Source organism: Corylus avellana, chromosome ca2 (genome assembly GCF_901000735.1).
Source record: "Corylus avellana chromosome ca2, CavTom2PMs-1.0".
Lineage (NCBI taxonomy): Eukaryota > Viridiplantae > Streptophyta > Magnoliopsida > Fagales > Betulaceae > Corylus > Corylus avellana.
In genome coordinates this window covers 3,708,719-3,848,181 of record NC_081542.1, presented here as the reverse complement: position 1 = coordinate 3,848,181, position 139,463 = coordinate 3,708,719, and the positions used below count along the sequence as shown (strand labels likewise).

Sequence of the window (139,463 nt, the reverse complement as noted above, 5' to 3'; positions counted from 1 at the left end):
ATCAGCTTTTAATACCTTTACTTACCCATAAGAAATGACAAGAACTTCCAATCCGGCGGAGCCATGTAATGCTGATATTTCTGCGGGCAACGAGAACACCACACCAAAGTTATACATGCCCTTTGGTCCCCAATACAGAATGGATAGTGTTCGAAGTAGATGCCACCCTCAATATCTCCTCAGCAAACCACATTTGGACTGTACTTCATCACATGAAAAGAAAATAATTTAGAACATGGCCGCTAAACCCACCTATCATTCTCACAAAAATAGAAATAAAGGATTGAAATACATACCAGTAAACTGCTACTTCTCTTGCCCTTAAAGCTTGGGGACGGTAAAACCAAAAGAGCCAAAATACTTGATGTTTACATCGGCAAGGTGACTCCAACTTGTATAAACCTTTCAAACAACCCTAAGACATTCTTTTCATATTATGATCTCATGGTCGCTAAAAGTCATTTAAACTAGCAAAGATTGAAGTTAGAAAAGACAGAAAGAACAAAAAGAGAAACTACCGTTACATACATCTCATGACTTGGTTATTTAAAACTAAATTACAGGTTTATCTTTCAGCCCTTCTGATAGAGTTGTTAAATGTACAAGATTGTGATGCCCGTTGTCCTTCTGTGCAGTCCTATTAACAGAACACAAGGAGATTGATTAATTAAATGTGAGATAAAAGTTAAAACAGGGAAGAGAGAGAGAGAGAGAGAGAGAGAGAGATCCTGCAGAGTCATTGCATCTAGGGAACTCTGTTGGCTCATCTAAAATGTTCGGTGCTAGAGCTACATATCAGCATGTGATCAACATCAATCAACATTGTCCATCAATATTTGGTGTGCAACAGCACATGCATAGACAAAAGAGTCACCAACTGATTGCAAAAAATGGCATGATCAGTCTGTTGACAAGTTGAAATGTCAATGGGTAATTTCTATACTCATGTTTATATTGACATCTGGGTAATTTATACGCATGTTTAAATGAACAACAAAGGAAAGCAAGGGAGGCCATACCAACAAATGCACATGTATACTTACACACACAGTCTCACACATGCAATATATACGGTCATCAGGAAAACCAGTGAAGATTATACACAAGATGGAACGCAAATATATACTCCTATGGACAACAGAGTGCAAAGAGAGCCATACCCAAGGATGCAAATGAATACTTATGGATTGGGGCGTGCACATGCAAAATATAAATACATCCAGAAGATATGCTCATCAGCCAAACCAGTGAAGATAACGACATGAAATGGGTATAAAGATGCATTATAAACGAGAAGCTGATGCTTACAATGTCTAACACTCTAAATGCGCTCTCTGCAAGTGGACTTGTTGTGCCCTAGACCCTTGCACCTGCTGCACTGGAGTTGACGTTTCACTACCTCTTGTGGTCCATACCGCTTTGTAGTGGGCCGGCCTGGTGGACGACGGGTGGGAGGAGGGGTTACAGTTACTGTGACCTGAGAAGAATCTCTCTGCAAAGGCATGTCCACATTTGGAATAGGATGTACAGACTCTGAATAAGTTAATCTGTAGCTCTCAGTTGTGAAGTATCTGGAACAATAATCATAAGGGCTCCGACCAAGGCAACTAATAACAGCAATTGCATGGCAGCACGGTAAACCGGTTAACTGCCACCTTTTGCAACTACAATCCCAATTATCAATGTCAACCACTTCAATGGAGTCACCACGAACCTCAAATGTGCTACCAGCTGACAGTAGCACTTGAAGGGAATGGACTTTATGGCTTTCTTTTTTCAGTTTGTCCTCCATGGATGGACTTAGTCTTGTCAACCATTGGTTCGACTCTGCTCGTCGTGTGTAGATCAACTCCATAATCTTGCCCCTTATAACATCAACCATCTGTGTTATTGGTAATTCGTGTGCATCTGACGCCCAACTATAAAATAGCTCCCCAAAGTTTGATGCCATATGGTCATATCTGGAACCCTGAAAATATGAATTTGCCCAGTTCTGGGGCTCACTTTGTATGATCCAATTGTAAGCTTCTGTAGAAATACTTTTAATGCTTTCAATACATCTTTGAAAGCTTTCTGCAGTAGGTGCATAAGCAGCAGCATAAAAATCCTCAACCATGAGTCGCTTCACCTCATGAGAAAACTGCCCTTTCAAGTCTCTAAGAAGTTGCTCGGTCAAGTATCTTAGGCAGTAGCCATGGTACGAACCCGTAAATACATCAGCAATGGACTCCCTTAACCCCTTTTGTCTGTCGGCCACAAATGTTATAGAACAAGATGTTGACAGAGCAGATTTCAGTTGTAGCAAAAACCAATGCCAGTTATCATCAGATTCAGAATCAACTACAGCAAAAGCAACAGGAAAAACACCATCATCCCCATCTGCTGCTGTTGCAGCTAACAAGGTGCCCTGATATTTTGACTTTAAGGGTATACTATCAAGAAAAAGGAGAGGCCGGCAAGCTTGTTGGAAACCATATAATGAGGCATGGAAAGACACAAAGAGACGATGGAAACTTGAGTCTTCCTTAGTGGTGAAAGTAGCAAGACTTCCTGGATTGGTCTCCATTATCTTCCCACAAAAAAAAGGTAACTGATTATATGCCTCTTTGTATGAACCCTGAAGCTGCTCCTTTGCAATTTCTTTCCCGCGCCATGCCTGAAAATAGTTCAGTTGTATTCCATATTCCTGTTTGATGTCATTGACAATATCCTTGGGCTTATAATTTGGGAAAACTTTCAACTTCTCCTTGATAATACTAGCCACCCAACTCCTAGTCGCCTGATGTCCTGTTGTTGCAACAGCCCCTTCACAAGTATGTGTTGGATTCATCTTTTTAATACATATTAATTGAGTCGTTGACAACCTTGATGCATGGATTCTCCAAGGGCAGCCTTCTGCTTTGCATTTGACAGTCACACGATGACTATCGTTCTTCTTGTACCTGAATGCAAACTGGTGCGCAATGGCATATTTACGCAACGATTCACGAAATTCATGAACACTGCTGAACCTTTGCCCCACACCTGTAATAGTATTCTGCCACTGCTGTGCACCTTTAGCATGCTTCTCATCATTGGAACCAGTGATAGTGAAAATGGGAGAAATTTCAGAGGGTATATCAATATGGGCATCAACATGGTTGGTATCATCTACAACATCAAGAGCATTAAGGGGGATTTCTGGCTTCATGGTATCATCCACAATATCGTCAACAACAGCAAGGGGGGCATCAACTGGAAGAACAGTTTCTGACAAAGTTGTTCTGCTTGACCTACAAAATCCAGGAATTTCTAGATCCAAACCAAAAAAAATCCAAATTAACAATTAAAAAATAGCTAAGACATCAAGAAGACTACCTACTGGCAGGAAAGTTCGACACATCGGGGGCAACAATTTCTTCCATAATGACATAAACATCAGCAGTGACAGAGTCCCCATGGAATTTTATCATGCGCTTTAGATCCTTGTCATTGGAAATTGTAATGAGAGTCTTTTTGTTGCCGGGAAGGAAGTATTTGATATACATGGTATCAATGCTACAATTAAACATTTCTGCTACTTCAATCTTAAACTCATTAAACTTCATTTGGTCATCAATGTCAATAGCATGAGCATCACCACCCCTATACAACAATGAACCATCTCTATCTGTCTCAAATTCTCCCCCTGACTGACATATCGCTATAATCTTCTTCCCCGCCATGATCTGGATCAGTTAGAAAGAACTTACATACTTTTTTTTCAATAAGTAATAAAAGATTTTATTAAAGAAAAAAGCGTGAGGCGCCCTTAAGTACAAAGGAAGTATACATAGGAAAACCAAAGCTAGCCCACAAAAGAAACCCAACAAATGAACTTGCATACTTATTTCAAATCATTCAAAATGCAAATGAACAAGGCTATTTATTTCATACTTTAAGAACTTTCAAAATGAAAAATAAATGAAGCCATTGGTTTCTGATACAGTGAATTGGATTGCACACAAGTTCACTATGATCGTAAACCCTCTACATTCAAGGAAGGCATGGAATTAACCACCCCCCCCCAACAAAACAAAAAAAATAAAATTGGTTGTTAAGAAAATGTTGGAAACATGTTGAAAGCATTAAAAATAATAATAGTTAAATTATTCAACATGTTCACTTGAGCTGAGTGGACCGTTTATAAACTAACATGTGAATAAGATTCAAAATTTATCTTGAATAATCCTCCTACGTTTTCTAGCCAAAAAATTTGATCTTTTAAATCACAATTATTTACTAAGTATTTCCCATAAAGAAAATACATATTGAATCAGATGCAGCTATTGGGCAATTGATGGGGACTCTCATAAACACAGAATACAAGGACATATCATCCAATGTCCCCAAAAGGTACAATAAAGAAAAACAAAAGGAGCTCAGAAACATCAGATGGGCACGCAAAAAATCAGTAAAACAATAACCCAGAAGAACACCCAATTCGCCGTAGATACCAAAAATTATCAAAATTTTAGATATCCAACCCCTTAAAGCGTCAAATTCAGCAGAAACCTTAAAATTGCGTAGAGGGTCAATCCAAAACCTCAGATTAAGTATAAAAACTAAAAAAAAAATACATACTTTAAAACGATTAGGATAGGAACTTTGTACCTGAGAGGCAATGAGAAAGCGAAAACAGAGGTGTTCGGTGCAGTACCCAAATCGAATTGGGCTCTCTCACCCACAGTTCGCTACGAGACGCTCACACATATGTAACATGTCCCTCAAAAACACATACACACAGAGAGAGAGAGAGAGAGAGAGAGGGGGAGAGAGATATGGATAAATATCATAAATTGGGGTTTATTATTATTATTTATTTATTTTTTAAATTGGGATTCTTGAAGTTGTATAATTTTGATTGGATACGTGACCAATCACGAAGTTTGCTTATAGTCGACCTATTTTTATTTTTTATTGTGGGATTAAAAAGTAAAAAGCTACTAGCAACGAGGTAATTAAGGTAACGATATTACCATACCAGTTTTTATTTTTTATTTATTTTTTATTCAATATTACCATACCAGTTCGTATTTACTATTTACACCTTCCCACACCCCCCCAATACCATGTTTGAATATACCCTTTTTTTCCTTTTTCTTTTTTTTCAATCTTTTTTCTGGGTAAGTAGTGAACAACAAGAACGAAACCACCCAAAAAAAATAAATACATAAATAAACGAGAAACAAAGCAAAAGAGAAAGCAGAAAGAGGGGAGAGGGGATCAAGGAGGCAAGGACGAAATTGGAATGCTCTTTTTATGGCCGACGAAATGGGAATGTTTCTTCTATGGCGGCCCACCTATCAGGTTATGCGCATGAATGGTAATGGGTATGATTGTCTTTGACACAAATCAATATTGAAGTTAAAATGGTTACCTTCTTTTCTTTTTTTTTTCCTCTCAGGAAGTTGAAAAATTGATTCCTATGGAAGTAGCAAGAAGATAGAGAATAAGCTTCGATTTATTAAGATTTTTGTTCTTTGTTTTCTATTTTATGTTATCCAAATAAATACATTAATAAACGATTTGAAACATAAAACACTCCTCAAAATACATAAAATACTCTTCAAAACATACAGAAAAATAATATCGGCTTATTAAATTAACTATTGAGAACACAGTTTTCACTCTTATGTTACATCAAAATAATTTTTGAACAAAAAAAAATAATAATAAAAAAGTGACAAATACTTTTTTTTTTTTTTTTTTTTTATTCAAAGGGGAAAAAGTGACAAGTACTTAATACACAAAAAGTTATTTTTCTGCCCAAGTGATTTTGCAAGGTATACTCTTTCCTTTATCTCTCTATTTATAGCGAATGGTAAAAATACTTTTAGCACTCACAAGTGGCGTGATCGCCCCCAAACTAAATCAGGCTTAGGTGCTGTAATTGTTTTACAGCACCTTTTAAGGGTTGAGATTCAATGTTGTTTTCTCTCTTTCTTATAGAATATTGAAAATTAAATCTCAACCCTTAAGAGAACTACGACATTACAGCACCTGAGCCAAATCCACCCTCCTTTAAACAGGCACAAGACATTGCAGTTGAGCGGGTAAAAACTTCAAAAGGATCGGTATTGTGCTCTGCTCTGTTGAGTCAATAAATTTTATTAGAAGGATTGGGTTCGAGCTTTACCACAGTATTTGGAGAATTTACTCACTTTTGGATTTCTTTTTTTATTATAATATGTTTTAAGCTCTGATGCCCATGACTCTGTGTATCGCAGCTCTCTTTGCGAGAGAAGATTATATCAACCCACACAGCGGATGGCACAAACAAGCAACTAAGGTAAACTCAAGAGTTCAATTGGCAGCTAAACAGTTAAAAAGCGGTCAGAAAACAAAAGACAAATAGCTCTAGAGCCCAACAGATAGATAACTGTATCGCAGATCTATTCTACGAATTCATATCACAAAAGCTATCTTTATCTGCTCTGTTATTTGCACCTCTGCAGCTTCTTCTCCAATCTTGGGAGTTCATGGTACCAAAACCATGAGAAGTGGCCAAAACCCCGCAAGCCACCCAAAGAACTACGGCTGTTATTCATAAAAAAAAGACTTACTTAGTGCCTCATTGAAGTAAAGACAAATAGAAAACAACATGTCAGAAACAACTAAGAAGTAATATCTTTCAGATTCTTATTCCCTCAGTTATAACGAATTCACCAAGCACCTAATAGACATATTGCTCACCTAGTTATGTTTATGGAATATATCGAAGAACCACAGAAGGTTTCCTTTGTGCATGTCACTAGCTCCATGCCAACATGGGCATTTCTAGGAGATACAGTATATATATATATATATATATATATATATCCCATAACGAAACTAATTAATCATTACTGTGCCTCATATTTAATGTGGTTAACAAGAGTTCTATATTTCATCGCTTTCATACAACTACTTTTCACAGATACAAGCACACATGAAATATTTCAAACCATATTATCATAATAACCACAAACTTCACAACAAACAATTTGACTACTAAAGCAACAAAACTAATTTTCTCAGTTGAACCAAATGACAACAATATTGAGCTTTTATACTTAGCAAGATTGAAAGAAGTTTCAATCTCAGTTATTGGAGATGGCAAAACACGATTCTTGAAACTGGGCCTTAGGAAGTTGGAAAGAAACTGATGACAGCTTTAAATTAAGAACAGCAAAACAGGCACCAAGAACAAAATAAATTCAAGAAATAAGAAAACACCTACACAATAAGATAACAAAAAGGGAATAAGTTAAAAGAGTTTTTGGACTTAAAAAGACATGGTGACATCAAAATCTACAAGCAAGTTGGAAAGATATTACTGAGGCAAAATACGAGAGTAGGCAAAGTGGTGACGGAAGAAAAACAGAGTATGGTGCTTAAAAAGATTGTCAATTTAAACATTTAATGAGATGAATCAGAGTTGTTTGTAGATGACAATACAATTTTACCACGTCCTAGGTTTCAAATAAAATATACAAATTCTGCAACGACACTCAAACAATTTCTGACACAAGAAATTGTAATCTGTGGGACAATATAAACAAAGAATGGATAAAAGAAATGAAAACATACCTCTTCATTTAGAAAGCAGTGCGCAAGTGAACCCATCGCAAACAAGTTGGTTAACTGCATCCCTGAACTTGGTGTATTCCTCGACTTTGTTATAGACTTGATACGAAATTCGTGCATACCCAGTAATCACCCCAACCTCCTCATCTTTTGGTACCCGGTAATATATCGGTACTTCCACACCGAAATTATCCCTCAGATGTGTCCTTAACTTCATTGTATCCAATTCACTTGAGATCCCCAAAGAAGCCGGCAACCCAACCATGATCATGGTCGCGCACATCTCCGGAGGACACCCGAGATTGGTCCCCCACGCTTTGGCCAACATCTGCCCCATCTCCACAACGTTATCATGATTCCTCTTCTTGATCCCATCAATACCGCCTTCGAACCTATTCGCAAACTCCAAAACCTTTGGAACCACCAACTGAGCACTATAGTCCCTAGTCCCAATCCAGGCACTTTCCACGGCCAACCCATTTCCATACTCATGGGACACAACGGGATGGTGCAAGTCTAAGCAACTGGGTGACTTCCTACAGTACAAAAACGCAACGGAAGGCGGGCAAAAGAACCACTTGTGCAGATTGCTCGTATAGAAATCAGCCCCAATGTCTTGCATATCAACATCAGTGCACCCAATTCCATGGGCTGCGTCAACAAACACCTGGTCCACACCTTCCTCCCTACAAATCCCAACTAATTCCTTCACAGGAATCACCACGGAAGGCATGGAAGTGATGTGATCAATTACAGCCAACCTAACTCTCCTCCTCCCATGCTCTTTCCCTTTCTCTAAGGCCTTCCTAAACTCATGGACAATCTCATCATTGGAATTCACAGGAAAAGGCAACTGTACCTCGATGACGCAGCCGCCGGCGCGGGTCACGTAGGCCTCGATGGACTTCTTGACGGCGCCGTAGGCGTAGTGGAGCATGATGGCAACGTCGCCCTTATCGAAGCGGCCCTCGGCGAAGGCCCAGGCGGTGCGCTGGAGGACTATGGCGGCGGCGGTGGTGGCGTTGTCAACGATGGAGACCTCGTCGACGTGGTGGGCGTTGATGAGCTGTTTGATGAAAGTCCTGGACTCGAGAATACCGGGCCTGAGGTGGTTAAAGTAGAAGTGGTCGGGCTGGCGGAGGAATTGGAGCTGGAGGAGCTGCTGGGCCTTCACGATGGAGGCTGGACAGCACCCGAAGCTGCCGTTGTTGATGCGGGCGATAGATGGGTCGTGGTGGGAGAATTCTGATTGGATTTCGGAGGCGGTGATGAAGGTAGAGGAAGGAGAGAGTTTGGGTTTTTTGGCGAGGTTGGTAGTGGAATTGGTGATGGTGTCACCGTTGAGGTGGTGGTCGTGGGTGGCCATGTTGTGGGGTTAGGGTTTGGCGGGGGTGTGGCTCCGCCCGTGAGATTGAAGAGAAAGAAAGGGGAAAGGGTCAGAAGTGATTGGGAGAGATAAATATGAGTGGGGATGGGGACAAGTGGGGAGCCATGGGAGCTCCTTCCCATTAACTGAATAACGAATAAACTACTCATCTCGCACCATAGTCCTTTTTTAGTAGAATAGATAATTCATATTACTTTTTTGTTTCTCTCACTCACTCACTCACGTGACATGCACGCGGACTTCGGCATGCAAAGAGTCAAAGACTAGGTGTATTTACTAGGTCAATGTTAATTCCGATTTTATTAATATTTTTTTTAAAAAAAAAACAACTTTCTCTTTTTTCTATTAAGAGTATAATAATATTGGATAGAATTTATAATGATTAATTCTGATCTGAATTATGTCTTTTTCCCAAATTTAATTGTGTTCAAATAACATGCAAATGAAATTGAATCTATTTGTATTCAAATAAGATGGAAGCATCCTTTTTCCTTTTCTCCAGTTTGAATAGAAAAAAATAAAATAAAATAAAAAATTGAAGCATAGATCAAAAGAAAAGAGTTTTAATTATAAAATAAAAATCAAGAAACGATAAGAATGCCATAATACCTTTTTCTTTTTTTCATAAATAAAATAACTCTAAAAATAAATATTCTCAAAAAACTATTAGTCACTTTTAAACCACACTCTTGACGGGGTTTTATGGCACCCCAACCAAACCTCCAAAAGTGATGCCCCATGATTTGGGGGTGGTCCAACCACCCCTGCCTCACATGGTGATTGGGGGTAAAGTTGACTAAGAGGGCCAAGTGCAAATTTTATAAATAGTGATATTTTTGAAATTTTGGTTAAAATATCATGTTGTAGCATACCATAAAAAGGGTTCTCTTCTTATGTTGTCACCAAACCAATAAATAGAAATGGTCATTCCATTGTATTTTTGGTAATACTCATATCTATTCCAAAATAATCATCATTCAAGTATACTAAATGTGCCCTTAGTTTTGGTAGGTTTTCATTTGAGACTAGAATGACAACTGGGAAGAAACTCAATGCCATACTCGGTTAGGGTTGTATGCCTCTTTAGCAAGCGACACCTAGTTAAGGGTACACTCTACTAAAAGACACAGATTAGATCATATGCTCAGTCAAGGCCACGCCTTATCACCCGATGGCACCTAGCCACCCCCATACAATATCCATCAACCCATTGCACAAAAGGAGCCATGCCACCTATGTAAGCAATACATAACTATACGCTCCTTATTATTGCTAACTTAGGCATCGAAGCCACCCGACGGGCACCCTGACAAGTCTTCCATCCCATCATATTTCTCTATTGCATATGGTCGTGCAATCCCACTATACCATCAATATGGATAATGAGGATGCAGTGTGTTTTTAGTGCTTTGTTTAGTGGCTTATAAACTAAGAGGATGCGAAATTGAAGCAAATGAGTAAGGTGACTTTGACTCCATTTGCTTGCAACGTGACATTAATGACCCATCTGCTTGTGAGGAGTCCTGCATCTCTTCTATGGAGAATCTCTCATTAGAATCGATCGTGAAGGTTTGTTCATCACTCAAAGCATCCAATACAACACAAGATGATGTTCGTATCAAATAAGAATCCATGCTTCCATGATTCTTATAAGAATCAAAAAAGGTGTTTTTTTTTTTTTTTTTTTAAATTAAAAAGATGTTAACTCCACTAGGCATTTAACCAATCTAATGTATTTTTGTCCTTCGTTGCAAGGAAGAGACAAGAATCAAATGAAAATGGTGGTCCAAACACACGTAATACATTACAAGGCAACCAAATCCTATTTTATGAGTTAAAAAAATTCCATAAAGGACGGTGTTTTATTTTAGTTATGGGCTTTTGATGTTGACCTCCCGTCTGCTTACTTTGGCTTTTCTCATACAGATGATATTTACAATGGCATAAAGCCAATCTCATTTTCCTCATTGTATCCATCACTTTCGCCGTAGGTATATCATTTGGCTTTTTTCAAACGTCCACAAGAGAAAATGGACAGGTAACAGGTTGCATCCAGGTTGGTCATATGGTCCCATCTCTCATTTTATGGATGAAATTTGGGACAATGACGTAGATGGCAGTGCTTATTATGCCTAAAAAGAAAAACTATGACAACAAAAAAAAAAAATTAAGGTCTTAGATTGGGGCTTCTTCGTATAAACAAGGAAGGCCAAATTAGCATCTCTAACAATTCTCTACTCAAATTGCAAGTAATTTGAGCAGAAATGTGAGAAATCTCTTATGGGCTCTCTACATGCTCCAACAAGCAAGTAAATTGTCCGAAATTGGGACAGGTGAGTGGTGAGCCCCATAAAGCTTTTTTACATTTACGGTCTAAATTGCTAACAATCCGAACAACAAAATTGTAAAGAATCTCTATCAACTTTCTTCACTTGAACCTCTCATCCACTAGCCTACAGTTTTTTTTAGCTAAGCAGGAAGCACAGCTAAGGGTTTTGTGTATGCAATTGTTAAAGCACCTTTAAATGTGAGCAATAGCTGCTTGTTCCATGATAGAGGGATGCAGTGTGCCAAGTAACCCTTGGCTAGTAGTTCCTGACTTGAAGAAGGATGCAGTGTGCAAGATTTCAGGTCAAAACTGATCATTCCGGAACCAGTTGCACAATGATTGTGCTCTTAGGGAATTTTTTTTTTTCTAATAACAGAAGCCAACACAGAATAATATGCATAACCAAATTGTACGGGGTTATACTAAGTTAAAGACAACAACTTTTTCATTTGAGACAAACATTTTATAAACCTGATTTAAATCTTGGTAGGTTATCTTGGGAAAGGGTAATAAGATTAGTCCTACATAAAAGACCCAGAAAATAGATTAAGACAAGCTTTAACCTTCATGAACAACCTATAGCACTACTTTCCCTTGTCATAAGCAGCTATGTTCTGGGGTTCACATTCAGGACTAAATAAGCGAACGAGTAAAGCAGAGGTTGAGCTAACAGATACTGCTCCACAAGCTGCCCACCTAAGACTCCTAGGAACCGTAATTCTGGGACCTGCATGAGCACAAAAAACAAATATTGTGATTTCTATCAAACATTACAAGAGAGAAGAAAGAAGTGAAAAGCATAAGAAAGTCCCCTTCAAATGCATTTGATCTTAAAAGTTACTGTAGACCATATTGGACTAATCTTGTTTGATGGAATTTTATTGTAAGAGTAATCCAGACTCATTGCCTTATTGCATAATCATAAATGGTCCCTTGAGTTATAAACAACTCTCCAGAAGCAAGATAATACGTTCACATCATTTGTAATTTCTTTTGTTGTGATGAATTCAGTTTTGAACAACCTTTTATGCAAAGGTTAGAGAATCCATACCAAAATTTAGCATGAGTAAACAGGTTATCCACCTAGATTGCCAATTGAACACCAATCATAAATCAAACTATCAAACTTGGTGCAGACCAGAAATTGGAAAAAGAGCAGTATTAGCATCATCCAACGAAAATAATAGCCATTCATATTTTCCCCCTAGGTAGAGTTCAAGAATCCTATTAGACAACATATTTGGGCATTAAAGATCAACGATCAAAGTATAAATAAAAAAGCAGAAAAAACCAGCAAAAAATGTAGGACAGACCATAGTGCAATCTACAAAGAATCCAAAATGCTAATCCTCCTCCAACGGTAAAAATCCCAGCCGTCTGTCTCGTCAATCTGGAACAAGGTTTTGCTTCCGACCGCATCAGCTCCCCATCCGAAAACCCAAAGAACCGCCTCAATGCCATCTAGCACTTTCCTGATGCAATCCAAAGCTTATATCACACCAACAACATGCCCAAACTTGAATTTGAATTCTTTTAAGATGGAATGGAAAACTTACACAAACCCAGATGAAAGTACACTAAAGGTCATGTTATGTGCAATTAAATATCAACTTAGTTGAATATGCTCCCCATTATTGATTCTTCTACTTATTCACAAACACACAGTGTCATAAATAGGGAAAAACTGTAATATTCAATGGTTTACAAGCACGGTCGAAACAAAATAAAAACGGCTTTTAATTTTAAGTTCGAGTCAAAATCTATTCTTGAGTTTTACTCACTACGGCATTTTCTCAAACATTTGGATGGCGACCTCAGTTTCACAGCTTCATTCGGGTGATATATTTCAAACAAAATAAATAAACAAAGAAAAATTAAAAATTGCACGAGTAGAAACTTTTATACCTTGTAGGGCTTTGATCGGTTCTGTGGATGGCTTTATACCAAGTTAAAGATTGAGTTCTCAGTACAAGAATGGGAAGATGTATGCCAATGGGGAAGAGAGCTGTTGGCCGGGTCAAAGACTATCCAATTTGAAGATGGGGTTCGTCTTTAGTAATAGTGAGGCTGCAAATAGGCCCGACTATGGGCCAGGCCTGATTTCAAGTAGGCCCCCACACCCTCTTTGGGTGGTGGGTGGCCACCCAGCCACCACTCTACCGGTGGCCTAGTGTGAAGTGGTGGTCACCCACCCACTTCCCTCCCTCCCTCCCTCCCTCACATTTGGTTATTATTATTCATTTTCTTCTGTTTTGGTATTTTATTTACTTTTTTTTTTTTTTTTCAAGTGTCAAGTTGAGGTGTTATTTTTGTACACGTTGAGCTATTTTATTGGATATGACATGGTCTTACGCTTATATGTATACAAAGGGAATAATTTGATAACAAAACATTCTTTAAAGAGTGATTTGATTAATTTTAAACTCTAAGGAATGATTTGATGAAATGTTAAATCTCATTAATCTCTTCAGTATTTTCCCATTCATTTGTTTTTTTTTTTTTAAGGGTAAGGTCCATTTAACTTCCACAAACTATTACCTCAATGACAATTTACCCCATAAACTATCAATTACAACAATTACAACAATTTATCCCCCAAACTATCAAAACAATGACAATGTACCCCTAATTTTTTAAAAATGACGAAATTACCCTTACTAAAATAAAAACAAAAATTCTAAAATTTAATTTTCTTTCAAATTTTTAAGAGTGTTTTTATCTTATTGAAAATTCTATATAAGGGTAAGTTCGTCATTTTACTAGCATTGGAAAAAATCTAGCCTTCAAAAACCCAAACTTTTCTATCTTCCATCGATTGTTTTACGTAGATAGAGAATGATAGAATCTATTGCATTACCTTTTAGGATTTGTGGAAGCTGACTTTGATTACGATAAACATTTGACAGTTTGTTACCACAAACAAGAAAGAAATATTCTGTCCTAATTTCCAAGGACAAATTTTCTCAAAGAATTTCGCTTTCAATTTCATATATAGGTCTAGGAGAGGACTGAGGAGAGGAGGAGCTTCATTTGATTGCCACCCCGCTCCTCTTTTGTCCAAATCTTCACATCTAGTGGAAACTTCTACGTAAATTCGGTTGTCAGGATATAACTATTATTGGTTATCGTGCATTCATTGTTTCTTCTCTCGAAAATTATGAAGGGTTAATACACCCAAATGGGCCAATGGCAGTCAAAACAAATGCCAAAACTTTGATTAATATTTCTCAAAATTCATGGCAATATATATTTTCATTATGGGAAAAGTTTTTCTTCAAATTGCGGACAGAAAAGTTTTTCTAATTCAATTTATTAGACTAATATACGCCCAAAATACTAATACAAGTAAGAATCACATGGTTAATCAGTAAGAAAAGCCTTGCTAGACACGTAGCCTTAGGTTTGTCATCTTCCTCCTTCATGAAATGGCTCTCCTATATATGCGGATAGAGTGCCTAGAAAATACTCACACTTGTTATCTCAGCTTCAGCACTAGCAGCATCTTTACTTGCGTCAAGCTTAGTAAGGTTTGACTGCTACCCCTTTGTATCCATCGACAGCGTATGGGCAAAGTGATTATAAGATGATCTTTTTATTTTTATTTTTTTATTTTTTACTTTTATGTTCTGATAGATTTTTTCCTGACCCTTTTTTTTTCTTTGTCTTTGTCTGTGTTGTGACGCTCTAATTCATATGCTGAGCTTCAGCAAGTAGTTTCCCTCGCAGCATAATTTTCTTTCTCCTTTTCTTTTCCACTTGTGATAGAAGTTTCGCAAGCTTGGGTTGGGTATATCTATAGTTGTTTTAGTACCCAAAATTATCTTCTTCTTTTTGGATAATTTGTACCCAATATTATCTCCAACCAGGTTGATATGCCATAGTGATTGGGTTTTTTTCTTTATTTGTCGAATATGGATAACGGGTGGGTGTATTTCTGTGTAATAATCAGAGTTGTTTGGCCGTCTCTGGGAATTTCTGTTTGTAATTTAAAGGATCATTCTTGATTTTCACCAAGGCACTGCTAGAAATATGATCTTCTAAAAACCCTCTGTTCTGATAGGGCTCCTTGAGGATTGATTATGGCTTAGTAAGTTGTATTCAGTGCGAAATTGCTTCCTAATCTTTTCAACCAGTCTCTTCCCTTTTTTTATTACCTATATCGCCTTTTCTTCCTAAAGTTTTCTGATTTCATGGAGCTCAGTGGATGATCATAAATTGCAGCACTGTATTGATGCCCTTATTTCAAAAATTGAAGAACAAAGAAATTGTCAACCTGTCTCTTTTGTGATGCTTGTTTACTTGCTCCAAAATATAGTATCAAAGATTCAAAAAAGTAACTTTAAATGGGATTTTCTGTTGTTATCCTGATCTGCTTACATCTTGGTGGCATTTTCTTATGACAGGGATTTTAACTGAACATGGGGCATAAGTATCTCTGTGTGGCTTTCTTTTTATGGGCTTTAACATGCTCACTTCTTCCTGCTTCTTCCGATGGCCTTGTGAGGATTGGTTTGAAGAAGCGCCGCCTGGACCTTCACAGAATCAATGCTGCGAGAGTGGCAAGAGCAGAGGGGAAATCCGGAGAGGGTGTAATTGGCATGCATCGTTCGAGTGAAGATATAGTACCTCTGAAGAACTATTTGGATGCTCAATATTTCGGAGAGATTGGAATTGGCACTCCCCCTCAGACTTTCACAGTCATATTTGATACCGGCAGTTCCAATCTATGGGTTCCATCATCAAAGTGCTATTTTTCTGTAAGTTTTGCTTCATCTTATTCTGTCATCTTCCAGAATCAGCTAATACAGAAGAGTGTGTATTGACCCATAACAATTTTCAGATTGCTTGCTATTTCCATTCTCGGTACAGGTCAAGCCAGTCCAGTACATACACAAAGAATGGTAACTAATCAGTTTGTTTGAGAGCTGCTTATAGTTTTCAGACACAATTTCTGATATGAAATTGAAGATATACTTTGTTGAACCATTATCCAGGAAAATCCTGCGAAATAAATTATGGGTCTGGATCGATTTCGGGTTTCTTCAGTCAAGACAATGTTGAAGTTGGAGATTTTGTTGTCAAGGATCAAGTTGGTTATTCTTTTTTTCTTTTTTTTTGAAGTTTTTTCTCGAACTGCTTTTTCTCATGGCTGCAGTAATGGCACACATGTAATCCTCTTTCTCTTTTCCTTTTTAAATTCAGGTTTTCATTGAGGCTACGAGAGAAGGCAGTCTCGCATTTGTGTTAGCGCAGTTTGATGGGATACTGGGGCTTGGGTTCCAGGAGATTTCGGTTGGGAATGCTGTGCCAGTGTGGTAAAGTTCTGTGTTCTTTGATGTGAGATTTTGTAATCAAATTTTGTTTCCTCAGAATAAAGAACTGTGCATTTTGCTCTTTTCAAAATCGCTGGTGCCTTGGCTTGGTTAGACTGATTCTTGATTAGAAAACAGGTACAATATGGTGCAGCAAGGTCTTGTAAAGGAGGAGGTTTTCTCATTCTGGCTTAACCGTGATCTGGATGCAGAAGAGGGAGGTGAAATTATCTTTGGTGGTGTTGATCCGATGCACTTTAAAGGAAATCATACTTATATTCCAGTCACCAAAAAGGGTTACTGGCAGGTAAGTAAATGTTAGGAAAAGTTATCCCTTTTCATGTGCTTGCTTCCCTGGAAATGATGATTTTTTTTTCAAAATTTCTTTGCTTTGATTTCAGTTTGAAATGGGAGATTTTCTCGTTGGGAACCATTCAACAGGTGACTTTGTAGCACCTTATTCATAAGGGTGTTTGTTTTATTTATTTGAGCATTGAAAATCTTTATATAGATAAGTACTTGAGGAGATATCATGTGTAGAGAAACTGCAGAACATCCGAGCTGTGGGAAATTGGTGCTTAAAACTTGCAGAGAAAATTTCTCACTTAGATTGGCTAATTATATAAACAAACCAGCACTTGTTCCTGATGCCTGCTTTTCTAGTGTACATCTAAACCCCCTTACTGCAGCATTGATAAATTCTGAAAATTATTAATTTCACTTCAGGCGCTTGCAAGGGGGGCTGTGCTGCTATTGTGGATTCAGGAACTTCCTTACTTGCTGGTCCAACTGTATGTTGTTCCATCTTCTGAAAATCACATTATTTTCAGAAGGACCTCCAGGCTTGATTCATCATCTTTTTCTTATGCTTTTTTTTTTTCTAAGTTACTTTTGGGATTAAATCCTTATTTACTGACTGTGATTTCTAGTCTGTTGTGACTGAAATCAACCACGCTATTGGAGCTGAAGGAATTGTGAGCGCCCAATGTAAGGAAGTTGTAACTCAGTATGGAGACTTAATTTGGGATCTCTTGATATCTGGGGTGGGTGGTTTTTATATTACCTACGTTTTTACTCTATATGTACATAGAGTAATATTATTTACTGAATTTTACTGTCACGTCATCCAGTTGTATGGCAGTTGTACAGGAGTTTACTAAATAGAATTACTCATGTACATATCTAATTTTAGATCTCAACATACTTCTTTCTGTGATTTGCAGGTCCGTCCCAACAAAATATGTTCACAGCTCGGCTTATGTCTTTCTAATGAGCCTCAGTATGCCAGGTCAGGGAGCTTATATTCTTCATTAGTTATTTCTTCTCCATATTTGCCTCTAGACTGCTTCCTACTTCCTAGTAAAGCAATTTCATGGAGGGTTTATCATGTGAAAACAATGCATGGAAAATGATAGCTTGTGAGGATGGAAAGTTATTTTTATAAGGTTTTAGCATGGCAAATATTCGTCTCCTGCTGCAGTTGGGATTCCACCCAAACAGGCCATTATCTAACTGACAGTCAAACCCAATTCTATGCAGCTCTGGAATTGAAACAGTGGTTGAAAAGGAAAACAGGAAGGTATCATCGCCTGGGGATGATCTTTCGTGCACTTTTTGTGAGATGGCTGTTATTTGGATCCAGAATCAGCTAAGAGAAAAGGGAACAAAGGACAAAGTACTCAAATATGTGGATGAGGTGACTTATTCTAAAACCATAGACACCGTTTAGAAGCACAAACTAGTTATAAATTTGTAAGTAGTGTAAAAAGCATTGGTTTTGATCTTTCTCAGCTCTGTGAGAGCCTGCCAAGTCCATCAGGTGAATCAGTAATAGACTGTGATAGCATTTTCATCATGCCAAACATTACGCTCACCATCGGGAACAAACCTTTTACCCTCACCCCAGAGCAGGTTAGACTTCAGTATCACAAATGTTACATTGATGCGCTTGTTAGATCGATTTGTTGAGTTGTTTGCCTTGTTCTGTACGTTCTTGCCTGACTTTCAGTATATTCTGAGAACTGGAGATGGGCTTGCTACCGTCTGCATCAGCGGATTTATGGCTATAGATATCCCTTCTCCACAGGGTCCTCTGTGGTATCTTATCTTGATCATTGCTGATGCTCATATATAGTCTCAATGCATGTTAATGTTCATGCTCATTTGCATTCTCCTTTAAGTTTCATCTCTCTTATGCTGAAACCAACATTGCTTGCAGGATTCTTGGAGATGTTTTTATGGGAGCGTACCACACAGTGTTTGACTTTGGTAATCTTCGGCTGGGTTTTGCTGAGGCTGCTTAGAGACCTGTCCGTCTGTCCTGTCCGGTGATCATACTTACAAGATATCTACATGTATCCTAGTTTGTTAAATAATGTTAATTTATGTAACTCCATAATGGTTAACAGATAACGATTATGAATATGTTGAGGTTCCTGTATATATATGTGCAATGAAATGCAAGTTATCCTGTGCTTTATACACTCTGGAACAATTTTCCTTGGATATATTGTGGGGGATTCATGTATCTAGCAAAAATATGGCCTTCGTACCTCAACCATCTAAGATGTCAACTCCTGCAAATTTAAGGGTGCTAACTTCAGATGGCACCTATACGGATGAGGGGAATGCCTTTGCTGTATGCAGCAATTCTGATTTACATGTAAGCTTATACAAAGATGGGATATAACTCTTTGCTCAGCAACGGTAAAGTAGTCCTATATATCATTATGGAATTTTCAACATAAATCATTTGCATGGATCAATTTTTTTCTCATTCATTGAAAAAATCCAGTAAGGATTTACCCTAATCAAGACAATTCTATAAAAAAACTCTGGGTATGGGTCACATAGACATTAAACAGAAGGCTATGCGAGCAATACAATCACATAAACTACATAAACTACATAAACAGTAAAAGGCAAGGCCAGCAATACAAAAGGTACACTAATGCTGATGCTCAGCTGCAAGGGTAACTTTTCACTTTTCTTCGTCGCTATCATTGCCAAAAACTGAGGCGACAGCCACTTTCGGCTTCTTTGCAGCACTGCTAGAAGAGTTCTGCACAATGAGAAAGAAAAGCAATGAGTTAGTCAGAAGAGACTTCATTAAACAGAATTGGATCTAGATTCAATCATTTTTACATCGTCAAAACTCCATCGGGCTAGAAAGGAGCAAACAAAGTCAGAAAAAGAAATAGTGGTAACAGACAGCCCTTCATATTTACCCTCCTGAGGAATGGTCTGATAGTACATCCTAGTTATGGTTTAACATATTAAGGGTACGTTTGGTACGTGGAATGAAAATGAATAGTTTTCATTGGGAATTGAAAAAAGTAGAATGAAATAGCTTTAGAATAGCCATTCTCATGGGAATGACTATTCCAAATGTTAGAGCATATGAAAAAGATTCTATCCTTATAATATGCTCTAACACTAAGACTATTCTATTTCATCTTATTTCATTTTTAATAAAAACTTTTGTTTTTCTAATGGAATAATCATTCCATGTATCAAACATACCCCAAGTCCCAAGTAGTAATCTAAAACCCTACATGCATTTTTAACAGTTTATTTTTTCACACTAAGCCAAAAGCCACATACATCAATACATAACCAGAAACAGCAAATTGGGGTCCCCTTAGTAACCCCCTTTTGAATAGAATAAAAAAAAAAAAGCGCCGTAAATTATGGAATACAACACCTGGCCACCATTAGGTTATCTGCACCAATATACTCAAAAGGTGAGAAAAGAATCCATTGTCATTTATTACTGTGTATATAATAAACATGTTCACCTCGACAGCAGGAAATCATTTTAAGCAAGCATTACAATAGTAGGAAATGTTGCTGGTGATTTTAGCCATAACAATGACCATGGTTTATAAGGTAGTAGATATGGTGCAGTAAGTCAAAACAGTCATATCAAGCATAATAAATGGTGATCGGTACTCAAAGATTTGTTTTTTCCTAATTTTGTTTTGCTTCTCCCAGTCATCAAGCCAACTCGACCCTTTCCCCTGCCCCTGGCCTCACTTTGTTTGGTTCTTCTGTATCATTGCTTCAATGAAGACACTATTAGTTGAAATAAAAAAAATACCTTCTAATACAAAGGCACTAAAGGTTAGATGAATATTCAGCGCTAAGAGTCAGTAGGATGTTCATAACTTGCACAGGTCCTGCAGGTAATGAAAACGAGAAGGACGAGGAAAAAAAGAAGTGCTCCAGAAGAATTCAAAGTAAGTTGATATGGGTCCAAATGGATGCTGTTTGACACAACTGACAGGATGTGCCCGAGAAAACAAGAAGAGAGCAGAAGCCAAGTCAATTTTCCGAGGGCTGATAAATTGGTTATACATTATTAACAAGAAAATCAGGAATTAAATGAATCTGGCACCCAATTACAGTTTTATATATATATATTTGATAACGAGGAACTCCTCCAAGGCAGGACCACTTCATGTACCCACCCGATTACAGTTTTATATATACCTGTGCATGAACATTATATATGTACACGTGCATGGGAAGTCATCCTTCTTTCCCTTGACCTTAGCATAAAGGACAACTAAAACTACAAGGTTACAGTAATACAAATCCAAGATCTGAGAGTGAGAGAGAGAGAGAGAGAGGGGATAGGCATACCTTGGAGGTTCCACCTTTAGAAGAAAAACCAAACTTTAATGCCTTCCGCTGATCCTGAACTACAAGTGCCGTAGCACCTCTCACTTCAGTAGGAACTGGAGAAGACACAGACTCTTCCTGCTTCTGTTGCAGCTTACGAGCATCTGCCCTACTTGGCCAAAAGAAGGAGAAAAACAAAAGGGCAATTAGGAAACTAACATGTAACTTCCCTATCCAACATCCCCCCGCCCCCTTCCCAAAATCAAAAAAGAAAAGAAAATGCCCACAAAAAAAAATGAGGCATAGCATAAGAGTACTAATATATGTAACTCATGGAAAGCGTAAGAGAATGGATACATTTGAGCAAACTTAGCCATCTCCTTCTCCTGACGTTGCTGCTCTCGTTTTTGCCGATCATCCCGACTGCTAGAGCCATGCATTTCTCTCATTTCTTTAAAACGCTGAAAATCTCATTGAGGGTATTCCAGATCAGACAAAATTGAAAAGTATGCCACAAGCAACAAGATAGAGTGTCAACAGTAAGCGTAAAAGGTCAAAACAAACCATTTACCTTTCTGTGATTGTGATCATATGAGCTCAGGTGAGCTTCAAATTCCATAGCCAACTTGTATTGCTTGTTGCATAGATCACAATAGAACACCTTGCGTATTTCTTTCACCTCAGTTTGAATTTTCTGCTCACGCTCTGCTAACACCTGGATTTTCATAATGTGCACGAAGCAGGCAGTAGAAGCCACCAGGTAATAAAAACTGCAGGAAATTCTCAAGACCCTCCAAACTTGACGGTCCCCTATGATATACCATTCCCGTCAAAAGACACACACATATGCTATATGCAGCCTCTGCTAATTGGTGTGGGTTCCAGGAAAAGTAAAGCATCAACCTCAATACTATCTAATAATTGAAAATTTTATAGTAACTACAGTTCAAAGGCATACCTCCCGCTTCTTTGCGTGCTCCTCAGTCTCGTCTACCTCAACTTCGAGCTTTCTCCGCTGGATATTTTCTTCTGCAGTAAAAAAATCATCTTCTTCTTGTTTTCCAACCCCTAATTTTGGATCTCTGATACCAGATTTTATTGGCTCAACTATTCCTGCATATTAACCCCCCCCCCCCCCCCAAAAAAAAGAATAACTGTCAAATCTACAATAAAATAGCCATGATAACTAAAAACTAAGACCTGTGGATAGCTTATCTTTGGTGCTCCTATATCATCAAAAATAAAATGGACATGTCATAAAGAGAGATATGAGTAGATTGCTATGATGAAACAGCTATTGCATATAAAAAGCACTGAATCAACTAAGAGACAGAATCCTAGACTCAAAACTGTCGATATAAAACCATTAGGAGTACAGAAAAGAGATGGGAAACTAGTAAAATGAAATCTCAGACTCTACCATTCAGCTGCAAGACACAAAGCAAACTGAGCAACACTATTACATATATTTCTTTAAGAGCTCTACGGAAACATATAATTTCTTATCAAGGGTCGGTGTTTAATTTTGATTATCAACATTCATCTTCTGTCATGACTACTACCCCATACACATAAATCCAACAAAATGAGAAAAGAACCTAGAGGAATGTAAAAATTCTATTGATCACACTTGACTATAAAAAAGATGTGAGTTGGAAAGAAAGGAGATGAATGAAAATAACACATTCCAAAACTGAGAGGAAGCAATATTAGGTTAAAAAAAAACAGCCATTAAGCAGACAAGATCAACACCAGAAATGATTAGCAGTAAAAAAAGTTTAATTTAGAAGCATGTGCAATGAAGACTAAATCAATAATATGAACAAGGGTAATGGTTTAGTTTAAGGCATTGCAAGAAGTTCAGAAAGATGTTTGTTGCTAAAAAAATATTAAAAGGTTTTAATAGCCAATGATTCAGAATAAAATAAAATTACATAGTGCAGGATGTAAATATAGTACAATTATTAGCATCTCCCTAGTAGCATACCTTGCTCATTCTTCCCAAGACCCTTCCCCTTCCATCCCATTTTTTGGAGAAGCCTAAAACCAATATTAGATGATGTCAACTGTGTGTCCAACGAAGCTTGTTCCACATTATCCAGATCAACATTTTCTGTTGGCTTGTGATGGATTGGCAAGCGAAAATCATCTGCCAAATCATCAATAAGGGTGTCCTGATAAATCTGTACCACAAAATGAAGATAACGACCTCAACAACTGGGGTTAACAAAATTATTGTGAATGCTCTTGGCAAATAAGCAAATAATTCTGTCATTGCAAACAAGCTTTAGCACTGAAAAAGGGAAATTCACCACCAGGTCCCTAAATTTTAACCTTTAACCATATCAGGTCCCCAATTTTTTTCACTAATTAAGGACCAGTAATCACCAAATGCTAAATTGGTCATTCTGTTCAATTATTAACGACGTTTCTGCCAAGTGATATTTCTTTCGCATCACACCAAATGAGAGGCCGCATGTAAAGAACAACATTCAGATTTTAAAAAAGTTTTTAAAAAAATTTATTTATCCTAAAAAAGACACAAAAAGAATTGTACTTAAAAAAAATGGGGAGGGTGGGCAAGGGGGAGGGGGTGGAGATCTACCCCGTATAGCCTCTAAAGTGGTGGATCTCCACCCCTCTCCACCCACACTCGCCCCCTTGCCCCTTCTTGTTGCTTTTACAAAATTATTTTTATATCTTTTTTTTTAACATAAATAAAATTATTTTCAAATTTTGCTTTTACATCTGAAATGTTACTTTTACACATGGCCTCTCATCATTGGACTGACATTGAAAAAAGGCCACCTGACAGATGCCCAGTTAAAAATTGAACAGAATTACCAAAGCCGAGGTTCTTAATTGGCCAAAAAAAACCTAGGGTCTTACCTTGGAAGGGACAAAAACTCAAGGACTTCGTGGTGGTGAATTTCCCTTAAAAATAAATAAATAAACCCATAAATAAGTTTAATGAGCGATTTAAATATCAGGAAGTACACATGTAGAAATAATTTCCTTTAAAAACACAATTTTTTCACTAGGGAAAGAAATCTAATGAATCCATAAACTGATGACCTACATGCTCCTTTTCCAGTCGCCGTTTATCTCGTGCAGCCATTTCCTGTCTACCATTAACCCATCGATTGTCCATTTTGAGTCACCTAAATGATGAGCATACAAAAGGTTCAATATTCAAGAAGTGAATGAATTAGTCCGAAATTTGGCAGAAAAATGGCCAATCCAATTTCAAGAATGCTAATATTCAATAGCACCAAATGCAAGCAAATAGAGTTAACAAAAATTTATGTAATCAATCTTTAGTTTAAAAATGGAACAAATGGCAGAAGAGTAAACAACAGACAAAAATTCAAGAGTAAATAAAAATCTGTAGTTTACCAAACCCTCTTCCCGGTTGCCATGAAAACCAAGGAAAAAAGAAAATACATGACTGTGTAGGCTCCATTTTAGATTGATACTTGTTCTAATCAGACTCAAGGTAATGAAAAATCTAAGATTTTTTCAAATATTAACTGAAAATTATATAAGGCCATGAATCCCATATCTCAAAATCTTACGATATAGTCATTGTGACATCATCAAGTTCACAGATTGCTCCAAACATCAAAAAGATCGGATCTTTATACAAAACTTTCGACAGTTTGTGACCAACTCAGAAAATGGGTTTACAGGACATCAAAATTCCCAACAAGGAAACGAATTACTGGTAAAGATAAACACAGCTTATACCAGAAAAGGTCTAATAAAAAAAAATACAGTTCAAAGTCACCGCTATTTCCAAGGGTTTTTGTTCAAACTCAGAATTGGGTCTCCAGAAAAATCTGGTTCTTCCAACTGGGATGATAAACATTCAACAAATGCTTAAACTAGGCCCATATTAAAGAATGCGTCTTTCAAATTCTTCACCAGCCCAAACATATACAAGCTCAGAATTATCAAAAATCAAACTAATTCAATAAAAAAAGCATCTTTCATGAAAGTAAACCAAAACCCATTACAACAATAGATACAACATAATGAATTTTGAAGAAAAAAATAAGGAACAAGAAACTGAATCGTAGTAAAAAAAAAAAAAAAAAAAAAACCTAGATTAATAGTCCAAAGGCGACGATAGCAGGTACAGTAACATCCAATTGGTAGTCATCATCGATTAGAGAATAAATAGATCACAAAGCCTAACTTAGGGTTTCGAATTAGATGAAATACTTTACCTTAGTTTTAAGAGAAACATAGAAGTTTTGGTCAAAGAGCAAAAAGACTGCTTCGGAACTCGACCTTGCTCTGTTTCGGCGTGTGGATGATCTTCTTCATATATGGAATGAAGGAAATTTGGGCTCATTTGGCCCAGTTATTAATGGGCCGTCCGGGAACTATTGGGCTTATCTAAACTTGATGTTTGTCTTGGGCTCCGGTTCAAATTCGACTACTGAAGCTCAACCCGTTAGCTTGCTCCGTTTTATCTTTCTCGCTCTGTTTATCCTATTCAAACACACTTTGAAGGGGTTATGGAAGAAAGAAAGTCTTGAAGCATCTGATTCTCCTTTTTATTATTGTTATATATAAAATGTGAATACCTCCGGAGAGAAAAACAATAAAGGAAATTGCTAGAATAATCTCTTACCCAAGAGGGATTTTCCCTCACTCTTATATTGGGTGTGATACTTTGAGTCAGATAATCATTTGGCCAAGTGTCACATTTCGATTGGATAAGCTTTGACAGTAAGAGACATGTTGTGTAGTCGTGCACCTGCCCACACATTGCTTGCTAGCCATCTGTACTAGTGCGAGGGCAACAAAAATAGAGAAAAATCATTTTCATCAATTGAGAAGTTGAAAAATATTATAGCCTAGGATCTGGGTATGCTCTTCGGTGGTCTCACGTTCGAACCTTGAGGGGGTGCTAACTGTTCTTGGAGCCAGCCACCTAAGCCGACGGCCTATGACTCAACGTTCAATACTCTGAGTGGCGTGGGGTATTGGACTAGGAATTAGTCTAGTAAATCTTGATTGGGCCTCTATTCTCGGTAAAACAAGGAAAAAAAAAAAAAAAAAACTCAAGGTGTTGTCTCATCTATAAGTGAATCCAGGATACCCTAATTAAAAAAAAAAGGATATATCTTTTGAGGGATGTTTATCATCATTTTCATCTCACACGTTTGATTCGATTGGCAAAGTGTCATTAAAAAATTCTACCAAATGCTACCTAACAACATAGCATTACCCTTTTTTTCTTCCCTTTTCTTTCCTATTATTCAATGGCCAAGACCTCAAGTCTATCTTTATCTCATATAAGATATATTATGCATATGATTGGCTCACAATCTTGTAGTTGCATATCATTTATCCATGGTGTCCAATTCAAGATATACATCACAAATAGAAACAACATAAAGCCCTACTGTTCTAGAACCCTTTCCCTATATATATATGGGACCTAACTTTTTATCAATAATGTACCAAACTTACTACTTTATATGGATTAGTTATAGATATTGGAGATTAATTAATTAAGAATTAACCAATTAATGCGTTTGAATTTAACTAATCACAAAAGAATTATTTGCAGGTCCACTTCAATCATATACAAACAAATAGCTATATATGCATGCACTTCTAATTTCACATATTATTATTCGTTTTCGAGAATGAACACATGCATGAGCTTTAATGATCATTGTGTATACATACAGCAAGAAAACATTAATTTCTTAGTGACTTGAAAAAAAAACACTTGTTAATTAAAGGGAAGAAGGAATAAAATTAAGGTTCCGTGCATTGGAGTGCAAATTCTAGCCCTCAAATGTTTAGGGTTTCAAAGATACCTCAAGGCTTAAAGCGAGACAGCTTGCAAGCAATGTTGGGGGTAGATGGAAATTCCAAACACCTTTGAATGCTACAATCAGCTGTTGACACCTCTCAAGAATTTCAAACTTGTTTGATATTTCTGCAGGTCCGTCACTTTGTGAGAATCTTAGTTATAGTTTATTCATTCATTTCATGGCACCCTCCTTTGGAGAAGGGTTTGAAAAAAAAAAAAAATTGTTTCCAAAACTCTGGATTTCTTCTACGAAATCTCCTATATGAACTAACAAATTTGGTAAGAAAACGAAGAGAAGATTAATATTTGTTTAGATTCAAGGTTTTAGGGTTCTAATCTCCATTTATATGAACGATAACCTTTCTCTCTGTATGAAAATTGTGACTCAAAAGGCATAGGGTACTTGGGTTTAATAATGTAAGTCGACCAAAGGAAAAACAGTATGCCGCATCAATCGAGTACCGATTGAACTATCTAGGGTTTTAAGATTGTATATGTTTGATTGGTCATTGGTCCATTGAACTCTCTAAAATTTGAATGGGAATCTTGATTGATCATATGCTATGATCGGAGTGTCAATTGAATTAAAGTGCATTTGTTTGGAGCTTGGTGCACTGGTTCAAAGTCATGAATTTTCTTGAAATCTTTTATGTATTGAACTAATTTTTTCGACAATCAGATTGATGACAGGGCACCTACAAAATAGAGAAAATGGTCATTGAAAATCTATCGACCCCGAGAAACCGAAAACACTCAAATGCTAATTAACTACTACTTATTTCAAAAACTTAATTAAGCTTACAATAAATTATAAATTTAATTATTTGATTAATATTATAATGGATTTGACTTAAGTTCCGTAAACCTAGTGGCGGAATTTAAAATATATATATATATATAAGGTAATTTTTTTTAGTTTTCTTGACTCTAGCCATACTCCTCCTTCTCCCGCCCTCCTAATAATAATTTCTATATCTGTCACTATCTAAACCCATCACATATGGTTCAAACAGTACTTCTTCAACCAGCAAAACCCAACACCTAAATATTTTAATCAAAATGAAGGTAAATTGATGTCAATTGTCTCCAAAGTTTATTAAACCATTGAAAATGTTAAATTTAATAATTAAATTAATATCTATTAGTAGGAGAGAAAAAGTGCATGTCAATGACTTGTAGGCTACGGAGGAGAAATTGAGTGGAAATTAAGACCCAACAGTAACAATATTGACCACGTACACAAGCCCATTCAGTCAATTATTATCAAACTAGCGGACCACATAAGATATACTTCTACCAAAACATATGGTTCTGTTTCTTACTGTGCTATATACCCATTTGATCTCAACCATTCATATGGCTCTGGTGGTCTCGAATTCTCCAGATCGATTCTCCACCCTTGGATCATTACAGCAAGGGGTGCCTCCCCACGTCTATAAATACAGAAGCTTCTCTGCACTAAAAACCCAACAAGCAATCACACACAATATTCATATACTTGTAAGCTCTAGTAGTGCTATTTCTGAAGAGTAGTCATGGGTGGCAACAGGCAGAAAAAATCTCTCTTCTCAGTCTTCAACGTCTTCAAGACAAGGAGGCCTCGGGGAGGGGAAGATTCATGGCCGGAGGATTCAGTGAGAAAGGTGTTTCCAAGCGATTACGACAAGATCAGCTTTGGTTGTGTAGCTGACCGCAAAGTTGACACCAAAGCTGGAGAGTTCATCAAAAGAGTCCATAATAAAAACTATGCCATGGAGTCTGAATTGTCTCATGGTGAACGACGAACTGTCACTGTTTATCCCCTGTAAAGGCTAGCTTCATCATTTATTGTTTCTTCTTCTTTATACAGTACTTAATTTGTTTTTGAGTGTTGCTTCAAGTTTGTGATTAAGTGATGGAAGCCACTTTTACCCATTTTGGTTAAATTCGCACCAAAATGGTTAAATTTGCTCTAAAACCAACTGACGTTGGGTAGGACTAAGATTGTCCTGATAGCGTATGATAACTGCACAAATTAAAAATTGAAGATTGAAAAAGAAATTCAAAAAGAGAGAAAATAACAAATAGAGAAAAAAAAATTCATAATTGCTCCAAATAAACAAACATAGAAATAACTCTGAAATACTTAAATTTAATTGATAGTATAAACTGAATTTTTAAAATAACAAAGACTATATACTTTTATATAGGTCCTAAATTAACAAGGAAAAGGAAAAAGAAATCTAATTGGAAAAGGAAAACAAATTATAATAGGAAAAGGAAAACAATTCCTAACAGAAAAGGAAAAACCAATTCTTATTGAAAAAGGAAAACTAAAACACACATGCATAATTAAAATAACAATTTTCTCAAATTTCTCCTCTCTCCGGGTTAGAAAGAACTCGCCCTCTAGTTCAAATCATCTTTTTCTCGATCTTTTGGATGTCCAATTAATCCCTTCCATCATGTACTTTTCAACATCAATGGAACTTGATACTCAAAGAGAAACAATTTACAACCCATCACAACATGACTACGAATAGTAGTTTGAAAACTCTCCATATCATATTGAGATACTTCAATCTTCACATGGTATTCATTTATCTTCTTCTATTCATGCAGTATATAAATCTCCCAAAAATGATCAACTATTTCTTCTTCTTTGAAAATAAAATTTTCATCCACTTCTATAAGATCTTCATTGTCGACATATGTATCATAAGTTGGTGGAGAGTTCAAATCCACGAAACATTGAGAAGGATCTTCAACGTCTTCTTCATGTTGAAACTCTTCATCAACAAACTTAACTCTGAAGTCTAAGTCTCCATGTCGCTCCTCCCAAACATGTTGTTCTCGAAATTAAATTTTGAATTGCGACCATCAATATCGCAATACATCTCCAAGTTTTGCGCCACTAGACATTGGGTTAACTCCGCAACCTACCTTTGCAAATCTTCAATCATTACATCCTGTATACTGTGCTCATGGTAAGGGACTTCCTTATTCGGAACCTGTCCAAGTCGACCACGACTACTAGTCATGAAAAACTAATGAAAAAAATTCATCCCAAGAAGACACTAAGCTCTGATACCAACTGATGCAAGGTGGCGTAGTGAATTCGCAATAGAAAACAACAATAAAATCACAACTCTTCTTAAAACCAAGATTCTAACAAAAAATTAAGGCAAAAGGGATAGAAAATCACTCATTGAGTGTTTCATATTGATAAACTCATCAAAATACATAAAATCCGCCTCTTACATATTAGGTCTGCTGTATTTATAACAATAAGCAAACTTGCAGCAAAAGTAAACCTAAACTTATTATGGAAATTTCTAGAATAATAAAGGGAAAATTACAATTAAATAAAATCCTAATTTAAATCATATAAATAATAAAATAAAATATATTTGATTGCTGGATCATTTGATTTGCTGGAATAAAATCTTTATTAAAGTCCCTAATAGAGCAATCAAGTCTTTCCTTATTGGATTATTGCCTCTATTTCCGTCCAGCTTTTTAATCTTCCCTTTCCAGCCCGTTTGGACCTAGTAAACATGATAATTAGCCAAACCTCGTGAAATATGAATTTGTAGATCTGTGAATTAGCTTTCCAACGCCACCATGCTTGCTCAAATTAAATATATGAAACTCAAGCTCTAATCTTTTTAGTAAAACTCATCAGGTGGGAATTTAACAAAAATGGGTAAAACTGGCTTGCATCATTCTCACCGAGCTAGAGAGAATTCGTCCTCGAATTCTGATGGCTTTGATACCAACTGGCGGGATAGAAATAAAATTGTTCTGATAGTATATGATAGCAACAGAAACTAAAAATTGAAGATTGAAAAGCGAATTCAGGAATAGAGAAAATAACAAATAGGGAAGAGAAAATCTCTAATTACCTCAAATAAGCAAGCAGATAAATAATTCTGAAAGGATTTAAATTTAATTGATAGTATAAACTAAAATTTTAGGGAAAATTACAGTTTGCCCCCCCTAAAGTTGACAGCGTTTTTCAATTCGAATATCAAAGTTTCAATTTTTGCAATCCACCCCCACAAAGTTTCAATTTTTTTTCAATTTGACCAATATTATCCCAAAATTCCCATATTGCTCCTGATTTTTATTTATTTTTTTTTTTTTATAAAAAAAAAAAAAAACAAATTTGGGGATGCAAAAATTGCCAGATGGGCAAAGGGTGGCTACGAACACCCCGAATTTTATTTATTTTTTAAAATTTTTTATGAAAAATAAAAAAATAAAAATTATGGGCAATATGGGAAGTTTTAGATACAATTGATCATATTGCAAAAATTTGGAACTTTGGGGGTGGATTGCAAAAATTGAAACTTTGGTGTTCGAAATGAAAAACGCTGTCAACTTTGGGGGGTAAACTGTAATTTTTCCAAAATTTTAAAATAACAAAGACTAGATGCCTTTATATAGGTTAGGCACCTCCTAAATTAACAATGAAAAGGAAAAAAACAAACATAATTGAAAAATGAAAACAAATCCTAATAGGAAAAAGAAAACAAATCCTATAGGAAAGGAAAAACCCAATCTTTATTGAAAAATGAAGGCTAAAACACACATACATAAGTAAAATAACAATTTTCTCAAATTTCTCCTTAAAGGTAGTTTGAATCAATAATTAATGTGAGAATTTTGATTACCTACAAGCTAGCTAGGCTTTTGTATTCTCCACCATACAGATTGTAATTGATACATGTAATACATATATCTTCATGGTTTTATAATCTCTATCAGCGTCTTTAGCAGCTGCTAATTATCTGCTGCTATAAGTTTTCTGGCATAGAAAGATACTGGTTAGTAGCTATAGAGTAGAATTTGGAATCTCTGACATGATTCCACGAAGATGGGTTGCAGTTTCTTCTGTACAATTAATTCTTGTACGCGGCACATGTTTTTGTTCTCCATCATTTTCTACTTTTGGGCCTTCAGTTCTACATTCGTTTTCTTTTTACATTAAGCGGGGCACCTTGGATCAAATAATCGCTTAACTAAGTATCACCTTTCGATTGTGTGAGCTTTGGCTGCACAAGGCATGTCGTGTAGTAGGACGCTTGCTCATGCAATATTGCTTGCCACTTGTCCGTACTTGACGTGCAATAGTTGTCATATTCGGATCCCCTCAAAATTTCAAATTTACTTAATGTCATAGCACAAAATGTTGTTCATTTAATGGGGTCACATCTGGGTAATAAATCAAGAATAGAATTGGGCAAACGAAAAACCATTGGCGAGGGTACGTTGTTTTGAAATATCACCTGAATAGCATCATTGGGTGAGAATTAATCATGCAAAAGAATATGAAGTTGGCATGCATATATCGTACAATCTGCAAACAAGGGACTTTGGAATGTCAAGGTCTTATTAGAGTACCCCTGAAACGAATCATGCTATGTTTGTCAGTATTCCTGTGAAATGTTTGATAGCTGAATATTGTCCTATTGGTGAAAGGACAAACTACTTTACTTAACCCCCGTTCGATGTATCTATGTCTTTAATTACTATCCAATTAATTAATGATCAACTATTTAATCACACCTTACGTGTGAGTTCAAACTCCCTTTTAATAGGCGAGGCTCAATACGTGAAATATTTAATTTAAATGGGAGGTGATTTGACGGAGTCAATGTTCGATCTTATGACCATTGGCACTAATACCATGTTAAATTACGAGTTATCCCAAAAGCTTAAACTTATAGGAAGAGGTAAATTTAATCACTTAATCATTACTTTAACACTAATCTATATAAGGAATATGGAATTTTAAAGAAGGAAAATTTTCACTTTCCCTACATATTGATCATATTAATTGTTCTAATGGAGTTTGAAAAATTGTACTGATATTGCTACATATCAGTACAATTGTACTCTGAAAGGTTCCTCCAACAAAAAAAATCATGGTTCACCCCACCTTTTGGACGTCCATTGAACACAAAGTATAACAAAGTGAAGCAATTCATGAGGGGTGCCATACTTCTAGAGAGACAGAGTGGCCCTTTTGTATAGCTGTATGGAACGGTGGCCATCGAAATCAGCAAAAGTTGCACTTTATTTTTCTGAGTTCCATTTGATGTGCTGCCTTCAACAGCTGATCGTTTAGAACCCTCCAAAGTACTCCACTAACATACTTGTTCTCTTCTCATGGGATCTTTACAGAATCCGAATCTCACTTCTCTAGCTTTATCATGATGTTACTAGCTACTGCTTTAATTTAAAGAAATCTGAGCGAGGAACATGTTTCTGATCAGAGCCTAAGAACATGTTTCTGATGTTGTCCTTTTCTGCAGATATCATAATTATAATATGCAGATATCATTTGAAATTAACAATATTTCAGATTCTTACACTAAAAATATGTTATAAACATATGTGAGTGGGAAAAATATCTTGCTCACCAGCTAAGGAGCTTTGTTTTATATACAACTATAACAATCAATGGAACTCAGAAATATGTTATAATTAAGCATATGTGAGTGGGAAAAATATCTTGCTCACCAGCTAAGGAGCTTTGTTTTATATACAACTATAACAATCAATGGAACTCAGAAATATGTTATAATTAAGCATATGTGAGTGGGAAAAATATCTTGCTCACCAGCTAAGGAGCTTTATTTTATATACTACTAAAACAATCAATGGCCCTTGATTAACATAAGGATCAAAACACGCTTCACTAATTTAATTAAGCTAAAGCTAGAAAGAGTACTACTTCACGTGTTCACATGATAGATTATATTTAAGAAGATATATACTTTCTTATATTACCAACAATGGTGATTTATTTTCATTTTGTTTAATTAATTAATTATTTTAATGACTTCTCAAAACCATGCCTTCCAAGCCATGATCATGGCACAAAGCATGCACCAGCCACCAGTCATAGTGCAAAAGACACAGAATTCTCACATAAAGCATCTCCAAAAATATAGGGGTTGGCGTATATAGTTGATGGATCTTCTGAGAAGCTATTAAAAATGTCTCATACCAAACGTACGTCCTCCGCAAGGAAGGAGGGGTTCTGTCTTGATCAAGATTCATTGCTTAAAATGTAAGAATTGATGAGACCCAGCCACTGAATTGAAACTCCAAGCAAATAAAGTGGTAATATTTCCTCCTTTTTTACTGCTTTAATTAATTATGTCGATGGGAATCTTGTTGAATTTGAATTCAAGCCACCAAATGAGACCAATTTTACACCCTACAAACTTCTAATTCCCATGCATCTTTGAATGAGAGTATATGCAGATTTCATTCTATAACTTGTAAATTTATATCAATTTTATGTTATATATTAATCACTTAACTGAGAGTGCCTGCCAAAATAACCCTTTAATCTAAAACTTACTAATTTAGATCAATTATGGGGATAATTGTAATTGATGGGACAAATTGAAAAAAATTAAAAGATTGATACACTAAATTGTGAGTTTTTAAATAGAGATAATTGCAAATGGGATGAAAGTTCAGAGGATTATATAAAGTTTTTTTTTTTTTTTTTTTGAGGTTATTTATTCAACAATCTTGGTCCTCACGATTCTAATGCAACCATGCATGTACCCACAAAGAAATGTTTGGCAAATATTAAACACTCATTTGCTTCGCATCTAGAAGGTTGGTCCATACATATTCCCTTGACTCTCCTAGCACTTCTAAGTCTATTGTTTACACTGATATTTAATTATAATTTTTTTGATTCGATTGGCAAAGTGCCATTAAAAAACTCTACCAAATGCTACTTAACAACATAGCATTACCCTTTTTTCTTCCCTTTTCTTTCCTATTCTTTCCTATTATTCAATGGCCAAGACCCCAAGTCTATCTTATCTCATATAAGATATATTATGCATATGATTGGCTCACAATCTTGTAGTTGCATATCATTTATCCGTGGTGTCCAATTCAAGATATTCGTCACAAATTTTAACACATAAAGCCCTACTGTTCTAGAACCCTTTCCCTAAAATATATATATAATCCTGATTTAAAATTAAAAGGTATTTCAATTGATTCACAAGTTTCCTCTGTTTTTTATACTACTAAACAAACTCCTCCTCCCTTTCAAGCTAATGATGAAAGGAGATCCCTTTCTCTATCTGCTTCTGATTTTAATGCTCATCTTCCTCCTTCTCATCAATGCAAATTTATTCATACTCATGTTAAAAATTTATTTTCCCAAATTGATTGGCCTGCTCTACAAAAAGATTTTTCTTCAAAAGAAAATCAATTATTAATACATGCTTATCGTGTTAATTTTTCTGAAAAAAAAAAAGAAAAATCTCTTGTTAAAATCCAATGGACTGAAAAAATGATTGAATTACAAAAGCATATATGGATTATTTGCATGCACTTCTAATTTCACACATTATTATTCGTTTTCGAGGATAAACACATGCATGAGCTTTAATGATCATTGTGTATACATACAGCAAGAAAACATTTTAAAAAAACACTTGTTAATTAAAGGCAACAAGGAATAAAATAAAGGTTCTGTGCATTGGCCGGAGTGCAAATTCTAGCCCTCAAATGTTAGGGTTTCAAAGATACCTCAAGGCTTAAAGCGAGACAGCTTGCAAGCAATGTTGGGGGTAGATGAAAATTCCAACCACCTTTGAATGCTACAATCAGCTGTTGACACCTCTCAAGAATTTCAAACTTGTTTGGTATATATATATATATATATGTGTGTGTGTGTGTGTGCTTGTGCAGGACCGTCACTTTGTGAGAATCTTAGTTATAGTTTATTCATTCATTTCATGGCTGGCACCCTCCTTTGGAGAAGGGTTTGAAAAAAAAAAAATTGTTTCCAGAACTCTGGATTTCGATCTTCTACGAAATCTCCTTTACGAACTAACGAATCTGACGGCTAATTAAAGGTTTTCTATTTTGTGGGTTATTGGTACCAAAACGAAGAGAAGATTAATCATTGGTCGATTGAAGGGAATCTTCTGCACTATTTTGATTGATCATTATATGCTACGATCAAAGTGTCGATTGAACTACCACGAATTTGTTTAGAGTTTGGTGCACTGGTTCGATTGATTGGGAGTTGATCATGCATCAATCAAAGTCTTGAATTTTCATAAAACTTTATGTCCTGAACTAACTTTTAGACTGTTGAAGCAATTTTTTCAACAGTCAGACCAGTAACAGGCCACCTGCAAAATAGAGAAATTAATCATTGAAAATCTATTGACCACCGAGAAATCGGGAGCACTCTGATCGATGCTTAAGTCAGTACATTGTTGAGCAAAATAATTGAATGAAAAAAAAAAAAAAAATTATAGAGAGAACGAATCCAAGCATCCTCTCCATTTTTTAAGAGAGTGACCATTTTTAACGCAAGACGCTCTTAAATATGGTCTTTGGATGCTTGCCACGAGGGGAAGATGAAGTTTTCTAATCAATTGTGTATTTATTTTTCATGTAGTGGGCTGTCTGAGTTGGGTTAAATAATTTATTTCTCCAACATATACCGACAGTAGCTTAACTCAAAACCTAATTAAACATTACAACCTAGATACCAGGTTTTGACACATAAATTTACAACATTCTTAAAACCTAACATCAAAACAAATTAAAACTAAAAACCACTTTTTAAAATCATTATCACACACACACACACACACACACACACACATATATATATATATATATATAAGAGAAGCTTCTGGAGAGGAAAAGTCCCCTAACGGGCCTAACCTTACCCCAACCTCACCCAACGAGTGCATGCACGAACCAAATCCGGAAAGAACCCCTAACATGCCTAACCTAAGCCTTCTTTAGATTATATATATACCATCTTCATTCTTTTGTTTAATTAATAACACCTGCTTTTCTCCCATAAAATATTAAAACATGTTCCTGTTTCAAATCTTTTACGGTGGGGGTAAGGCATGTGCTAATTAGTTTAATTAGTTTAGAAGACGTGGCTTAATTATCATCAAAAACAAAACATGTTAAAAAAACATTTGTGGCTACTTAGTTATATATTAATTCAGTGAAAAAACATTGTGTTAAGACACTAATTAACATGTTGATTTCCCAAATGTCAAAATCATATATAATAGCATCTAGCTAGTAAATTAATTAAACACTTCGTGAAATAAACGCTAATCCTTTATCCATCGTTTTATATTATACATAGATCGATTAAAGGGACAAGTAGTTCTATGGATCGTTCATGTTCCTTGTATCTGGTATTCTATATATATGTAGGCTATGTAGCTAGCTAATTAGAGGACGCTCTTAGTAAAATTATATATTTTAATATATAGTAGAGTAACAAAAATAAATTCCATTATCCACTTGGCCTAATATAATTGAAAAAAAAAAAAAAATATGAAGAAAACGATTATTAAACTATACCACTTATGAATTTAATTATTTGATTAAGATTCTAACGGATTTGACTTAGGTGCTGTAAAAAAAACTACAAGAGATCTCGTATAGTTTCTTCAACGACCTAAATTTAATTTCACTCTCTCTTTCTCATGAAAAACTTAATATTAAATATGAACAGTTAAATTGAAAATTTTTATAATCAATTAAATTAATATCTATTAGTAGGCTAAAAAATGAGGAATAACTTAAAAGGAGGCAACTTCATGGAGGTAACGCCTAGAAGAGAAAAAGTGCATGTCAATGACTTGTATCCTAATTAAGGAGGAGAAATTGCGTGGAAATTAAGACCAAACAGTACCAATATTGAACACCCTCAACAAAAGGCCCATTCAGACTTGAGTCAGTCAATTATTATCAAACTAGCGGACCACATAAGATACGCTTCTACCAAAACATATGGTTCTGTTTCTTACTGTGCCATATACCCATTTAATCTCAACCATTCATTTGGCTCTGGTGGTCTTGAATTCTCCAGATTGATTCTCCACCCTTGGATCATTACAACAAGGGGTGCCTCCCCACTTCTATAAATACAGAAGCTTCTCTGCACTGAAAACCCAACAAGCAATCACACACAATAATCATATACTTGTAAGCTCTAGTAGTGCTATTTCTGAAGAGTAGTCATGGGTGGCAACAGGCAGAAAAAATCTCTCTTCTCAGTCTTCAATGTCTTCAAGCCAAGGAGGCCTCGGGGAGGGGAAGATTCTTGGCCAGAGGATTCAGTGAGAAAGGTGTTTCCAAGCGATTACGACAAGATCAGCTTTGGTTGTGTAGCTGACCGCAAAGTTGACACCAAAGCTGGAGAGTTCATCAAAAGAGTCCATAATAAAAACTATGCCATGGAGTCTGAATTGTCTCAAAGCCATGTCATGGCGTCTGAATTGTCTCATGGTGAACGACAAACTGTCACTGTTTATCCCCTGTAAAGGCTAGCTTCATCATTTATTGTTTCTTCAATTATTTTGTTTTCGAGTGTTGCTTCAAGTTTGTGATTAAACTAGTTTGAATCAATAATTAATGTGAGAAATTTGCTTAGCTACACGCTAGCCAGGCTTCTGTATTCTCCACTAGACAGATTGTAATTGATACATGTAATACATATATCTTCATGCTTTTATAATCTCTGTCAGGGCCTTTAGCAGCTGCTATAAGTTTTCTTGCATAGAAAGATACTGGTTAGTAGCCATAGATCGAATAGAATTTGGAATCTTTTACATAATTCCACCAAGGAGGTTTGCAGTTTCTTCTGTACAATTGTTGTACGCGGCACATGTTTTTGTTCTCCATCATTTTTAACTTTTGGGCCTTCAGTTCCAACAAAGCCACCTTTCTCCTATCTTTTAGGTTTTTATTCCTCCGTTGTATTCGTTTTCTTTCTTTTTATTCTTCGGTGACCTACATGCACTTTGTATTAATGTTGCTGAACATAACGATACACAGATTAATGCAAACAAAGAGTTGTAGCCCCAGAATGAATTTTTCTGAAACAGAAGAGAATAAAGATTAATCTCAACCAGCTGAGCAGGGGAGGGGTGGAACTAGACTTTTAGGTAAGTGGGGACGAACAATATGGGATTAAATGTGAATTCCTTAAACAATAAAGAAAGAAAAACTTAAAAACAAAGAAAATTGCTAGAATGATCTCTTAATTAGCTGCGAGGGATTTTCCTTTTATCTTTTATACCTTTTATGTTGGGCGTGACATCTTGAGTCATATAATCGCTTGACTAGGTGTCACATTTTGATTGTGTGAGCTTAATTTGACCGTATGAGACGTATCGTGTAGTGGGGGGTGCTTGCCATGCATTGGTTGCCTTTCGTCTGTACTAGTGATATTTTACAATTTGGAATAGTAATTAAACGATGTGATTAGAGATGTAATTAATTAACATTTTAAAAAAAGAAATAGCAGAAACCATGTACTAATTTTCGGCAAAAATTGGGAGATTATTCCTTTATCCTTGACTTTACTTGTACTCTGAAAGGTTCCTCCAACAACAAAAAATCATGGTTCCCCCACCTTTTGGACATCAATTGGACACAAAGTATAACAAAGTGAAGCAATTCATGAGGGGTGCCATACTTCTAGGGGGACAGTGGCCATTTTGTATAGCTGTATGGAACGGTGGCCATCGAAATCAGCAAAAGTTGCACTTTATTTATTTTCTGAGTTCCATTTGATGTGCTGCCTTCAACAGCTGATCGTTTAGAACCCTCCAAAGTACTCCACTAACATACTAATTGTTCTCATGATGCCCTCTTTACAGAATCTGAATCTCACTTCTCTAGCTTTATCATGATGGTACTACTGCTTAAAAGAAATCTGAGGACTATGTTTCTGATGTTGTCCTTTTCTGCAGATATCATCATTATAATATGCAGATATCATTTGAAATTAACAATATTTCACATTCTTACACTAAAAATATGTTATAAACATCTGTGAGTGGGAAAAATATCTTGCTCACCAGCTAAGGAGCTTTGTTTTATATACAACTATAACAATCAACGGTCCTTGATTAACATAAGGATCACACACTTCACTAATTTAAGCTAAACCTAGAAAGAGTACTACTTCACGTGTACCCCCGACTCATTATATTTAAGAAGATACTTTGTGATGCCATCCTTCTAAAATGTGACATTTCACTATTCAAACGTCACCTTTCAAACGACTTAAAATAGTGATGTTACTATTTCGGAATTCTCGACTCTATGTTTTTCGATATTTCCCAAATGTCACTATGCATGCATCACTAATTGTTTTTTTGGTTTTTTGTTTTTTTTAATGACTTCCAAGCCATATAATTAATGACACAGAGCATTTGCGGTGTACTGTGCGAATGCCCCACTCATAATCCAAGAGACACAGAATTTCCAAAAATACAGGGTTGGCGTATATAGTTGATGGATCTTCTGAAAAGCTATTAAAACGTCCTCCGCCCACAAGTATACTTTAAATTACGTGCAGCAGCCAATATCGCCATGGAATCTGGAAATCTTTCTATTTATTTATTTTATTTTTACCCATCTTTTTTGAACAACGAAATCTTCCCACTTCAAGTGCAAGGAAGCAGGGGTTCTGCTTGAAGATTCAAAGCTTTCAATGTAAAAAATGTAGATGAGAGCCAGCCACTGAAGTAACTCCAAGCAAATAAATTAGTGGTAATATTTCCTCCTTTTACTGCTTTAACGTCAATGGGAATCTTGTTGAATTTGAATTCAAGCCACCAAAATGAGACCAATTCTACACCCTACGACTTCTAAGTCCCTGCATCTTTGAATGAGAGTATATGCAGATTTCATTCTATAACTTATAAATTTATATCAATTTTTTGTTATGTTAATCACTTAATTGAGAGTGTCTGCCAGAATAACCCTTTAATTTAAAACTTACTCTCTCAAAAAAAAAAAAAAAAAAAAACTTACTAATTTAGATCAATTATGGGGATAATTGTAATTGATGGGACAAATTGAAAAAAATTAAAAGATTGATATACTAAATCATCAGCTTTTAAATGGAGATAATTGCAAATGTGATGAAAGTTGATAGGGTTAAATAAAGTTTCTCTTTTTTTTTTTCTTTTTTTTTTTTTTACACCCATTTGCTTCGCATGTACAAGATTGGTCCATCCATATTCCCTTCACTTTCCTATTACTTCTAAGTCTATTGTTTACACTGATATTTATAATTTTTTTTTGATTCGATTGGCAAAGTGTCATTAAAAAACTCAACCAAACGCCACTTAACAACATAGCTTTACCCTTTTTTCTTCCCTTTTCTTTCCTATTATTCAATGGCCAAGACACCAAGTCTATCTCTATCTCATATGAGATAAATGATGTATATGATTGGCTCACAATCTTGTAGTTGCATATCATTTATCCATGGTGTCATCCTTGCTTACCCACTGCTCATCAAATTCAAGATATACATCACAATTGACACATTAAGCCCTACTGTTCTACCATCAAGGGTGGTGGCTCAATAGTCCAAAGAAGTTCCCAAGTGGTCAAGGCATGTACTAGGGCGTGGGTTCGAATCTCCGCAATAAAGAACCCCCACATATGGCTAATTAGTATTAGTCACCTTAGATTTTCATTGATGCCCTGGTGGGGCTGGGTCAGGCTATGGCTCAATCAGACTTGAAGGAGCGGTTGCGATTCCCACTGTTTAGGCCCCTCCTGTACGGCTCCCAGCGGGTAGGTGTTACTATGGTCACGCTCAGGTGGGATAGCCACAATTAGTCTCCCCGGCCTACCATTTTTAATTAGGAAAAAAAAAAAGCCCTACTGTTCTAGAAGACTAGAACCCTTTCCTTATATATATATGGACCTAACTTTTTATCAATAATGTACCAAACTTACTACTTTATATATGGATTAGTTATAGATATTATAGATTAATTAATTAAGAATTAACCAATTAAAGCGTTTGAATTTAACTAATCACAAAAGAATTATTTGCAGGCCCACTTCAATCATATCAAACAAATTATAGCTAGGCACGCATGCACCTTTTTTTTTTTTTTTTTTTTTTGTGAGTTAGGCATGCACTTCTAATTTCACACATTATTCGTTTTCGAGAATATATAAACACATGTATACAGCAAGAAAACATTTTCTTAGTGATCGACTTTAAAAAAACACTTGTTAATTAAAGGCAAGAAGGAATGAAATTAAGGTTCCGTGCATTGGAGTGCAAATTCTAGACCTCAAATGTTTAGGGTTTCAAAGATATCTTCAAAGCAAGACAGCTTGCAAGCAATGTTGGAGGTGGATGGAAATTCCATCCACCTTTGAATGCTACAATCAGCTGTTGACACCTCTCAAGAATTTCAAACTTGTTTGCTATATATGTGTGCAGGACCGTCACTTTGTGAGAATCTTAGTTCTAGGCTTCTAGCTAGTTTATGCATTTCGTGGCTCCCTCCTTTGGTAAAGGGGTTTGGAAAAAATTTGGTTCCAGAACTCTGGACTTCTTCTACGAAATCTCTTGAATCAACTTTTTTGATAGCCATATCCGCAATAGGCTACCTCAAAATAGAGAAAATAGTCACTGAAAATCTATTGACCTCCAAGAAACCGGAAACACTCCGATACTTAAGTCAGTACATTATTGAACAAAATAATTGAATTGACCAAAAAAAATAAATAAATAAATAAACTATAGAAAGAACGTACCCAAGCATCCTCTGCATTTTTAAAGAGGGTAACCGTTTTTAACGTGAGAGGCTCTTGAATATAGTTTCTAGATGCTTGCCATGTGGCTAGATGAAACTTTCTAATCAATTGTATATTTATTTTTCATGTAGTGGACTGTTTGAGTACGTAGGATCAGATGATTTATTTTTCAAACATATACCGACACTAGCTTTACTCAAATCCTAATTAAACATTACAACCTTGATACATGAATTTACAACGCTCTTAAAACCTAACAACATCAAAACAAATTTTAAAACCAAAACTAAAAACCACTTTTTAAAATCATTATCAAACATATATAAGAGAAGCTTCTGGAGAGGAAAAGTCCCCCTCACCAACGAGTGCATGCACGAACCAAATCTTGAAAGAACCCCCAACAGGCCTAACCTAAGCCTCCTTTAGATTATATATATTTATATACCATCTTCATTCTTTTCTTTAATTAATTAATAACACCTTCTTTTCTCCCATAAAATATGTTCCTACCAAATCTTTTACGGTGGGGGAAGGCATGTGCTAATTAGTTTAATTGCTCGGAAGACGTGGCTTAATTATCATCAAAAACAAAACATGTTAATTAAAAAACATTACTGGCTGCTTAATTATATATTAATTCAGTAAAAAAACATTTATGTTAATACACTAATTAACATGTTGATTTCCCTAATGTCAAAATCATATACAGTAGCATCTAGTAAATTAAACACTTCGTGAAATAAACGCTAATCCAGCATCCATCGTTTTACTTATAATATTATATATAGATCGATTATAGGGACAAGTACGTAGTTCTATGGATTGTTCACGTTTGTATCTGGTATTCTATATGTAGCGAATTAATGACGAAACTTCATGGAGGTAACGCCTAGCTAGGAGAGAAAAAGTGCATGTCAATGACTTGTATCCTAATTAAGGAGGAGAAATTGCGTGGAAATTAAGACCAAACAGTACCAATATTGAACACCCTCAACAAAAGGCCCATTCAGACTTGAGTCAGTCAATTATTATCAAAGTAGCGGACCACATGATTAGATACGCTTCTACCAAAACATATGGTTCTGTTTCTTACTGTGCCATATACCCATTCATTTGATCTCAACCATTCATGTGGGTCTGGTGGTCTTGAATTCTCCACCCTTGGATCATTACAACAAGGGTACCTTCCACATCTATAAATACAGAAGCTTCTCTGCACTGAAAACCCAACAAGCAATCACACACAATATTCATATACTTGTAAGCTCTAGTAGTGCTATTTCTGAAGAGTGGCCATGGGCGGCAGCAGGCAGAAAAAACCTCTCTTCTCAGTCTTCAACGTCTTCAAGCCAAGGAGGCCTCGGGGAGGGGAAGATTCATGGCCAGAGGATTCAGTGAGAAAGGTGTTTCCAAGCGATTACGACAAGATCAGCTTTGGTTGTGTAGCTGACCGCAAAGTTGACACCAAAGCTGGAGAGTTCATCAAAAGAGTCCATAATAAAAACTATGCCATGGAGTCTGAATTATCTCAAAGCCATGTCATGGCGTCTGAATTGTCTCATGGTGAACGACAAACTGTCACTGTTTATCCCCTGTAAAGGCTAGCTTAATGATTTATTGTTTCTTCAATTAATTTGTTTTCGAGTGTTGCTTCAAGTTTGTGATTAAACTAGTTTGAATCAATAATTAATGTGAGAAATTTGCTTAGCTACAAGCTAGCTAGGCTTCTGTATTCTCCACTATACAGATTGTAATTGATGAGTAACATGTAATATATTCATCTTCATGCTTGTGATATGGTTTTATAATCGCTATCTGGGTCTTTAATTAGCAGCTGCTAATTATCTGCTGCTATAAGTTTCCTTGCATAGAAAGATACTGGTTAGTAGCTATAGATCGAATAGAATTTGGAATCTTTTACATAATTCCACGAAGGAGGGTTGCAGTTTCTTCTGTACAATTGTTGTACGTGGCACATGTTTTTGTTCTCCATCATTTTTTACTTCTGGGCCTTCAGTTCCAACAAAGCCACCTTTCTCCTTTCTTTTAGGTTTTTATTCCTCCGTTGCGTTCGTTTTCTTTTTATTGTATCTCAGTATTCCTGTGAAATGTTTGATAGCTGAATATTGTCCTATGGGTGAAAGGACAAACTACTTTACTTAAACCCCATTCAATGTGTCTATGTCTTTAATCACTTCCCAATTAATCAATGATCAACTATTTAATCTCAGGCTTGGCTTAAGATTGTACATATTGCTGGCTCCTATTATTAGCCCAAGAAGTCACAGCAAACTCTATCGCCAAATGATCTTTCAACCTATATAAACAATGTGGAATTTTAAAGAAGGAAAATTTTTCACTTTCCCTACATATCGATCATATAGTTCTAATGGAGTTTTAAAAATTGAACTGATATTGCTATATATATGTTTGATTTACTTTTTGGAACACAAGATGTGATTAAATGATGTGATTACAGATGTAATAAATTAACCTTTTAAAAAAGAAATAGTAGAAACCATTTACTACTAAAACAATCAGTGGTCCTTAATTGATTAATATAATTAAGAATTCTGTGTCATAGTGCAAAAGACACAGAATTCTCAGACAATGAGACAAAGCATCTCCAAAAATATAGGGTTGGCGTATATAGTTGATGGATTTTCTGAAAGGCTATTAAATTACTTGCACCCAACATCGCAAGGGAATATATATGGATTTGTTTTTAGCTTTATTTTTCCTTCCTACTTCAAGTACAAGGAAGGAGGGTTTGGTTGGTTCTGTCTTGAAGATTCAAAGCTTTCAATGTAAAAATTGATGAGAAGGCAGCCACTGAATTGAAACTCCAACCAAATAAAGTGGTAATATTTCCTCCTTTTACTGCTTTAATTATATATCAATGGGAATCTTGTTGAATTTGAATTCAAGCCACCAACTGAGACCAATTTTACACCCTACAAAACTTCTAATTCCCATGCATCTTTGAATGAGAGTATAGTATATGCAGATTTAATTCATTCTGTAACTTATAAATTTATATCAATTTTATGTTATATGAATCACTTAATTCAGGACTTAATTACTTATATATGCTTACATGTGTTCAACTTACTCAAACATAAATACTATAACGCCCTCTTTAATCTAAAACTTACTAATTTAGATCAATTATGGGGATAATTGTAATGGAGGGGTCAAATTGAAAAAAAATTGAAAGATAGATACAATAAATTAAGAGTTTTTGAAATTTATGGAAATAATTATAAATATGATGAAATAATTATAAATTCTAATGCAACCATGTACCCACAAAGAAATGTTCGGCAAATACTAACCAATATTAAACACACATTTGCTTCGCTTGTACAAGGTTGGTCCATCCATATTTCCTTGACATTCTTAGAATTTATAAGTCTTTTGTTTGCACTGATATTTAATTTTTTTTTCTTCTTTTGGTAAAACTTTAGTTAACCTCCCTTACTTTTGTAATGTTGTTCAAAATATCTTAATTTAAACTTTTATTTTTTTGCAATCTTACCCCTCCCATTAAGATTTAGGGTTAAATTAGACTGTCAAAGTTTGATACATTGATGAGGTTACAATTAGATTTTTTTACAATCTTACCCCTCTCAAATCCGACTCATGTATACTTGGATCGAATGGGATTGTCTTTATAATCCCAAAGGCCTCGAGTAATAATATAAGGATGACTAGAGTTCTCTCAAATGTGATGTTATATTTAAAATCACCAACATATCAAAAATTTAATAATGATTATCTTAAATTCAATGGTAATTTTAAATGTCACGTCACATTTGACCTTTGCCTCTCAAAGGACTCTTTGAGAAAAAAAAAAAAAACAGCCTTAAAAAACCCTACAAGATCGATCGAGGTATAGCGTTTACCCTACGGAATCAAGATGTAGGCCCACAAACATAACTGCAAAGTAAATTAAGTAGGCTTATCCACAAGAATGGGTCAAGTTTCTGTTGATGGGCCGAGTAGCTTGGATCATAAACTGGGTTGGATTTTCGTGCCACAGTTTCTCTCGGCATCTAGACCCACCTACCCGACTTGATCCGATTCCTTTGGGGTCTGCCGGTCTGGTCCCTCTCTATCTATCTCTCTCTCCCTCCCATAAACCCTAATTTAGAAAAGAAGGGTTTATTACAAACACCACATTTTTTCACAGCCAAAGTGAGAGTGAATGGCTGAAAGTATGGAAAAACCACCGAAAGATATTGCACGCAAGGAAGAAGAGGAGGAAGAGGAACAAAGCTTCGAAGAGCTAGGGTTGGACCCTCGTCTTATACGTGCCTTAATAAAGAAGGGGATTGAGAAGCCCACTCCGATTCAGCTAGTCGCTATTCCTCTAATATTAGTGAGTTTTTGTTGCATTAATCGTAGCTTCTATGATGTCCAGTTGTTTGGCTGCTCAGAAAATCTGGGAAATTTTGAGTTTTTTTATTTAGTCGACTTTTCATTAGTTTGTTGATCAAACCTTTAGCTTTATGCTAATCTGAATGCATGCCCCTCCGTTGGTTTGCTAAGAAAACGGGAAGAAAATAGAAAGTGACGATAATTTTACCTCAAGTTAGTCACGGAGTTGTATTGGGCTCAGGGCAGTTGATTTGACTGTGTGTGCACGGATTTTAGATGTTAAGGGGACATTCAAATTCTTTTTTATTTTCTAATTATCTTGTAAAGGGCCTATCAGAGTCAAAATTTGATTTTGCCTTTTGTTTTGTTGCTCCTCTTTCTTGGCAACCAAATGGTGGGTCAATTATCATTTTTTATGCTTTGGTTGATTGTCGTACTTTGCTGTGCTTTTAGGAAGGTAAGGACGTAGTTGCCCGTGCAAAGACAGGGTCTGGGAAGACTTTTGCATACCTCCTTCCATTACTTCAGAAGCTGTTTGCTGCTTCTGGTTCAAAGAATAAGCTTGCTCCGAGTGCATTCATTCTTGTCCCAACTCGTGAGCTGTGTCAGCAGGTACAATTAAGTATCTCCAGTTTGATTTGCAATGCTTTCACTTCTTGTTTCATCTGTGAACGAAATGTATCTGTGTATTTCCAGGTTTATACAGAGGTCTCATCTCTCATTGAATTATGTAGAGTTCAATTGAAAGTTGTACAATTGACGAGCAGTATGCCTGCTTCTGATTTGGTTTGTTCAATCTCCTTTTCTTTTTCTTTTTGACAAAGTATTAAACTCATTTATACTTGCGTATAGGTGCACTCCTGTAGATACCTTTCTACTTAAACACATTTTTCTCTATGCAATACAAAGATGTTTTAACTAACTCTTGCCAGATCCTAAATTTTGGTTGCAGCGGACTGCATTAGCAGGACCTCCTGATATTCTGGTTTCTACACCTGCTTGTATACCAAAATGCTTTTCAGCTGGTGTACTTCAACCAGCATCCATCAATGGTTCACTTGAAATTTTAGTACTTGATGAGGTGAGGATACAATGCTGAATTTGCTACGAAGTTTTATTTCTTGGGCTCTGGTTGAGTTTCACGACATGTAGATTCTATGCTAACAGCCTACTACAAAGAATTAGTGCCTAATTTTGTGCACCTTGGACAACTATTTGTGGCTTAATTGATTTTGTTTGCAGAATATTTGTCTCATTTAGAATGTCAATGGAAAGTTTTTTCCTGCTTATCTAGTAACCAGAACTTGAAAACATCCATTATGTTGTTCTTTCAAATGGTAACATAAAGAGCAGTTGATCAGAACCATTTATGTATAGATATTTTCTTTCTTGACCATTGAGACATAGTTACATAGTATTCTCTTGTGGAGAGATGATTGATTTATTTTTGTTTCCAGGCAGATCTTCTATTGTCATACGGCTATGAAGATGATATAAAAGCTTTTACAGCTCATATCCCTAAACGTTGTCAGTGCCTTCTTATGTCTGCTACATCAAGGTTGGTTTTTTACTGTATACTTGTGCCACCTCAATTTTTGTGCTAATTTAAGGTATATGTGTCCTTTACCTCTTTCTCATACTTAGGATGAGGCCATTGAGGCAGCATAGTTATGATCTAATAGAGATACAATAATAGGTATTCTTTGGGGGTTTGCTGTCTAATGAGGCTGTTCTCTACGCTATCTTTTTTGTTATTGTGATATTTTGCAGTGGTGATGTTGAGAAATTGAAGAAGCTGATTTTACACAACGCCTTCATTTTGACCTTGCCAGAAGTGGGAGATATTAAGGATGAGGTTATCCCGAAAAATGTTCAGCAATTTTGGGTAAGATTTGCTATGCCCATTTTAGGAAACTATGAAAACTGTTAAGCCTTTCTGATAATTTTCCTCTGGCAATGGACTAATATTTTCCCACATGGGAATCATATAATTTTATGAGTCAGTATCTCTCCTACTTATCAAAAAAAAATCGAGTCAGTGGCCCTCCTAAGATAATTTTTTATTGCACCATTGGGCACATGCCATTACCAACATATGTTAGGTTTTGCTTTCCTCTTGCGGGCAAGACAGGATGTTACAAAATCTCTAGATAAATATGTCTTGCCATTTTCTTAACACAATTAACAAGAGTGTGGGCAAGATTACTTCAGTCAGTCACGACCAACTAATACTGCATTACAATCCATGCATGAAATTCAATAATGAACGTAAATGTATCTAGTCATATGTAGTATGTGCTTGTGTAACTTGTCATTGCTATTGTCGCTGTTATTGTTATTGTCATTATTCACCTCATTTTTTGAATGTTAAGGTGAATTGCACCTTTAAATTTTCAAAAGAACTATATTTTGTACATCTTTTTAAAGGATTTTTTTTATTGTTGTTTGCATCATTGATCTTTATGGATTTATGTGATGTTCCTTAACATGCGTTAAGTTTATGTCGTTTTATGTGTTTGGATAGTGAAGTTATCATCAAGTAATGAGCTTAATGTCATTCTTTCTTATGTTTTTAGATTTCATGCAGTGGTCGTGATAAATTACTTTACATCCTTGCCCTCTTGAAGTTGGAGCTGGTTCAAAAGAAAGTTCTGATATTTACCAACACCATTGACATGGGTTATAGAGTGAAATTATTTCTGGAAAAGGTACACAGATTCCTTTTGATGCATGCACTAAAACACATTTATTCTCCTTAAAAAAAATCCCTAGGAAATACAAACTTTCTCTTGCATAGGCAGCAGTTTCTCTTTTAAGCTATTATATTTTGTCTTCAAGAGTTGAACCTCCCATACCTACAATCTATTCAGTCTTGGCTAACGATGATTTTATTTTCAATACTTTTTTGTTCCACTGTTGTACTGTCTAAAAGGCTGTTGCTCACTTCATTTTGTTTGTTGCATTTTTTTAATCTTTTATCTTCACCCCCAAAAAAAAAAAAAAAATCATTTTAGAAGAGATAAGTTCTGACTGATTTTTCTTCTCCTTTGTTTCATTTCTTGATGAAACAAGAAATGGAACAAACAATATTGCTGATAACTAACACATAACTTGTAAGTTTCATTTCTTACTTTTTTTTTAAAAAAAAATCTTTGTTTTATTTATTTCCTTCTATAACTGATTTATATATATTTTTTTTTGGCTGCAGTTTGGAATTAAGTCTGCTGTTTTAAATGCTGAGTTGCCACAGAATTCTCGTCTCCATATTCTTGAGGTATGCTTTAATACTCAATACTAAAACCTTGTAAATATATTTTTCCCAAATTTAATTATGGTTATTAGCTGCTAGCCTATCATTTTTTTCAGAATGATACTTTACATTGTACTCGGTGATGGGTTTTATGACTCTCTGGTTACCTACCAGTACTCTAATATTGCTGAGCTTGTCATCAGGAATTCAATGCTGGGCTTTTCGATTATTTAATTGCAACTGATGACAGCCAAACAAAAGAGAAGGAAGAAGCCAATGTGGAAAGTAATGCTGAACCAAGAAAGTCTAGAAAGCACACCAAGCAAAAACTAGACTCTGAATTTGGAGTGGTGAGGGGTATTGATTTCAAAAATGTACACACGGTATGTGAATGATTGTTTTATTCTATGCACGTGTACGAACTCTTGGAATTTTGTTGCTATTTGTTTTTCTGGCTTTAGTTTTGTTATTTGAATTGAACTTGGTAGTTTATGGGATTTCAAACCTGCTAACTTATTGTTCTCTTGCAACAATTCAAGTTGTGCTTTACATATATATAATATATATATATGTGTGTGTGTGTGTGTGTGTGCGAAATATATGAATCTGTGTGTTTGTGGGTGGGTGGGTCGATGTAAGTAAGAAAATCATATGATCACATTGTTTGATTAATGAGTTTTAGTAAGTTTCATCTTCATGAGTTAATTTTTTTCACTGGAATAATGAGACCATATATTTGTTTAAATTGGAGCAAATTATATGAAATCTTACCATCCCCATTAACCATCATGAAATGCCAACGGCTTTTCGATCCAAACTTATGGTTGTTGCCACCAATCCCAAAATCACATAACCAATGTGTATTCCCCTTTATAATTTGAGGAAATATGGTTGATTAATTCAATCACCTAAGCTTGAGAGTGGATGTTGTTATAAACTTTGAGGATTAATATAAGCAGCACTGTGTTTCATTGCATTTTTCCCTGTTTCCATGGTTATGATGCTTGTTGTTTCTACTTCTGCTGAAGGATGAATCAAGTGCTAGAGTATTAGCGGAGGTTGGTGTTCTAAGGAGGTAGAGGGACCCTTTGGAATTGGAGTGTGGAAACATATTAGTAGGTGGTGGGGAGTTTTTTTTTTTTTTTTTCTAGATTTTTCAGATATGAAACTAAGATTAGTTTCTGACATGATTTATGGTGTGGGGATCCACCACTAAAGGAATATTTTCAGAAGTTGTTTAGTATGGTCTGTTGTAAGGAGGCGTGGATTGTGGATAATATGCAGTTTTCTAATGGTAATCTTCAGTAGAGTTTATCTTTTATAAGATCTGTACAGGATTGAGAGGTTGATTTGGTGATTGCATTTTTTGATTTGCTGTATTCCCTTAGATTGAGACAAGATGGTGAGGATGATATTTGGTGGATCCTTTCAAAGAGGGGGAAGTTTGATGTAAGGTCATTTTTTCAAGAGTTATCTAGTTCACGGGGGGGCTTAATCTTTTGCTGGATGGTGGTTCTTGGAAAGATTTCAACTTTGAATAACCTAAGAAAGAGAAAAGTAATAGTGGTGGACTGGTGTTGCACGTGTAAGCGGGGAATCCATGTGTAAGAGTATTACAAAATGCGATTTTTAGCCTTTTCGGAGTAGAATGTGTCATGCCTAGAAGAGTGATAGAGTTGTTAGATTGTTGGCGAGGTAAGTTGGGAAGGTGTTTAGTTTTAGATGATTGAAGGATGTCCCCTTTGTGCTTAATGTGGAGCATATGGACAGTGCGGAATGAAAGATGGTTTTAAAATAGTTAGAAGTCAATGAAAGAGTTCAAGAGCGTCTTAGTCAAATCGCTTTATGTTCTTCTTTTAATCATTAATGGGTGTTATTTCTTGTATACATCATGTGTGTTAAGGTTGCGCTCCTCTATGCTTATTAATGGCATGCATTACTTATAAAAAAAAAAAAAAAAAGTTCTCATTGTACCCTGTTATGATTTGCTTGGGGAATGTTGTGTTTGGTTAGTTTGCCATTCTTTTTGGAGGGTGAATTAGTATGCCATTAACAACACTGGCACTGCCTTCTTTTTTTTTTTTTTTTTTTTTTTTTAACAGGTTATAAATTTCGAGATGCCTCAAAGCGCTGCTGGATATGTACATAGAATTGGACGCACTGGAAGAGCATACAATACTGGTTCTTCTATCTCTCTTGTGAGTTCTTATTCAAACAATTAAAATTAATCGTGTAGGACAATCCAAGCAAAATTGCAGTTTGTCTCCTTTTATGGTATTTTATTATTGGTATTTGATTATTAGATCATGTATTAATTATTTCCCTCTCAATGTATATGTAAAGTAGGGACTGATAATATGCATGCCAAATTTATATCAATCAGACGCCATTTACTTTCCAATCCATAAACTTATGGTTTTTGAATATTTTTAGAACATCAAAAGAAAACTGAAAGTTGAATGTTATATAGATGAAATGGTACTTAATTTTTTTATCATCTTAACATTTTGTGAGTACCAAGCATATAGGTAGCCATTGTAATCCGACATAAAGTTTGTACAAACACTCATTCAATAGATGTTATTATTAGTGGTGTCTCATTGAAACAAGCATTACACTACGTGTATGTGTATGTGTGTTTGTGCTTATATAAATATATGTCCCTTGAAAGCAAAAGGGCAAGCACATTACTTTGAGGTGCAATGGCCTTGGTGCAATTCGAACCAGTTTGCCCAATGCAGCACCCCTGTTTTTTGGTTCCCATTGGGTGTAGTTTGTATGCAACTCAATAGCAGCAATAAAAGTCCCCTTCTGACTCTGCTTCAGGGATTCCCATACTATTAGTGAACATAGCAATGATTTAGTGAACAATAATGGTATAATTCCAATAGTTATCACAACACACACACACACACAATATACTCTCTGAGCTGCAGGTCTTTTTAGTGGGAGGTTCTAATATTTTGTGGACTAATAATGATTGGATTATAATCTCTTTCATAGTAACTTTTCCCCTGCTTTCTGCAGTTCTAATACGTATTCTTTTTACAGGTTTCTTCAGATGAAATGGAAGTTTTTGAAGAAATAAAATATTTTTTAGGGGAAGATGAAAACAAGGACTCAAACTTAATTTCTCCATTTTCTTTACTCTCTAAGAATGCAGTGGAATCTTTACGATACAGAGCTGAGGTAATTGTTAATTCTTTTATCTTTCTCACTGATAACTTTTTTTTTTTAAAAAAAAACCTTGGCTATCCTGTGATCGATGACTGTCTTGCAATTACCTTAATCTGTTTCTGGAGATATACTTGTTTATAGAATATTAGTCTTCCAGCTTTGACATCAACTTTGAAAATGTTCTCCCAATGTCGGTTTTCCCATTGTATCTTTTATTTTTTATTTTTTTATTTATTTTAGATAGTCCCATGGATCATTTCATGTTCTCTACTCCTTTGGGAGGAAGTACATAGAAGTCTTGCTGTACATGACTCTTGTAGAAGTTTTTCTTTATCCAAAATTCCTTATCCAATGGGCGGTAGTTGAGTTATGGGCTTCAAATTTGGGTAAATGGTTGCTAAAGAAAAACACAAATGATTAATTGGAAATGGTGACTTTTACAGGATGTTGCGAAGAGTGTGACAAAAGTTGCGGTTAGAGAGTCACGAGCTCAAGATTTGAGGAATGAAATTCTCAACTCTGAAAAGTGAGTATACACCAAATATTGCTTTCTCGAGATTAGGAGCTCTTTTTTCGCCAAATATCTTGCTAAATAGATTATGACTTGTAAAAATAGTAAAATCTAGTCTTCTGACATGCTTAAGGCTTGTATTTAGTGTCTAACTGCAGTCTTTGCTCATATATTTCTAGTTTTGATTATGGAGCAGTAGTTTACTTGTATTTATTAAGGTTTCCAGGCTTGTCTTAATTGGGTGTTACTTCCTTCACTTATGTATGATTCTGCTGTTCTTTCTGATGATCTGCCTCTGTTTGTCTAGGTTAAAAGCTCATTTTGAAGTTAATCCAAGGGACTTAGGTAATGAATTTGATTGATTGGATGTCTGCATTCTTATTTCTATGTTTCCTGCTTGCGTGCCTAAGTTTCAAGCGTTGAACTCATATTTTGAGCAGATCTATTGAAACATGACAAAGTTCTCAGCAAGAAGCCCCCTGCTCCTCACCTACGTGATGTGCCCGACTACCTTTTGGACCCAACAACTCAAGAAGCCAGCAAATTTGTTAAGCTTGCTAGGGCTGCAATGGGAAATACCAACCCTGCTCGCCGCGGGGGATCTAAGAGAAAATTCAAAAAAAATAAAGACCCTCTCAAGACATTCTCTGCCGAGGTATTTCCTGCTTCTTTTACTTTATTCCTTGGAAGATGCTAGGTTTTGCCAATTTTCATGCTGGTGATATTGACAGTGCTTCAAAAAAATCAATGATGAGATATTGCCATCATCATTTAAAAAAAAAAAAAAAAAATTAAAGTTGGGTTATGGCAACTTATGGATTTGAATTGATTCAGTCACAGGCACCAAAAAGAGCTCGCAATGGTGGGATGAAGAGAGAGGACAAAGATGGTAACAGCCATAAACACAAAAACAGAAAATCTAGTTGATTTAATATTTTTAGCTGTAAATCCCTGTAACCTGGGGTCTGCAACAAAGCCCCTCAGTTTTGTATTAAATTATGCGTTAAATTTGAGTTCCCCTTCAAATGGTTCTATATCCAGATATGCATTATCGAAATTTCCTCATACAATTCTAGTTTCATTGAGTCTGGCTCTTACTAATTTTAATTTGAGTGGTCTATAGTTTCATTTACTCTGTTAAATAATATCGAAACCCTGCATAATTGGGAGAGTAATGCCTACATATTACACTCCCATCTCACCTCCATTTAAACACTTGGGTTTGTTTGTTCATCAATTTCTCAAAAGGGTTTTGAGTTTGTTTACCAATTTTGTTTAGTGGTTGGGTAAAATAGCCTTAACACAAGATCTATTTAAATGTTTTGTTTTTGAAGTCTTCTTAATATATATAAGTCGGAAAACTATATTCTAAAAGTTTACTAAATTATTCATTTAGACTTGAATAATAATAATTTTTTATAAAAATAAAAACTCAAAATTGCAATTTTTACAATTTTTTCTTCAAGGTTGCAATATTAAGAAAAGTATTAATTTTAGCTTTCGCCAAAAATATCGACTCAAGTTTACAGTCTGTTTACTTGCCTACTTGGGTACTCCATAAAGAATGCTACTTTACTTGCTGGTCCTCACGAATAATAAAGTAATATTCTATTATTGTTAGGTGTATTCTCTTCTTGTTACTTGTAACTTCTAGAGTTCCTCATTAAAAAGGGGTTGGGTTTATGATGATTCAGTGGCGGAGATACATATGGGCGGGCATACAAAAATTTTGAACTTTTTTTGTTTTACATGTTGATTTTTTAGTGTTATTAAGTCTTAAGCCCATATTCCCCTTCCTCCTAGCCCCTACTCCTCTTCTTCTTAGCCCCTACTCCTTCTTGTCTTCCGCTCACGCCCATAACAAATGAAAGCTGATGGTTGAACCTGCAAAAAGAAGAAGAAAAAGAGATGCAAATTGTGAAATGAAAGAAGATGAGGAACGACCAGAATATCTAAAACACCTCAGCTGTGAACCTGTCAGAGAAATGAAAGAAGAAAAATGTAAAACGCAGTGAACCTGCTATCTTCAGTACCTTGGGGAGGGCAAAATAAAAGAAGAAAAAACAAAATGAGGCTAAAATTAGAGTAAACACGTGGGCTCTACTAGCTACAGTTTGACAGTGATGAAATGGAGTAAATATGCCGCAGTTACTTAGAGGCTTTTAAAGGGCATATAGAAGAAGATAAAGGATACACATGTTATCCGTTTGCAGCAAAAAAAAAATCATTAATGCTAGTGTTGTAAATAACTACGGGTGCAATTGCGCATAGTCTAGGCTTGGAGGAGCAATACTTTTTTTTGGGACGTTCATAATAAAGAATATATGCATATTGGTTTTGAGTAATGTTACACTTTTCATAAAATAAAATATACTTTCTAAATAATGTGTCAAAATTCTATAAGATAATGACACATTTTTCAAAATAATAAATTACATAGGATAGAAGATATCATTTGAAAAATAATTTTTTTTAAAAAAAAGAAAAAGAAAGTGTAACATTTTAAAATTGGTTTTTAGATAATTTATATTAAAATATTATATTATTTTATATTAATTAATTATTAAGCTCGCCCCTACATTTGCAATATTCTAGATCCGCCACTGGTTTATCAGAACCCATTAAAAGCCCTCCTATATGTTTTCATTATAACGTAGATGTAAGACACGTGTCCAAGACTTGATCCAATGCATACTCTTTTGCCAAATAAAAGGGGTTGGGTTGGGCTAACTAGAAGGAAGTTGGGTTGAAATTTTCCTGCCTCACTTTCGAGGCCTACAATTGGGCTTTTCAACTCTATGGCTTAGGTTGACTTTTCAGAGTCCCAATTTTGCCCAACCCAAAAAAAAAAAAAAAACCAAGTCCGACCTGCCGGATTCGAACCAGCGACCTAAGGATCTTCTGCTAGGTAATACAACTACAGTCCTCCGCTCTACCAACTGAGCTAAGGTCGGTTTGTACTCAATCCCTCCAAAATAAATATATATACAATATAAATGGATTACTTTATTGTAAAAATCGTTTCCCAATACGATTATTTCACTGCTTTCTTTCAATAAATAACACTTGAATGGATAGTAGCGAGACAAGAGTTACAATAACTCAAAAGTTAAAACTTACAATAACTCAAGAGACGATCTCTTAAATTATAAGTTCTAATATGGTATCAAATCTATAGGCTAATGCCAATTATCAATCTTATGATTTTTTTTTTTTTTTCTCTTCTCAATCACTCTTCGGGTCAAAGACATTTTCACCGTCGGAACATCCTTATCATCCAAGTTCCAGCCATAGTAGTCGATGCCGGCCAAAATTCCGGTCAAAGTAACCGATGCCAGCCAAAAAATTGCCAATGTTCAAGTACGGTCATTGTAGCCGATGCCGGCCAAGAGTCACTGAAGTTCAAGTTTCGGTCATAGCAGCCGATGTTCCAATTCAAGCCATAGAAGCCATTTCTTAGCCCTTTGATGTTCTAGATCAAACTTCAACATACGTGATCTACCGTTGGGTTTGCAGGGGCGTATTGAAACAAGAGTTACAATAACTCAAAAGACAAAGAACTCAAGAGTCAAGAGTTACAATAACTCAAGTAACAAGAGTTATAAATGATACATTAAGTTTATTGATGTTAATGTAGAAGTAGAAATACTTGTAACATTTCTATTATTTCTCTACAAATAGAAAGTATTGTATACCACAAAGAAAACATGTAATCAATAAAAAGCTTTGATGTGTGGACGTAGGCGGTAGGCCATAGGTTAAACCACCTTAATTCTCTGAGTCTTTATTCTTTATTCTCATCTCTCTTAAATTATAAGTTCTAATAGATAGAAAATTAGACAATAAAGAACACTTTGTAAAAGAGTGTCAATCTCTTAGAATAGAGGCATTGAATTTAATCAAGTGTGACAACATATAGTAAGATAATTAAGATTGGGACACGTGTTCTATGACGGGACATAAGGAAGTCGTGTTCCAATTTTAACGAATAGAAGATAATAGAAATATTTCTTTCTTTGTATAATTGTATTTCTAACCGATATGAAACACCAAACTATTTCTATGAAGAAGAAAAAGGAACACAAAAGAATAAATCCTCGAACATTTTTCAAAAATATTTTTAGTATTTTTTTATTGTGGTCAAAGACTCAAAGAAATTAATCCCCACACGTAAACGGCATCAACACTGACCAGGCAACATACCAACACAAAAGAGTACAAAGTATTAGAGGACACAAGTCTCCACAACAGCCACATCCTTTACCAAATACTAATTAACGTGTCGTAAAGTTAACCAACGAGGTAAGGGTGGGTATCGGTTCAGTTGATCCTTTACCAAATACTAATTAGCGTGGCCTAAAGTTAACCAACTCCTTTACCAAATACTAATTAACGTGTCGTAAAGTTAACCAACGAGGTAAGTGTGGGTATCGGTTCAGTTGGTGTTGGTAGGAGTATTTAGGCCTACCGATTCGTAAAAGTTAGTTAAGTTGTTTAATTAACCGACTTCATACCAACAATAAATAGTTTTGACTTTTTGATTAGTTGGTTAATAGGTGGTCGATTAGTTTTTTATGTTAAGATTTATTAACTTTCTTGAAACTATATAATCAGTAAAGAAAATGTTTTATAAATGAAAAGAAAAAGAAAATTTATGGACTACAGACCAAAATGCTAACCACAAATTAGCTAGACAAACACAATAAAAAAAGTTACCAGATAAAATTTACTTGAAAAATCAGTTAAGTTCGTTAACCCAAAAACAAAGAAAAAAAAATTATATTGCCTACCAAACCGAACCGATATCAAAACAATATTTTTATTCTGCCTACCGACCGCTAGAAGTCGGTTGTCGATCAGTGATAGTTCGGTGGCGACCGGTAGGCAGTAAATAGTTAATCTACCCACCCCTACAATAAGGCAATATCTTTGAATTATGTATCTCAGACCATCTCAAAATCTTCTTGTGCCCATTTGAGTAAATAAAGTAGAATGCAAAATTTAAATAATTAATTTTTTTTAAAAAAAATAACATTTTTCCCCATTAATAAATCATACTTCCAATATTAAGAAAACAAGAAAAATACTAACTTTAACCAACACCCCAAGCTAGGCCCTATCAACTTTAGCACAACATGGACTGCAGCTACTCTTTGCGAACTCAACTGGAATGTTTAATCCTTTCGTGTGTTTTTAGGTGTATTTTCCAAACATGTTAAGTATACTAAATTAGAAGAATTTTCCAATCTAATTCATAAAATTTGTTAGTCCACTTACTAATATATAGTAATGTGACACATTGGCCAAAATTTACAATCAGTAGCAATCCTATTAGGATCCAATATTACATAGCAACCTCAAGTGAGAATTGGGGTAAGTTTTATTTATTTAAATAATTGCTCGAACAACCCGAATAAGTAATGTTCAGACCGTTTAAACACCTATCCGAATAAATGAGATTCATTCAATAAAAATTCAAGATAATAACTCTAGGATGGTCACATCAACCCTCATGAAAAGCTCATTTAACAATCGCTACTAAGAGATCCCACCTAACCTATGTTCCCTCTTTGCTATGCCATGTCTTATTAAACTATTTCATTTACACATGTTCACTTATATTGAAACTCAATTGGAGAGTTTGAACAAACACAGGTACATTTCTTGCGGTCAATATTAAAGACCTTAATTGCAGGGTGCTAACCTAAAAGACAACCTTTAATTCTCTCTTACTCAAGAGTCAAAATTTTAAACAATAATAATTAAATAATAAGAATAATAAGAATAATAAATCCCAAAAGACAATAACCAAGTCGGTTCTTCACCCAACCTCAATGCCATTTCCAGATGATCCAAGTCTCCTACAAAAGCACCCACATTCCCTCCTTAAACCATCCACACCCACATTCACATTCAAATTCACAGTCACGCCCATTTCACCGCCGCACTCTCCTCTATAAAACCCCATTCCCTCCTACAATCTCTCTCGTCCTACGTAATCTTTCCACACCATCAACCCCCACAACGCCCAGAAGAACCAAAACGAGAGCCAGCATTCCCAGAGAGGTAGAGGGAAAAGGAGTGCTTTTGATCCCAACCCATTGTTCTTCTTCTTCTTCTTCTTGGTTCCATTATTTCGTTCTGTGGAAGAAAATGGTGTTGATAGATCAGCACGTGCTCTGGACCTTCTTTGCCTCGCTGCTTGGGTTCGTTCTTCTCTACACTCTCCGTCGGAATAGCAGCAAAAGAACGATAAAGAAGAATTTCCCAGAAGAATGCGCGGAAGAGAGCTTCGCTGACAGAGAATGCCGTCCCGTTAACGGCTCCGGCACCGATGTCATCATCGTCGGCGCCGGTGTCGCCGGTTCCGCCCTCGCTTACACCCTCGGCAAGGTAAAGTGTTCTTTCCAAACAAAAAACAAAAAATTTTACATTTGGTAGTTTTTAGTCGAATTATTTTTGTAATGTTGCGAAAATTGGTGGGTCTTTTGTGATTATGATAACTTTGATGTTGGTTTTCCATAGGAATTAGAGAATTCTGGAAAGTATATGCTTGTCTTGGCTGTTATAGAAACTTTTTCCAATGAATTTTGTTAACGTTTTAATTTCTGTTTTATTGTTATTTACCGTCGGCACCTGATCAAATTCATGAATTTGGCATCATGGGATGGTGGGATTTTTCTTTTTCTTTTTATAATATTTGCGTTATTATATTTTATTGGGGGATCTGTTATAAATTTCTGGAGTTATGGATGTGTGTGGAAGTAGATGATGCAAGTACAATGAGTATGGGAGAAGTTTATTAAACAGTTTAATTAAATGGGGTTGCATAGAAAAAAAAAATTGAATGAGGTTGTTCAGTTGAATGAATGCTAAAAGGAACTAAGGAAGTTACAGCCATCTTAATGAATAATTTACTGGCATGGGTAGAATTAGCCCCATATGGTTTGTTATACAAATCCTGGTACAAGTTTTTGTGTTTTACCTCACCTACTTGACATGCAATTTTTGAACGACCATTTAACTTGAAATTATAGATTATTTCCTTTTTCAAGCGTTATTACTTATTATGTTTTTCAAGTCAAATCTTATTTATTCTGCAACTAATTGCAGGATGGAAGACGGGTTTGTTTGATAGAAAGAGACTTGACAGAGCCAGACCGAATTGTTGGTGAACTTCTCCAGCCTGGGGGATACCTGAAATTAATTGAATTGGGCCTTGAAGGTATGCGTGGAAGCTAACCTCCTTGATATCATTTACAGTAACCCTCAAGTACAACGGAATTTTTTAAGGATAATTTCAGAACATTGTTGTGAACTAAATTTTGTTCCAAAAAGAATTAGTTGGATTTGGTATCGTGAGTACTCAGACTTGGGTGTGGTTGTGAATTCTGAAACAAGTGCTTTGCATCAGATTGCGTGGAGGAAATTGATGCTCAGCGAGTGCTTGGATACGCTCTCTTCAAGGACGGAAAGAGTGCTAAATTGTCTTATCCCTTGGAAAAATTTAATTCAGATGTGGCTGGGAGGAGCTTCCACAATGGGCGTTTTATCCAAAGGATGAGAGAAAAAGCTGCTACTCTTCCCAGGTATTCCTTCTTGCGTTCTTCTTTTCCCTGTAGCATTGTAAAGTTTGTTGCTAACTTGCTACCATCACTCCATAATGCTCCTACACTGTAGCTTGTTAAAAATTCGGCAATTTCCTGCACTCTTGGCGGATGTTTCATTTTTCTTGAATTCATTTTGAGGTTTTATAATGTACTAAAAAAATCCTTCTATTTTTCTGTGCCCCTTTTCGTGTTCAATCCTCTATTCAGTGTGAAATTGGAGCAAGGTACAGTAACATCCCTGCTTGAAGAAAATGGGACTGTTAGAGGGGTTCAGTACAAATCCAAGGATGGCCAAGAACATAAAGCTTATGCTCCTCTTACAATTGTGTGTGATGGTTGCTTCTCAAATCTGCGCCGCACTCTTTGCAACCCAAAGGTGAAGATACCATCTAAAACTATCTAATAGTAGCATTTTGCTTGGTGGGTTAAAATTAAATCAGAAAATGACTGCTGGTTATATAGACTTTTATAATATATAACTGTTAATATCTGGCATCTAGAGAACAGTAAGTCTGTTTGCATATACATCTACTTCTTGCAGTTTGGCATTTACATTCTTTCTCCAGTCCACTGAGGCTGACTTATGGTATTTTTTTTTTTAACAGGTAGATGTGCCCTCATGTTTCGTGGGTTTAGTCTTAGAGAACTGTCAACTTCCATTTGAAAATCATGGACATGTCATTTTAGCAGACCCTTCACCCATCTTGTTTTACCCAATCAGTAGTACAGAGGTTCGCTGTTTGGTTGATGTACCTGGTCAGAAATTACCTTCTGTTGCTAATGGTGAAATGGCCAACTATTTGAAGACTGTGGTGGGTCCACAGGTATCTATTCCTTTTGTATACAATCTTAGCTTATCAAGTCTGTAGCCTAGTAGCGTTGGCTGTACTTCTATATTCTTTATTTTTTTTTATCTTTGTTTCACTTAGGCTTCAACATGAACATGTATGCCCTATATCTTTGGATTAATCAAGAGAACTTCTGTTGCAGATTCCCCCTGAGCTTCATGATGCCTTCATATCTGCAGTTGATAAAGGAAATATTAGAACTATGCCAAATAGAAGCATGCCAGCAGATCCGCATCCTACTCCTGGAGCCGTCTTAATGGGTGATGCGTTCAACATGCGTCATCCTTTAACTGGTGGTGGGATGACTGTGGCACTATCTGATATTGTTGTACTTCGAGATCTTCTGAAGCCACTGCATGACCTGAATGATGCACCTTCATTGTCCAAATATCTTGAATCCTTTTACACTTTGCGCAAGGTAAGCTTTCTAGAACAAAAAGTATCATAATGAAATGTATACGGTGTAGGCATTGGTTGCTGATTGTATGTGGTGCAACTAGAATTGGATGGACAAGTGGCAGTGATCATCACTTGAAGGAAGGGCTGTTTCCATTGTTTGTCTAGAACCCAAAGTAAAAATTGCATCATGATACTATTAAAAATCTTATGCTGAATTCTTTTTGGAACATGTGATTAAGCAATTGCTTTGTTCTGTGATCCTGTTTGGCTCCAAAACTGTTGGAAGACAAGGAACCTTTTATGTTCAAGGGATGTTGTTTTTCACATTGTCTAACTTATTGCATGGTATGAATGTTATTGCAGCCGGTGGCATCAACAATAAATACTCTGGCTGGTGCCCTCTATAAGGTGTTTTCTGCTTCACCTGATCAGGCAAGGAAGGAGATGCGCCAAGCATGTTTTGACTATTTAAGCCTTGGAGGCTCATGTTCAACAGGACCGGTAGCTTTACTCTCCGGTCTGAACCCTCGTCCATTAAGTTTAGTTCTCCACTTCTTTGCTGTGGCAATGTACGGCGTTGGTCGTCTGCTACTACCATTTCCTTCACCTAAACGCATGTGGATTGGAGCACGATTGATTTCGGTGTGTAGTTTCTATCCTTTTTTGGTTGATTGTTGTAGAATGCCTAGTCGTGCAGATAGTTTTTCTTCTTTTTTTTTCTTTTCGAGTCTCAGACCATGAATGTCTCATAACACTGCCAATGCATTTTGTGTTGAATTTAGCCAGTCACGAGATTGCATTTGTCCAAGCTGTACCTCAGACTTTCTTCTCAAATTTTATGCTGTTTTTTAGTTCTTTTAATAATCTTTTCTTTATATTGTTAGCCATGAACATAACTAAGCACAATGATAAAAAGTGAAAACACAATAACTTCACTTTTAACGTAAAGCAGTAGGATATAGTATAATTTGCTTCTTTGAATTATTTATGTGTTAGGACTTTGATCAAATGAACTGTTCCTAAAACCACTTGTTTCGCTGCCATTTTGCAAGTACTGTAGTTTTCTTTGACACAAGTTTTTTTTTTTTACTCCAAAATAAGCAAGAAATGTTCTCAGAATCTCAAGTGCCTGTGATCCTGATATAAGGGAAAACATGAATATCTATGTTGAAAATCTCTTCTATAATTCTTATTGAACAAATTCGTGTTATGCAGAGTGCGTCAGGTATAATATTTCCCATCATCAAAGCAGAAGGAGTGAGGCAGATGTTCTTCCCAGCAACTGTTCCGGCATATCATAGAGCTAGAGCTCCTCCTGTTAAGTGCAACCTCCAAAAGGATGTAGCTAGTAAAGACCAAGAAGCTTGAGGCTTCCACAGAGGACCTTATACAACAGTTTTATTCCTTGATATTGCTAAAAAGTGTATTCAACTGGATCAACAATATTCTGTTAGAAGTTAAAACTCAAAAATATGTATTTCTCCTTGCTTACAGGAATCCATTCTAAATGAAAAAAGAGTTTTCAATCTTCAAGTTTGGTTCGATTAATTTTATTTCAAAGTCAAACTCGAGTTTATCACTGAGTTCAATAATCTGTTCAAACTCATATATATATATATATATATATATATATATATATATATATATTGTCATTTTACTTATATTATATCTTAGAATGTTAAAATCTTAAACCATCCAACATCAGGTTTATATCATCAGGTTTAGGAATCATGTGTTATTTAGCCTATTGAATTTATTTTTGATTTATTTATTACAACGGCTCTAACAACCAATAGAGCATATATTATGAATATATAAATTTCTAATTGAGATTACAACGCATGTTAATCCCATGTGGATATAACTTTTTGTTTTCCTTTTTTCTTATTGCTTTATTTTTTTTTTATTTATAATTTTTTATTTCGTTCATCTAAAGATTTTGTTTTATTTTATATATATTAAAAAAAATGTTTTGTTTATTTTGCTTGGAATTCATTTCGAATGTTAAAAATTATATGGGTTTTATTTGTGTTGAAATATAATAGCTCTTATATTTTAATTCATTTGAATAGCTCTACCGGTCACGTTTTTTTTTTTTCTTCTTTTTAAGAGCAAAATATTGATTGTCTGTACATAAAAGAAATAGACTCTTTCAAAAAACTAAACACATAATGAAGCATTGAACCTTATGGGAGATGATTTATTTTATTGCATTAAATGTTGAGTTAAATTATTTGTTTATGTTTATTTTGCTCTCTCTCTTTTTTTTTTTTTTTGAATGTTTAGAATTTATGGATTTTATTTGTATTGAGATATAGTAGGTATCACACCATTAGTTCTGGATCTCTCTCCTTGATCGATAGATATTGAAGATCGATTTCAATCGTTGTTAATTTTATTTTGCAATTAGTTTATTTGATGAAATATGTGTTTTTTTTTTTTTTTTTTTTAAAAAAAAAAGTGTTTGGGTTATGTAAACTGCGTTTGTAGGGGTGTGTTCAAAGAGAATAATAAATAATGTAGTAGAGAATGATAAATAGTCTATTTGTTTTTTATTTTTTGGTGGTTTTGTGCTTTTGATTCCATTGTTTTGTCTATAATTTTTGTTTTAATTTTTATAGTATTTTTTACTTTTGTTGTAAAAGTAGTTTCTTTTACGTTATATATACGCACGATTGTCAAAAGAAAAAATATCTAATTAACATGACTACTTCCTATACATATGAATTTTATTGGAATTGAGAAAAATATATGAAAAAGTCAATTATTTTTTATTAAATTAGTATTAATTTTGATTCGGTTTTGGAAATTGTACTTGCAAGGGTTGTGTTAAAAAAAAATGGTAAATAATGTAGCGGAGAATGCTAAATACTAATAGTTTGTTTGTTTGTCTTTATTTTATTTATTTATTTTTTTTAAATGTAGTTTTGTGCTTCGGATTTCATTTTGGGTCCTTCATTTTTGTTATAATTTTTATAATATTTATTACTTCTATTCTACAAATAGTTTTTTTTTTTTTAACATTATAATGCGAAAGTATGGTCGAATTAAAAAGAAAAAAGAAAAAAAAAAGAAAAAGAAAATCTATTTGCTGGACTTCTTCCTATATCTTATGGTTAGGATTTTGTTTATGCTCTTGAGTTAAGAAGTGCATGAAGAGAAGGAAATTAGTTAGTAATTACAAATAATCTCTTAAAGACCTTACAAGTAAATTAAAAAAAACAAACCGCGCATAGCGCGGGTTATATGCTCGTCATATATAATTTATAAAAGCCAAATCACTCTCAGAAGTAGCTTAATATTGTGACATGTGGCATGAACACTTTTTATTTTAATGCTAAACCAGTTTTTTAAGACATAATTTGTTAACTGTTTTTTTAAGAGTGAACCGGTTCTTACTTAAAAAACCAATCATTAAATTAACGTAATTAATGACATTTAATTATATTTAAAGAGTTTTTTATATATAAATTATTTAATAAATTAAGTATTATCAATGTCCAAATCTTTTTTTTTTTTTTTTTTTTTTTTGAGAGAAATTGTCGCCATTTTATAACACTTTCAAGCAACTAGAGCAGAATGCTCTAGTGCTAACAAATCACAGATACAAGCAGGGGGAACATCCCGCCAAGTTTCAGAAATACAATTCCGAACAGCATGCTTTGCAAGGCTACGAGCTACTTGATTTCCTTCCCGCTTCACAAAGGATAGCTTCTAATGAACCAAAGAATTCAGTTCCTGTTTGATGTCCTCAGTAACATGCCCCATCCTGCTAAAGTCCTTAGCCATTGACGAAACCGCATCTATCACTAATTTGGCATCTCCTTCCAGCTGCACCCACTCGAAACCCAGTTCACGGCACAACCTAATTGCCAATAAAACTGCATGTGCTTCTGCCGCAGCTGGAGCAAGACAACCCATGCGCATTTCACATCTCGCCGCCAGCAAGTTGCCACCCGGATCACGTATCACAACAGCCAGACCCATTCGGCCCACATCCTTCTCAACAGCCGCATCCCAATTCCCTTTGCACCAACCTATTTCTGGAGGCTTCCAGCCAAGCTCAACGGGAGCCCCACCTTGAGAGACCCTCGGCTGACCCCTCCGCTGGGCAAACAGATAATCATGACTTGCTTGTAGAATCCTCTGCATGATAATCCGTGGATGGGTAAAACCCCCCCCCCATGAACAACATCATTCCGCCTCAACCATATCCTACGGGCCAGACCTGAAAATTGCACCAACTCCTCCATATCACACTTAGTGAGTAAGCCTTCAACAACCTGTATGAAAGCCGGACTAGGGAAAAAAGTCTTCTGAAATTTTTTTGAGCCCATGCTCCATACGTCCATAGCTGAAGGGCACTGCCATAATATATGGAATCCAGACTCCACTTCTAAACCGCACAGTGGGCACATAGGGTCCTTAAGAATTTTCCTCCTACACTCCCAGAAGAAGCAAGACTAGAGCCAGCATTCCCCAGAGGTAGAGGGAAAAGGAGAGCTTTTCATCCCAGCCCATTGTTGTTGTTGTTGTTGTTAATCTTCTTCTTCTTCTTGGTTCCATTGTTTTGTTCCGAGGAAGGAAATGTCTGTCATCCATCAGCACGTGCTCTGGACTTTCTTTGCCTCCCTGTTCGGCTTCGTCCTTCTCTACACTCTCCGTCGCACTAACAATAGCAATGCCAATAAGAGAAAGACAAAGAAGATGACTTTTCCACAAGAATGCGCGAAAGAGAGCTTCCCCGACGGAGAATGCCGTCCCGTTAACGGCTCCGGCACCGACGTCATCATTGTCGGCGCCGGTGTCGCCGGTACCGCCCTCGCTTACACCCTCGCCAAGGTAACGTTTTCTTTTCTTTTCTTTTTAAAAAAAAAGATTTATTTTTTTAGTCGAATTTTTTTTCTAATGGTTCTGAAAATTGGTGGGTCATTTCTAATTATGGAATTTTGTTGTTGGTTTCCCAGATTTGACTTAAAGGAATTGGGGAATTCTGGAAAGTATATGTTTGCATGGTTGTTATGAAAACTTTTTCCAATGAATTTTCTTAACTTTTTTAGTTTCTGTTATATATTGTTGACACTGATCAAATTCATGAATTTGGCATAATGCCATAATGGGATCTTGTTATGAATTTCTGGGGTGGTGGATGTGTGTGGGAGTAGATGCCGCAAGTGTAATGGGTAGGTTATTCAATTTTGTGGGCTTGCACGCATATTGCGTGCGAACGGCAGCTTGTTGATCTTAATGAATGATGATGATATGGGCAGAATTAGCGCCGTATAGTTTGCTGTACAAATCTTGCTGCAAGTTTTTGTTTCTTACTCACCTGCTTTGCATGCAAGTTTTTAACGACCATTTAACTTGAAATTGTTGATTATTGCTTTTTTCAAGTGGAATCATATTTATTCTGCTACTAATTGCAGGATGGCAGACGGGTTCATGTGATAGAAAGAGACTTGACAGAGCCGGACCGAATTGTCGGTGAGCTTCTTCAGCCTGGAGGATACCTGAAATTAATTGAATTGGGCCTCGAAGGTATTCGTGGAAGCTAATTAACCTCCTTATTGTAATTTATAGTATTCATTGAGTATAACGAAAATTCTGAGGATAATTGCAGAACATGGTTGTGAACTAACTTTTGTTCCATCAGAGAATTAGTTGGATATGATATGTATTGAGTACTCAAGACTTGTTTTTTGTTGTGAATTCTGGCATGTTGTTTGACATCAGATTGCTTGGAGGAAATTGATGCTCAGCGAGTGCTTGGATATGCTCTCTTCAAGGATGGAAAGAATGCTAGACTGTCTTATCCCTTTGAAAAATTTAATTCTGATGCGGCTGGGAGGAGCTTCCACAATGGGCGTTTTATCCGAAGGATGAGAGAAAAAGCCGCCACTCTTTCCAAGTATTCTTTTTTGCCTTCTTACTTCACTGTAGCATAGTAAAGTTTCATTCTTCTTGAAGTCAGTTTAAGGTTTTGCAATGTACTCGAAACATTTTTTTTTCTGTGCCCCTTTTCATGTTCAATCTGTTTTTCAGTGTACAATTGGAGCAAGGAACAGTGACATCCCTTCTTGAAGAAAATGGGGTTGTTAGGGGGGTTCAGTACAAATCTAAGGATGGTCAACAACAGAAAGCTTATGCTCCTCTTACAGTTGTGTGTGATGGTTGCTTCTCAAATCTGCGCCGCACTCTTTGTAACCCGAAGGTGAAACTATCTAATTGGTAACATTTTGCTTCATGTGGTTAAAATTGATTTGGAAAATGATTGCTGGTTTTATAGACTTTTATCCAGCATCTAGAGAATATAGCATTGTCTGTTTCCATATACATTTACATGTTATTTTTAACAGGTAGACGTGCCCTCGTGTTTTGTGGGTTTAGTCTTGGAGAACTGTCAACTTCCATTTGCAAATCATGGGCATGTCATTTTGGCAGACCCTTCACCAATCTTGTTTTATCCAATCAGTAGTACAGAGGTTCGATGTTTGGTTGATGTACCCGGGCAGAAATTGCCTTCTGTTGCTACTGGAGAGATGGCCAGCTATTTGAAAACGGTGGTGGCTCCACAGGTATCTCTTCTTTGCATATATGATCTTAGCTTATCAAGTATGTTCTTTACCTTGGATTAATCTTGAGAATTACTTCTGTTGCAGATTCCATCTGAGCTTCATGATGCCTTCATATCTGCAGTTTATAAAGGAAATATTAGAACTATGCCAAATAGAAGCATGCCAGCCGATCCACATCCTACTCCCGGAGCCCTCTTAATTGGCGATGCTTTCAACATGCGTCATCCTTTAACTGGTGGGGGGATGATTGTGGCATTATCTGATATTGTTGTGCTCAGAGATCTTCTCAAGCCCCTGCGTAACCTTAATGACGCAGGTTCATTGTCCAAATATCTCGAATCCTTTTACACCTTGCGCAAGGTATAAGTTTTCTAGACAAAAGGGTTGTTTCCATTGTTTGTTTAGAACCCAAGATTAAAAATAGTCATGATAATATTACAAATCTTATGCTGTACTTTTGAAACATGTGTCATGTTTAGCTCCTAAATTGTTGGAAGTCAAGGAACCTTTTATGTCCAAGGGATGTTATTTTTCACATTGTATAACTTATTGTATGATATGGTTGTTATTGCAGCCAGTGGCGTCGACAATAAATACTCTGGCCGGTGCCCTCTATAAGGTATTTTCTGTTTCGCCTGATCCTGCAAGGAAAGAGATGCGGCAAGCATGTTTTGACTATTTAAGCCTTGGAGGCATATTTTCGACAGGGCCGGTGGCTTTACTATCTGGTCTGAACCCTTGTCTATTAAGTTTATTTCTCCACTTCTTTGCTGTGGCAATATACGGTGTTGGTCGTCTGCTACTACCATATCCTTCGCCTAGACGCATGTGGATTGGTGTTAGATTGATTTCGGTGCGTAGTTTTTATCCTTTTTGGTTGATTGTTGTAAAATGCCAAGTCGTGCAGATAGTTTTTCTTCTCTTGTTTTTTTGTACCACTTCAATGTCCATGGCCATGAATGAAGAGTAGACTACCCTATGGCCATTGCGTTCTTCGAGCTTCATACTATGGACGTCTACACCAGCAATGCGTTTAGTGCTGAGTTTAGCCATTTTCCTTCAATTTTTGTCTTGTATAAGCAAAAACATGAATACCTATATTGAAGATTTCATCTATAACTCCTATGGAAAGACTCTCTTCTTTTACATGGTGCGCCAGGTATAATATTTCCCATCATTAAGGCAGAAGGAGTGAGGCAGACGTTTCTCCTTGCAACGGTTCCGGCATATTATAGAGCTAGAGCTCCTCCTATCAAGTGTGACATCTACAAGGATATCACAAACATCGAGTAGCATTTCTCTTTATTGTAGTCAAGCAAACAAATTTGCATGACGGAGAGATTTGTACGCTTTAGGGTTCTACTAGAGGACATTGTACAATTATTTTATTCGTGATACTCCAAGAAAGTGTATGCAAATAGACGAACAATCATCCTATTAGCTAAATTGAAAGAATAAATTTTGAACGAAACAAGTCCCCGTTCTTTTTTTCTCTTTAGAGAAATGTTTCAGTGCAATATAATTTCCACATTTGGCCCATTCTTAGTGACGTGGAAGGTGGATAATCACATAAAAAGAAGATTGAAATTTGAAATTTGAATTTCAATCTTCTCCCCCTCACTAAATATGGGTCAAATGAGGGCATTATATTGCACTGTAGCATACCTCTTTCTTTTTTCTCCGCTTCTTTGCCACGTGTTGCAGGATTTTGATTTAACTGCTTTTTAAGGTTTTATGACCCAATCCAACTGCAGCCAGGTTGCTTCATCACCCCAGTTTTCTTTATCAATTCCCTGACCTTAGCTGATTCTTCCCATTGCCCAACAGCTGCATATATGTTTGACAAAAGCACATAAATTGATGGATTGTTGCCTTCAGTTTCAAGAAGAAATCCAGCAATAATTCTTGCTAGTCTTATATTACCGTGAGCTGCACAAGCACTAAACAATGTCCACCAGATATTGGGATGTGTTTCAACATGCTTACTCTTCATTATTCTTTCTGCCTCATCAAGATACCCACCACGGCCTAGAAGGTCGACAATGCAAGAAAAATGATCCACTCCGGGAATCATGCCATAATTTTTCACCATGTAGTTGAAAATCCGAGAACCATCATCAACTAAACCTGCATGACTGCAGGCAGAAAGAACTGCAGTGAAGGTTGCCTGATCTGGTTCAACCCCAGACGAGTCTTGCATTGCCTCAAAACAGTTCACGGCATCTTCTCCTTGCCCATGCTGTGCATATGCAGATATTAGGGCATTCCAAGAAACTGTATCTCTTTCAACCATTGCGTTGAACACTCTCAAAGACCAATCTAAAACCCCACATTTTGCATAAGCTGTCAGGAGGGCATTACCCAAAGACGTCTCTGAAAATAACCCGGATCTGACAATATAACCATGAACCTGTTTCCCATGTTGCAAGGATGAAATGCTTGCACAAATGCTCAAAACAAGACTGAGGGTATACACATCCGGCTTTAGTTCTGTATTCAGCAATTGAGAGAATTGTTCTAAGCCCTGTATTGGACATCCATTTAACAACGACCCTGCAATAATAGTATTCCAGGATATCAAATTTCTGGGGTAGATATTGTGGAATATTTGATAAGCCTGCTTTATCTTCCCATGCTTAGAGTATCCAGAAACTAATGCATTTGATACTTGGATTTGCAACAAGAGCCCATTTTTAGATGCAAGGGCGTGCATCATCTCCACAATTTCTAAGCACTCTGACCTTGCCAGCAAGCTTCCAAAACTAAACTCATCAGGGTCAGTTCCTGCCCTTTGCATTTGCATGTAGGCCAAGATTGCTGATTTACCAAAATTCCCTTGAGCGTAGCTGGAAATCATGGTGTTCCATGAGACAAGATCCTTCTCCTCCAGTCTCTCAAACACCATCTGAGCAGCATGTAAATCCCCACAACTGGAATACATGGTTATAGTCGCATTGCTCACAGATGTACATGCTTCAAAACCCATCTTGATCGTTTCGGCATGTACTTGATGTCCGACTCTTGCAGATGAACACGATCCCATCACACTCACAAAAGTCAACTCAGTAGGACTGAGAGAAGCCTCTTGCATCTCTCTGAACACTTCCAAGGCCTCTTCATTTCTTCCCACGCTTAACAAACCATCTATCATCACATTAAAAGTAATCTGATCATATACCTCAGTTTCTACTTCTTCAAATACCTCATAAGCATCGGCAACGCGTCCACAATTAAAGTACATCGTAAGCAGAGCATTAACCACCGAGGCTCTAACTAAATACCCTGTTTTGAATACCAACGAATGCAACTGCCTCCCTAAACCCAATGCCTTTACAGAGCACGCACTCAAAACACTAGCAAAACTGTAATTGTCATGCCTAACACCCACCCTATGCATTTCACTAAACAAACGAACAGCAACCTCCGTATACCCATTCTCCACACACCCCGTAATCATTGCATTCCAAACCGCCACCTCCTTCCTCGGCATTTTATCAAACACCTCCCACGCATCCTCAACGCACCCAAGCTTTGTACACGCTGACAACACCGTCGTCCACGAATAAACATCCGGGTTCTCAATCTCGTCGAAGACCCGTCTCACCGAATCCAAATCCTCCGCTTTAGCATAAAGCGAAAGCAGAGTATTTGCAACGTGAGGGTAGGCTCTGAGGCCCGTGGATACAGCATGGGCGTGGAGCTGGTTTCCGAATGCTGTCTCCCGGAGATTCGCGCAAGCGGTGATAGCGGCGGAGAAGGTGTAGTGGTCTGGTTTGGGGAATTGGGACGAGTGGATTTGGGTGAATAGGCGGAGGCAATCGGAGCAACGGTTTGAGCGAGTGAGCTTTGCGAGCAATTGGTTGAGCTTAACAAGTTGCCGTTGTTGTTTGGCGGTGCTTTTGATAAGCGTGAGCTTCATCACTCATTTTTTGTTCTTTTTGCTGTTATTGTAGGCTTGTAGCCGGCAGCACGGTATGAATGTTTTCATATAAGAAGCTTTATATTATATGGAACCGGCATTATATTATATGGAACCTGTTTAGGATTGAGCTTTTTAGTAAAAAATAAAAAAAATAAAAATTTAAGTTTTTGCATAAGTGTTTTTTTTGTTGTTGTTATTTTTAAGTTTTTTTAATCTTTAAAAGTGTTTTTAATTTTTTTACCAAACAATTACCTTTTTTAGTGTTAAAAACATTCAAAAAGATTATTTTTTACCAAACGATTACTTTTTTTTTTTTTCAAACAGATTTTTTGAATGTTAAAAGCACTTTTAGACCACTCAAACGCAATTTCAAATATGCCCAAAAAAAAATTTATTTTATAATCCAAATTTTATTTTGTGGGGGTAAATCCCCTTTGGTTTAAGTTATATGTTGGAAGGCTTAGGAAAAAACAAAAAAAAAAAAGGTTATATGTTGGAAGAGATTTGAGTAAAATAAGATTGTTTTATTAGTAATCTTAATCACAATGGATCAGAAATCAGAATCAATTCTAAAAATTCCACCCCATTGGTCTTATTTAAGGTCATGTTTCCATTTTAACATAGGATTGGTGTTCATAAAATATCAAAAAATCACTAATTATTCTTTCAAATGTCTTTGCCTATTTATCAGCAGCTACGCAGCGGAAACCGCCTTTATGAAGTTTCCCCTCCTTGTTACTGCTTTACTTCAGGCGAGCTTTGAATAGGTCCCCCAACAAGTAACCAAGAGAGATTTGAGATTCCAAGAAAAGGAGAGAAAATTAGAAAATTTGAGAGTTATATTCTGTTCTTCTTCGTTATTTTTTTGTGGGTAAGTAGTAAAATCAGTGAAAGCCAAGCAAGCTGAGCTGTAGTTGCAGACCCACAAACGAAAATGCGGAGATTATCTTCTAAAACCATGACTTTCTTCAATAATCACCCTCACTTCCTCTATTCCTCCAAATCAAATCAGCCCTTCAACCTCCTTCACGCGGCGTCACACTCCACACACCATGAAATTCCCCAATCCCATCCCTCACACTCTCAAATGGGTCTTCCCCAAACCCCAACACAATTCAACCCAAACCGTAGAAGACCCACCGGCCAGAGCAACCGCAATCATCTATCAGACGCTGCAAGAACTGGGTTTGGGCTAGTTCGCCTTCAAAATCACCCAGACGATCAGACTCACAGACAGAGCCACGACGAGTTCGCCGCCGATATCGAAAAGGTATATAGAATCTTAAAGAAATTCCACTCGAGGGTTCCCAAATTGGAGCTCGCTTTGGTAGAATCCGGTGTTGTTATGCGTTCGGGTTTAGCCGAGCGCGTATTGAATCGCTGCGGCGATGCCGGGAACTTGGGGTACTGGTTTTTCGTTTGGGCTTCGAAGCAGCCCGGATACAGGCATAGCTTTGAAGTGTATAAATCTATGATAAAGATTTTAGGGAAAATGAGGCAATTCGGTGCTGTTTGGGCTTTGATTGAGGAAATGAGGAGGGATAATCCCCAGTTGATTTCCCCAGAAGTGTTTGTAGTTCTAATGAGGCGGTTTGCCTCCGCCAGGATGGTTAAGAAAGCGATTGAAGTATTGGATGAGATGCCAAAGTATGGCTGTGAGCCTGATGAGTATGTGTTTGGGTATTTGTTGGACGCTTTGTGCAAAAATGGTAGTGTTAAGGAAGCTGCATTGTTGTTTGAGGATATGAGGGTTCGGTTTAGGCCGACAATTAAGCATTTTACGTCATTGTTGTATGGTTGGTGTAGAGAAGGGAAGCTTATGGAGGCCAAGTTTGTGTTGGTGCAGATGAGAGAGGCCGGGTTTGAGCCGGACATTGTGGTTTATAACAATTTGCTTAGTGGGTATGCTCAAGTGGGGAAGATGAGTGATGCTTTTGATCTTTTGAAGGAGATGAAGAGGAAGGGTTGTGAACCGAATGCGACTTCCTATACTATTTTGATTCAGGCGCTAAGTGGGAGGCTGACGTTGTGACGTACACTACCTTGATTAGTGGGTTTTGCAAGTGGGGGAAGATTGATAAGAGTTATGAGCTTTTGGATAGTATGATACAGCAGGGACATACTCCAAATCAGACAACTTATTTGCATATCATGATTGCGCATGAGAAGAAGGAACAGCTGGAAGAGTGCATGGAGCTTGTGGAGGAGATGCGGAAGATTGGTGTCAGTATGTTAGGATTTACAATACAGTGATTAGGTTACCTTGCAGTCTCAAGAGTTATAATAACTCAATATACAAAAACTCAAGAGTTAAAAGTTACAATAACTCAAGAGACAATAAACTCAATAGTCAAGAGTTACGAAAATTCAAATAACACGAGTTATAAATGATACATTAAGTTTATTGATGTTAATGTAGAAGTAGAAATACTTGTAACATTCATACTTGTTCTCTATAAATACAATATTGTATACAATTAAATATACCAAGGAAAGATGTAGTCAATAAAAAGCTTTAATGCTTGGACGTAGGCCATAGGCCAAACTACCTTAATTCTCATCTCTCTTAAATTGTAAGTTCTAAATGATAGAAAATTAGACAATGAAGAACACTTTGTAAAAGAGTATCAATCTCTTAGAATAGAGGCATTGAATTTAGTCAAGTGTTACAACATATAGTAAGATAATTAAGATTGGGACACGTGTTCCATGACGGGACATAAGGAAATCGTGTTCCAATTTTAACGAATAGAAGATAATAGAAATGTTTCTTTCTTTGTATAATTGTATTTCTGTAACCGAGATGAGACACCAAAAATATTTTTAGTATTTTTTTATTGTGGTCAAATACTCAAAGAAATTAATCCCCACACGTAAACGGCATCAACACTGACCAGGCAACATACCAACACAAAAGAGTACAAAGTATTAGAGGACACAAGTCTCCACAACAGCCACATCCTTTAACAAATACTAATTAGCGTGGCCTAAAGTTAACCAACGAGGTAAGGATGACTATCGGTTTGGTTGGTGTTGAGAGGAGTATTTACGCCTATCGATTCGTAAAAGTTGGTTAAGTTGTTTAATTAACTGACTTCATACTAACAATAAATAGTTTTGACTTTTTTGATTAGTTGGTTAATAGGTAGTTAATTATAAGTTTTTTATGTTAAGATTTATTAACTTCCTTGAAACTATATAATTAGTAAAGAAAATGTTTTATAAATGAAAAAAAAAAAAAGAAGAAGTAAATTTATGGAATACAGACCAAAATGACAACCACAAATCAGCTAGACAAACACAATAAGGAAAGTTACCAGATAAAATTTACTTTAAAAAAAAAAAAATAAATTATACCGCCTACCAAACCGAACCGATGTCGAAACAATATTTTTATTCTGCCTACTGACCGCTAGAAGTCGGTTGTTGATCAGTGATGGTTCGATGGCGGTTAGTAAGCGGTAAACAGTTAATCTATCCACTCCTACAATAAGGCAACATCTTTGAATTATGTATCTCACACCATCTCAAAATCTTCTTGTTCCCATTTGAGTAAATAAAGTAGAAGGCAAAATTTAAATAAGTAATTTTTTAAAAATAAAAAGAATTTTTTCTCATTAATAAATCATATTTCAAATATTAAGAAAACAAGAAGAACACTAACTTTAACTAACTCCCCAAGCTAGGGCCTATCAACTTTAGCACAACATAGACTGCAGCTACTCGATCTTTGCCAACTCAACTGGAATGTTTAAACCCTTGTGTGTTTTTAGGTGTATTTTCCAAACATGTTAAAGTATACTAAATTATAAGAAATTTCTCCTATCTAATTTAGAAAACTTGTTAGTCCACTTACTAATATATAGTAATGTGGCACATAGGCCAAAAATTCATAATCGGTGACAATACCATTAGAATCCAATATTACAGAGTAACCTCAAGTGAGAATTGGGGCAAGTTTTACTTACTTAGATAATTGTTCGAAAAACCCGAATAAGTAATGTTCAGACTGTTCAAACACCTATCCGAACAAATGAGATTCATCCAATGAATATCCGAGACAATATCTCTAAGATGGTCGCATCAACCCTCATGAAAAGCTCATTTAACAATAGGTTAGTAAGAGATCCCACCTAACCTATGTTCCCTCTTTGCTATGCAATGTCTTATTAAACTATTTCATGTACACGTATTCACTTATATTGAAGAACTCAATTGGAGAGTTTGAACAAACACAGGTACATTTCTTGTGGTCAATACTGAAGACCTTAATTGCAGGGTGCTAACCTAAAAGACAACCTTTAATTCTCTCTTACTCAAGAGTCAAAATTTTAAACAATAATAACTAAATAATAATAATAATAATAATAATAATAATAAATCCCAACAGACAATAACCAAGTCGGTTCCTCACCCAACCTCAATGCCATTTCCAGATGATCCAAGTCTCCTACAAAAGCACCCACATTCCCTCCTTAAACCATCCACACCCACATTCACATTCAAATTCACAGTCACGCCCATTTCACCGCCGCACTCTCCTCTATAAAACCCCATCCCCTCCTACAACCTCTCTCGTCCTACGTAATCAATCCACACCATCAACCCCCACAACGCCCAGAAGAACCAAAACGAGAGCCAGCATTCCCAGAGAGGTAGAGGGAAAAGGAGTGCTTTTGATCCCAACCCATTGTTCTTCTTCTTCTTCTTCTTGGTTCCATTGTTTCGTTCCGTGGAAGAAAATTGTGTTGATAGATCAGCACGTGCTCTGGACCTTCTTTGCCTCGCTGCTTGGGTTCGTTCTTCTCTACACTCTCCGTCGGAATAGCAGCAAAAGAACGACAAGGAAGAAGAATTTCCCAGAAGAATGCGCGGAAGAGAGCTTCGCTGGCAGAGAATGCCGTCCCGTTAACGGCTCCGGCACCTATGTCATCATCGTCGGCGCCGGTGTCGCCGGTTCCGCCCTCGCTTACACCCTGGGCAAGGTAAAGTGTTCTTTCCAAACAAAAAACAAAAAATTTTACATTTGGTAGTTTTTAGTCGAATTATTTTTGTAATGTTGCGAAAATTGGTGGCTCTTTTGTGATTATGATAACTTTGATGTTGGTTTTCCTTAGGAATTAGAGAATTCTGGAAAGTATATGCTTGTCTTGGCTGTTATGGAAACTTTTTCCAATGAATTTTGTTAACGTTTTAATTTCTGTTTTATTGTTATTTACAGTCGGCATCTGATCAAATTCATGAATTTGGCATCATGGGATGGTGGGATTTTTCTTTTTCTTTTTATAATGTTTGCGTTATTATATTTTATTGGGGGATCTGTTATAAATTTCTGGAGTGATGGATGTGTGTGGAAGTAGATGATGCAAGTACACTGAGTATGGGAGAAGTTTATTAAACAGTTTAATTAAATGGGGTTGCATAGAAAAAAAAAATTGAATGAGGTTGTTCAGTTGAATGAATGCTAAAAGGAACTAAGGAAGTTACAGCCATCTTAATGAATAATTTACTGGCATGGGTAGAATTAGCCCCATATGGTTTGTTATACAAATCCTGGTACAAGTTTTTGTGTTTTACCTCACCTACTTGACATGCAATTTTTGAACGACCATTTAACTTGAAATTATAGATTATTTCCTTTTTCAAGCGTTATTACTTATTATGTTTTTCAAGTCCAATCTTATTTATTCTGCAACTAATTGCAGGATGGAAGATGGGTTTGTTTGATAGAAAGAGACTTGACAGAGCCAGACCGAATTGTTGGTGAACTTCGCCAGCCTGGGGGATACCTGAAATTAATGGAATTGGGCCTTGAAGGTATGCGTGGAGAAATATTTTCTCCCCAACATGCATCCTTTGGTGCATGCGTACGTACAAATATAAAATTTGACTAAATAAGGTTGCCCAAGAAAATAAATAAATTAAAAGATTGACTAAATCATAGTTTTTTTTTTGACACGTCTACACAAGAAGAGGAAAGTAAATTCGAACTAATGATTTCTACTTCACGAGACCAGCTGATTGAGCTACCATTTGAAGACTAAATCATAGTTTCAATCATAAGAAAGACAAGTAACTACCCAAGTTACTTGCCAACAGAAATATTAATTTAAACTTTACTTATATCTAATAATGAGGTCACAACTACAACCCTTTCATGAAAACAATATATAATAAATCTCATTTAAAATTCGGTTAGTAAGAGACCCCACCCCACCCTTAGCACCCAATGTTCCCTCTTCACTCTTTACTCTTTACGTACCATGCCATGTCTTATTAAACTATAATATTACCTGAATTTGAGAGTTTCAACTTTCTTTTTGCGGTCATGGTCAATAATATTAAGACCTTTAACAGCGCCATGCAGATTGGAGAACCAAAGATAGTCACCATGGAAAAAAAAAAAAAAAACCCAATAATTAGAGCATTCTCTATAAATTTACCAAAAATTAATATAATTTTTATAATTATTAATACTAACCTAAAAGGCTAAAAGACAATGAATTCGTTTAAAGATTTTATTTATTTAAGAAAAAAAGCCGAAAACGAAAAGACCCTTACGCATGCTCCTACAACTTCCTCCACCGTCCACACATTTCACGAATCACGTTCGCATTGACAATCCCACCCGTCCCCATGTCTCACCACCACACCCTTTCCTCCTACAGTCTCTCTCTATGGTCCAACATAATAAATCCACACTATCAGCCGACCCCCATAACTCCCAGAAGAAGCAAGACTAGAGCCAGCATTCCCCCAGAGGTAGAGGGAAAAGGAGAGCTTTTCATCCCAGCCCATTGTTGTTGTTGTTCTTCTTCTTCTTCTTGGTTCCATTGTTTTGTTCGGAAGAAGGAAATGTTTGTCATCGGTCAGCACGTGCTCTGGACTTTCTTTGCCTCCCTGTTCGGCTTCGTCCTTCTCTACACTCTCCGTCGCAATAACAATAGCAATGCCAATAAGAGAAAGACAAAGAAGATGACTTTTCCACAAGAATGCGCGAAAGAGAGCTTCCCCGACGGAAAATGCCGTCCCGTTAACGGCTCCGGCACCGACGTCATCATTGTCGGCGCCGGTGTCGCCGGTTCCGCCCTCGCTTACACCCTCGCCAAGGTAACGTTTTCTTTTCTTCTCTTTTTTAAAAAAAGATTTTTTTTTTAGTCGAATTTTTTTTCTAATGGTTCTGAAAATTGGTGGGTCATTTCTAAATATGGAATTTTGTTGTTGGTTTCCCAGCTTTGACTTAAAGGAATTGGGGAATTCTGGAAAGTATATGTTTGTGTGGTTGTCATGAAAACTTTTTCCAATGAATTTTCTTAACTTTTTTAATTTCTGTTATATATTGTTGACACTGATCAAATTCATGAATCTGGCATAATGCCATAATGGGATCCTGTTATGAATTTCTGGGGTGGTGGATGTGTGTGGGAGTAGATGCCGCAAGTGTAATGGGTAGGTGATTCAATTTTGTGGGCTTGCACGCATATTGCGTGTGAACGGGAGTTTTTTTTGTTTTTTTTTTACATGTAAACACAAGAGGGGGAGGGGGATTCGAACTAGTGTGAACGGGAGTTTGTTCTTAATGAACGATGATGATATGGGCAGAACTAGCGCCGTATAGTTTGCTGTACAAATCTTGCTGCAAGTTTTTGTTTCTTACTCACCTGCTTTGCATGCAAGTTTTTAACGACCATTTAACTTGAAATTGTTGATTATTGCTTTTTTCAAGTGGAATCATATTTATTCTGCTACTAATTGCAGGATGGCAGACGGGTTCATGTGATAGAAAGAGACTTGACAGAGCCGGACCGAATTGTCGGTGAGCTTCTTCAGCCTGGAGGATACCTGAAATTAATTGAATTGGGCCTTGAAGGTATTCATGGAAGCTAATTAACCTCCTTATTGTAATTTATAGTATTCATTGAGTATAACGAAAATTCTGAGGATAATTGCAGAACATGGTTGTGAACTAACTTTTGTTCCATCAAAGAATTAGTTGGATATGATATGTATTGAGTACTTTGTTGTGAATTCTGGCATGTTGTTTGACATCAGATTGCTTGGAGGAAATTGATGCTCAGCGAGTGCTTGGATATGCTCTCTTCAAGGATGAAAAGAATGCTAGACTGTCTTATCCCTTGGAAAAATTTGATTCTGATGTGGCTGGGAGGAGCTTCCACAATGGGCGTTTTATCCAAAGGATGAGAGAAAAAGCCGCCACTCTTTCCAAGTATTCTTTTTTGCCTTCTTACTTCACTGTAGCATAGTAAAGTTTCATTCTTCTTCAAGTCAGTTTAAGGTTTTGCAATGTACTCGAAACATTTTTTTTTTTTCTGTGCCCCTTTTCATGTTCAATCTGTTTTTCAGTGTACAATTGGAGCAAGGTACAGTGACATCCCTTCTTGAAGAAAATGGGGTTGTTAGGGGGGTTCAATACAAATCCAAGGATGGTCAACTACATAAAGCTTATGCTCCTCTTACAGTTGTGTGTGATGGTTGCTTCTCAAATCTGCGCCGCACTCTTTGCAACCCGAAGGTGAAACTATCTAATTGGTAACATTTTGCTTCATGTGGTTAAAATTGATTTGGAAAATGATTGCTGGTTTTATAGACTTTTATCCAGCATCTAGAGAATATAGCATTGTCTGTTTCCATATACATTTACATGTTATTTTGAACAGGTAGACGTGCCCTCGTGTTTTGTGGGTTTAGTCTTGGAGAACTGTCAACTTCCATTTGCAAATCATGGGCATGTCATTTTGGCAGACCCTTCACCAATCTTGTTTTATCCAATCAGTAGTACAGAGGTTCGATGTTTGGTTGATGTACCCGGGCAGAAATTGCCTTCTGTTGCTAATGGTGAGATGGCCAGCTATTTGAAAACGGTGGTGGCTCCACAGGTATCTATTCTTTGCATATATGATCTTACCTTATCAAGTCCTCTATGTTCTTTACCTTGGATTAATCTCGAGAATTACTTCTGTTGCAGATTCCATCTGAGCTTCATGATGCCTTCATAGCTGCAGTTGATAAAGGAAATATTAGAACTATGCCAAATAGAAGCATGCCAGCCGATCCACATCCTACTCCCGGAGCCCTCTTAATGGGCGATGCTTTCAACATGCGTCATCCTTTAACTGGTGGGGGGATGACTGTGGCATTATCTGATATTGTTGTGCTCAGAGATCTTCTCAAGCCCCTGCGTAACCTTAATGACGCAGGTTCATTGTCCAAATATCTCGAATCCTTTTACACCTTACGCAAGGTATAAGCTTTCTAGACAAAAAGGGCTCTTTGATAATATTACAAATCTTATGCTTTATTTTTGAAACACATGTCATGTTTAGCTCCTAAATTGTTGGAAGTGAAGGAACCTTTTTATGTCCATGGGATGTTATTTTTCACATTGTATAACTCATTGTATGATATGGTTATTATTAATGCAGCCAATGGCGTCGACAATAAATACTCTGGCCGGTGCCCTCTATAAGGTGTTTTCTGCTTCACCTGATCCTGCAAGGAAGGAGATGCGGCAAGCATGTTTTGACTATTTAAGCCTTGGAGGCATATTTTCGACAGGGCCGGTAGCTATACTGTCTGGTTTGAACCCTCGTCCATTAAGTTTATTTCTCCACTTCTTTGCTGTGGCAATATACGGTGTTGCTCGTCTACTACTACCATATCCTTCGCCTAGACGTATGTGGATTGGAGCTAGATTGATTTCGGTGCGTAGTTTTTATCCTTTTTGATTGATTGTTGTAGAATGCCAAGTCGTGTAGATAGTTTTTCTTTTTATTTTTTTTCTTCTTTTTTTTGTACCACTTTAATGTCCATGGCCATGAATGAACAGTAAACTACCCTATGGCCACTGCTTTCTTTGAGCTTCATACCATGGATGTCTACGCCGGCAATGCGTTTAGTGCTGAGTTTAGCCATTTTCCTTCAATTTTTGACTTGTATAAGCAAAAACATGAATACCTATATTGAAGATTTCTTCTATAATTCCTATTGAAAAACTCTTCTTTTACAGGGTGCATCATGTATAATATTTCCCATCATCAAGGCAGAAGGAGTGAGGCAAATGTTCCTCCCAGCAACGGTTCCGGCATATTATAGTGCTAGAGCTCCTCCCCATCAAGTGTGACATCTACAAGGACATCACAAACATCGATTTGCTTTTCTCTTTATTGTAGTCAAGCAAACAAATTTGCATGACGGGGAGATTTGTACGCTTTAGGGTTCTACTAGAGGACATTGTACAATTATTTTATTCGTGATACTCCTAGAAAGTGTATGCAACTAGACGAACAAACAATCATTCTGTTAGCTAAATTGAAAGAATCAATTTTGAATGAAAAAAGTCTCTGTTCTTTTTTTCTCTTTAGAGAAATGCTTCAGTGCAATATAATGCCCATATTTGGCCAATTCTTAGTGACGTGGCAGGTGAACAATCACATAAAAAGAAGGATTAAAAATTGAAATTTGAATTTCAATCTTCTCTCCCTCACTAAATATGGGTCAAATGTGGGCATTATATTGTACTATAGCATACCTCTTTCTTTTTTCTCCACTTCTTTGCCACGTATTGCAGGATTTTGGTTTAACTGCTTTTTAAGGTTTTATGACCCAATCCAACTGCAGCCAGGTTGCTTCATCACCCCAGTTCTCTTTATCAATTCCCTGACCTTAGCTGATTCTTCCCATTGCCCCACAGCTGCATATATGTTTGACAAAAGCACATAAATTGATGGATTGTTGCCTTCAGTTTCAAGAAGAAATCCAGCAATTATTCTTGCTAGTCTTATATTACCGTGAGCTGCACAAGCACTAAACAATGTCCACCAGATATTGGGATGTGTTTCAACATGCTTACTCTTCATTATTCTTTCTGCCTCATCAAGATACCCACCACGACCTAGAAGGTCGACAATGCAAGAAAAATGATCCACTCCGGGAATCATGCCATAATTTTTCACCATGGAGTTGAAAATCCGAGAACCATCATCAACTAAACCTGCATGACTGCAGGAAGAAAGAACTGCAGTGAAGGTGGCCTGATCTGGTTCAAACCCAGACGAGTCTTGCATTGCCTCAAAACAGTTCACGGCATCTTCTCCTTGCCCATGCTGTGCATATGCAGATATTAGGGCATTCCAAGAAATTGTTTCTCTTTCAACCATTGCGTTGAACACTCTCAAAGACCAATCTAAAACCCCACATTTTGCATAAGCTGTCAGGAGGGCATTACCCAAAGACGTCTCTGAAAATAACCCGGATCTGAGAATATAACCATGAACCTGTTTCCCATGTTGCAAGGATGAAATGCTTGCACAAATGCTCAAAACAAGACGGAGGGTATACACATCCGGCCTTAGTTCTGTATTCAACAATTGAGAGAATTGTTCTAGGCCCTGTATTGGACATCCACTTAACAACGACCCTGCAATAATAGTATTCCAGGATATCAAATTTTGGGGTAGATATTGTGGAATATTTGATAAGCCTGCTTTATCTTCCCATGCTTAGAGTATCCAGAAACTAATGCATTTGATACTTGGATTTGCAACAAGAGCCCATTTTAAGATGCAAGGGCGTGCATCATCTCCAAAATTTCTAAGCACTCTGACCTTGCCAGCAAGCTTCCAAAAGTAAACTCATCAGGGTCAGTTCCTGCCCTTTGCATTTGCATGTAGGCCAAGATTGCTGATTTACCAAAATTCCCTTGAGCGTAGCTGGAAATCATGGTGTTCCATGAGACAAGATCCTTCTCCTCCAGTCTCTCAAACACCATCTGAGCAGCATGTAAATCCCCACAACTGGAATACATGGTTATAGTCGCATTGCTCACAGATGTACATGCTTCAAAACCCATCTTGATTGTTTGGGCATGTACTTGATGTCCGACTCTTGCAGATGAACACGATCCCATCACACTCACAAAAGTCAACTCAGTAGGACTGAGAGAAGCCTCTTGCATCTCTCTGAACACTTCCAAGGCCTCTTCATTTCTTCCCACGCTTAACAAACCATCTATCATCACATTAAAAGTAATCTGATCATATACCTCAGTTTCTACTTCCTCAAATACCTCATAAGCATCGGCAACGCGTCCACAATTAAAGTACATCGTAAGCAGAGCATTAACCACCGAAGCTCTAACTAAATACCCTGTTTTGAATACCAACGAATGCAACTGCCTCCCTAAACCCAATGCCTTTACAGAACACACACTCAAAACACTAGCAAAACTGTAATTGTCATGCCTAACACCCACCCTATGCATTTCACTAAACAAACGAACAGCAACCTCCGTATACCCATTCTCCACACACCCCGTAATCATTGCATTCCAAACCGCCACCTCCTTCCTCGGCATTTTATCAAACACCTCCCACGCATCCTCAACGCACCCAAGCTTTGTACACGCGGACAACACCGTCGTCCACGAATATACATCCGGGCTCTCAATCTCGTCGAAGACCCGTCTCACCGAATCCAAATCCTCCGCTTTAGTATAAAGCGAAAGCAGAGTATTTGCAACGTGAGGGTAGGCTCTGAGGCCCGTGGATACAGCATGGGCGTGGAGCTGGTTTCCGAATGCCGTCTCCCGGAGATTCGTGCAGGCGGTGATAGCGGCGGAGAAGGTGTAGTGGTCTGGTTTGGGGTATTGGGACGAGTGGATATGGGTGAATAGGCGGAGGCAATCGGAGCAACGGTTTGAGCGAGTGAGCTTTGCGAGCATTTGGTTGAGCTCAACAAGTTGCCGTTGTTGTTGGGCGGTGCTTTTGATAAGCGTGAGCTTCATCACTCATTTTTTGTTCTTTTTGCTGTTATTGTAGCCTTGTAGGCTTGTAGCCGGCAGCACAGTATGAATGTTTTCATTAGGAAGCTTTATATTATATGGTATCTGTTTAAGATTGAGCTTTTTAAGTTAAAAAAAAAAAAAAAAAAAAGTTTTGGGCAAAAGTATTTTTAAGTTTTCGTTAAAAGTTTTTTTGTTTTTTTGATTTTTTTAATTATTTTTAAGCTTTTTAGACCCTTAAAAGTATTTTTAATTTTTTTACTAAACGATTATTTTTTTAGTGTTAAAAGCATTTAAAAAAATTACTTTTTTACCAAACCATTGTTATTATTATTATTTTTAATTATTATTTTTAAAACGAACTTTTTGAGTGTGAAAAATACTTTTAGACCTTTAAAACGCAATTTCAAACATGCCCAAAAAATTTTATTTTATAGTCCAAAATTTATTTTGTGGACGTGAATCACCTTTGGTTTAAGTTATATGTTGGAAGAGATTTGAGTAAAATAAGATTGTTTTATTCGTAATCTTAATCACAATGGATCAGAAATCAGAATCAATTCTAAAAATTCCAACCCATTGGTCTTATTTAAGGTCATGTTTCCATTTTATCATAGGATTGGTGTTCATAAAATATCAAAAAATCACTAATTATTCTTTCAAATGTCTTTGCATATTTATCAGCAGCTATCTGTGTAATGAATACTACTATACTTAATATATTTTTTTTAAATAAAAAAAAAAAACAAGAAGAAGAAGAAAAAAAGGAAAGAAATTCCCTCTTCACCGTTATTATACGCAGCGGAAACCGCCTTTATGAAGTTTCCCCTCCTTGTTACTGCTTTGCTTCAAGCGAGCTTTGAAGAGGTCCCCCAACAAGTAACCAAGACTTGAGAGATTTGAGATTCCAAGAAAAGGCGAGAAAATTAGAAAATTTGAGAGTTATATTCTGTTCTTCTTCGTTATTTTTTTGTGGGTAAGTAGTAAAATCAGTGAAAGCCAAGCAAGCTGAGCTGTAGTTGCAGACCCACAAACGAAAATGCAGAGATTATCTTCTAAAACCATGACTTTCTTCAATAAACACCCTCACTTCCTCTATTCCTCCAAATCAAATCAGCCCTTCAACCTCCTTCACGCGGCGTCACACTCCACACACCATGAAATTCCCCAATCCCATCCCTCACACTCTCAAATGGGTCTTCCCCAAACCCCAACACAATTCAACCCAAGCCGTAGAAGACCCACCGGCCAGAGCAACCGCAATCATCTATCAGACGCTGCAAGAACTGGGTTTGGGCTAGTTCGCCTTCAAAATCACCCAGACGATCAGACCCACAAACAGAGCCACGACGAGTTTGCCGCCGATGTCGAAAAGGTATATAGAATCTTAAAGAAATTCCACTCGAGGGTTCCCAAATTGGAGCTCGCTTTGGTAGAATCCGGTGTTGTTATGCGTTCGGGTTTTGCCGAGCGCGTATTGAATCGCTGCGGCGATGCCGGGAACTTGGGGTACCGGTTTTTCGTTTGGGCTTCGAAGCAGCCCGGATACAGGCATAGCTTTGAAGTGTATAAATCTATGATAAAGATTTTGGGGAAAATGAGGCAATTCGGTGCTGTTTGGGCTTTGATTGAGGAAATGAGGAGGGATAATCCCCAGTTGATTTCCCCAGAAGTGTTTGTAGTTCTAATGAGGCGGTTTGCCTCCGCCAGGATGGTTAAGAAAGCGATTGAAGTATTGGATGAGATGCCAAAGTATGGCTGTGAGCCTGATGAGTATGTGTTTGGGTGTTTGTTGGACGCTTTGTGCAAGAATGGTAGTGTTAAGGAAGCTGCATTGTTGTTTGAGGATATGAGGGTTCGGTTTAGGCCGACAATTAAGCATTTTACGTCATTGTTGTATGGTTGGTGTAGAGAAGGGAAGCTTATGGAGGCCAAGTTTGTGTTGGTGCAGATGAGAGAGGCCGGGTTTGAGCCGGACATTGTGGTTTATAACAATTTGCTTAGTGGGTATGCTCAAGTGGGGAAGATGAGTGATGCTTTTGATCTTTTGAAGGAGATGAAGAGGAAGGGTTGTGAACCGAATGCGACTTCCTATACTATTTTGATTCAGGCGCTTTGTGGGCAGGAGAGAATGGAGGAGGCAATGCGGATTTTGGTTGAGAGCCAGAGGAGTGAGTGGGAGGCTGACGTTGTGACGTACACTACCTTGATTAGTGGGTTTTGCAAGTGGGGGAAGATTGATAAGAGTTATGAGCTTTTGGATAGTATGATACAGCAGGGACATACTCCAAATCAGACAACTTATTTGCATATCATGATTGCTCATGAGAAGAAGGAACAGCTGGAAGAGTGCATGGAGCTTGTGGAGGAGATGCGGAAGATTGGTGTCAGTCCTAATGTTAGTATTTACAATACAGTGATTAGGTTAGCTTGCAAGTTGGGGGAGGTTAAGGAAGGGGTACGACTTTGGAATGAAATAGAAGCAGATGGACTTGGTCCATGTCTCGACACCTTTGTTATAATGATTCATGGGTTTATTGGGCAAGGTTGTCTAGTTGAAGCTTGTGAGTACTTCAAAGAAATGGTTGGTAGAGGTCTTCTATCTGCCCCTCATTATGGTACCTTGAAAGAGCTATTGAATTCTCTATTAAGAGCAGGGAAGCTTGAAATAGCTAAAGATGTATGGAGTTGCATCACGACTAAAGGCTGTGAGCTTAATGTGTATTCATGGACAATTTGGATTCATGCGCTCTTTTCGAATGGCCATGTGAAGGAGGCTTGTTCATATTGTCTGGACATGACGGATGCAGATTTAATGCCACAGCCAGATACTTTTGCTAAACTCATGCGTGGTTTAAGGAAACTTTATAACAGGGAGATTGCGGCTGAGATAACGGATAAGGTAAGGAAGATGGCTGCAGATAGACAGATTACTTTCAAGATGTACAAAAGGCGAGGAGAAAGGGACTTGAAAGAAAAAGTTAAGGAGGTAAAGGATGGGAGGAAAAGGAGGTCTCGTCGACGCCGTTGGGGTGGAGTGCATGGTAGAGCTAAAACTTTGTAGTTTGAATGAGAGAGTTGCTATAAAAGTAAATGTCATTCAGTCAGCAGATTGTGTGGAGGCGATTGATTCTCAGCCATTATTTGTGTAATGCACTCGTCATGGATGGTAATAGTACTGAACCCATTTATATCCCTGAGAAAAACATCATCTAAATTTGTTTGTGATGCAACTGTGACAATGCATGCATCACTAATTGACATTGGGAAATAGCTGTTTTTTTTTTCGTAGTATTTTCTCTTGCCTGTTTATTTTATCAGTTTGTTTTGTGTTTGTTTTTGATTTTGTCTTTAGTGCTATTTATTACGTATAGTTCTCTGTATTTACTAGAATATCATTGTCATCAAGTAAATAGGTATTTACTAGAGTATTTAAAATGCAGTTTGTTTATTTCAAAACTATAGTAGTGTTGTATTGCCTTTTATACAGATACTTAGTAGCTAGTCTTCTGCCATTCATCAGCTAGAGAAGGTGGTAAGATCTTCGGTAGATGGTTTATAGTGGCATGAAAGATTTGTAACAGTATTTGGAACTTAAAAAGCAAGTATTAACAGTGATGCACTCCTCATTTTGGCTAATTCCGGTTAATGCCGTTACCCTGGCATTTTGCATGAGTCCCAGGTATATGGCTCTTCAAAAAGTCTTTTCTATCACTGATCTCTATGTAGAAACATGTTTGCCATCACTAGCTTGAGCAAATCAGCTAATAATTATTAGTGCTATGCCTGCTATGTAGTTTTGGGTACATTTATGTGTGTCAGTTATATATATTTGCATACAGATTAGTGCTTTTAGAGTCCAGATGCATTTGAAATTCATTTGTCTTAATGTCAAGTTCAGATATCTGAATGGCTGATTTATGGACTGAAATAAGGAGAAAAATATAATGAGACTTAATTTAGAGTAATTAAAAATGAAAATATGAAATTGTAATTTAGAGCACAGTAAGGGTAAGGCAGATTGCGATCTCCTATCAACATCAGGTTTAATATACACAAATATACATGTCGATATGGATGTATATATTGTTGAAAAATTATATTATTTGCTAGTTATGTAATGAAACATTCACACCATCGCTTTTCTTTCTTTCCAGGGTGCATATGAAATAGAAACTCTATTTCCCTGCCTGAAGAAAATGGGAGCATTCTATGCACTTAAGCACATCGCAGTTTTGTGTGACAGTTGCTTATGCAACCAGAGGTGCAGATAGTACCCCATATTCAAGTCAGATTCTAACAGGTGACTTATACTTATGGTGATGGGAAAAATGATGGCTTGAATAATTATGATTTTATGCAGCATGTTTAGATGATAAGATAACTAATTAAGGCTGTCTTTGGTGCTTACAGATGTGAGATTCACTGTTGGTATATCATTGCGGGCTGAGCCTGAGTATGTTCTTTTTCCTTTTTTTTTCCCTACTAAACTGGATGCGAATGGTTATAATAAGCTATTCACATATCATGTGATGATGGTAGTATACTAAAAGAAAAATGCTAGGCTTACAAACAAATTTGATAAAAAAACTTTTACAACGTGATGTGACACAATGTGATTAGGTTTCTCAAAAATTGAATTTATCTCATTTCTAATCATGTATGTTGTGCTACATCATGTTGTAAAAGTTTTTTTGTAAAATTTGTTTGTAAGCCTACCAGTTCTCATACTAAAATAGGAAGGAAGCCACATTTCACCTTAAGTTATGGGATTAGAATAGAATAACCTATATAATTGTGGAGTGTTGCTAGGGGTATTACTATTTTTACTACAAGTTCTTTACAAACCGACATAGCAACTCACGTGACACTTGCTACAGCAGCCATTAAAATGTGGACTACCATGTGGTAGTGCACGTGGCACTTATCACATGTATAAACTAATGTAGCAATGCATGTGGCACTTACTATGTCAGCTACCAAAATTTGGATTACTACATGATAATCCACATGACACTTATTTTCATAAATGTTACATGACACTCATTTTCATAAAAATGTGAACTGCCATGTGAGTTTGTAAAAGATTGTAGTAAACTTGTAATACCCCCAACACCCAAGCATTTTCCATAATTGTGCATACAAGCCATAATATTTTTCCTCTCCTAATCCCGATATGGAAGCTTTTCTAATTCACCAGGATATAACTCTGAAAAATAGAAAGGAGCCTCATGTATTTTCCCAAGCACTCAATCTTGCTCAAATCTAAAGGGTTGTCCGACTGATTGCAGTCATATATTATTAGGTGTTATATATGATATATCCATGTTCTCTTATGCACCAAAAAAGAAAAAGAAAAAATGGTACTTATGTTCCCCTGTCAACTATGTGTTGTTCATTTACAGAGACTAATGGAGTCGTTGTTCATCTTCTATGATCAGTAATCAATCTGCTTTAAAAAGCAACGTTGTATGTCTATGTAGTAACAGAAGCTTTCAAATTATTAACTCCCGTCATGGTTGTCTGTCTCATCATAGATTTCTTCCTACATGTACAAAATGGAGAGGGATGTAAACTTCTTAAGAGTATAAGAAAGAATTAAACAAAACAAAATTCCTCTTACCTGTAAGAGCTCTTCAATGACATCTTCAAGTGTTATAATACCAATAGCTTCCCCTTCTTCGGTGAAATTCGGGAGTGGCTCGTCACTGATATGCAGGACTTCTGGGTGCAAGTCCTTTGACCATTTCTTGCCCTTGGAGACTCCTCTATTTATATCCCCATCACTTGGTAGACTCTTCCACTGCTTGAGTGGCCTCTTGCTTTTTAAACTTTTCTCTTGGAGAGGCCTTTCATCATGAATGTCCACCCTCATATCTCTTACTACATTTATATGTAATCAAGTAATATAAATTAGATCCTGAGGGAGAATTAATATAGCTATTAGTCTAGAGGTGGCAATTTATATTTGTGTGTCAGATTTAGGTTGTGTCGAGGCATAGTTATAAGACTATATAGGTCAACCATAATCCAATTCATTTAATTAAAAGAGTTACATCCCTCAATCATAACCCGCTAATTTAATGTTAGGTTTGTGTCGGGTTTGCGGGTCGTGTCAAAAATTGTCAGCCTTTATGTTGCGTGGCAGGTTTGGGTCATGTCGAAACATGAGTATAAGACTATATAGGGCAACCATAACCCAACCCATTTAATTAAATGAATTAGACCTTTCAACCCTAATCCGCTAATTTCATATTGGGTTCGTATCGGGTTTTCATGTCATGTCAAAATTGTCGGCTCTAAGTCTATGACAGGCTAAACAAGGCATGTCATTGCATAAATAGGGTGCTTACCAGTTGGGTTTTCAGTAGTTGACTGCTCTGTGTCATTGTGCTCTCTAACAACAACAGCCATATGGCTATGACCTTTCTGAAACTCATTTAGTATGTCATACAAAGGCATTGTTTCTGAGACCCTGGCAGACACAAGCATACGGAATATGTATATAGTTGTAAATGTATATATTTATGTAAGCATATGTTGTTCACATATATGACTAACAATATGTTATACTTGATTACTCGGTCAAGGTAAAATACCTTGGAATCTTGCGTATAGTGACATTCTTTACAGGCATCTCGTCAGCTGGATGGATGGTTAATAAGTTCTTCACCTGTAACATAAAAATATATGGTGATACCCTTTACATCTACAATGAACAATTTATGACACCTTGTCTTGTTTTTAGTAGAATGTCGAATCATGGGTTTGGCTTTGCCTCCTGTATTTTTTTAATTGCAGATCTCCAGTGCAAAAATAAATGGTGAAAATTGCAAGATTGGCAGAGAACTCCAGTTACTTTTTCACTGGAGGCAACCCTCACCGTTTACTTTTGTATGGGAGGATCTTCACTGAAGGCAAGCTAAACTCGTCGAATCATAATTAGCTAATAGACCATATTATAGGATGAACAGAAAACAAAATAACTACTTTACTTCTCATGATAAAATGCAACGAGTATGTACCAATATAAGTCCAATGATGTTTATCAGTTGCTCATAATATACTGGCACTCTGCTATGCCCTTTCTCCAAAATTCGCTTCATCAGATCCCTACTTGATCGCCAGAGAGAAGACATTTGATCATCAACGACACACCAGTAAATGGAACTGATTAATTTGTTTTGTTTTTGACGAAAACTCAGAATACCTATCAAGTTTGGCATTGACGTCAATTGCAAAAGTTTCAGATATAGGAGTCATCGCATCCCTTGCTGTTTTCTTAGTAAGTTCAAGTGCTCCTGCAATGATCGTTGTCTCATCACGTGTCAGTTCTCCACCTTTTCCAGCCTATATACCATTCAATAAGAAAACAATGGTGTAATCAGTAGGCAGAAGAGATAGGGAATTTCGGTTCCATGTTAATGGATAAGACAATAAAATAAGAGTTTGTTTGGCTATGCAATTTTGCAAGCCAAAAGTGCGATTTTAAGCAATTCCACTAATGTTTCGTAATTGAGTAAGAAATCAATACCTCGTTACCGTGCAAATCAACTAATGTTTTCAGTTCAGCTCGACGAAAAAGTGCATCATGGTCTTTCCCCAACATAAGATCTAAGAGCTGGTAATATACCACCAAAAGTACATATCTCAGGATCATGAAGAAATTTAAAGGCATGGAAACTGGTCCAAAGAGTATCACCTTGCTTATTGGATAAGCAACAGGAAAACAAATCCAAACAAGTATCTGGACAACTGGAGCCATGGCTGCACCGATTGCCAAACCATATCGAGTACAAACAGCTTGGGGTATAATCTGCGTACAAGAAGTTCAGATCCCAATCAATTTTCACCAAAACACTTGTTTTTTCTGGGACATGCATGCAAATACGTACATGCCCTAAGATAAGAAACTGACCTCACCAAACACAAGTATCAAGGTCACTGAAATAATGATAGCTCCCCAGGCTGTGACAATACTATCCAGGAAAATGGGAAGTGTCTGAAGAAACAAGTTGCAGAGATCAAGTACATTTGTAGTTTTTCTAGTTTTAAGTCACCAATCTGTGTTAATTTACATTGTTGCTGGTCGCTCTTACCTCCATTGCAGCAGCATTGCAGATTAATAGGGTGCAAAGCAGTAAATGCTGTCTTCTCACAACGGGCAATATCTTCGCTGTTACAACATAGTGGTAGCTTTAACTAATAAGGGTCAATCCCTCTAAAATGTTTCCAATCAAGAAATAGCATGCTGATGATACAATACCATGCAACTTGAAAGGATTACTAAAAGCATCTTTGAAAAAACAGATTGCCATGTTTTCTAATGTTTTGATTTCATTCGTGTCTCTTTTGAGTCATGTGGTAGTATCTTAAAGAAGTTATTTCAATAATTGAACATATTGTACAAGTGAGAGATATCAAGAGATTAAACTATACACCTAGAAAGACATTGTTCTCAAGTCTAAACATATTCAAAAGAAAAGTTTACAGTTGCCAGAGTTTTGTGTTGAAGTAGACGGGATTTGTTTGTCAAGATGATTCCTACATAGGAAGGTCAAAAGTTCTGAAGTTATTGCGGTGAAAGGTGAACATATAATTTACCAGGATTACAAATTGGGTCTTCAAAGTTACGAAGGTTTTTTAAGTAAAAATAATCTGTAACACAAGTCTTCTATATATAATGGATACCTTTGGCGTTGGTTGGCCTATAGTAATTTCTTCAAAAGGTTCACTTCGTTACCAAAATTTACAATTCAAACCTTTTTTGTCTCCAACAAAATTTACACATTCCTTAAACAAATTGCAACATACATATATATATAAACACAGGCAGGTAGTGGAAAAAGTATGATGTATTTTATATTTAAGAAGAGCAGAGGAAGAGGGAGATGAATTAATGAAGTAAATTACCAGCATGTTTACGATCACTGGGCGTTCCAGACTTGATAAGAACTTCAAGCTCGACCAGGCTCATTGACATGAGCCCCAACGTGAGCCCAGACATCATCCCGGCAAACAACACCAGCAAAGTGATGATTGCTATGCGAATGAAAAACCCTGTTTCGCAGCACCTATACTCCACACCCATCTTCTTCTTCTTCTCCTTCTTCTTTTGAGCTTTATAGTGTTAATATTCTAGACCCTTGCAGTTGCAGACACAGTTACTTTAGAGACAATCATATATTCTGGAATAATGGAAGTCCAAATATTATTCGATCTATTTATTGCACAATGGCAGAATGAAATCAGATTCCACCCACCTTTTTTGTGGTGCCCTTTTGCTTGAAACGTCTGGAGCACACTTTTTTCTTCTGTTATTCTACTTCTCTTTCAAGGAACAGAAAGAGAGCTTTGAGAGGCCAAGGTGTCGAAGAGTCCATGGCAGGATTCGGATTTTCAGCAATTTTTTGTCCCAAGTATTAGGAATTCAGATAGAAAATGTCAACGTACAAATAGTGAACGGTTCGAAACTTGTTAGAGCAAGTGCCAAGTGGCAATATATAAGAATTCTCTCGTATATACTATCTGAATTTCTAACCATATGAACAATAAAATTATTAGAAATTTCTATCGTCTATGAAACCGTGGTTACATGGATTATCCCACGGTTGATCCTCTTTTGGACCTAAATCTAGTGTCATGTATACTTTGCAACTTATGTATCAAGACAGAAGGTCAATGGACGTCGCCACAAGTGGACAATTTCGATCTATGTATTTGTTCTGGGCAAGTTGAAATGTGAGTCGATGAGGACATATTATTCTTTTTTTTTTTTTTTTTTTTAATAAATCTTTTATAGGTAAGATAAGATAATTTAATATTAAACGAAAAATAAGAGATCTAAATGGAGGGGTGGCATCCTAGGATTTGAATCCCTACATTCCCCTCTCTACGGTGACAATTAATATTCATGTGTCTGGTTTGAATTGTGTTGAAACATGGTATAAGACTGTATAAGTTCATGTTAATCTGACCAATTTAATTAAATAGGTCAAATCTTTCAACCTTAATCTGCTAATTTTGTATTGAGTTCGTGTGAAAAATTGTCACCCTTAAATGTTATATTTTGGGTTTGAGTTGTATCAAAACATAAATATAAAACTATATAAATCAAATTTAATCCGAATAATTAATTAAACGGTCAGATTCGCAGGTTAGGGTCCCTACTACTAAGTACTAACCAACCTATTGGGCTGAACCGCCTGGATAGAGCTAAGCCCGAACCACTAGCTCATCCCAAGCCCACCTCCGTTTGTTGTCCCATTGCGCCACTTTTGCCCGGATACACAGCAAAACGGTCACAGCCGTGGCCGCAGAATACAAACCCAAAACTTTGTGAAATGATCAGAGCCATCTCTCTCTCACGAAGGTCCCTCTGGTCTCTTCCTCAGACCTTAACATCTTCACTCTGTTCAAACCCACTCCAGCCCCCACCACCACCTTCATATACTCCTCAGCCTCTCTCTTCCTCTCCAACGCGCATCCTCACCTCGCGGTTTTCGTACTCGTCGAAGCAAAAGAAGGAGGAGGAGGCCAACGACGCCGTGTCGCTCTTCAACAGGGACCCGAATACCCCTCCGAAGCTCTTCGTGGTCCAGCCCCGCCTCCGACCTGAAACGTTATTGCAGCCCAAGCTAAACGAAGCTCTCTGCCTCGCCAACTCTCTCGAAGACCAGCGCGATGGCTACTTTCACTCCGATTTCTTCGACAAGGCCTTGCCTTCTCATATTGTCGTTCAAAACCCAGCTGCCAAAGCCCACAAAGCTCGCGCAGGTCCCTATCTCTAACATTGATCTGAATGCCTCTGGAAGTTGAATTTTGACATCGGACTATTAATTTCAATCTGTGTCTGTCGTTAGTTTCATTTGTTAGTAGCAAATTCTGTCTGAGCTTGAAGAAAAGCACCTGCTTTGATAAATGTGTTTTGGGTCTAAATGGATTGTATGTCAGAATTAGTGTGAGGTGAATGGGTTGTGTTTCTTTGTCAAATTTTCTACAACTTGGAATTTGAAAGAGAAACTAATCATACCATTGCTGGGTCTATATTTTCTTTTAATATTTGTTTATTTAAAGTTGTTTGTTTTTTGTTTCAGACACATATTTTGGACCAGGGACAGTGGACACAGTCAAATGCCATCTGAATGATGCTGAATCGAAGGCAAGAAACTTTTTCTAAATCTCCCCTTGATTGATTTTTTTTTTTTTTTTTTTTCGGGTTTTATATACACAGCATTTGTAGCATATGACTGCAGAAGTGTACATAACCTTAGATGTGTAACAGGGGGAAGTGGATGCTGTTTTTGTAAATGCGACACTGTCTGGCGTTCAGCAACGGAATTTGGAGGCAAGTTGTGCCTGTTCAGTTTATCTCCTCTTTTTGGTGTATATGTAAAATTGAGCTTTAGTCCCATGCTTTTGTTTCTCTAAGGATGGTTTGTCATTTAATCATTTCTTTTATGCTATCATTATGGATGACAGCGAGCATGGGACAAACCTGTATTGGATCGTGTGGGTCTTATAATAGAGATTTTCAATGCTCATGCTTGCACGAAGGAGGGGAAGCTACAGGTATTATTGGTATCTTTTACTTTAATATTTTAGTTATCTTTCGATTTGACAGTGTGGGAGGAAGTGCTTCAGTGAACCTTTTGGTGGTACTTGTGATCTTTACAGGCTGAATTAGCGGCTCTAATGTATAAGAAAACAAGACTTGTTCGTGTTCGTGGCCTAGGTGGACGCCAAACTTTTGGAGCAAGTGGAGAAGCTGAAGTTGTTAGTGCTCGAGGGTTAGTGCATTGCCAAAATTTTGTGTGAAATAATACCAAGCATTAATGATTGAATAAGTTTTGAAAACAAAATATTCTGATGATGCTACCAAGTGCATGTTACATGCCATCCTATCTGCTTAGGAAGCTTTTTCTTATTATTTTTCGATTTGCATTGGATTTGTTGAAAATAGGCTGTGGAACTGGTTTAGGATAGCTGCTACTGAACTGGGGTGTTTGGTCCAAGACAAAGTGATCCAGATAGAAATTCCGGTTTGGGTTGGATTTGGACATGCCTTTTGTTACGGTTCTTTGTGCTGATTTCTTTGTCTCACTTAAGTGACTGGAAAATTGGGCCTCAAATAGAATTTGCTACCCCTCGCAAAAGCTTGGCTTAGATTATGTTAGCCCTCCCTTGATGAGCCCTCAGCCTGCATGATTTTTTTTTTTTTTTAATAATTTATTTTATTATTTTTGGCAGTGATCTAGGTTTCTTTTTGACATTAAAATATTGAATGGTACACTTCACTAAAGCCTTATTTTCATTAATAAAGATGTTAAGTTTATCCCTTTTTGTTTTTCCTCTCTTAATTTATTTGACATAACTTAAGCCTGTAACCTGAGTAGGAACATTATTGTGATAGGACTTTTACTTATCAAAAAAAATTTATTTGACATAACTTACGGTACCTTCATTCCTTGTTTATATAACACTTTTTAGTTTTATCCATTCGTCTCTTAAGTTTAAAGGTGTAAACTTAGGTTGTAACATTCAGGAGGGGTGTTTCAAGACCTCTTTCTTTTGGTTCATGTTAATTGGATTATTTGAAGGTCAGAGTGCTACACGGTTAGGGCTAATATAGTTAATCACTCCTGAAACTCTCTCTCCCCATAGATGCCCATATTCTGTGTGTAAGCAAATTTTTCTGTGTTTGTACTGGTTTATCTTTGAATCTTAGAATAACTTCTAATTTGAATGGGTATCATTGCAGGAGAGGAAGTGGGGGGCGTGGATTTATTAGTGGTGCAGGAGAAACTGAGCTTCAGCTTCAAAGACGAAGGTCACTCTATAATACTTATCTCTTAAATCTATACTGATTCTTATATGCTGTAGATTGTACTTTATTATTTTCCTGTGTGAGTGGTGGGTTTATCCTTGTGCTTGATGAAAGTTCAAGTGCAAATAAATGTGGGAACTATTGAAAGCCGCGAAGGTATCAGCTTGAAATTTCCATGAACTTGTTGTCAAGTATGCATGTGAATTTGATTAATTAGACCTTTCCTTCAAGCTAATTATATCCTGCTGCAGCATTATGGCTTTCATTTCATATGGAGCCTTACTGACTATATATGCTATCCAGTTGATGAAATATAAGACTCATTAAGTCTTTCGTCTATGGTTTACTGATTATAAGACTTGCATTTATTCATATGTCCACTGAATGACACTATAATCTCAGAATTCTAGAACGAAGGAGTCATCTATTATTACAAATTGAAGAGGTTCGTCGTACACGCGCTCTGCAACGTGCTGCTCGCAAGAGGCATGGAGGCTTATATGGGCAAGGGTTACCAACTGTTGCTGTTATTGGGTACACAAATGCTGTAGGTGGTTTAAATTTAATTATACTTGCTCCTCCTAGCCTTTATGCATGTAGTCGAAACATTTTTTTTAACAGTTTCTTCTCTTTTCCATTTTAATATGCTTTTACATTATTTTTGGTAACAGGGAAAATCTACATTAGTTAGTGCAGTTTCAGACAGTGATCTATATAGTGATGCCCGGTATTTTAATCCTCTTGTTGAATATGTTACTAAAATTTATGTTCCATATTTCATTTAAGCTGTTAAGCTTTAATATATATCTTCCCCTTTTTTTCTGACTGGTGATATGAACTTCTGTTTTTGGCAGATTGTTTGCGACAGTTGATCCTAGATTAAGAAGTGTTGTTCTTCCCTCAGGGTAATAAGTTCAGTAATGAGCTATGTCTTTTCTCTCTGTCGTGCCTTGAATTTTGAAAATGAATCTTATTATTTACCTTTTTAGAGTTTTTATTCCACTGATTTGACTGACTGCATGTTCAGGAGGAAGGTGCTTTTTAGTGATACAGTAGGATTTATATCAGACTTGCCTGTTCAGGTGATTAAAAAGCATGTGCAAGTGCTTTGTATTTACAACCATTTTTGGGTCACTGATACAATCTCTTTTTGTAGCTTGTGGATGCGTTTCATGCAACTTTAGAAGAAGTGGTAGAAGCTGACCTGCTTGTGGTATGATTTAATTGCCTGTTCTTCTATTGCTGGATATCAGAATTTCAGTTCTGTGATTTGTCACATAGTCCATTGCTCTCCTTATCTTGTTAAAAAACGTATGGGTAATGAGAAGATAAAATGGGAGATGGGAAACAAGAACACTGAAGCAGGGTGGTCAAAATTCTTTATAGTTTTTATGATGATATGATGTTTTCTCCCCTCGTGATGAGAAAAAGTTCCTTTAGATATGTCATCATTATATGTTATCTCCTTATCAGTCAATTAAGCCCTCATACAGGTTGTCCAAGCAACAAGAGCACTGTACATATAAGTATTTACTTTATTTGCCCATGTCAGATCTAACTGAAAGAAGAAAAGAGGATCGTGATGAATTTGTAGATATATGCCCTTATGTGAGGGTATGGTTTTCTCTGGAATGAATGTGACTTTGATATTATATCTGAAATATCAAGTATTGAATTCTACAGGGCATCCCTTGTGATTTTGTTGGTATATTTCTCTCACTGTTTCCTAGTCCTTCTGCCAGTCATCTTTTAGATACGAGTCAGTAACCAAACCAATTTCACTTCAGGCTTTGTCATGGTTAAATTAGAACAAATCATTCAAGGATATATGATATGGTATGCTTTAGCTGGTACTGATCTTTTGTCTTTCCCATATCTCACCACACATGATACAATATGATATATGGCGCTAAGTCCAGGAATTAATACTTAACGTGGTACGTGGTATGACTCATCTAATAGAATCCTCTGTTCTTGCAGCATGTAGTGGATTCTACTGCCCCTAATCTCGATGAGCACCGGTCAACAGTGCTGCAAGTTCTTCGACAGTTAGGGGTATCAGATGAGAAGCTTCAGAATATGATTGAAGTTTGGAATAAGGTACTATTTTTTTCAGATTTCGCCTCCCCTTTTCTGTCAACTCCAAGTAAGAAGGATAAAGGGGAAAAAGTGAAAGTGAGTAGCAAACAGTGCTGTCTTCTGAATTTTGAAAATTGCTCAGATTGATTGTCAAGAAGAGGGCATGGATGATGGTGAATATCTAGATGATGGTGGAGGTGGTGACTGCAGCAGTATTTCGGGAGAAGAGGATGATAGGGCATCTGACATAACAGAGGCAGAAGAAAGTCTTAACGAAGAGACTGAACAGTCGCCAGAGAATCTTGCAGAGACAATAGATGATCAACCGGGTAATTACTCAGACGGCTGGCTTAACGAAGAGACTGCAGGTGAAGAAGAAAGTCTTTCAAGATGGGGTTGGGATGGCCAGCATCGTGAGCCATCTAAGGACTACCTAATGGAAAAGGATTTGCACTCTCAAGGTCAGCCAGCTGGTCCTCATGTCAGAACATCTGCCATCACAGGAGTTGGCTTGCAAGAGTTGCTGGAACTTATTGATGAGAAGCTAAAGATCCAGGATGACAAGATGAAGGCTGAAAAAGTAGTCCAAAGTGGTGTCTTTAATCGAAAATGGAGGCCCCCCCGCACAGAGGATGCTGGCGTAGCAGTTGAACAGTAGCATGCTTTACAGTTTACATTATGTGGGTCTTCTTATCCAAGCTTAAAGCTCTAAACTTGAAAGTATGCATAATTGGCAACTCTTAAGAGAAGTTCTCCTCGGCTTCATTCATGGGTAGGAGCAGAAAATGCTCACAAGCTTGCTCCGTTTCCTCAATCTGTTTATCAACGTCTTCTATTTAGGCCTTGTTCAGCTTTATGTTGAACTAGCCTCGAGAGTTTGAATTTTCTTACCCACAATAGTGAACTTGAATACACATAATTTCTGGATTTTGGAAGCAGCATTTTTGTATCGAGTTTACCTGTAAGATTTTACCTTGTTTGCCTAACGTGTACAAAAGCACGATAATCTCCTTTTGTTTTGACAATTAAATCTGCAATAAATAAATTATTACAAGCCCTCTACCAACGCTTGCTTTTGATATGATATGATGTTTCTTGTTAAAGTTTCAAACAAAAGGGCAAAAAAAAAAAAAAAAAAAAAACAGAGGAGAGAATATTGCCATATTGGATAATAAAATAGTTCCATATAAATACATAATAATGTTACTACTTGAGGAAGTGCATGCAGTTTTTACTGTCTAGGCCTTTTCTATGTGGCTCTTAGTGAATAGGTGTTACTATGGTCACGCTTAAGTAGTCTATTTGGCTTCCAGTGGATAGGTGCTATTATGGTCATGCTCAAGTAGAATAACTACAATTGATCTCCCCGACCTACCATTTTTTGCTAAAAATATTAAAAAAAAAAAAGAAAAAAAAAAGGTAAACTAGGTAGAAAATAACATTTAAAAATGCTTGGGACACAAACCTTTAACAAACTTTCAATGTAGTTTATATTTTATATAAAAGAGCGTCAATTTATAAAAAAAAAAAAATGTTATTTAGTGGATTGTAATGTCGTACAATTAGAATGCCGAGAGAGTGAAGACCAAATTATTATTATTATTTTTTTCTTTATAAATGTTAATCTAAATACTAATTTTTACTCTCACATCTTCAACCTGTAATGCAAGAGATTTAATAATTGATTTGAAAAAATATATATATACCAAAAATTTATAAGAGATGTAAAAAATCATTTCTCTAATAAAATCTAAGGAAACTCACGACACTAAGAACACATATATATACATTTTGACTTATTAATTAACAGCACTGAAATAACACTTCAATCCCTGGAATGATGACGATCTATTATTACGTCGCCGACAAAGGAATTTCTGTTCATACGATTACCGTGTGCCATGACATCGCGCGCGCGTTAGGCCCACCCATCATTGATAAGTACACTGCGCTCTTAGAATTCAACTCTGCCAGACTGCCACTTCTTTCTCTTCTCTCTCTGGATTGCAAGCTTAAAAGCAAGATCGCACAGAAACACACACAACAGATCTAAGATCCAAATCCTCAATGCGGTGCTCTCATTTCCGCGTCTGAGGTAATAATATATCCCAACTCAAATTCCATTTCTGCAATGCAAACCAACCTGGTCTGTCATATTCGTGTTCGCTTTCAATGCTTAGTCCGCTTATTGAAACAACTCTTGAGCAATTTAAAGGAATAATCTTTCCCTTTCGTTCCATTCTTCCCGGGACCAAAAGGGTCGGGGATTTTAGTTTTTTTCTCAATTGGTTATTGATTGAAATAATGTCAGCTGGTCCACAAAGCCCACCAATTTATACGGATCTGAGTCCACCGCTTACTTGGTTTCCATTGTATTATGATTGTGTTTTCCATTTCTGAATTCTGTTTGTATGTGAACTTTTTTGTGTCTTCGATTTTGATCCGGTATCATTGAATCTGGTGGGCTAAGCTCAAAGGTGTGGTCCTATTTGATTATACTAATGGTTATGTGGCTATGCTGATTATGGAAGATCTTTGTTTCTCTTTATGTTTGTTCTATTTTTGGAGCTCTTTTTGTTTTCTTAGATAAAGGTGGGGGAAGAAGAGGATTTGAAGTTTTTTTATTTTAGATCTTTCTGAATTTGGGAGCTGAATGTATTGAATGCAGCAGGTGTTTTGCTTAATGTGGGTTTGAGTCTTTACTCGGAAACTAAAAGAACATATATGGTACAGTTTATGATTTCATTTTCATTTTCTAGGCAAGCTAAAGGGCTCAAACAAGGCGCTGTAGAGTTCTTATGTTTGGGCGTTTGCTTAGATAACACTTGATGTAATTATGTCTATGAAATGGAGCTAAAACTTGAATTCCCGAACGTCAAAGTTTATGCAATAGTTTTGATTTAATTATTTTTTTAATGTTGATTTACGTAATTCTGTCAGAGAGATCGATTGAATGGATTTGAAATGGATTGTCCGAGTATTGTTTCCTCCACTAATGCATAGTGCGAGGAGAAGCAAATGAATCACTATAATTGTTTTATTTTATTTTATTTTTATTTTTTTATGTCGGGAACCTCTTCAAGGCAGGGCCCTTCGGACCTACCCTTGCAAAGTAAACCCCGGTCCTATGCACCGCACCCTTACTTGACAAAGCTTCTAGTTAATTGTTTTTATTTGCAATGCACTGGCCCGTGTGTTGTTCCATCTTGCGAATTTCTTTCATTTTTCTTGAATGAGAATTGTGAGCGGTAGTGGCTCAAGTACAAATATCGGTCAATTTACGGCTATGAGAATTGTTTCTTCCACATAATTTTAGATTTGAAACAGTGAACATTTACTGTCATTATGTGGTCTATTGACCTCTAAAAGCTAATTTTTTACCATGATTTTTCTCAAACAGGGTACAGTTTTGTGGACTCACTGCTTTACATAAAAATAGTCATGTCAAGGAGGCAAGCAAGCTCCACACGACGTGGTGGAAGCTTTCCTTTTGTTGGAGCCTTAAATTCAAAATCAAAATCTTCTCCGATATTATCCGTATGCCTTTTCCTTCTGGTATTCTTCTGATCACTTTTCTTTTTGCCAACATATCTTTGAGTTTCTATTCTATGTGTAGTTGGTATGTCAGTGACAGTAAGAGATCATGATTGTTGGTTACTAACTCCCTATCAATGTTAAGCCCATATTAATTGTTGGTTCATAGTTATTGGTTCATATCCTAATAGTTTCTTGTTGTCTTTTGGTTGAAACTTGCAGGGAGCGTTCCTTCTAATCGGCTATGCTTTTCGTGGCTCAGGTTTGTATTTGGGCTGCCTACACTTCTCTTATCATTACATATAATAATTTTTAACTTCTAGCCACAACAGGTTAGCCATGCCATTTTTGGCTTCTTGTTGTCAAATTTAGCTATGGGCCAACATTAGTCGATTCTTTTTTCGGTCTACGCTAATAATTGTTTTTTTTTTTTGGTTTGCTAAGTTACTCGGTTGTTTGTGTACTTTCTTTGTAGATCAAAACATGTTTTGAGTTATTTTCTTTCTTTTTTAATTAATGCATTGATTAAATTGTCATTTTTAACAATACAGGTGTATTTGGGCGAGGTAGAGAAGCAATTAGTAATATTGAAGGTAAATTTATTTTGCCTCCTTCTCTTCAAAAAAAAAAAAAGAAAGAAAAAAGATGTTGCTGCTTATTTTTGCCTCGTAAATGAACATATAAAGGTCTAGGTATGTTATACATAACACTTTTGTAACTTTTTAGGTATTGATATTAAACTGCTTAAATATTGGACAGTGGAAATTTTTTTGTTTAAAGAACTTTTTTTGTTTGCATTTGGATAAATTGGAAGTTTGTTTTGTTTTGTTTTGTTTTTTGATTTTTTTTTTTTTTTTTTGGTACACTGGAGGCACATTAGGTCCCTGGGCATACAATGAAAGATCTGTCCACGCCCTGTCATGAAATAAAGTGGGAGCAAGGTGAAAGGGGACAACTTCCGCCTTGATCCTTTAGTCATGAACAAAGCTGTACATATCAATAGTGTATGTATAGCCAAAAAGGGTAGCTTTTATAATGATAAATGTTTTCAAGTGTTGCTTTTGCTTGAAAAATCAGGTCTTTTCAACAAGGGATATTGTGGAAAACTTTAATCAAGCAATATTTTGTTTTTGGTAATAGTGATTGTATTAATGTGATAAGTAAAGTGAACACTAGATTATCGAGAAAGTACTTTTAATTCTTGAATTCGGTGTGTGCCAAGATCCGAGATTCTGGATTTGTATGTTATTTCCCAAAAACTCATGCAAAATATGATAAAATTCCTAGTATTGAGATTCTCTATCCAAGAAAAAAGTGGAACCATATAGGCAAAAGCTCTAACTTAAATGTCATTGGACAATATGTTCTGCTATTACATGCACCTACGGTCCAACCAACCAATTGGGAGAGAATCAATAGCTTCAAATGGTGACCTTATCATTCAGCATCTACAGTAGCCAGTAGGTCACATTTTCCCTTGTATATGTGTCATGCGGCATATAAAGGTGAAAAAATTCTGAAAATCTCAGATGTTTTTCAATTTGAACCATATTAAAAATTAATCAATCCCAATTTTTTGGCTGATAAAGTTTCCATTCTCATTGGCCAAAGTGTGGTTTAAGTTGGTGCAAAGAAATCACTGTTAGCAATATGCCGTCAACTATTTGTTTAAGTACAAGTTGGAAATTCATTTCATCTTGCAGGTGACTTTTCTTGCACGTTAGAAGTTCAGAGAGCAATACCTATTCTAAAGAAAGCATATGGGGACAGCATGCATAAAGTTTTGCATGTGGGCCCTGATACTTGTTCTGTGGTCTCCAAATTGTTAAAAGAAGAGGAAACTGAAGCATGGGGTGTGGAACCATATGACATAGAGGACGCTGATGGAAACTGCAAGAATCTTGTGCGCAAAGGCATTGTACGTGTGGCTGATATCAAGTTTCCTCTGCCTTATAGACCAAAATCTTTTTCTCTAGTTATTGTGTCAGATGCTTTGGATTACCTGTCTCCAAAATACCTGAACAAGACTCTTCCAGAATTTGCAAGGGTGTCTGCTGATGGTCTTGTTTTTTTTACAGGTATTCTTCTTCTTCTTCTTTTTTGAGAAATTTATGTAACTTAATGATATATTAATATTACAAAAATATCCATGTTATTCTTCTTCTTCTTCTTTGACAAATTTATGTAACTTCATGATATATTAATATTGCAAAAATATCCATGTTATTTTATTGGAGAATCATTTTGTAAATTGATGTTCTAAAGTAATTGTACTCTAGCTACATCAGTTTTGGTGGGTGCATCATTAACCTCTGAGACATCCAAAGAGATGTTTAACAATCTCCTATATTTATCTCCCTCGCTAATTCATCTCACTCTTGAGGACACAATCAATATTTCTCATCATAATCAATAATATGCAGAAACACTTCCATTTATAGCATTAAAAGTATACTTCCCTGTTGGACATATGTACACCTTTGAATGATTTTTAGATGTATTTTTCTTGGTTCTGTTATTCCTTTAGGATGACGTCATAAAAATCTCCTGCTGGCATTTATGTTTAATCTCTAATTTTCCAAGTTTTTCATCATTGTTATTTAGGTGAAATAGTAGTTCAGCTTGATCTCTGTGTTGGTAATAATATCTTAAGTTTTCTTTGCTTTTCAATTTTATATTTAGGCTACCCTGGTCAACAGAGAGCTAAAGTTGCTGAGTTATCCAAATTTGGACGCCCGGTAAGTGTATCTCACATTTCTTGCATGGTGTCTCTCATCTCTTGGGTTGTTTTTGGATTATAACTACTCTGCTAGCAGTCATGTTCTTAGCGAAGTCTCTTTGGTGCACTTTTCAATAAAAAACAGTTTCATTAAGTCAAATATAATTAAGATAATAGAATATGGTTGATTGGTAAATGAAGGGCTATATATAGGAAGACCGAGTACAATTCTTTAGCGTTCTCAAAACCTTTAAACAAATTTCAGTTGTGATTATACGGTTTTTTACGTGTCATATGTACCTGTGGTACAATATCGGCATGTTCAATTGTTTCTGTAACATTTTTTGAGTTCTCTTATCCATTTGCATTTTGACTATTGTTTATGCTTTCCTGTTAAGGCAAAAATGAGAAGCTCGTCTTGGTGGGCACGCTTTTTTGTCCAAACCAGCTTAGAAGAAAATGAACCTGCCATTAAGAAGTTTGAGCAGGCTGCATTCAAGAATTCATACAAGCCAAGCTGCCAAGTGTTCCATCTCAACTCATACCATTGATATTTTAAGATTATAATGACATCTTATTCATTGTTTTTGGGATTCTATCCTGCCACAAAGCCACAAAAGGAAAAAAAAGTGATAAGAAAAAAACTGTTCAGCTCTCATATAATGTATTCTCTTTGTGATGATTAGCTTTGCTACAATAGATGTTAATGATGATACCTTGCTGTTTTGTTCTCAACATTATACTATCAATTAAATTTATTAATTTAATTGAAAATTTTTACCCTTTTCTCCGTAATCTTTCTGTTTTTATTCACCATTTTTGAGAAGTTCTCATGCAAAAAAGCCACAAAGGAAAAAAGAGAAGATGTTCAGCTCTCATATAAGATGTGCCCCCTGTGGCTCATTAAATTTTGTGTCATTAGATGTTGATCAAATCCATTTGTTTCTAATTCACTGTATATATTGTCAATATCTATTAATTTGAATGATGGAAAATATTAGCACCAATTGTTTTATTCTGTGATCTGTTTGTTAAATATTAAAATCTGGTTTCCTTAAATCTGTGTTTTACTCTCTCTGAAAGTCTTATCTCCAGGCTACTTATCTTGCCTGTGGATATTGCTTGTGCATATGAGCTTTTAGGAATCTGTGGTTCGCTCCCACAACATAACTCCAGCAAATCATTTTGCCCCCCTTTCTTTCTGGCGTATGGTATGAAGGCTAAAATTAGGGTACAAACACAAAAGAGTCAATTATGTATATTCTACAGATGTTGCATGCCTCTGATGTGCTATAGGATCTTCTAATGTAAAGCCTGTGGACATTTAAAACTATCCGAAAGCATTGCTCCAACATAATAACATTTACTAGGATTATGTTGGCTAAAATCTGCTCAATTTACCTCCTAGAAGAAAAAAAAGGAGTTTGAATTGGTTCTTATGGATGTCTTACCGTAGACAAGGTCAAAGAAAGAATCAAAATTGTATCAACTTGATCTTAACTGACTACTTCACAGTTTCTATAAGCTTTTGTATTTTGGTCGGTGCCATAAGTTAGAGCAGCGCCAGTGGTTGGCTGGTAGACAGCTTTGATGTTATGCCTTCCTCGATACTGAGACAGCACTGGGATGCCTCTACATGAGCATTGCCCTTCCCTGAAGCAGTGAAAAGGCCAAGTTGAGCATGCTCCGGTGTATTACCAATAATCCCCACATGAGCACTGCCCTTCCTTAAAGCAGTGAAACCTGTGAGCATCTCTAACAGTGATTTCCCTCCCAGCAATGGCAGAGATAAATTTAATTGCATTGTGGCAATCCCCACAAATCCTTAGGTTCTTCACTACAAGTATAGGTTCCCCATCTTTAGTCGAGATCAGCCCAAATGCAACAGCTAGCTTCTCACTGTGATACCCTAACCTTATCTCCTTCTCTCCCTGCCCTGTTTCGTCATCCTTAACCAAAGCCCATCTCACATCTGGCACATACCCTGCTCGCTTCATCTTCCTCAACATCTCCCCCAGGTACTCGTGAATTTCCATTATCATCGGGTGTGAACTATCTTCAGCCACAAACACATGAATCCTCTTATTCACCTCTATCCAGCTACAACCTGGTTTCTTCTTCACACCTCTATCTCGCATAAGCTTTCTAATTCCTGCTACCTCTTTCCATTTTCCAGCACTGGCATACATATTGGCAAGCATGACATATGGAGCAGCATTTGAGGGTTCTAACTGAAGAAAATGATTGCCGGCCTTTACTGCAAGCTCCATGTTTCCATGCGTTCTACAGGCACCAAGTAATGCAGCCCACTCAATGGATCCAGGGCTAAATGGCATCGTCTCAATCAGCCTCTCAGCTTCACTCAGTTTGCCGGCACGGCCTAAAAGATCTATCATGCATGAATAATGCTCTGCTTCTGGTTCAATGCTGAACTTCTCTTTCATCATATTGAAATAACTCTGACCCTCCTCAACTTTTCCAGTGTGTGCACATGCAGAAAGGACAGAGATGAATGTTATACTTGAAGGGGCAATACCTGTCTCCAGCATTTGTTGAAACAGACGTAGTGATTCTGTTCCAATACCATGTTGAGCATAACCTGCAATCATCGAATTCAAAGAAACTGTATTGTGCTCTGACATCCTATCAAATAACCTCCTTGAATCTTGAAGATTCCCACATTTTGAGTACATCGCAACAAGAGCATTATTCACGGAAATTCGATTCAAAGGAATCTCAGATTTGATTGCCATTGCATGAATCTGTTTTCCTTGAGAGGGAGATGACAAATTGGAGCATGCACTAATCACGCAGACAAAGCTGCAATCATCAGGGCGGTAACCGACACGCTGCATCTGTCGGAAGCAGTAAATAGCATCTTTAGAGAAATCCTCGTTTTGGGAAAACCCCGAAATCATTGTGTTCCATAGAACCAAATCCGGTTCAGGAATCTCTTCAAAAACTTTCCTACAATCTGACATACCACCCCTACACTTAGAATATAAATCAATCAAACCACTACCCACATGAGAATTCTGGTGAAACCCAGTTTTTATCAACTTAGCATGAAACTGAAGCCCACCCAACAAATCCTCCACACACGTAAATGCAGTCAAAACACTTGCCAAAGTAAACATATCAACATCAAATCCTCTCCGTACCATTTCCTGAAACAACCCCAGCGCTTTTATTCCTTTCCTATGCTGTCCATACGCCACGATCATCGAATTCCAAGACACCTCATCTCTAACATCTCCCATCCCATAAAACACCCTCTTCGCCTCCTCCAGGAACCCATTCTTACTATAATACGTTACAAGCACATTGTTAACCGAAACATAAGAATCAAACCCACCTGACACCGCCAAAGAGTGCAATTGCCTAATCATGTCAATGCCATCACAACAAGCGGTGATCATACCAGAAAGAGTGAAGCCATCCATGTCAAGACCAGTCTCTCTCATTCCCTTAAACATGCAAAAGGCGGTTTCAGTGTCGCCGCGATCGGCATAGGCAGAAATAAGAGTGTTATAAGAGACAAGGTCCGGTTGGGGGATTTGATCGAACAGTTGGTGAGCAAGGTCAGTCTTGGATTCCTTAGCGTACGCAGCAATGATGGCGTTGAAGGAGAAAACATTGGGGTCTAGGGTCCAGTCGAAGGCGCGGCGAGCCGCGGAGAGGCGGCCACATTTGGAGTATAGAAGGATGAAGTGGTTGGAAAGGTAGGTGGAAGGAGGGACGAGGGACTTGATGTAGAGGGCGTGGAGAGACTTGCCAGGGAGGAGGTCTTTGTGGGCAATGCATGTTTTCAAAAGGTGACAGAATGTTTGCAGGGACCATGAGATTTGGTTCATCTAATACTACCCAACTTTACCTGAGGAAAAGACATCGGCCTGTGTTAATAGAAAGGAAGTGGGCAGTGGCTGGGAAGAGTTGCTCGATCTTGCGTTCTATCGCCGTACAAGTTCTCCACAATTCAGTGAAGGGCGAAATGAGTCTGTGACCTATTCTACTTTGTGACACAAAGACTTGGAAAAAACATCGAATGAAAATTGTCTATTCCATTTCACTAGCCGTTTTAATTTGTCTATTAGTCCCTATATATAGTTTTCTTGTTTATCAAAACAATATTTGAGTTTTGGAGTGTTTTTAGAAAAAATGATCAAATTACTTTTTGGGCTTTTTGAGCAAAGAAGATTAGTTTTTTTGTCCATCTATAGTCAGGTATGTTTGCCACCTGTTAAAAAAAAAAAAAAAAAAAAACATCATGTAAAATAGGAAGAGTTTCAAAGGATCATCGGCCTTGGCTGGACACACTTCAATGTTTAAGTTAGTCTGTTTGTCTAGAGTGAAAACATAGTAATGAGCTAAAAATTTTGAAAGATGAATCAATCTCCTTTACCTATTGCGTTGCATCCCTTTTATAGGGTTTTAGGCCACTGCTTTCTATCATGTAGTTGAAAGATAGTGGATGATGGTTGAGAGATAATGATGTGAAATCCCCTAGTATATGAAAGAGTAAAAGAGTGCTTTCGTTGTAGTGGTTGACACATTTAGGTAGTGATGGAGAGATAATCTCTTGAAATATTTGGAGTAGCTGAGTTATTGTAGAATTTAACAGTAATTTATCTGAATGAAATTGCTTTGGTGGGACTCATAGTGAATTTTGTTCTGAACAAATACTATGTGTAGTACATCTATGACATATTATTATCTCTTAGGAAAGAAGTGGTGCCGGTAGAAAAATCTCCTTTATGGGTGAATGTATGATTCCTTGGCGACCCACCCCCACCTTGTCCCCGTGAAGGTGGTTACAAAGGTGGGAGAACTCTTGCGACCCACCCTCTTCCATGCTAATGTAGGTTGCAAGGACCTCTCACCTCCACCATCGCAACCACCTCTACCCTCTTTCAATCTTAACCGTTAATTAAACTTTTATCAGAGAAGACACATAGCCTATCATTACACATGCAAAATGTATTATGGAAAATCAAAACTGTAGTGGAGTATTCAAAATGTAATGAAAAGGATATTGTATGATCTACTTTGCATATGTTTTTGTTAGGCCTTACCATAGAATATATAGGATCCACCGCATTATGTATTTTATATGCCCCCAACCTTGCATTGCATGCGAACCTAGGCCGAGTAAGTGGATTATTTATGGATGAATATTTGTTTACATCGTATTTCTTGAGATTGTACGAGTCTAAGAATCAATGGATAAATATGGACTTCATTCACTAGGATCATTGTGACACCATGTAAAATCCCATGTAAAGTCTTGTCACAATATCAAAGAATTTGACTAATTAAGCATATCAATGCAAAATGCTTTTGAGTGAGATTTTTCTTTTTTAATATGATCAACAAAAGAAAAGAGAAGGAAAAATGAGAATTTAAACTAGTAAACTTTGTTTCATAATAGCGTTGAGTGAGACTTTTGTACGGACTTTTGTGCTCGGATATTTGCCAAATCAGTGGGCATAATTGGTGTGTTTGGTTCTGGTTATTAACTAGTAGGCAGTAGCCCCCATGAGATATTTTTCTAGTGAAGCAAGTGCGATCGAGGACAGAACTTCCAACATATGTGCCACCTGAGAGGCAGCACCTTGGGATATCGTACACTTCGGTTGTCAACATACACAGGGTCCAGTTCTTGGTGGGCCTCGGCCCATAATTTCGATGCGATGTCAGGCCCATCAAATTTAGTGTCCCCACCTGATCAGGAACCCAGCATTCATGGTCACCATTTCAGGATTCAAATGGCCCAAAACTAGCTGTCATTGGAAACGACGGTTACTCCCAACTGGCTGTGGGTCAATCCTGGATATCCTTTCCTCTAGTTTGTGAGCCATGCAAGATGAGATTCTTTCCCGACTGCAAAACCGACATGAATCCAGCATAAAATTTGTAGATTATAATTGAATGATACATATGACCGTTTAATTGAATGAGTCTAGTTAATGTTGATTTATATAATCTTCTATCTATGCATCAATATGATTTAAACCCCCTAACAAACGAACACCCGACCTTTATTAATCTTGAGATCGTAGAAATTAAAATCAAAGACGCACAACAGTGAAGTACGTAGGGCCAGGAGCACGATGGAGCAACACGGAGTGCGAAGGTGAGGTGCTTGAGTTGGCTCAAAATCGCAACAAGGCACACTACAGTGCTTTGTTGGCATTGCTTGATTTGGATAGGCTAGGTGCAGCAAATAATGAGAAACAGACTCAGAATTGAGACCCTTTGATGTGTGCGAGTGAGGCACACTCCATGCCTGACTGTTGCCCATACTGACCCACTTGTACATATAACAAAACAAAAATCTAACTATTTGATACATCCATGCACGACTATGACTGCCTTCAATGGTCCTCGCTTCATAAATTGTAGCGTACGTGACTTGAACTACTTGATTTAATGTTGCCTAGCTCATTAAACTGGACTTATAATTAATGGTTGATTGCATTACATAACAACGATTTTGAACTTATCAAGTTGATATTAATTATATCTTGATCATAAGTACATATATGTTGCTTCACTAAGTCATAATCAGTAGTTAATTAGTGCTAGCTATATATCTAGCTCAACCCTTAGGCAATTTAATTAGACCGTTGCCTAAGACCCAATGAATAATTGTACAATAAATAATCTCTAAGTAAGGCCCCCGATTATATATGGTAACAAAAATAATTTTATAATATTGGGGCTTTTTAGAAAATCTCTAGACATGAAAATAAAAATTTATTGATTCTAAACATGCATGTAGTCATAAAGAATAAACTTTCCATGAAATTAAGTTAATATTGGGCCTCAATTCACATTCATAGATTTTTCAAGGTATATATACATATAAATTCTTGGAATGTCAACATTAATTTTAATTAAATTTTAAGTAGAATATGGAAAATTCTTTATATCCAATGTGCTAGCTCCAAGACTTGATTGGTAATATCGCATTCAAAAGAATGATAAAAATATAATATTAATATTAAAAACAAAAAAAAAGTTATTTAAATATAAGTAAAAGGCCTCAAAATATATCGAGCCGGCCCTAAGGGTAGCAATGGTCATGAATAATGAAAAAAGTACTAAATCATTATGAAATTCAATGTGCAATAAAAAACCGATACAGGTACATAGTCTCCCGGCCCCCTCACCCGCGCGGGATGTCCTGTAAAACTGAAAACTTCTCTCTATTAATTGCTCGTGTCATAGAGGAAGATTTGGTTGATACTCAAAGTGTTCTCTGTTGGTGATTACTGAAAATTTTCAGATATTAATCCAGAATCATATATATTTCCATGCAAAACCTGTAGCTGCAACATGCATCTAGCTACGTACCCATCAACAATTAATCAACCCTATATATCCTTGAAACTTCAGACGAATGAGAACCATATGGATAAATATGTACCACTCATGAGCTAGCTAGCTAGCACGTACATACACATGCCGCATAACAGCAACTTTGAATTCCGAATTGTCCATTCGCGACCTTCTTGCAAGTCAATGGTTGGAAAAAGAAAAAAATCTTAAAAGTTTTTTCTAATTTGTAGAGATATATCGAAGACTTTTGATTTGATGATTCACTATTTGGTCTTGCTTTCTGGATTTTACGTGTTTTGTTTCTACCGGCCAATTTAGTTAAGTTGGTATTAGTAGTTTTCGTTGACCTTTGTAGTGTATAATTGCAAACGGACGATCGAGAGAGAGAGAGAGAGAGAGAAAGCCATGGAGGGTCCTACGTTATTGAAGAGAGGAAGCAAATGGTCCATGACAATGGTCTCCTAGGAAGAGAGTAAGGCTGTGGACTATAACGTGAATGTCATGTTAGTTGTCACCATGGACTAGGTCTCCAATGGTCCCGAAACTACATATATGTGTATGTTTAGGGCATGGTGGGGGCAGTTTGACGATGGTTTCACATGCCCTAATAACCCTTCTACTACTACAAACCATGTGGCTCAAGTGGGGCAGTGTAGTATCTCTAGAACATCCATTTAATCAAAAGGTTAATCAAGTTTAACGGGTAGTGTATTAGTTATAAGCATAATTTTAAACCCTAACATATCCCTGCTCCTATCAAGGGATACCAATATACCCAACTTGGCCTCACAACTCCTGACTGGGAAACAGCTTCATGATTGTGGATACGAGAGTCCATGTAATTTCCAAACTATGATGCCGGGGTGTTAGATGTCGATATTACATTACTTACATGGGATTTTGCATCATGTCTTTGCTTGTCAGGAGTGTGTCCACCAGGACAAAGTTCATAAGTTTCATCAATCAGATCATTCCAGCCTGATGAGAAGCCATTCTGACCTGGTTAGGAAGATATGGGCCACACCATTTGCAGAATTGTCCTTGTATTATGAATTCATTATCAGATTAATTACTGCAACTAGTCAGCTGTTGTCCTTAATTATCAAACCATAAGTCTAGTCTCTGCATTAATTAACACAGGTCATTTTCAACTTTCTGACATGTCATTTTATTTAATTACCTTAAATGTAAAAAAATAAAATAAATAAAAAATAAAAAATAAAAATAACATTTACTTTCTTCGAGTACAACATATATAATGTTGGTAACTTTTTTTTTTTAATCTAATGAGAAAACAATTGTCACATTACATGACTTTTTTTTTTTTTTCAGAAAATGACAACCTTTTCAACCATATGATTTTAAGTGAGCTAGCATTAATTGCTTATACGTACACCTATATATATAGGATTGAATGTGTAACATTACTATTTACTCCTTATTTTATGTGTCAAAGACAAAGATTCGTCATTTGATCCAAATACTATTAACATTTGATTTTTGTTTTCGTTTTTGACATCTTTTTTTCATTATTTGATTATTTTATAATTTATTATATGGGATTGTTCAATAGTCAATAGGAGAATTGATCAACTTGTCAGAAAAAAAGGATGAGCGAGCGAGAAAGAAGAAGAGGAGGAGGGACATGGAGGGGAGAGAGACTTTGACATTTTCATTCACCTAATTAATCAAAATATATATGGTCCCCTCGTTAGCTATTACCAACTCCTCTACTTTATGCATGCTTCATAGTTAGTAATTAATGAATGAACAAATTTTTTATTCCAATGAAAACATACTAGAATTAATGAATGAACATATATATATATATATATTACTCTTCTATTGTTGTGAAACACTATTCTCTTAGTGTAACATGCATCATTTCCTCGATCTGTTTAGTAAGACACTAATCCTTCATCTTTTTGATTCTTGATCTCTTTGCGAGACCATTCTTCCTGTACAATATTGTCAATTAAAATATGGCCCCCTCATTAGACATCGTCAACTCCTACTTTATGCACCATAGTTAGTACCAATACTTTCCTTCACTGTAGTGTCCACAAGTGATCACCATCGACCTCTTGTTGTTGTAGGGTTACTTCTCCGTGGTTTTTTTTTTTTTTTGAGGGAACTTCTCCGTGGTTTTTTGAAGTAACCCCGATGCATGATGAGAAATAAATAATTAGATCATTTAATTTTATTTAGGTTTTATTAACTAATTAGGCTATTAATTTAATTTTATATGTTATTTGAATTTTAAGGGTTGCATTATTTTGTAATTTATTAAATGAGTTAGGCTCAAAGTCAGTCAACTTAGAGTTTGAGTTAGGGTTACAGTTTAATCATTACGTCTATTTAATCAAGTGAACTATTGTCCTCAAATGAAAACATATTAGAATTGATGAATAAACACATTTTGTTCTTAATTTATAAGTAGTGATTACTCTTCACTTGTGGTGAGACACCATTTCCTTGGTATAGCGCCAATTCCTCTATTTGGTGAGACGTCATATCCTTCATCTTTCATGTTCTTGATCTGTTTGGGCAACAATTCTTCCCATACTGCATCAATTAAAAGATGGTCCCCTCATTAGTTATTATCAACTCCTACTTTATGCTCCATAGTTAGTAATGGTACTTTACTATAAGTGATCAATCACCATCGACCTCTTATTGTTGTAGGGTAACTTCGTAGTAGTTTTCTAAAGTAACCCTGATGCAAGATGATAAATAAATAATCGGATCATTTAGTTTTATTTATGTTTTATTGCCTAATTAGGCTATTAGTATTTAATTTTATATGTTATTTAAATTTTAAGGGTTGTGTTATTTTGTAATTTATTAAATGGGTTTGGCCAAAAGTTAGTCAAATTAATTAGGGTTAGGGTTAGGGTTAGGGTTAGGGTTAGTGTAACACTTCAGTCCCATATTAGGAAGATGTTGAGTAGCCCAAATTTAATGAATGGTTTATAAAGATAATCATAAGTGCAGAGTTCCACATTTCCTAATTATTATGTGAAATTGGGCTTTCTAAGGAATTATATGAAAGCCTAGCTAAATTGACTAATCATTTTTGGGTGATAGCACAGATATACCTAACGCTTTTCTCTGAATCATTACAGTTAGGGTATAGTCAATGAATCTATTTAAGAGAATTATTTTACTCTAATGAATACAGATTAGAATTGATGAATAAACATATTTTATTCCATTTTAAGCTATGATTACTCTTCTCTTGTGGTGAGACACAATTCCCCTGATATAATGCCAATTCTTCAATTTGATGACACGCCAATCATATCGTTCATCTTATATGTTCTTGATTTGTTTGCGTGACTATTCTTCTCATGTTGTGTCAATTAAGATACGGTCCCTTCATTATTTATTACCAACTCCTCTACTTTATGCTCCATAGTTAGTAAGGGTACTTTCCTTCACTGCAGTGTCCATAAGTGATCACCATTGACCTTTTGTTGTAATAGGGTTACTTCTCTGTGGTTTTCTCAATTAACCATGTTGCAAGATGAAAAATAAAGAATTGGGTCTTTTTAGTTTTTTTTTTTTTAGGTTTTATTAATTAATTAGCTAGGTTATTAGTATTTAATTTTAGAGAAGTGTTACACATTCATCTATTGCATGCCTATCTCTTATCCATCTTTTTTGAAAATCTACCATTGAACTTGTAGAACCTACCTGTGGTCCTATATATTCAATGGTTGATTTGTCTATCTCTTGTATGGAGATGGACAAGAGATGGGTAAAAGATAGAAAACAAACATTTATCTTAATTTTATATTTTATTTAAATTTTAAGAGTTGTGTTATTTGTAATTTACTAAAAGGCCTTGGCCCAATGTCATTCAAATTAGGTTTAGGGTTAGGGTTAAGGTATAGTCATTGAGTCTTTTTAACTATTGCACTCCAATGAAAACAGATTTTGTTCTTTATAAGTTGTAATTACTCTTCTCTTGTAATGAGACACCATTTCTTTGATGTGATACCAATTCCTCTATTTAGTGAGACACTAATATATCCTTTATATTTCCTGTTTTTGATCTATTTGCTTGACATTTCTTCTCGTGTTGCTTCAATTAAAATATGGTTCGCTCTTTAGTTATTATCAAGTCCTCTACTTTATGCTCAGTAAAGGTACTTGCTTCACTCTAGTGTCCATAAGTGATCACCATCGACCTCTTGTTGTAGTAGGGTTACTTCTTCGTGGTTTTTGAAAGTAACTCGGATGTAGGATGATAAATAAATAACCGAATCTTTTAGTTTTACTTAAGTTTTATTTATTTATTAGGTTATCAACATTTAATTTTATATTTTATTTAAATTTTAAGACTTGTGTTATTTTTGTAATTTATTAAATGGGCTTGGCTCAAAGTCAGTCAACTTAGGGTTAGGGTTAGCGTTTAGTCAGTCTACTTAAATGAACTATTGTACTCTAATGAAAACAAAATAGAATTGATGAATAAACAAATTTTGTTATTTGTTATTTGTGAGTTGTGATTAGTACTCTTCTGTTGTAGTGAAACACAATTCCCCTGGTATAACGCCAATTCCTCTCTTTAGTGAGACGCCATATCCTTCATCTTTCTTGTTCTTGATCTGTTTGGGCAACAATTCTTCATGTGCTGCGTCAATTAAAATGCGGTCCCCTCATTATTTATTATCAACTCCTCTACTTTATGCTCCATAGTTAGTAAGGGTACTTTGCTTTACTGTAGTGTACGTCCATAAGTGACCACTATAAACCTCTTGTACTGGGGTTACTTCTTCAGGGTTTCCTAAAGTAACTTTGATCTAGAATAAGAAATAAATAATCGAGTATTTTAGTTTTATTTAGGTTTTATTAATTAATTAGGTTATTGGTGCTTAATTTTATATTTTATTAAATTTTAACGGTTGTGTTATTTTGTAATTTATTAAATGGGCTTGGCCCGAAGTTGGTCAAATTAATTAGGATTAGAGTTAGTAGTCATTGAGACTATTTAAGTGAACTATTGTACTCCAATGAAATCATATTAGAATTGATAAATAAATAGATTTTGTTCTTCTCTTATGGTGAGACACAATTTCCCTGGTATAACGCCAATTCTTCAATTTGATGAGACGCCAATCATTCATCTTTACTGTTCTTGATTTGTTTGCGTGACAATTCTTCCCATGTTATGTTAAAAAATATGGTCCCCTCATTATTTATTATCAACTCCTCTACTTTATGCTCAATAGTTAGTAAGGGTACTTTGCTTTACTGTAGCGTGCATAAGTGATCATCATCAACTTCTTGCTGTAGTAGGGTTGCTTCTTCGCGACTTTCTACTTCGCGACTTTCTAAAGTAACCTTGATGCCATATGAGAGAAATAAATAATCGGGTCTTTAATTTAATTTTATTTTAAGTTCTATTAATTAATTAGGTTATTAGTATTTTATTTTATATTTTATAATTTATTAAATGGTCTTGGTCCAATGTCAGTCAAATTCGGGCTAAAATTAAAGATTTTAAGTGAACTATATATATATATATATAGCGAGACATCATTCTCTTAATTAGTATGTACGGCAATTCGATTCTCTTCAATCCTTCATTTTTTCTATTCTTGACCTATTTGCGTGACAGTTCTTTTTGTGCTGCGTCAATTAAAATCTGGTCCCTCCTTAGTTATTATCAACATATCTACTTTATACTCCATAGTTAGTAAGAGTACTTTGCTTCAGTGCAGTACTGCCCATAAGTGATCACCATCGAGCTCTTGACCTCTTGTTGTAACACTATAGAATAGGGTTACTCTGGTTTCCTAAAGTAACGCACTTTGAGCCTTAAAATGCCAGAAAGGATCAAGTAAAACGTATATGAAACATGAGCTGTCCCTCACTATTCTCAATTCTCTCAAAGACAGTACCATAATAAATTGAGAGAGAAAAAACAAATGGGCTCGAATATGGCTACCACCTCACCTACCTACCTAGAGAGCTAGCGTGTTGCTATTTTGTTCCGTCAACCTCATTTAAAAAGAAATCATCTGTCACTTTTAACACTTTACTTCCCAAAAGACACTTTTTGTGTATGATTTCAAGTGATATTCGAAGTTCATGAGTGAGAGAGATTTCTCTTTACTACTACTACTGACGCTATAAGAAATCAGGTAGCTAAAAACTAACGGCGGACGGTTGATTACAAAGTTGTTAGCAATTACTGCTTGTTTATAATTAATAAATATTCCAATATTCTACCAAACTCGATCATCAATTTTAGCCTAGCTTTTAATTCTCCTGGCTTTGTAAAACGAATGCCCCTTTCCTCACCGTCCATGTGGTGAACATCATTATGAGAACATGATCCCATCAACTCCATTCGATGGGCCACGAGCTGGAGAACCCCCTGGTAAAGAATCTTTGTTAAATTTGGCCAACCACATTGCCAACCACAAAAGGTTTTTCACCTCATATATATATACATATATATACGCGGTTTGGTGTAATCTGTAGTGCAATATATATAAGAGCTTTTTTTTTTTTTTTTTTTTGGTTTGTTTCAGGAAGCACTACAGATTGTTTGGTTTGAAATCGTATTTGGTTGCAAGGGTGATGAACAAAAATTAAGGAGAAACAGGAACTAATGGAGAGTTTCAAAGGCCAAGGATGTGGCCGACATGTACTCGATGCGGCTAGTGCAGCGCGGGAGCATATGGGCCAGGGTGGCGCAGTCAAGGGTCCAAGTTCCGGTCGACCTTGTGGGTCATCCTTGCCATTTTCTATTAGATTTGCTGTCGGTATGGCTTTCTCAGCATTATACACTCCTTTCCCACGGTCTTTGTTTGTTTTTTTCTTCCATATTTTGGGTTTTTGGTTTTCACTTCCTCTCGATCACATTAACCGTCATCAACAATATAGAATATGCAAAACCAAATCTTCAGAGTCAAGGTCGGTGTCAAGTTTTTTCATTGTGAATAACATAAATATATATAAAACATTGAACTATAGCTGAGGTCATGTTTAATATTCATTTAATTTTGAGAATTCCCATATAACAATTCTTAAGGATTGGCCTTGTGTGTTAAAACACGAACATTTTTTGTTTTAAAGGTGATCCTCAAAAATCCCAATCCAATTACCAGCTAGCGTATTCCATCTCAAAAAAGATCTAGCTCCTTAACCGAGAATTTTGTGCCACGTGGCATCATCTTCGGTCTTCACCTCAAATTTTGTAAATATTAGTTTTACCCAAAAATTAATCTCAGTGTAAATCAACCCCTACTTCAAATTTAGTGCCGTACGTGTGGCATCATCTTCATGATTACCGTAAAAAACAGTTGATGATGGGTTATAATAGTTTTACTTTCCTGCATTAATGCTAGTTTGTCCTTATTATGAGACAAAATAATAAATTATTCCCTTTCTTTCAATAGTCGAAGTATTAATTTTCCTAGCATTTTACCGTTATAAATTGATGTGACATTAATTATACAAAACACTTACCTATTAATCATTATTTATTTACGTTATTAGTCTCTGTTATAACTTGGATTAATAATCCCTGAACAACCTCCCACGTGACTTTATAGCCAATGGGCGAGAATTTCCAAATGTAGAGGGATGAAGCCGATTGAGTAAAACTTAGTAGTTAATAGTGTATATTATATAGAGATATTTGGGCCGGTGAAGAGAGAGAAGGAAAACGCGTACATTATATATTCAGGCTTAATAATATTAGATTAATATTTCTATAAAGTCCTGTCTCTCGCGTTATGGTCAAAATTTTGTTGTTTAGCCACGTGGAATTCTATGTAGAGTAGAGCTCCTTTATAATTATATATAGGAGAAATTACATCTTAGTCTCCAAAGTTGATAGTGTTTTTCAATTCGAACATCAAAGTTTCAATTTTTTTTTTCAATTCGACCAATATCATTCCAAAATTCTCATATTGCCCCTGATTTTTTTTTTTTTTTAATGAAAACGAAAACAAATTTGGGGGTGCAAAAATAACCAGATGACCCCCGAATTTTTTTAAATTTTTTTTATAAAAAATAAAAAAATAAAAATTATTGGCAATATGGAAAGTTTTGGATAAAATTGGTCAAATTCTAAAAATTTGAAACTTTGGAGGGTGGATTGTAAAAATTGAAACTTTGGTGTTCGAACCGAAAAACGCTATCAAGTTTAAAGAATGAGTAAATTGTAATTTTTCCTTATATATACTAAGCTTCCATAGACCCGTTCACCACACCTACAGGCTCTCTTCAAAATCAAGATTCCCAACCCAAAATCTCTCTCTCTCTCTCTCTCTCTCTCTCTCTCTGTGAGTGTCTCTGTCTTTCTCTTTCGCTCAGCTTGTTAATTCATAGATTAATCACAGCAGAGAGACCAAAAATGAGGCAGTTGTCTACAAAGGCTACGTGCAACTCTCACGGGCAAGATTCCTCATACTTCCTGGGGTGGCAGGAGTACGAGAAGAACCCGTACGATGAGGTTCGGAATCCAAAAGGGATCATTCAGATGGGTCTTGCGGAGAATCAGGTTAGAAAACCATCCCCTTCATTTTCTTAATTTTCTTCCTTCAATAATGGAATATTCTTATCCAACGTCGTATATCTACACGTACGTACGTGATTGCTTACATCGTTTTGATGATATATAAAAATATATGCAGCTCTCCTTTGATCTTCTCGAGTCGTGGCTTACTGAGAACCCGGACGCTGCGGGGTTCAAGAGAGGTGGAGAATCCATTTTCAGAGAGCTTGCTCTCTTCCAAGACTATCATGGCCTCCCCGACTTCAAAAAGGTATATATATATATATATATATATACTACTTTTATTATCCGGCGAAAATGAAAATATTTTTGCCTACTTCTGGTATATATATTGATCATGTTTTTGTCTAACTCCAATTTTGATTATGTTGTTTAGGCATTGGTAGAATTTATGGCGGAAACCAGAGGAAACAAAGTGAGCTTTAATCCCAACCACTTAGTTCTCACCGCCGGCGCAACTTCTGCTAACGAGACACTCATGTTTTGCCTGGCTGAAGCCGGCGAAGCCTTTCTCCTTCCAACGCCATACTACCCTGGGTACGTATAACAAATATATTTTTCCTGAAGAAATATATATATATATATATTGCCAAGTTGCTCATTCTTTTATAGTATAAAGTGCATTTCCCTGATTTTGCTTGCATTTTTGCAGATTTGATAGAGATCTCAAGTGGCGAACCGGGGTTGAGATTGTACCGATACACTGCACTAGCTCCAATGACTTCCAAATTACTGAATCGGCTCTTGAAGAAGCCTATCAAGAAGCACACAAACGTAATCTTAGAGTCAAAGGTGTGTTGGTCACCAACCCATCAAATCCATTGGGCACCACAATGAGTCGAAGTGAACTGAACCTCCTCATTAACTTCATTACCGCCAAAAACATCCATCTCATAAGCGATGAAATTTATTCCGGCACCGTTTTTAGGTCTCCAGGCTTTGTAAGCGTCATGGAAGTTCTAAAGGACAGAAACTGTGACAACACCCAAGTCTGGAACCGCGTTCACATTGTCTATAGTCTTTCAAAGGATCTGGGCCTACCTGGTTTTCGTGTCGGAGCAATCTACTCCAACGATGAGATGGTCGTCGCCGCGGCGACCAAAATGTCTAGCTTTGGCCTTGTTTCTTCCCAAACTCAGTATCTTCTCTCCGCATTGCTTTCCGACAAGAAATTCACGAAAAATTACCTCTCCGAGAACCAAAAAAGGCTTGAACAACGACATAAAATGCTTGTTAGGGGCCTCCGAAAGGCCGGTATTAGCTGCCTTGAGAGCAATGCAGGATTATTTTGCTGGGTAGACATGAGGCACCTCTTGCGCTCCAACACGTTCGACGCCGAAATGGATCTTTGGAAGAAAATTGTTTACGCTGTCGGCTTAAACATCTCTCCTGGACATTCCTGCCACTGCGCCGAACCGGGCTGGTTCCGTGTCTGCTTTGCTAACATGTCCGAAAAGACTTTGAACCTCGCCATGCAACGACTCAAGGCCTTTGTCGTCGACTCCACGGCCAAACTCAACAATCACCATTCTTCCAAGAACTCCAAAAGAAAGTCAAGCCCTAAATGGGTTTTCCGGCTATTGTCTCGTGACTGTCACCGTGACCGCGAGTCCGACGAGCGATAGTCTGGTGTGACTTAAGAGTACTATATTTATCCACTTTCAAATTTTTTTCCTTTTATTTTTTTTTGGCTGGAGCCCAGTTTTCCATTTTACCAAATTGTATGTAGAAGGTGCGCTCTATCCTAGCCTTGTGGATGAGAAGTGACTTTAGTTCCGTTTGTACAAGCTGGTTAATTTGTGTCATCGATCCTCTTGCATGAAATCTCACTGTAATTTAAATTTGATCATGTCCTGAGAATGTAACTACGGTTTAATTTAATGAATACCAAGTATTTAATTATCTTCTTCATTTTATCATCATGATCGGTGTTAATTGAACGTACGTACAAATATTTTGCTTGCAAATGATATACGTACGTAATGGCGCCGGCGAGATTAGCGGCCACAGACGCGCGATGCGACGACTTGTGCTGCCGACGTTGGGCGGCTAGCTCTGATCATTAATTGTTTCGATCTCGACCGACCTTATCATCAACACTGTTTTTGTGGTGACTCAAAAAATTAACGTTGTTTAAGCCGTGTGAGTAGCAAATTAAGGGGATCGAGCCTGTTTGTGTAAAAGTCATCTCTGTGTTTGTTTGTTGGTATTAGGGTTTCAAACATCGTTCCAGAGACTGCCTCCCCCACCATCGATCTCACTCAATTCCAGTGGAAGAAAGAATATAATATACAAGAAAAGTTGACATTAATATCTTTGTTCGGTCCTCAGCGATCGTCAAAGTCTTCACCTACTACGCATGCTGAGAAAGTCACTTGCAAGATATCTTTAAAGTCCCACAGATTTCGAAGAATTTTCTGGGTGTATTTCCTGCTTAATTTAGAACATTTTTGTCTTACAGTGACGCGTTTTTCCGGCTAATTGGCCCCCATCACGAGTCTGTTCTTGAATTTTGAGTTACCTTTCAGGAAACAAAGTATGTCCCAACTCATATTAAGCATCCTCCCCTGCTTTTGACACCAAGACGCACTCTGATTTGATCTCTCTAACTGATCATATCAAAGTATTTCACTTATTGACGTCAAATAATTATATTGTATGCCTTTAAAATAGTATTATATAAAAGAAAAATACTCTACCGTACCTTTACAATAATTTCCATACTATCTATAATTAATGATTAGGAATATATGATTGATATGTCAATTATTAACTACATAATAATTGCCAAGTATTTTTTTGTTTTTTTAATCACTCCACCAACTATGAACTGACGCATCAATTTTATTAGAATATTAATTTTAATGATTAATAGCATGTTTGTAATTATATTAAAGAACTTAAAATGTATATTTAATATATAAAAAGTTTTACCAAACAAAAAACTGGTATGTTTAGCAAAAAATTCAAAAAGTACTTCTTTTAACTTGTGTTCTTAAAAACAAAAAAAACTATTTATATATGGCTTTAAAAACTTTATTTCCCAAGGCAATTTCAAACAAGGTCTAAGAGCGTATTTGTAATTGCATTAAAGAGTTTAACAAGAACATTTAGTACTTAAAAAGCTATTTGAGGGAAAGAAAAAAAAATGTTAGCTTGGTAAATGACTCATAAGTTTCTTTTCTTTTTTTTTCTTTTTTTTGCTATAGAAAAGTCGAAAATTGCATTTCATGAGAAGCTTTTGTTTTTCTTTTAAAAAGTTCTATAGACAAAAATTTTATTTCCCAACGCAATCTCATAAGGAGTTAACGCATCATGTTACTCATTGATAATGTAGGGTAGGGCTTGTATATTTTTATATTGCTCAGTTAATTAGAAGATATTTTGATAGCTAATTAGCTAGTATATATTCATCCAAAAAAATATATAGCTTAGCTAGTTAATTAAATACTATGCTAACATTGATGTCATGTGTTCATTATTTGACGTATATCCACCAACCATATTAACTAATTCCATGCCTGATTAATTCCTTCAACCGAAAAATAAATAAATTGTTGTTCATTGGATTCCTAACGTTACTCGCGCGCTGCGGTTGCCTCCTTGCTACGCAAATGGACAGTCATCAAATTAATAGCTAGTGAAAACTCATAAATATTTTGCTTAGTGTGGTGCTATATCTTATTAGGATTTTGGGTTTTACTCTAATTAATTGTCATGAGCATCTTATCTTAAGTTTATTTACGGGGATTAATGCTCAAATAATAAGAATTGTTTACAGAAATATTGAATTAATTAATTTGGTAGCATAATAATTCTAGTGAAGTATATATATATATATATTATACTGATCTTTAAGTTAATTTATTTATGAGGATTTTCTCTAACGTCGCATGATATGCGGCTGAGGGGCTTGCATGTGAGGATCGGACTTTGATTTGCTCTGATTAGTGGTGGGGAAGGATGTTGAGAAACTAAAATTGAAGTGAAATAAAATATATAAGTACTGGGAATTTTGGTCGATCATGATCATCTCCATGTTCTTGTTGACCATATGCATGTGCCCTAGCCTAGAAACTATTAATTGCTATTCGCTGCACATATTCCCGTACGTTCACTAAACTATATATATATATATATATATATATATAAAAACATAAATAAATAAATAAATATATATATGATCATCAGTATGTAATGTTTTCATAAACATTAAAACTGGGACAGGGCTAGATATACAAGATATTGGTTTAATTAATTAATGTATGATCTTTAATTAATTAAGTTATATTTTAATTAATTATCACATGTCAACGGGGTTAATTACTCGATCGACTAATTCTTCAACCCAACTGAGATATTGGGCGGCGGAGAGGGATTGCATCAATTGCGAGAGTTTGGAGAATCGTAAATTAAGTGGTTCAGTCAATCACTTAAGGAAAAAGAAATGTTTCTTTTGTTGCATGCATGTGCTGGTAACCATATCTAAAAAGGGCCGACATTTTTCTTTTCCCCCTTCTTTTTAATAAAAATTTCATGGTTTCAAAGAAAAGAAAAATTCCCTTTGATAACCTTATGAAGTACGTACCCAATTGGATTACTTTAATTATCACCTTTTAGCCTAAAAATTAGAACAAGAAAAAGCGAGAAAGATGAGAATTAAAAAGCAGTACTAATGTAATTAATTGTCTTTCAGTGGAGACAATATTGGAGAAAAACAAGACATGAAAACCTTTGATTAATAAAGCTGTTTGTCGGCAAACAAAAACACAAACATCACAATTAAACCATAATCACCCTACATGTCTAGCTACTTTACAAACCTTGCAGGGACAATGACAAGAAAGGCTATGACAAATTAAGTATATATATATTATCCAAATCTTATTATTTATAAGCAGTAAATTAATTAAACCCCATCGATCAACAAAATTAGGTAATTAATTAATTAGCAGTATTTTTTTTTTTTTTCCTCTTGGTGGAATTTATAAGAAGGCAGGACGTGACAATTTTGATTACGTGGTATGGGTGACATGTGGGTTTCACATGAGTAGGCACATGCTAGGGAACATAGAACACCTGCAGAAAATTTGGAATGCGTGAGAATGGGTAGCTGGGTACGTATTAGGGTTTTCTTCTCGTGGGTAATTGAAGGAGCAACCTGGTATGTGCTCCCTCGGGCGATGCTCACTCTAATGGGGACAAAGAGGGCCAAGTGAACATGGCTGATTGCCTCACACAGTAATGCCACCGTACCCACTTCCCCTACCAAAAAAAACAGTAGAGTATGCCCAACTGGGCCCCCTGGGGTTCCACATATAGATTGTTGTTTTCTTGGAATTTCTATTTGAATGATTGAGCAATAAGAGGTTTGTCTTCATTTAAGGGCCATCCCCTTGTCTAAATACAACAATGTGGTAGCTTCTAGTATCTATAATATTTTAGCTATCCTGCATTCAATTCTATTAATTCTAAAATCATGGGCTCTCTCTACCTGTGTCTATGTGGTTTTCTAATTTGCTTCCTCCTCCTCCTCCTCCTTTTTTTATTTTTTTATTTTTATTTTTTTAGGAAAACAAAGTGAGAATTATCAAGGACACTTAATTTTAGAGCCGGTGACCGTGATTCATAACAAATTAAGCACATGCAACCTAGTCGATAGACAACGTGGCCCCAGTTCATACAAGATATTTTCGTCAACTCACTCCAACAGGCCTTTAAGTTATTTTGTTCAAGTGATTTGAGGTATTTCTCAACCTTAAGTTAGCGGTGCAGATTTTAACATCATCATAAAAAGATTCTTGGTTGAAATATTTCTCTATCTTCTTTTTTATAGGAAAAGTTGGTATTTAATGCCAATTGATTCATAACAGAACGAGAATTATAAAAGACACTCCCTTTTAATTTAGAGATGGGGGCTGTGATTCATAACAAAGCACATGCAACCTAATGGAAAGACAACATGGCCCCAATTTCGTACAAGATATTTTCGTCAGCTCACTTCAACAGGTTTTTAAGTTATTTTGTTTAAGTAATTTGAGGTATTTCTCGATGTTAAATTAGCGGTGCTGATTTTAACATCATCATAAAAAGATTCTTAGTTGAAATATTGCTCTTCTTGCACCCCTTAATCGATCCATAATAATTAGCTCCTAGCAGGAACCATGTTTTATACATGAGAAACGTCAACACATGACAAACGCGCAAACACAAAGACACATTTATTATGAGAAACAATCCTATTAAACCTTCATAGTTCATATGAACCACCTATAGCTTGGTTTTTGAATCTCAAATCCATGACGTTGACACATACATACTTGGTCGGAATGTCTGGATATTTTTCTTCCAGTAACGTTGAATTTCATGTTCAGACCGCAGGATTTGTTTCTTGACCGTCATTATGGACTTTTCAGTTCACGGATTCAATGTAGCAACAGTGAGTTAACTCGGAAAGGACTCTTTCTGCTGTTACTTACAGAAGAATTTTGGCATTAGGTTATGGACAGTTGGACACTCTTAATTTCGGGGTATGAGACTTGTAATTCAAACATTGTTGTAAATTAAGATGGTATATTTGGTAAAGTACCTACATATGGAAAAGTGTTTGGGTTTTGTGTTTTGAAAAGATTCTTATAGGATGGTGTGATTTTTTTTTTAAAAATGTTTTGATTTTTTTAAAGAGAAAGTTATTTAGTAGATTGTTCTATGACTATGGTGACGTATCAATGAAAATTACCTCTTGATTTTTTTTTACTAACCCTTGCTGATTCAAAAGTCGATTTTTATTGTTATGTCATCCCAACTATATGGCGGTCCTATAATAACCTACTAAATAATATTACTCTTTTTTAAATATTTTATAATTTGTTTTAAATAGTTTGTCAGTGGTGGGTCCACATCTGAAAATTCATTAGGTACCTCTTTTTTTAAAATGTTTACACAACATTATTTTATTTTATTTTTTTTGAATGAGTGAGTTTGGCTCAAGGGAAGGGAAGGGATATATTTGTAATTACCGAACTTTGTTTTATAGGATGTGATTACTAGTACCATCCCTTAAACTTAAAACTTGCATTTCTTTAGCGTCTTTAGTAAAATTTAATGGTAATTTAGTCACATCAATTTTATGAGGATAAAATAATGATTACGATACGTGTCTAGTAAAAGAATCACATTCATGGCCTCTCTTCTTTTGGGCAGGAAGGAGATTCTCTTACTACTTTTTTGGCTATTAATAATGTCAAACGGTTTATTGAGTGAAACTTTTTTTTTGTTATTGCAGTTTATTTTTGGATAGGTTGTATCTAATATTTTTAGGTGTGCCAATTTTTGTGCACATCTCATTGTCAAGTAAATGTCTAAATAAACTGCCTCTAACATTTTTGGGCGTGCCAATTCCCGTGCACACCTCATTGTCAAGTGAATGTCTAAATAAACTGCATCTAATATTTTTAGGCGTGCCTATTCTTGTGCACGCCTCATTGTCGGCAGGTAGACCGCTTCAAACTTAATGTTCAGAAGCATTCTCAAGTCTTTCTCTTTTTTTCTCATCTCTTTAGGCTGATTAGTTTGTTTGTTTGCTTTTCTCGGTTTCCCCTTTCCCTGTATTTGCTCAAAGGAAAAAAAAAAAAAAAGAAAAAGTTAATATCAAGATGTTGTGCATTTGTAGATACTTTTAGGGTCATGATTTTCTTTGCAAGTGATCGAGCATCACTTTTCTGTGAACTAAAAGGGGAACCATTTAGGATCATGGTGATTGGTGACCAATCAAATCTCCACTGGAGAACAAAATTAAATATTGGCTACCTGAAGCATTTAAGTCTTGGGTTGTAACTAGAAATTGGGGATCCGACTGTTTCCAAGAAACTTCATCAGTATGACTTACAAAAAAGTGTTTGAAAAGTGGGAAAACATTTCGTGGGTGAGTGATCTTTTTGATCCCTTTCTACAACACTCGGCTTAATTTACTTTATTGTTTCCAAAGTGGCTGAGATATCCCAGGTATCCCGTTTGGTTGCCGTGGGACAAGTGATTTGGGTACCCTACAATTCAATGGTTAGGTGCATCAATTCATGAAGATAAAGATCTCCTTACCTTCCCTTTAGCTGACAAAAAAGTAGGAAGTGGCTAAATTTGCTGCCTTCCGAGAAATTTTCCCCTTCGATGTTCTGTTTTAACAAGTTGGTGTGGGGCATCCCTACAGTACGACGGTCTCCAAAGGATCCTTTACTTCCATAAAAGATGAAGCTTGTTATGCTTTACTTCAAACAAATTTATATAGTGTTGGGTGGAAAGTCATCATCAGATCATACCGGATTGCCTGGGGTGGACATGCTTAGATCTTCCACCGCCATAGGCTCCATATTCTGGGAAATGGGGTGATTTCCATGACCCATTTTCCTTGATTTTCTTATATTGTCAGTATGAATGTTAATATACAAAAGGATTATTTTCTTGTGTAAGACAAATATTTCTTAGAAATAAAAGAAGGTTTTAGAAGATAAAAATGATGGATTTTGAGCGACAGATCTTATGCGTAATTCTGATACTCGTAGCAAAAGTTATGTTTCACTTAGTATTGCATGCACAAGATAGTGTTACACTTCAACCACAATTAATGACACGTGTTAGCACCATATTATGGCACATGTTAGCCTCAAATTGTGCCACTTGTTAGCCCCATATTTTGCCACGTGTCAATTAGCATAAAGTCCACATCGTGCCGTACACCACGTTATCTATCATATGTCAAATCAACGTCGAGCATGATCCACGTCATCACCATGTGTAAGATAGGATGACAGAACAATACGAGCCAGTGCCATGTGTCAGCCTATGGCCGCGCCACTATTTAGTACCGAAAAATAATATTAATAAAATCTATAAATAGTAGAGTTTCATAGTGAAAGTCTACAACTCTCATTCTTTTCAGGCTTGGAGCCAGTTGCTCGCAAGCCCATTATCTTTAGACCCATTTGTAAAGCCCAATAGCTAAAGGCGAAAATTCACGAGCCTGCATGTTTGCTAAAAAGGGACGATTGGGCTAAGCCTGCTCAGGTTCTTAGGCCCTATTCATTCTTGCAGCCTTATTATTAATTTCACACACAAAAGCCCAGTTTGAGTCTCCAAGTCCAAGTCTTCGCCATGGGCCATGGCCCATTGGGATCGTTTGCCTGTGGCAATCATCACTATATAACATATCATGGCTGCTGAAATTCCGTACATTCACTCTCAAAATACGAAAATATCAATTAAAAATTAAATTCATTATTTCTTACCGACTTAAGTTTTTAAATAAATAATAATTAGGTAGAGTCTTCATAATTTATCACGTTTCATTTCAATTAAATATTTCAAGAGTTGTTCTTATTTAATTTTTGAATAATAGACTGAGATTCTCATTAATAAAATCAAATCAAAGATAGAGCAAATTGCTCATCATAATTACATCACGAATACTATCTGGAAAATCCTCCAACCAAACTTTATCCATGGAAGAGTGTTTTGCCATTTGGGTTAGTCTATGGGCATCTCTACTAATATGTACACATTTCCATCCTCTGAAAGATTTAAGATTAATTTGTTGTGTGTCTAAGACTGTATGTTCCTATTTAATTAACACAAAACATGTTTCTGCGAACTCACAAGGAAATCTATGTGGTCGGATTTTATGGCTTAGAAAAAGGAAAAAAATTTGTTCACGCCTATAATAAAAAAAACATTGGTAGAGAAAAAGTTAATCCATTAAGATAATGAAATAATTAGATTGCTCCGCTCGAACATGGGATCCTATGAACTGTCACCTTATCTTTATCATCTTTGAAATATGCATCCAAATCTATAACAAGAAATTTCCGATCGACCTCTTCTTCGTGGAAACAGAATAATCCAAGACGTATGTATTTCCACAAGCTAGAAAATACTCTATTGTTTATTAATTCTGATTAAAAAAATAAACAAAAACAAGTAATTTGCTAACTTTCAAAACCACGACAAATTGGAATAAAGAATGATTCTCATGTTAGTGAGTGTCAATGTCACCAATTAAACAAACAACTGTCGTTAATCGAATTATATTGCAATCCAATTAAATACAAAAAAGGTTGCATGAAGGTCGTCGCGGGGCTTTTGTCTTGGCCTCCATGACCTGAACCCATCAATCAAGGTTTTATTTGGTGTTTATTATCGTCATGGCATTGACAGAATGTGCGGATTTAGGGATTTTAGTATCTTTTATTTTTTGGTTCTATGTTCCAGGCTTTTTCTGTCACATCTGCTTCTCGTCGTCCAGGATTATTCCTCCCCGCTTTACAGCTTATCGATCGCCCGTCAGGCTGAACCAAAAACTTCTCTAACAACGTTCATCAAAAAACTAATAATAATGGAAAAGATAGAAAATTTGGTAGTGTGATCTTTGATCTGTGAGTTACTATGAGATTTTTGGACATCTGCACTTTTGGATTAGTACATTTTTGGGCAGTCTTTCTATGGAAATTCAGATTTGTTTTTTTAGCCTTGAAGCATCTTCAAAAATTGTTTCTGGGCATCGGAAACAATCTATTCCTCTCTCTATGTGTCATTTTTTTTTGGGAAGATAAAGACGACGGCGTCAAGAATCGGTGGGAAAGATGAAGATGACGGCAAGAATCGTTGGGAAAGATGAAGACGACGGGGGCACAAGGGATATAAATAGATTATATTTATTTAATTTGACGTGGAGTGTGTGTTGGAGCCTCAAAATAACGTGAAAAAGCTTATTTGTCATTTTTTAAAAGCATAAATAAAAATAAACACGTGTCTTATTTTTATTGGGTGTGATGTGGCAAAGTAACGGTTTCCGTTAAGTCATTTAACCGAAAATGAGTTCAGTGAGTAAAATGTTATTTTAGTCTATCCTAGGGACCTATAAATTATTTTTTAAACCACAGGGAGTGATTTATAAATTAGGCTAACCACAAGTCTACATGGACCAATTTTACATTTATCCAACAAAAAAAAAAGAAAAAAAAAAGGAAAAGATAGAAAATTTGGTAGTGTGCCCTAAATTTGACATTATGCATTCACATAGTAGCTAGCTAGCGCATGCATTGAGTCCATACTGCTTTTCTCTTCTCACTGATGTCAGTGCTTAGACAAATTAATCATTTGATTAATAAAAAGGCTGTTGAATTCTGGAAACATGCACCTCTGCCTCCAGGCTAGGGCTTCTTTGAAGCTTCCTCAGAGGCATTAATAATATTAAAGCTGCTGATTAATTAGTCATTAGATACCAAACTTTTCTTGGCATGATATTTCTAGACACAAGAAACCTTGGCTTGGAACATATATCTTTGTCACCCATTCCTGACGCGACACTTGTAATAAATTACCTTGATGAATGTCGAATTCAAGGCACCCATTGTTTGAATTCGTTGAAATTTTATGTACCTGAACAGTTTCTGTTGTTCCTTTCGTACCATTTTTATATTGATCTATTGCTATCAACTTTTGTTGAATTTGTTTTCTTGCTGTTTGTTGAGTATGTTCACGACGTTTACAGCGTATGCATGATTTCACTCTTGTATGATCTTCAGAATTAATTGAACTTTATTTCAATCTCATTTTAATTTGCTCAGTTTTATGTTAGCTAATTAATTCGATCAGTAACAAAATTAAGTTTGGCACAAGTCTAAGCACCACAGGAAGGTTTCCTGAAACAATAAGTTGGAATTGGCGGTCACAAATTAAAGGGTCTAAACAAATTAAGTACTTTAGTGATCCATTTGATGTTCAATTCAAAAATAGGAAAATTCACAAAGTGCTCGGTTGGAAGTGTTGATCGGACTACTTCCAAACGGGTTAAAGGTCGCAATTAAGTCGAGATGTTCAGCTGGAGACTCGGTCAGATTACATCCGGTCAACCAGAAAACTTGAAAATCCTAGCTAGCTAGCCACATCCAAACGAGATAACTTATCTGTCGGACCACCGCCTAAAACTATATTTTTCATAAACTACGCAAGTACTTGAAACAAAAGTTTTTGTTTTCTTAGGGCCTATATTAGCATCCATATGCACGATTTCCCATATACCTGCTTGAGGCCATTATTTAGTGTGCAAGAGATACTTTAATTTTTGCATCCACATGCTGTCAACCACACTCAAAATAAAATTAAAAAAACAAAATTGTGAATTAATTTCAGGTTATAACGACTCTTGATAGAATGATTAGCCAGTAGAGTACGTACAATATTTGAAGTTACTTCAAAGATTTTGTAAAGATGACTAATTGTAATTTGATTCTTCTATAATAGATGAATTTCTTAAGTTTGATCACTGCATTAGTGTGGTTTTAATCCTGAAGGATTTTTCAAAATTTTTCTACTTTGTCACCAAAATTGTTGTTTAATTTTTTTATTGAGTCACTTAATTTTTGTGATATTGTGTGTGTGATTGATTGTGGTTGTGAGAATTGGAAAACACTACTTCGCTCCCTTCTAAGTGTTATTTGGGATCGTTGGGCGAATTTCACAATCTATTATTGCAAACAATCTTTCTGCTTCCCCATAGCTTGAGATGGAAACAACTCCACAGGTCGGTAGAGAAGATAATGAACTTAGTTGATACACAAAGAGAAAGGTTTTGTTCCTTTTGTAAAGTAAAAGCTATTAAATACTTGGGGGAATAATATTCTTTTTCCTTGAGCACATGAATGATAGCTAGGCCTTATTATGAGGTTTAGTTGTTGAACCCAATATTATCTAAGAACTCATGACTTTGGCAGGCAATAGACTTTGAAAGTTTGAAGTGGCTATAGCTAGCTACATGTATTGACAAAATCTAATCAAACTTCCCAATCATTTTCAATTGGCTCTAATATTAAAAGTTGGCCTACCAAACAAAAGCTGGAAACAAAGTCAAGATGAAAATTACTAATCTGATCCCAACTTGTAACAACTATATACGTCTGGCATTGATTTCGGATTGATTGGGTCGGTTGTGTTTTGACTTCAAAAGAAAGTAAGCACTTCGTTATTTTTTTATCATCTTCCTCAATAATATGCAACACAACCTTCAATTACTTGGAATTTTTCTTTTTCTTTTTCTTTTTTTTCTTTTTTTTTTTGTTTTTTGTTGTTCTTTTTGGCATTGGATTGGAAGATGAGAAGGTATGAACATGGCAGAAATTATATCTTTGTATAATATTAATTAAATAATTGTATAGTGACATATCTAGCATGCCAACCACTTTGAAACACTGATTTGAAGCAACAACGAAATGGGTAACGAGAAGGGAAATTTCACGATGTCATGTTTCAGTAGCACGGACCATGAAATCAATGGTGACGAAAACCGTATCAGAAAATGTTGTGTGAACTCCAATCGAAGTTGCCATCGACATAATCAGGACAACAAAATGGGTGTATTTGTTGACTGTATAAATTATAATTTATAAATTAAATGCAATTAATTAAGCTGCCTCCCTCCTAAAACAATTAGGTACGTATATATAGGTCTGCATCAAGCATGCACCAGAAGAAAAAAAAAAAAAGCATGCACCAGAAAATCGAAAAAAGAAAAGAAAAATTAGCGATGGAGTTAACTTCTACTTTAATTAGCAGCCAAAGTTGAATCAATTAGAAGCGTATCTCGTGTATTAGGTTTCCTTAAGACTCAAACAAATTCTTGAAAAGGCTAATTAGTACTTCGGACTTGAATTCTGAAAAAGAAAAGGAAGACCCAGTCTATTTTGTTTCACTTGGTGCTTCTCTGGCAACTTTATCTTTTGACTTGTGAGCATGAACATGTGCTCCATCTACCTCTCTCCCTCCCCACACAAAATTGTGTCCCTGCATGTGATTGACATGCTTTGCTCGTTTTCCTTGTCTTCCATTGACACCTTTGCTAACCCGGCATGCCACTGCGTATTAGTACCTTTGGTTAATTATTGTTAGAAATCATAGATAGAAAACGAAAGGGATAAAAAAAAAACTCTAATTATGGAAACTGTATATATATATTTACTTATTAATGATTGATTGATTACATGACGTATTTATATAAGAAAATTGGGAGACATAATTATTCTAGTTAAACGTGGAAGTTTATCATTGTAAATGAAAGAGATTACACTTTCCCCACAAGCTTGGTAGGTGATGGACAGATTTCCTAGCAGTGGATTAATTTGTGGTAGGTGAGTGCATGACGCCCTTGATTTCCTTTTTTGCTCAAATTTTCTTCCTTAATAATCTCCTTCAAGTTGGAGTGGCGATTAATGACACTTGAGTTGCTAAGCAAGTGATGAAATTACGTCGAACTAAGTGTCTGAGTAAATAGATCAGTAGGTTGTTGATTGGTATGTAGGTATGTGGCAAGTCTGAACAGTGTAATATATATATTTCTTGAATGATGTGGCAGTTAATTTCTATATGTTTTGTTCTTTTATGAAAGAGGGCTTTCGTCAAAGTGATGTGAATGGCTACTTTGTATCATAATACAACTTTGTTGAATGTAGATCCGAGATATGGAGGTCCGCCAATAGTTGTTTTAGCCAACTAATAAACTTTACAGTAGTTTGAAGCTATAGTACTCGTATTCTTTTTCAGATAAAGAACGAGAGACTGTTGTTTGTTTCTTCATTTGATTATTTTAATAAATACATCCGAGTTTCGCTTTTGGTATCAATCCGTGCCAAATAAATTGTGCATCCGAGTTTTCTCGACCATGCTTATTATGAGCGAAACGAGGTTAATGAGTAGCATGCTGGTTCATCTTCTGTTATGGCAAAGGACATAATGAAAGTGATTGATTGAGCATTTAAAAGATCGAGGCAAAGACGATTCGAATTCAAAGACTAATTCTTTCAAATGCAAGGAGGATGATGCAGTCCTGATTACACATGGCTTCATGGATGAGTTTGGTAATTTTGACAAGGAAAAAGTGATACTTTTATCAAAACTACACGAGGTTGCGCACCAGCAAATTGATACTCATGAAACTAATTAAGCAAATGAGCCGGAGTAAAACATTTTGTGGTAGAGGAAGTAGAAGAGGAGGAGGCCACTTGGAACGATGAAATTGACGTGAGTCACTAGGGCTTTGATACCATGTAATTTTTTGAAATAGTAAAGTTTGTGTGCTGCCTTACTCAATCGAGTGAGAGGCCAAGTGTATGTTACATCAAAATCAATCAATACAACTTGAAACATATTTGGTTTTATCTTCTATATCTAATCCGGTCAACATATCTTTTTATTTGTGTTTGAATTTGTTGTGAAAGATTTATCATTTTATCTTGTATTTCCTTGGATAGAGATGATTGTTGTTGTTGATCATTGGTTAATAGAGGATTATTCTTAACATACAGTAGATTAATGTTTGAATTTAGGACTTTGATGCTGATATCATGTTAAATTACCACTTAAATATGTGATTTTGAACATTAATATGATGCTATTTGATCCACGATGTTAAGATTCTATGATTATATTGGCAGTGACATATACTTCTGGTAAACAAGTGACAAATAGATAACCCTGATTAAAGGCAAAATAAGATAAACATATTGATTTGAATGATTGAATTTTGTCTTAGAATCTTTAGGATATTTTTTATGTTAAGCTCTCTCTCTCTCTCTCTCTCTCTATATATATATATATATATATAATCAAATTTCTAGGATTTTGTTATATACTTTTTCTAGGCTACCTTAATTACCTACCACATTTTTCTGTAAATAGACTATATAACACAATTGTATTAAAAAAAAAAAAAAAGTCATCAATAAAATCAAAATGTAGCCTATGCCCTATGGAGCCTAGCTAGCTAATAGTGTACATAGACTTCTAAGACTGAACAATTCCAAAATTGTTATGTTTTAGGGAAAAATCCACTTTACTCCATGAAATTTCAGGAGTTTTTCAATTTGAACCCTAAAATTTAAAAATTGGCAATGTACTCCCTAATGTTTAAAAAATTTTCAATTTAAACATTCCGTTACTAATTTCCGTCAAATTGGACGGAAATCTATGAAATTACATAATTACCTTCAGGCTTTTTTTTTTTTTTTAATTTCAGTCCAATTTAACGAAAATTAGTAACGGAATGTTTAAATTGAAAGACTTTGAAACATTAGGGGGTACATAGCCAATTTTTAAACTTTGTGGTTCAAATTGAAAAACTCCTAAAACTTCAAGAAGGTAAAGTAGATTTTCTCCTATGTTCTATTTCTCTCTCCCCCTCCGCTCTTCTTTTGCATATTTAACGAAATACGTTTCCATGATCTATCCACCGCAAAGAC

The 139,463-nt window shown here is 36.2% G+C and overlaps 16 protein-coding genes, 1 non-coding gene and 2 pseudogenes across 29 annotated transcripts in view; 10 read left to right on the top strand and 9 right to left on the bottom strand.

The window, feature by feature from the left end:
* LOC132170637 (uncharacterized) overlaps positions 1-4,803 on the bottom strand; it is a 4,970-nt gene extending 167 nt beyond the window's left edge. Inside the window, exons 1-6 of one of the 5 annotated variants that reach the window (XM_059581686.1) lie at positions 4,633-4,802; positions 3,358-3,707; positions 1,309-3,272; positions 529-637; positions 297-415; positions 1-198 (exon numbers count right to left, since the gene is read on the bottom strand). The exon at positions 1-198 is cut by the window's left edge and continues 167 nt beyond it. In XM_059581686.1, coding sequence (XP_059437669.1) covers positions 1,322-3,272; positions 3,358-3,704 — 2,298 coding nt within the window. In that variant the 5' untranslated portion in view covers positions 3,705-3,707; positions 4,633-4,802 and the 3' untranslated portion in view covers positions 1-198; positions 297-415; positions 529-637; positions 1,309-1,321. Of the gene's footprint in view, positions 204-296; positions 878-1,308; positions 3,273-3,357; positions 3,708-4,632 lie in introns of those variants that run through there. The other 4 variants (XM_059581684.1, XM_059581685.1, XM_059581683.1 and 1 more) reach the window with 4 other exon arrangements.
* A 1,503-nt stretch (positions 4,804-6,306) lies between these two features.
* LOC132172382 (probable L-cysteine desulfhydrase, chloroplastic) lies at positions 6,307-9,103 on the bottom strand. The gene is made up of 2 exons (XM_059583872.1): positions 7,591-9,103; positions 6,307-6,558 (listed from the first exon to the last, which is right to left on the bottom strand). Exon 1 carries the CDS (start codon positions 8,951-8,953, stop codon positions 7,595-7,597), a length of 1,359 nt encoding a protein of 452 aa, XP_059439855.1. The 5' UTR covers positions 8,954-9,103; the 3' UTR covers positions 6,307-6,558; positions 7,591-7,594.
* A 5,624-nt stretch (positions 9,104-14,727) lies between these two features.
* LOC132173090 (aspartic proteinase-like) lies at positions 14,728-19,098 on the top strand. Of its 3 annotated transcripts, none has more exons than XM_059584663.1 (14): positions 14,728-14,830; positions 15,707-16,060; positions 16,144-16,204; positions 16,298-16,392; positions 16,506-16,618; positions 16,754-16,922; positions 17,017-17,056; positions 17,342-17,406; positions 17,545-17,658; positions 17,839-17,903; positions 18,155-18,311; positions 18,407-18,526; positions 18,624-18,712; positions 18,834-19,098. In XM_059584663.1, the coding sequence occupies exons 2-14, from the start codon at positions 15,722-15,724 to the stop codon at positions 18,916-18,918; spliced, it is 1,512 nt and encodes a 503-aa protein (XP_059440646.1). In that variant the 5' UTR covers positions 14,728-14,830; positions 15,707-15,721; the 3' UTR covers positions 18,919-19,098. The 3 variants fall into 3 exon arrangements, with proteins under 3 accessions (XP_059440646.1, XP_059440648.1, XP_059440647.1); XM_059584665.1 differs by lacking the exon at positions 14,728-14,830 and adding an exon at positions 15,207-15,225; XM_059584664.1 differs by lacking the exon at positions 14,728-14,830 and adding an exon at positions 15,245-15,390.
* A 274-nt stretch (positions 19,099-19,372) lies between these two features.
* LOC132173091 (uncharacterized) lies at positions 19,373-25,545 on the bottom strand. 2 transcript variants are annotated; one of them, XM_059584666.1, is made up of 8 exons: positions 25,468-25,545; positions 24,318-24,399; positions 23,226-23,421; positions 22,197-22,351; positions 21,810-21,953; positions 21,596-21,699; positions 21,260-21,410; positions 19,373-19,676 (listed from the first exon to the last, which is right to left on the bottom strand). In XM_059584666.1, exons 2-8 carry the CDS (start codon positions 24,387-24,389, stop codon positions 19,596-19,598), a joined length of 903 nt encoding a protein of 300 aa, XP_059440649.1. In that variant the 5' UTR covers positions 24,390-24,399; positions 25,468-25,545; the 3' UTR covers positions 19,373-19,595. The 2 variants fall into 2 exon arrangements, with proteins under 2 accessions (XP_059440649.1, XP_059440650.1); XM_059584667.1 differs by having other exon boundaries at positions 21,260-21,407.
* A 21,239-nt stretch (positions 25,546-46,784) lies between these two features.
* LOC132170650 (DEAD-box ATP-dependent RNA helicase 16) lies at positions 46,785-55,073 on the top strand. Of its 4 annotated transcripts, none has more exons than XM_059581706.1 (15): positions 46,786-47,055; positions 47,508-47,666; positions 47,751-47,840; positions 48,007-48,135; positions 48,512-48,612; positions 48,825-48,939; positions 49,631-49,762; positions 50,263-50,328; positions 50,508-50,687; positions 52,407-52,502; positions 53,356-53,493; positions 53,925-54,007; positions 54,300-54,337; positions 54,433-54,647; positions 54,833-55,073. In XM_059581706.1, the coding sequence occupies exons 1-15, from the start codon at positions 46,882-46,884 to the stop codon at positions 54,917-54,919; spliced, it is 1,803 nt and encodes a 600-aa protein (XP_059437689.1). In that variant the 5' UTR covers positions 46,786-46,881; the 3' UTR covers positions 54,920-55,073. The 4 variants fall into 4 exon arrangements, with proteins under 4 accessions (XP_059437691.1, XP_059437689.1, XP_059437688.1 ...); XM_059581705.1 differs by having other exon boundaries at positions 46,787-47,055; positions 54,827-55,073; XM_059581708.1 differs by lacking the exon at positions 50,263-50,328 and having other exon boundaries at positions 46,785-47,055.
* A 1,781-nt stretch (positions 55,074-56,854) lies between these two features.
* On the bottom strand, positions 56,855-56,946 carry TRNAY-GUA (transfer RNA tyrosine (anticodon GUA)). The gene is given in 2 exon segments: positions 56,855-56,890; positions 56,910-56,946. It is a non-coding gene; the product is annotated as a tRNA-Tyr (tRNA).
* Positions 56,947-59,822: 2,876 nt separating this feature from the next.
* LOC132170410 (squalene epoxidase 3-like) lies at positions 59,823-64,382 on the top strand. Its single transcript, XM_059581391.1, has 8 exons — positions 59,823-60,385; positions 61,106-61,217; positions 61,407-61,581; positions 61,810-61,978; positions 62,208-62,426; positions 62,593-62,868; positions 63,213-63,491; positions 64,065-64,382. The coding sequence occupies exons 1-8, from the start codon at positions 59,840-59,842 to the stop codon at positions 64,215-64,217; spliced, it is 1,929 nt and encodes a 642-aa protein (XP_059437374.1). The 5' UTR covers positions 59,823-59,839; the 3' UTR covers positions 64,218-64,382.
* A 2,181-nt stretch (positions 64,383-66,563) lies between these two features.
* On the bottom strand, positions 66,564-67,001 carry LOC132168511 (uncharacterized). The gene has a single exon (XM_059579507.1). The coding sequence runs from the start codon at positions 66,999-67,001 to the stop codon at positions 66,564-66,566; it is 438 nt and encodes a 145-aa protein (XP_059435490.1).
* A 435-nt stretch (positions 67,002-67,436) lies between these two features.
* On the top strand, positions 67,437-70,717 carry LOC132172209 (squalene epoxidase 3-like). The gene is made up of 8 exons (XM_059583672.1): positions 67,437-67,691; positions 68,276-68,387; positions 68,583-68,757; positions 68,892-69,060; positions 69,206-69,424; positions 69,509-69,784; positions 69,999-70,260; positions 70,557-70,717. The coding sequence occupies exons 1-8, from the start codon at positions 67,437-67,439 to the stop codon at positions 70,715-70,717; spliced, it is 1,629 nt and encodes a 542-aa protein (XP_059439655.1).
* A 15-nt stretch (positions 70,718-70,732) lies between these two features.
* LOC132172208 (pentatricopeptide repeat-containing protein At3g49740-like) lies at positions 70,733-73,402 on the bottom strand. Of its 2 annotated transcripts, XM_059583671.1 has the most exons (2): positions 71,348-73,402; positions 70,733-71,251 (listed from the first exon to the last, which is right to left on the bottom strand). In XM_059583671.1, exons 1-2 carry the CDS (start codon positions 73,341-73,343, stop codon positions 71,157-71,159), a joined length of 2,091 nt encoding a protein of 696 aa, XP_059439654.1. In that variant the 5' UTR covers positions 73,344-73,402; the 3' UTR covers positions 70,733-71,156. The 2 variants fall into 2 exon arrangements, with proteins under 2 accessions (XP_059439654.1, XP_059439653.1); XM_059583670.1 differs by having other exon boundaries at positions 70,735-73,402.
* A 685-nt stretch (positions 73,403-74,087) lies between these two features.
* Positions 74,088-75,680, top strand: LOC132172359 (putative pentatricopeptide repeat-containing protein At5g65820). Its single transcript, XM_059583844.1, is given in 2 exon segments — positions 74,088-75,358; positions 75,361-75,680. Coding segments are annotated over 2 exon segments (1,317 nt in total). The 5' UTR covers positions 74,088-74,280; the 3' UTR covers positions 75,600-75,680.
* Positions 75,681-77,782: 2,102 nt separating this feature from the next.
* Positions 77,783-79,298, top strand: LOC132168503 (squalene monooxygenase SE1). Its single transcript, XM_059579492.1, has 2 exons — positions 77,783-78,331; positions 79,052-79,298. Exons 1-2 carry the CDS (start codon positions 77,783-77,785, stop codon positions 79,238-79,240), a joined length of 738 nt encoding a protein of 245 aa, XP_059435475.1. The 3' UTR covers positions 79,241-79,298.
* Positions 79,299-79,891: 593 nt separating this feature from the next.
* Positions 79,892-83,684, top strand: LOC132170875 (squalene epoxidase 3-like). The gene is made up of 8 exons (XM_059582013.1): positions 79,892-80,456; positions 81,105-81,216; positions 81,399-81,573; positions 81,711-81,879; positions 82,025-82,243; positions 82,333-82,608; positions 82,790-83,068; positions 83,374-83,684. Exons 1-8 carry the CDS (start codon positions 79,983-79,985, stop codon positions 83,485-83,487), a joined length of 1,818 nt encoding a protein of 605 aa, XP_059437996.1. The 5' UTR covers positions 79,892-79,982; the 3' UTR covers positions 83,488-83,684.
* A 125-nt stretch (positions 83,685-83,809) lies between these two features.
* Positions 83,810-86,192, bottom strand: LOC132170874 (pentatricopeptide repeat-containing protein At3g49740-like; annotated as a pseudogene).
* A 759-nt stretch (positions 86,193-86,951) lies between these two features.
* Positions 86,952-102,131, top strand: LOC132170977 (uncharacterized; annotated as a pseudogene).
* LOC132170975 (DUF21 domain-containing protein At2g14520-like) lies at positions 90,561-95,296 on the bottom strand. Of its 2 annotated transcripts, XM_059582150.1 has the most exons (11): positions 95,059-95,296; positions 94,245-94,321; positions 94,064-94,147; positions 93,848-93,961; positions 93,680-93,766; positions 93,356-93,495; positions 93,171-93,258; positions 92,745-92,818; positions 92,499-92,620; positions 91,769-92,028; positions 90,561-91,690 (listed from the first exon to the last, which is right to left on the bottom strand). In XM_059582150.1, the coding sequence occupies exons 1-11, from the start codon at positions 95,234-95,236 to the stop codon at positions 91,649-91,651; spliced, it is 1,266 nt and encodes a 421-aa protein (XP_059438133.1). In that variant the 5' UTR covers positions 95,237-95,296; the 3' UTR covers positions 90,561-91,648. The 2 variants fall into 2 exon arrangements, with proteins under 2 accessions (XP_059438133.1, XP_059438132.1); XM_059582149.1 differs by having other exon boundaries at positions 90,561-92,028.
* Positions 102,132-102,900: 769 nt separating the features above from the next.
* LOC132170976 (probable pectin methylesterase CGR2) lies at positions 102,901-108,082 on the top strand. The gene is made up of 7 exons (XM_059582151.1): positions 102,901-103,145; positions 104,451-104,605; positions 104,807-104,846; positions 105,136-105,177; positions 106,288-106,662; positions 107,267-107,322; positions 107,702-108,082. The coding sequence occupies exons 2-7, from the start codon at positions 104,492-104,494 to the stop codon at positions 107,852-107,854; spliced, it is 780 nt and encodes a 259-aa protein (XP_059438134.1). The 5' UTR covers positions 102,901-103,145; positions 104,451-104,491; the 3' UTR covers positions 107,855-108,082.
* Positions 108,083-108,513: 431 nt separating this feature from the next.
* Positions 108,514-111,359, bottom strand: LOC132171301 (pentatricopeptide repeat-containing protein At3g49710). The gene has a single exon (XM_059582585.1). It carries the CDS (start codon positions 111,155-111,157, stop codon positions 108,998-109,000), a length of 2,160 nt encoding a protein of 719 aa, XP_059438568.1. The 5' UTR covers positions 111,158-111,359; the 3' UTR covers positions 108,514-108,997.
* Positions 111,360-122,971: 11,612 nt separating this feature from the next.
* LOC132171998 (1-aminocyclopropane-1-carboxylate synthase 3) lies at positions 122,972-124,850 on the top strand. The gene is made up of 4 exons (XM_059583416.1): positions 122,972-123,168; positions 123,302-123,433; positions 123,560-123,720; positions 123,836-124,850. Exons 1-4 carry the CDS (start codon positions 123,022-123,024, stop codon positions 124,806-124,808), a joined length of 1,413 nt encoding a protein of 470 aa, XP_059439399.1. The 5' UTR covers positions 122,972-123,021; the 3' UTR covers positions 124,809-124,850.
* Positions 124,851-139,463: the final 14,613 nt, after the last annotated feature.

Excerpts from the sequence above, each read along its gene's own strand:
- LOC132168503 (XM_059579492.1), top strand. The coding sequence starts at position 77,783 with ATGATCCAAGTCTCCTACAAAAGCACCCACATTCCCTCCTTAAACCAT. Across the intron at positions 78,332-79,051 it reads TCGCTTACACCCTGGGCAAG|GATGGAAGATGGGTTTGTTT; the intron begins GTAAAGTGTTCT and ends AACTAATTGCAG.
- LOC132170650 (XM_059581705.1), top strand. The coding sequence starts at position 46,882 with ATGGCTGAAAGTATGGAAAAACCACCGAAAGATATTGCACGCAAGGAA. Across the intron at positions 47,841-48,006 it reads GTATGCCTGCTTCTGATTTG|CGGACTGCATTAGCAGGACC; the intron begins GTTTGTTCAATC and ends TTTTGGTTGCAG. Across the intron at positions 54,008-54,299 it reads GAAATTCTCAACTCTGAAAA|GTTAAAAGCTCATTTTGAAG; the intron begins GTGAGTATACAC and ends CTGTTTGTCTAG.
- LOC132170410 (XM_059581391.1), top strand. The coding sequence starts at position 59,840 with ATGATCCAAGTCTCCTACAAAAGCACCCACATTCCCTCCTTAAACCAT. Across the intron at positions 61,218-61,406 it reads AATTGAATTGGGCCTTGAAG|ATTGCGTGGAGGAAATTGAT; the intron begins GTATGCGTGGAA and ends GCTTTGCATCAG. Across the intron at positions 62,427-62,592 it reads AGACTGTGGTGGGTCCACAG|ATTCCCCCTGAGCTTCATGA; the intron begins GTATCTATTCCT and ends CTTCTGTTGCAG.
- LOC132171301 (XM_059582585.1), bottom strand. The coding sequence starts at position 111,157 with ATGAACCAAATCTCATGGTCCCTGCAAACATTCTGTCACCTTTTGAAA.
- LOC132172382 (XM_059583872.1), bottom strand. The coding sequence starts at position 8,953 with ATGGCCACCCACGACCACCACCTCAACGGTGACACCATCACCAATTCC.
- LOC132173090 (XM_059584663.1), top strand. The coding sequence starts at position 15,722 with ATGGGGCATAAGTATCTCTGTGTGGCTTTCTTTTTATGGGCTTTAACA. Across the intron at positions 16,061-16,143 it reads CATCAAAGTGCTATTTTTCT|ATTGCTTGCTATTTCCATTC; the intron begins GTAAGTTTTGCT and ends AACAATTTTCAG. Across the intron at positions 17,057-17,341 it reads CGTTGGGAACCATTCAACAG|GCGCTTGCAAGGGGGGCTGT; the intron begins GTGACTTTGTAG and ends ATTTCACTTCAG.
- LOC132172208 (XM_059583670.1), bottom strand. The coding sequence starts at position 73,343 with ATGAAGCTCACGCTTATCAAAAGCACCGCCAAACAACAACGGCAACTT.
- LOC132172209 (XM_059583672.1), top strand. The coding sequence starts at position 67,437 with ATGTCTGTCATCCATCAGCACGTGCTCTGGACTTTCTTTGCCTCCCTG. Across the intron at positions 69,425-69,508 it reads AAACGGTGGTGGCTCCACAG|ATTCCATCTGAGCTTCATGA; the intron begins GTATCTCTTCTT and ends CTTCTGTTGCAG. Across the intron at positions 69,785-69,998 it reads CCTTTTACACCTTGCGCAAG|CCAGTGGCGTCGACAATAAA; the intron begins GTATAAGTTTTC and ends TTGTTATTGCAG.
- LOC132173091 (XM_059584666.1), bottom strand. The coding sequence starts at position 24,389 with ATGGACAATCGATGGGTTAATGGTAGACAGGAAATGGCTGCACGAGAT. Across the intron at positions 21,954-22,196 it reads AGCACGCAAAGAAGCGGGAG|GTGTTAGCAGAGCGTGAGCA; the intron begins GTATGCCTTTGA and ends ATGAAAATCCAG. Across the intron at positions 21,700-21,809 it reads ATGATCACAATCACAGAAAG|CGTTTTAAAGAAATGAGAGA; the intron begins GTAAATGGTTTG and ends TGAGATTTTCAG.
- LOC132170975 (XM_059582149.1), bottom strand. The coding sequence starts at position 95,236 with ATGGGTGTGGAGTATAGGTGCTGCGAAACAGGGTTTTTCATTCGCATA. Across the intron at positions 94,322-95,058 it reads CAGTGATCGTAAACATGCTG|CGAAGATATTGCCCGTTGTG; the intron begins GTAATTTACTTC and ends ATGTTGTAACAG. Across the intron at positions 93,496-93,679 it reads TTGATTTGCACGGTAACGAG|GCTGGAAAAGGTGGAGAACT; the intron begins GTATTGATTTCT and ends AATGGTATATAG.
- LOC132171998 (XM_059583416.1), top strand. The coding sequence starts at position 123,022 with ATGAGGCAGTTGTCTACAAAGGCTACGTGCAACTCTCACGGGCAAGAT. Across the intron at positions 123,169-123,301 it reads TGGGTCTTGCGGAGAATCAG|CTCTCCTTTGATCTTCTCGA; the intron begins GTTAGAAAACCA and ends AAATATATGCAG. Across the intron at positions 123,434-123,559 it reads GCCTCCCCGACTTCAAAAAG|GCATTGGTAGAATTTATGGC; the intron begins GTATATATATAT and ends TATGTTGTTTAG.
- LOC132170875 (XM_059582013.1), top strand. The coding sequence starts at position 79,983 with ATGTCTCACCACCACACCCTTTCCTCCTACAGTCTCTCTCTATGGTCC. Across the intron at positions 80,457-81,104 it reads TCGCTTACACCCTCGCCAAG|GATGGCAGACGGGTTCATGT; the intron begins GTAACGTTTTCT and ends TACTAATTGCAG. Across the intron at positions 81,574-81,710 it reads AAAGCCGCCACTCTTTCCAA|TGTACAATTGGAGCAAGGTA; the intron begins GTATTCTTTTTT and ends TCTGTTTTTCAG.
- LOC132168511 (XM_059579507.1), bottom strand. The coding sequence starts at position 67,001 with ATGCAGAGGATTCTACAAGCAAGTCATGATTATCTGTTTGCCCAGCGG.
- LOC132170976 (XM_059582151.1), top strand. The coding sequence starts at position 104,492 with ATGTCAAGGAGGCAAGCAAGCTCCACACGACGTGGTGGAAGCTTTCCT. Across the intron at positions 106,663-107,266 it reads TGGTCTTGTTTTTTTTACAG|GCTACCCTGGTCAACAGAGA; the intron begins GTATTCTTCTTC and ends TTTTATATTTAG. Across the intron at positions 107,323-107,701 it reads TATCCAAATTTGGACGCCCG|GCAAAAATGAGAAGCTCGTC; the intron begins GTAAGTGTATCT and ends TTTCCTGTTAAG.